At 44.8% G+C, this 144,179-nt stretch overlaps 2 protein-coding genes, 2 long non-coding RNA genes and 2 pseudogenes across 8 annotated transcripts in view; 2 read left to right on the top strand and 4 right to left on the bottom strand.

The window, feature by feature from the left end:
* LOC134482165 (uncharacterized) overlaps positions 1-4,119 on the bottom strand; it is an 8,704-nt gene extending 4,585 nt beyond the window's left edge. The window contains exons 1-2 of one of the 2 annotated variants that reach the window (XR_015639099.1): positions 4,014-4,119; positions 776-871 (exon numbers count right to left, since the gene is read on the bottom strand). This is a non-coding gene — a long non-coding RNA (uncharacterized LOC134482165). Of the gene's footprint in view, positions 1-775; positions 872-2,823; positions 2,976-4,013 lie in introns of those variants that run through there. The other variant, XR_015639100.1, reaches the window with a different exon arrangement.
* The window catches only part of Clybl (citramalyl-CoA lyase), a 223,492-nt gene extending 198,600 nt beyond the window's left edge, over positions 1-24,892 (bottom strand). Inside the window, exon 1 of one of the 4 annotated variants that reach the window (XM_087585907.1) lies at positions 24,778-24,892. In XM_087585907.1, the coding sequence (XP_087442033.1) occupies positions 24,778-24,886 (109 nt within the window). In that variant the 5' untranslated portion in view covers positions 24,887-24,892. 4 annotated transcript variants of the gene reach the window in all.
* Positions 24,893-54,281: 29,389 nt separating this feature from the next.
* On the bottom strand, positions 54,282-106,709 carry Tm9sf2 (transmembrane 9 superfamily member 2). The gene is given in 17 exon segments (NM_001005554.1): positions 54,282-54,965; positions 58,398-58,569; positions 61,558-61,669; positions 62,699-62,850; positions 63,569-63,728; positions 65,285-65,342; positions 67,592-67,711; positions 69,187-69,319; positions 71,064-71,172; positions 72,099-72,178; positions 73,211-73,322; positions 75,082-75,206; positions 78,331-78,460; positions 81,919-82,046; positions 89,202-89,295; positions 91,757-91,824; positions 106,374-106,709. Coding segments are annotated over 17 exon segments (1,992 nt in total). The 5' UTR covers positions 106,545-106,709; the 3' UTR covers positions 54,282-54,897.
* Positions 76,315-77,008, top strand: Fkbp3-ps2 (FKBP prolyl isomerase 3, pseudogene 2; annotated as a pseudogene).
* A 159-nt stretch (positions 106,710-106,868) lies between the features above and the next one.
* LOC134482164 (uncharacterized) lies at positions 106,869-109,778 on the top strand. The gene is made up of 3 exons (XR_015639097.1): positions 106,869-107,105; positions 108,523-108,842; positions 109,038-109,778. It is a non-coding gene; the product is annotated as an uncharacterized LOC134482164 (long non-coding RNA).
* Positions 109,779-111,419: 1,641 nt separating this feature from the next.
* LOC148001164 (uncharacterized) lies at positions 111,420-112,176 on the bottom strand (annotated as a pseudogene).
* Between the last annotated feature and the right edge of the window lie 32,003 nt (positions 112,177-144,179).

Raw genomic sequence — 144,179 nt, 5'->3', positions numbered from 1 at the left:
CAAGTTCCAGGACAGCCAGAAATATACAGAGAAACACTGTTTTAAAACAAAAACAAAACCGTAAAGAGAAAGAAAGAAAAATCTATGAAGCAACCATCTGTAAGACCCTTGTGATAATTCTTAAATCATTAAGGGTGATTACAGGTAAACAAACGACAGGAAATTATATGAATAACTTTATAAGGCTAAAATGTCTTTGGCTCAGAAAACATAATGGGAAGGAATGTGAGTGGTATCCACACAAACGAGTTTCATCAAGGACAGCTAGGGCTACGCCGGAGTCCTTCAAATTTATAAACATCAGGTGTACCAACATCCAGCCTTCACATGCTTTGTGAATATGTGGGAAACTCTGCTAAATCAGGTCAAAGCCTACCATTGAGTGGACAGCCTTCTGAGCTCAGAGCATAGTGGAGGACACCCTTTATTAGCTGGGCTTCCCCTTCTCTGACCCCGTCTGGGGAGTTCGGAAAATCCCTACACATCTCTACCTACAGGATGTCACATAGCCTTAGATTACAGGTTCCACTTGCTTTCTTCCGATAAGAACCTGTTCAGGTAGCACCAGTGATTCCTAAGATACCTCCCAATGCTATACAAGCATTGAATCACCTCAAGAAAAGCCGATCTGCCTCAGCCAGTCCCCTTCACCCTCCCTACTCACAGGGCTTCTACCCCAATGTCCATTGGTCATCTCCCTTTGCCCTCATGAACCAATCTTCCCTTGGGGGCAGGGACCATCACAGTGAATACAGTGTTGCTGGGGGAAACTCACCCTCCTCAGAGCTGTTCCTGGTTTCCTCTAATTTGCCTGTAGCTCCAGCTTCTTTGGAAACTATGGTTCACTTGAACCCAGGAATTCAAGGTCAGCCTGGGCAAAATATCAAGACTCCATCTTAAAATTAAATTTGTCAATCTGTTGTGTGGGATTAACCCAAGTTCAAACCCATTTTTCCTCACTAAAGGGGAACTTTATACTCGTTAGTCACTTCCCATCCCCTCCTCTGCAATACTGGGCAGCCTTTAGGAGTTCTGCTCTTTTTCAAGTTTCTGTTTCTAAACTGACATCCCTTCCTGATCTGCTCATTCATGGTATGCATTTTCTCTATTAACCCCTTGAACAGGTTATGATAGATGCTTCAAAATCATTGCCTGTTAGCTGCAATATCCAGATTGTCTTGTGTTTGGATTCAAGGAACTGTCCATGTGGTTGCTGGGATTTGAACTCCAGACCTTTGGAAGAGCAGTCAGTGCTCTTAAACTCTAAGCCATCTCCCCAGCCCTAACACAGACCTAACATCTGAATATGGACACCAAACTCCCTGCCTTGTGTTAGGCAGCACCTAAGACTATTGCTTAGTTCTTTCTGCTTTCAGAAACTTGTTTTAGCTTGTTTTACACCAGGTTCTCTAGATGCCGCATAGTTCAGTGGCCAGCAATGGATCCACTTGACCTCCAGCACTTTATAACACCTGGAATCAAAAAATATTTAGGGCCAGTAAGACCAGCCAGCAGGTAAAGGTGTTTGCTGTCAGGTCTGCCAACTTGAGTCCCATCCCCTAGAATAATTGAAAGAGAAGCAACTCCCACAAGTTGTCCTAGTTGTCCTCTGACCTACACACATGCTTCATGGACCCGCAGACAAACAAATGTAATAAAAATGTTTTAAGGCAGATTTTACTAAAGTTATCTATACAAGGAGTGCAATCAACTTACCACTCACGGGAACTACATCATTTTTCTTTCTTTAAAGATTTATTTATTTTATGTATGTGAGTTCATTGTCTCTGTCTTCAGACACACCAGAAGAGGGCGTCAGATCCCATTACAGATGGTTATGAGCCACCATGTGGCTGCTGGGAATTGAACTGACCTCTTGGGAGAGCAGTCAGTGCTCTTAACTGCTGAGCCATCTCTCCAGCCCCCAAGGTCATTTTCTTAATACCTGGATCCTTACTGTGGTATGATGATATCACAGTTTAATGAGTTTCCTTAAAGATCCTGTCTTATACAACAGAATCAACTAACCTGGACCCTTGGGGATTCCCAGAGACTAAACCACCAATCAACGAGCAAACAGGGGCAGGACCAACCCCACTCCCAAAACCCCCCACCCCCAACCCCCGCACACATATTTAACAGGTGAGCAGCTTGGTCTTTATGTGGATCCTCCAACAACTGGAGTCCAGGTGGTCCCTGAATCTGTTGCCTGTGGATACTGTTACCCTAACTGGGTCACCTTGTCTGGCCTCAGTGGGAGAGGTGGGGGAAATGGGGGTTCGGTGATACCCAGAGGGGGTGCTCTCCTTTCTCAGGAAAGGGAGAAGTGGGGGTACTGGGAGAGGGGCTGATATTGGTATGTAAAGTGAATAAATAAATACATCTTAAAAATCTTCTAAATCCTGTCTGTATTTTATAAAAATATTCTCTTAGGGACTGTAGAGATGGCTCAGCAGTTGAGAGCGCTTAGCTTTTGCTTTTGCGGAGCACCCAGGTTTCAGTTCCCAGCACCTACACTGCAGCGGGCAATCATCTGTAACTCCAGCTGCAGGGAACCCAACGTTCTCTTCTAGTCTCCGCGAATCTCTCACGCACGTGGCGCGCTTACATACCTTCAAGGAAAACACTTACCCATAAAGTAAAAGTGAATTAATTTTTAGAGAAAAGAGCATCCTTTCTGAAAGCTATAAAAGAATTCTCCTTCCCAAAGGTGCCCAAACTAAAGGACTAGAATGCTCGTGGCTTTTCGAACAGGACCCAGACACAGGAGTTGGGTCAGCTCCTGCCCCTCCCTTAGATTGTAAGCTTAGACTAGACTCTCACTTCATTTATCTGTGAGGCAGGCTAAGGAACTCTCTTCTCGCGAGGCCATCGATGCAGTGCTTGGCAAATCGCGAGAACTGAGTGGAGTCTTCCCAAGGCACAGACCCGGTCAAGGAGAACAGTGTGGGGCAACTGGGGACAGGAGGACTCAGCTGGAACGGGAGGTCACAGGGGAAAGGGGAGAGGAAAAAAAGGAGAGAAGAGAAAGGAGAGGCCAAAAATAATGTCTTTGAACTAGGTAAGATTCCATCAAACGCTGCTCTCTTCAGAACTACCTTAGTGAAAACCGGGCTAAGTTCACCCTGGCCGGCACTCCCCCTGCCGCAGCCCTTCCACTTTTAGCGCTTCTCTGGTGCCAGTGTGATAACCAGTCCCGGTCTTAGAGAGCATACTAGGCAGTGGCCCCAAGACCTCCCTCGATGGGAACTCTCACAAACGTCTTGTTGCCCACACAACACGACGAGGAAAAGGGGAAAGATGTAATGGGTCTAAGTAGATTTTAAGTTTTGTTCTTTTTATTATTAGAGGAGTCATTACTTGGCTTTCTTTGCATTTACTATTTTCTGTGTGCTAGTACATGTGAGGGCACGTATGAGTTAGAGTTGATTCTCTCCTCGGCCTTTATGTAGGTTAAGGGGATCGAACCCAGCTCACCAGATTTGAGCAGCAAGCACCTTTATCCACTGAGTTATCCCACTGGTCCTTACTTTTTATTATTATTTCAAGACAGGGGTGCAGCTCAGGCCAGTGGCTGCGGTTAGCCTTGCCTTAGTGATCTCCCCTCAGCCTTCTGCGTGCTAGCAGCCTTCCTCTCTTGACAGAGAGGATTTGCTCCCAGCATTCTTGAGAGAGTGTGCATCTGCTTGACAGAAGCACATTCTCAGGGCACAAGGCGCCATCCTGCCCGAGGACCCCTGAGCTGAACTTGCACATGACCTTTCTAACAGAACAGCTGGAGAAAAAAATGTGAATCTGGTGACTGTAAACAAGAACCAGAGAGAGCCACCCTCAGACAGCAAATGCCACCTCTAAGCCAGAAGGTGCTCGAATACCCTGAGACCTAAGGGAGGATCATAAAATCTCCATGGAAAGCAAGTTCCCTGCTAGGAACTGGGCTTAAAGCTGCACCAGACCTGCACCAGAGGAGCCAGGAGCCCATGGGCATGTGGTTTCAACCACATAGTACTCACCTCAGGGCAAGGGAGTAGCCCCTTTGGTAGAGTGCTTGCCTAGCATGCATAAAGCCACAGGTTTGATTCCCAGACCACATAAGTCCAGTCCACTCCTGTAATGATACTTGGGAAGGGAAGGCAGAAGATTAATGTTATCCTTGTCTCATCTCATAGTATGTTTAAGGCTGGCCTGGGCTACATGAAATCCCTTGCTAAGCATGCACGTACACACACACACACACACACACACACACACGCACACACACACGCACACACACGCGCACACACACACGCACACGCACACACACACACACGCACACTATAGATAAATGTAACTTAAATCCTTTTTAATTAGAAAAAAGTAAGACCCACCCTCAGATTTAAAAACCTGGAATTGGGTTAGCCACTGCCAGGGCAGTTTCCCAGCCCCACAGGTATGCAATAACCTGTATCCTGACCCCATTTCAGGGAGTGTTCCACCCCACCAATGGAAATGCTTCTCCATTCCACTAGTGCGAAGGGCTCTGCCTGCCACCACCCTGGGGCTCAGAACTCCGCCTCCTGTTCCCACACAGCTCACTCAGGAGCACTAGCTTGCTGTTTCCCCATTAAAAAAAACCTCGTTAGCGGTGACACTTAAAACCAAGTGATAGCTGACTCTCACTTCAACTAACAAAAACAGTCACACCTTTACTTAGTTTCAAGGCCGGGGGACACCGGTCCCCAACCCTGGTCGGAAACAGGCATCGCATTGTCACAGTAAGTAGTAATAATGGCACCATGCCTACCACACTTTTAAAGGTTTGTGAATCTGATAAGCTAAGTCTCGGAGACACCATTGCAATGTGACTGCTGACTGGGATCGAAGCTCAGGCTCACAAGGAAAGCTCAGCTTTCCCGTGGGCCCTCTAGGCCTATAAAGGTGGACGTCCGTGTCTTAAAGCATGAGAGGCAGCTAGCCCTCACTTTCCGGGCTGCTAATGGTTTCACATAAAACGAGCTCCCACGACTTTATTACCATTATCCAGCAACTTCACAAGTGACAGGCCACCAGGGACAGGATGAGGACGCATGCGTCTCCTCACGCCTGGGCTCGCTTCCCCAAGGAGGAGGAACTCTTCCACTTGGTATTTTAAATACACCATCTCCCTGGGCTGCCGGCTCACAAGAACAGGGATCTAGTCGTGACTTAAAGAGACCAGGAATAAGTCACCAAGTTCTCTGGGGTGGGGGGGGATTGAGTTCGCTTCCTAATCTTCCACTGTAAAAGCCACCAGGCCTCTGCACTCCCACTTGCACAATACAGGTGGGTGGACATCAGCTGCTCCTGCGTTTCGAGAAGTAATTAGAAGAAAAATGTTAAATCGCACGTTCTGACTACATAAAGCAGCTCTGTCCCCATGCTCACAGCCCAAAGGATTTCTGTGACTCACGGGAGTGATCATGGGAGCCGCGAAAGGGGAAAGGCCCCAGTGGATCTGTAAACCTTGTGTTTTAATATGTGTACATTTATATGAAGCTTTAACAACACACAGCGCACCGAACACAGAGCCAATGAGCCGCTTTCAAAAGAAAACACCTCCTAGAAGCCTTTAAAACAGAGCTGGCTACCCAAAAGAATGCATGAAAAACCCAGTTTGGGTATGTTTGGCTATTTACTGAGAGCTGTTTCTGGCCAGAGACCATTTACCAACATACTCTGGAGAAAGGAAACTTAAAAATAAGTTTTCAACTTTGAAAAGCAGCTGACAGGCCATTGAGCGGCTCTGTCAGTAAAGGTGCCTACAGGCCTGACCACCTGGGTTGGCTCCCAGGAATCCACAGTAGAAGAAATGGGTGCTGAGCGCTGTCCTCTGACCTCCACACTTGTATGGTACCAGGCACACACACACTGCACTTCTCTCTCTGTCTCTCTCTGTCTCTCTGTCTCTGTCTCTCTGTCTCTGTCTCTGTCTCTGTCTCTCTCTCTCTCTCTCTCACACACACACACACACACACACACTGTACTGTGCTCTCTTCTCTCTCTCTCTCTCTCTCTCTCTCTCTCTCTCTCTCTCTCTCACACACACACACACACACACACACACCCCTAGGGGCCAGACATGAAAACTAGGGGCCAGACATGTTGGTGCACACCTGTAATCCCAGCACTTGTGAGGAAGAGGCAGGCAGATCTCTGATTCTGAGGCCACCTTGGTCTACATAGTAAGTTCCAGGACGGCCAAGGCTACACCAAGAAACCCTGACTCAAAAGTAAAACAACAACAACAAAAGACAACCAGTGAAACAAACAAAACCTCACAGTTCAGTCTGAACTAGTTTTAAAACTTGAAAACATTTCAAGTTCAAACAGAACAAGTCCATATAAGTGAGTTATGTATGCATCCTTCTTAATCTGTATGTTCTTAAGCTTTCAAAACACGACAAACTCAAAACTCTCATGCAGTTTTCTTTTTTATGATCACAGATCTTCTGGCATCATTAGTCATAAACGTAGAAGTGGTGAAAAGTACCCCAGCTGACAAAAATTATTTACTTTGTAGCACAAACGACTAAGGATGTAACACCCACTAACTGACCTGCAGAGAGAGGCGGGGGTTAATTTATTCTGCCTGCTTTGGTTGGGTTTTACTTTCCGTTAAAATGAGACTTGTTGCCGCATTTAACCCTTTCATCACACATTTCTTAAAGAGAGACCAAAAGAATAGGGAAAGGAAAAGAGTAGCAAGAAGCCAACATTTGTGAGTTCTTAATTTGTTACATGCCTTTGAGCCTATGATTTAAAAAGAAACATAAATTGGTCGGGTTTTGGTGGTGGTGGTGGCCCAGGCACTCAGCCACACTCCCAGCCCACGATTCTTCCCCCTATGAAAAGCACGGTGTTAAATAGGAATCTTATTGCTCTTACTGTGTACTCCATGCATTTTATGCACAGCGTAGCTCCGGGGGTCCTTTGCCGTTCAGAAGCATGTCACATCAGTATGAACAGAAAGTCACAAGTCCTAACTGGATGATCCTTCTGGCTGAGTGACGACAGGGGCCAGCTTCTTAGTTCCCACATATAGAAGCCCTTTGTAACTGCAATCCAGGAATGTCATCTGTCTTGAATTATGTCCACCTGGGATTATGTCCTGATGACCAACACCGGCAGAACGCTGGGACCTGAGAACTTCACTGCTTTGGTGATTGACATTTAAACTGTTTGAAGTTTCTAATTAAGGTCTCTTAACAAATTAACTGCAGATGTAGGAAGCTAAGGGTGCAGTATGCAGAGATCCTAAGTCACCTGAGAGCTGCAAACAGCTAGAACCAGCTCAACACAGTGAGCTCATTAAAGCTGAGGGCCTGCACTCCTGGTGCCATCACGGTTATGCCGGCTCATTTAGCTTTCCCAGAGCACTGAGCACTGAGACACTGGAACCCAGGGCCTCCTGCATCTCAGAGATGCTCTACCAGCGAACATCGAACATCGTCCCCAGATCCCCAGTGTTGTGACTGTATGGCAAGAGAGGGGCAGGAGATGGAAATGCCCTGGGAACACCACTCAGACCAGCCATTACTACAGTCTGTTGATTTGACAGGTTCCAAAGTCACCTTGAAACAACCTCTGGGTACGTCCATCACAGAGTTTCCTGATAGGTTAATAGAAGTGGAATGGCACCCATTCCACGGGCTGGGGTCAGGGACTGAATTAAAGGAGAAAGCAGGTAAGCATTCACCTCTCTCTGCTTCACCTCAACATGTTTTCCCACCATGATGGATGGTCCCCGCAGCTAATGAGCCCAAACAAACCCTTTCTTCCTCATGTTGCTTCTTGTGAGCACAGCAATGGCCAAGCAGCACACCAACCAGGCTACAGGATGAAGAGCCAGCTTGATGGATCCACCATTTTCACTGCCCATCACCCGGCAGATTGAAAGTTACAAGTCCTGTGCTGACTAGTGCCCCCATACTCAGCCATGCCCTGTCCTAACTCCTGTGGGACATGCAAGTTCCCTCTCCCAGGAACCCACCCTTTCCTCCTCTGTCATCATTTGAAGGCAGCTCCCCAGGAGGATGCCCTAGACACCCCCAGAAAGTCACCCCCACCTCTGTGTCTCAACAGTCCTCTGAGCTTATCCCTGTGTGATGATTAATCCCAACTGTCAACTTGACAACATCTAGAGATACCCAGGTGCCTATAGGGAATATCTTAACTAGGTGACCAGAGTGGGAAGTTTGGCCTACTGTGGGCAGCACTATTCTCTGTGCTCAGAACCTGGACTCTAGAGAGTGAGCTGACCACAGCACTCACATTTCTCTCTCTTCGAAAAAATGTTTTTTTTTTCTTTTTTTTTTTCTTTTTTTTTTTTTCCGGGGCTGGGGACCGAACCCGGGGCCTTGCGCTCGCTAGGCAAGCGCTCTACCGCTGAGCTAAATCCCCAACCCCGAAAAAATGTTTTTAAGTTATATTTCTATATATTTTCAAGTGTGTGAGTGGTTTGTCTACATGTATGTCTGTGCACACACGTGTGTATAGTGCCCACTATACGAGGCCAGAAGACAGCATCAGATTCCCTGATTGTGAAATGCCACGTGGGTGCTAAGAATTGAACCCGGGTCCTCCGGGAAAACAGCCAGGGTTCTTAACCACTGTGCCACCTCTGCACCCCATTGCTAGACTGTGCGATGTAACTACGGCTTCGAGCTTCTGCTGCTGCTGAATCGTGACGGACTGAAATCCCAAAACTCGAGTCAGAATAAACCCTTTCTCCCATAAGTTACCGTTGTACTGCATCTTACCACAGCCAAGAAAAGGAACAAGGACATTGTTCCTGCCCCAACCCAGTTAGTTTGGTCAACGCTGCTAAGACCACAGGCCAAGGAGCTATGCAGGCTGCTGAGAGACCAAGAAACAATCACAGCAGAAATACTCCTTGAAAGTCTCTTCCACCCAGCCAGCCGCCACCCCACACCACGCTTGAAGGGACAGAAGCCAACCAGGAATGGTGACACATGCCTGTGTATCAATGCTCAGGTGGCTGAGGCTGGCAGATCTCCGTGGGCAGCCTGGGATACAGTTTGAGGCCATGTCTCAGGAGCTGAGGAGATGGATCACTAAGTGAAGTGCTTGCCCTTGCAAACCTACTAATTCCCAGAATCCATGTTAAAAGCGCCTGTCTGTAAACCCAGCACTCCTACTGTGAGACAGAATTCAAAAAAGGGAGAGTGATCTGGAAGCCTGTGGGCCAGCCAGAAGTGTGTAGCAAAGAGGCAGGAACGAGAGAGACCCTGTCTCAAAACAAGAAGGCGAGAACTGACTAACAAGACCGTGTATCAGATGTGGACCCTCTGGTCCTGCAGAGGGGCTTCCGAATATCGCTCTCCCTTCTCCACCCGAGCGGCTGCCTCCAGGATGATCAGAACCGGGGGCCATTCTTTCTTTGTAGAAGAATGTATGAATGAATGCCTGGATAATAAAAAGAGACACTCTGAAAACAGCTCTTCCTGTTGATCTTGGTGACAAGCTGTTCTAGGAAGTAAATACTGTTCTAATTCCCCTGCACAGCACAACTAATAATTCGTTCTGAAGGAAAAACAGCGCTGTCCTTAGGAAAAAAAAAATAACAAGTTTAAAAATTGTCTTTTTGAGAGAAAACCACATCAAGCAGGAAGCCATATGGTTGCAAAGATGAAAAGATACATTTTTTTTATCCCTCATTAACAATAATCCTGGAAATATTAACATTTTCACTAATTCCTCCCCAAGCAGGATACTCATTAATAGCACGCACCTGTGTCAACAGCCAGCCTCCATCTTCCAAAGCCTTGCTGGTGCCTGGGATCCTCATTTTAACACCTTAGGTGTTTGTGCAGCCTAAAAGCTGCTAATCCCTGCTGGTCCCTGGTTGGTTGCAAATGCTCAGGCAGCAGCCACCAGACCAGGCTCAGAGGTAGGCGGGTAAGTAGCAGCCCCACCCCAGACCTGCGAGGGGGCAGCTGTGTCAATACGGGTGTCCTGTCCTCAATGAGCTTCCAGCACTAGCCCACGTGAAGAAGTCACCACGTGAGCACTGGCCTCTTCCACAGCCACAGCTAGAATCCAAACTAGGAGTGGGCAGCCAGCAAAGCAAGCAGTCCACACTCCCCAGTGTGCCCCGTTCCAGAACATCTCAGAGAAGGCTAAACAAAGCAGTCTGTGAAGTGCTTGCCTTGCAAGCGTGAGGAGGACCTGAGTTCAATCCGCAGGACCCGTGCGAAATGGCACAGGAGGCACTCACTTGTAATATCAGTACTTGGAGATGAAGACAGGCAGACCTCTGGGGCTTGCTGGCCAGCAGGTTTGAGCCTAATCGGTGAGCTCCAGTCCAAGGAGAGACTCTGTCTCAAAGAAAGTGAGTTTTCCCAAGGATGAAACCTGAGTGTTTGACACACACATACATGTGCCCTTGTGCCCTGCACACAACACACATGTTTAAAAATCGGCAATCTCAGGGCTGGGGATTTAGCTCAGTGGTAGAGCACTTGCCTAGGAAGCGCAAGGCCCTGGGTTCAGTCCCCAGCTCCGAAAAAAAGAACCAAAAAAAAAAAAAAAAAAAAATTGGCAATCTCAAGGTGAAAGCAAGCACAGCTCCCATCTTGCTAAGACACTGCCTCCACTGAAAGACGTTTGTTGTCTCTTCCTGGACTCTAAGCAAGTGCTCTGCCGTGGAGACATGCTCTACCATACCAGAGCCACTGTTAATGCACCTCCAGACACTGGGTGGGTCCTGCCTTGAAGAACAGAATTACTCCCTAGAAATTTGAAAATTTGAAACAAACAGAAGGCTGGTCACAGTGACAAGGAGGTCACTTGGTTGCACCGAGTCAGACTGGCCACAGTTCCCTCTGGGAACCTTGGGACTGAGGTGTACGATAGGTGGCATTTCTAAAGGCCCCCATCACTCAACCACGTAAATCAACAGTGTCGTTTGTATAGACCTCTGGTTTATTCTCCAGAAAACCCTTTGTCAAAAGGAGGAACACTGTGGGATCTGAAAACAGCCCTGACCTGTGTGATCAAGAACTCAAAGCCAAGACGGAAACTTTAGGTCTGACATGGTAAATTACCAGGAACGTTTAGACAAATCTATAATCTAGGTAAACATACAGGCACTCACACTCCTACCCAGAAAGTTTGCCTGTCACTTCGAACCGATAATTAGTAATGAATTCTGATCACTGCGGCCGGCCGTGCGATGAGGTGTTCATTCAAGACTCTTCCCTCAGAGCCTGTTGCATGCCACATGTGTGCGAGGCACTAAGCTCCCAGTGTGTGGGGAAGGGCTGATAGGAAGTGTGGGGACTCACACCTCAGGATGATCCTTCGAGTGAAGCAGAATGGGATGCTGATCCAAGGATGGAGATTTTGTGTAGGCGTCTGCTGTCCTTTTGTGTACCAACATTCTGATGATAGTCTTTTTTATTCCCCCTAAAGAAACGGGTGTTGGTTTGCTTACTTGTTTTATGTGTATGTCTATTTTGTCTGCATGTATGACCTTGTGCCACAGGTATGCCAGGGGCCTAGTACTCACAGAGGCTAGAGAGCATCAGATTCTCTGGAACTGGAATTACAGATGGTGGTAATCCACCCTGTGGGTGCTGGGAATTGAACCCAGGACCTCTGGAAGAAGAGCCAGAACTCTTAACTGCTGAGCCAACTCTCCTGCCTCTTCTTATGAGCAGACCCCATGACCAGCATTTAGTGCTTCTTCCCATGTAAGTAAACAATGGCTGTGAACCCTGCCACCCCCAAGCCTCAAAGGCCATGGTCTAGCTTTAGGAAGGAGGAGGCCACCTGTTAGTGCAGGATGAAAGGGGTAGAGAGGCAAGATCACACCTGCTCAGGAGCTGCAGGGAAGTTTCTCAGGTGCAGTGGGGGAGGAGGAGGGGGAGGAGGAGAAAGGGGAGGGGGAGGAGGAGGAAGGGAAGGGGGAGGAGGAGGGGGAGGGGGAGGGGAGGGAGGCAGAAGGAAGAGAATGAGGAAGGAAAGGGGGAGGAGGAGAAAGAGGAGGGGGAGGAGGAGGAAGGAAAAGGGGAGGAGAGGGAGGAGAAAGGGGAGGGGGAGGGGGAGGGGGAGGAAGAGGAGAAAGGGAAGTAGGGGAAGGAGGGGGAGGGGGGAGGGGGAGGAGGAGTAAGGAAAAGGGGAGGAGGGGGAGGAGGAGAAAGGGGAGGGGGAGGAGGGGGAGGAAGAAGGGAAGGAGGGGAAGGAGGGGGAGGGGGAGGGGAGGGAGGCAGAAGGAAGAGGATGGGGAAGAAAAGGGGGAGGAGGAGAAGGGGGGAGGAGGGGGAGGAGGAGAAAGGGGAGGGGAGGAGGGGGAGGAGGAAGGGAAGGAGGGGAAGGAGGGAGAGGGGGAGGGGAGGGAGGCAGAAGAAAGAGGATGGGGAAGGAAAGGGGGAGGGGGAGATGGGGAAGGAAAGGGGGAGGAGGAGGAGGGGAGGAGGGGGAGGGGAGAAGGAGGAGGAGGGCTCTTGGGTGCAGTGTGGGGAGGAGGAAAAGGAAAGGTCTCAGGTACAGTGGGGAGAAGGCAAGAGGGGCAGTAGGATGGACCAGTGTGCCTTTACAAATGGTTCGGAGAAAGAGCACGGAGCTAGCTAGCAACCTCGTACCTGCCAGAACAGCTATAGTGAGGTGGTAGGAAGTAGCAAGAGCTGCTGAGAATATAGACATCCAAGCCCCAGTGCATTGTGGGTATGATAGAAAATGGAGCATAAGTGAACAGCAGTCGGACGTTTCCTCAGATGTTCTTTGCAAAGGTAACTCTGCATGATCCCGGAATCCCACATACACACCCCGAAAGATCTGAAATAAGGGTGGGGCATAGAGATGGCTCACCTATGATACAAGAGGGTTTAATCCCCAGCACAGCATGGACTGGCATAGCATCACATACCTGCAACCCTAGCACTTGGGAGTTGAACGCAGGATGTCAGAAGCTCAAGGCTGTTCACATGTAGATTCTGAGTTTGAGGCCAGCCTGGACTAAATAAGACTCTGTAGAGGGATTTTAATCCAGCAACATGGCTCCTCTGGGAAGGGATTACATCCAAAGACCTTCAAGGTCTGTGTGATCGGCTGGAATGCAGACACAACACACACCTTTAATCCCTGTGGCTGGGAATACAGACAGGAAGGAGGCAACTTAATAGAAGATGGGGGAGGGGGAGGGGAAACAGTTTTACCAGGAAAGTTTTACAGAAACAGGTTGCAGGTGAGATACAACAGAATGGGTCCACGTCTTTAATCCCAAACAATGAAAGTAAAATTAGTTTGTAGAAGGAAGCAGTCACATTTGAAAGTGATGTTTAATTGAGGGGCAAAATGACAAACAGAGAAAGATTTTGCAGAATGAGTCAGAGACTGAGAGGTCAAACCTACCCCATCTTAGGACTGGACTCCATCTTAAAAGGCAAAAAGCCTGAGAACTTGGCCCACAGCTGAACCCAAGTTGCACCCAAGTACCAAGGCTTATCCTTGTCCCATACCCCAGAGTCACACCCTAACTACTTCCTAGCAACAGCCAATCAAGGTAAGTCTGATTGTTTCAGATGAACTTTCAGACCGTTTGTGATTGTTCCTGGTTTTGCTTCAGATCACCCACCTGTTGGCTTACAATAGTCATCCAATTAGATGCTTGTGAGGCTGGACACCCCTCACTTGCTCACCATTTCCTATAAAAACCTTGTCCTGATGAGGGTTCTGGGCTGCTTCACCAAACAGTCCTGCTGTGTCACGGATGGTGGTGAGCAAGCCCAACCTTCAGCTTGTAATAAAGAGACCCTAGTGCGACTGCATCAGAGTCGGCTCCTGGGTGGTCTTTTGGGGCTCAAGAATGAGGCACAAGACAAGATAGTTCAAACTCTCCTGAGAACAGACAGGAAGGCGGCAACTTAATACAAGGGGGTGGGGGGTGGGGGTAGAGGTGGGAGGAAATAGTTTTGCCAGGAGAATTTTACAGAGACAGGTTGCAGGTGAGATACGACAGAATGGGCCAGAGAATGAGGAGCCAGGAGTTTAGAACAGATTGCCAGACCTTAGTTTGAGGCCAAGCAGATCAATTCAGTCAGAATCCAAGAGAAGACAGATTGAACCAGTCAGCTTGGAGAGGAGTTTGAACCAGAACAGCTGAGTATAATCAGCCAGCCAGAGTTCAGAGTGAACTAGAAAGGGTGAGTTATTCAGCAGTAAGACTTTAGAGATGACAATTACATCTGGTGAATAAAAATTTAAAAGGGGGTGCTGGGAAGGAAGATATATAAGAAGTTACTCAAATATTGGTGGGCAAATGAATGCCCAAAACAGCCCTATTTACCAACGAACTATTCAACTATTTACAGCACAAACTATTCAAGTGTCCTTCAGCTGACGGAAAGATAACCATCTGTATACCCCACACAACATGCTATTCAGCCACAAAAAAGAACCAAATACTGGTACATACTATAGCAAAAATGAACCCCAAAACAAAACAACAACACTCTCAGCCTGCTGTGGTGGCAGGACCAAGTCCAGATGACAAGAAAAAAGGGCATTGGTGTTTTGCCTGCATGTGTGTTGGGTTTCCTGGAACTGGAATCTGTGAGCCGCCATGTGGGTGTTGAGAAGTGAACCTGGATCAACTGGAAGAGCAGCTAATGCGTTTAACCACTGAGCCATCTCTCTAGACCCTGATGTGTCACGTTCTTAAATACTTTTTTAATAAAAAAAATTTTTTTTAATCTTGAGACATGCTCTCTATGAGTAGCCCTGCCTGTCCTGGAGTATACTATGTAGACCAGGCTGGTGTCAAACTCAGAGATCTGCTACCTCTGTCTCCTGAGTACTCAGATTAAAGACATGAACCACCACTCCTGGCCTTATTTCCCTATTTTTTTTAACTGAGTATGCGTTTGTGTGTGCATGTGTGTGTTTGTTGGTATATACACATGAGTATCTACTGAGGTCAGAGGTGTGTGTGTGTGTGTGTGTGTGTGTGTGTGTGTGTGTGTGTGTGTTGGTATGCACACAGGAGTGTCCACCAAGGTCAGAGATATGTGTGTATGTACATGTGTGTATATGTGTATGTATATTGGTATGCACACATGAAGTGTTGTGTGTGTGTGTGTGTGTGTGTTGTGTGTGTGTTGGTATGCACACAGGAGTGTCCACCAAGGTCAGAGATATGTGTGTATGTACATGTGTGTATATGTGTATGTATATTGGTATGCACACATGAAGTGTTGTGTGTGTGTTGTGTGTGTGTTGGTATGCACACAGGAGTGTCCACTGAGGTCAGAGGTGTATGTGTGTATGTGTGTGTGTGTGTGCATCTGTATGTTGAAATGGACACAGGAGTGTCCACTGAGGTCAGAGGTATGTGTGTGTGCATGTGTCTGTGTTAGTATGCATACATGAAGTGTCCACTGAGGTCAGAGATGTTAGAGCCCTGGAGCTGGAGTTACAGGCGTTGTGAGTTACTTAAACATGGGTGCTGGGAACTGAACTCCAGTCCTCTGCAAGACAGAGTGAACCCTAACCTTTGAGCCATCTCCCCAGCCTCGGAAGTATCGTTTTAATATCTATACAGCTGCTGTGTAGCATAGGAGGCCATGAGGAAAGAGAAGGAGCCAGCCAAATGGACGCCACACCAGAGAGCTTGAACCTGAATTCAGGATTGTAGTGGGTAGGCAGGGCAATGGCTCCTCTGTGATACCCAGAACCTGTGCTGCCTTAGGTTATATGAAGTGGGATGGAGAGAGAAAATCAAATGAGTTGCTGCTGGGGACACCAGGGCCTAACATAGTCACAAGCAGAGAGGGAGGCAGGAGTGAAACGAGACAGACTATTATGTGGTAACTCAACTACACTGCTAGCTTCGAGACAGAGGGAGCCACAAGACAAAGGACGCTGTGCTCCCAAGAGCTGGAAGAGTCAAAGAAACAGGTTCCTCTCGGCACACAGAGTCCTGTGGATACATTGGGTTCAGCCTGCTGAGTCTCTGTCAGGCTTCTGACCTACAGAGTACAATGTTTGTGTTGTTCAGAGCCACAAAACTGGTTATGATCTGCAATATCAATAACAAACTAACGACGGGGGGCAGGGAGAGTTGGAAGCAGGTGAGGTGTGAGCAGAAAAGGGAGTTGAGGGTCACATCTAACCTTAGCACGTCAAGGAGGGGCGATGACAGCCAGTGGAGGAGGTGAGGCTGGGAGAGCCAGCAGAGGAGGGCCAGGGCTGGCAGTGAGACCCAGTGGGAGAGGGTGGGCGGGGCTTTGAAGGTTAGTGATGCTGCCACCCAAGAAGTCCAAGGAGACAGGCTGCCAGGACAAGGTAGCCATGGAAGATGAGCACAATTTGAAGTCAGGGAGAGCGTGAGCGAAGCAGAGGTAACGGCTGTGGACTACGTGAGGCATGCGTGGGTGGATCGCTGCGTGTGGGTGGATAAAGGGAGCAAGTTGAGGCCTGGGGAGATGCTGGGTTGAAGAGCAGTGAACGAGGAGACCCAGGTACATCACAGGTTCAGACAGGGTGGCCAATCAGAAGTAGTCCCAGAATTTACCTGGCTTTAGAGAGCTTAAGGTCAATAAGACTAAAGTCCCTATGTCTGCCTGGTTAAGTATTTAATTGACATGTGTGAGGCCCTGGGATTATTCATACCACCTCCCCCACCTCACCACTACACATAGGAGGTGGGGGAGCAGGAGGAAGATGATATTTAAAGTATGTATATGTAAAAAAGGATGTTGTAGAAATTTTTAATCCCGGGCTGGAGAGGTGGCTCAGCAGCTAAGAACACTGACTGTTCTTCCAAAGGTCCTGAGTTCAATTCCCAGCAACCACATGGTGGCTCACAATCGTCTGTAATGGGATCTGATGCCCTCTTCCGTTATGTCTGAAGACAGCTACAGTATACATAAATACATAAATAAATTCTTAAAAAAAAAGAAATTTTTAATCCCAAACTGGGGTTTCTGCCCCACCTGTGACCAATTAATGTAGTTCCTGGATAAAAGGCACACAACTTTTATTATTTACAATAAGCCTTAATTAGCACAAGAGCTCAGCAGATATCTACCCTCTGTACTTTCCTATCGATAACCCCGAGTTATTACTTACTATGTTTCAACTGGGCTGCTCTTAGCTACAGTTGGGGAGCCCTCAGGGCCATGTTTTCTTGATTCCTAACCCATGACAACTTTCTCTTCCTCCTCACTTTCTTCTCTTCTCCTTCCAGATTCTATGCCTGAAGCTCCAAGCCTACCCCTATAGAATTTAGCATTACAATGCATAGCAATAAACCAAACCTCAACAAAGTATGTACCAAAGTTGCAGGGAAAGGCTTCTACATGGTCCACCGTAACAGGCTTGTCACCAGACTACTCAGGAAAGCTCTGATGTTCCACATATGAGTAAAGTCTGGTGATTCAACTTGCATGGTAAACTTGTAACCAGAGGACGAGGGCCAGAGGTTCCCAAGCGATTGATTATGTCCATCATCATCATCATCATCATCATCATCATCATCATCATCATCACCAAACTCGGGCTGGAGAGATGGCTCAGCGGTTAAGAGCACTGACTGCTCTTCCAGAGGTCCTGAGTTCAATCCCAGCAACCACATGGTGGTTCACAACCATCTGTAATGGGGTCTGATGCCCTCCTTCTGGTGTGTCTGAAAAACAGCTAAAATGTACTCATATAAATAAAATCATCTTCAAACTCTGGTCAATATGAGCTCAGTATGTTCAATAACGAATTTGGTCTCCAGGCTAGACCAAAATAACCTAAGGCTCAAAAAGCCACTGTGTGTTTCCACATTTCTTAGTTCTCCAAGGTTCTCCTACTTTGACTCTCTCTCACTCCCTCCAGGGTCAAACAGGTATTCCAAGCTAACCCATTATTTAGCTGAGCATGAGGACTTCTGATCCTCCTGCCTCCACTTATCAGTACCTGAAATATCAGGACTGCAACACCCTGCTGAGTCTCTACCATGCTGGAAATCAAACCCTGCCTCCGTTCACACTAGGCACCACTCCGCCAACTCAATTCCAGCCCAGTAAGGCTTTTCCTGACAAAGCAACATTGGCCTTTGTGGTTGCTTTAAAAGAACAGAATAAGCAGGCCACAGCCCGGGTGTTGGAAATATCTGTGGCCTGGGGGGAGGTCAAATAGACAATCAAGAAATAAACACCTGATACTTCTGGGAGAGGAAGTGATGAGGAAAGCTAGGCTGCATGAGAGGATGCAGAGGCAGCTGCTGGGGGTGCTGGGTTGGGTCGCTTTGTCACTGGGACTTCAGGGAAGACCTCCTTGATTGGTGACATCTGGCCCGAGATCTAACGAGCGAAATCCCCCAGGCTGGCACAGGCAGCCCAGGATAGGGAGAGGGAAGGTCATGGGGTACCGGAGTACAGTGCAACTTAAGTCTATTATCGACTTTTAAACGGACCATTTATAGGGCCGTGTAGACAAGTGTCTTTCATTTGTCCTAAAGAAGGAACAGGAAAACACGCCCACCTATCTTAAGGAAAACAGCCCGTTTGTAAGGGCGCAGTCCACGACTGCCGAGATCAGCTACATCTCTGTTGCTAGAGCGCCCTCCAGTGTCTAGTATGGGCCAGTCAGCCTTCTCCCAAAGGCCAGTGTGAGATTAAATAATAAGGCAAGAGAAGTTTACGTGCCTCTACGTAAGCCTCCGTTCCTTCTAACCAATGTCTGAGCGACAACATTTTAACTATTTTAATGACCCATATTTACCCCAGCATTGCCCAAGAAAGAAAACTCAGGAATAGACTAAAGGAGCAACTGTGGTTATGGTCATACACAAAAACACGCAAACGCATACAAAATGTGATAGTCTGTCTTCTAAAATAATCAGGAGGAAAACTCTAAAAAGTGGACTGGGGTACTAGCTCAGGAGCGAAGCCCTTTTTTGGCAGGCTTGTGTGTGTGTGCCGCCTGTGTATGTGTGTATGTGTGTGTGTGTGTGTGTGTGTGTGCCACCTGTGTGTGTGTGTGTGTGTGTGTGTGTGTGTGTGTGTGTGTGCATGCGCGTGCGGACGTATATATCATGCAGGGAAACAGCAGACATCACTATAAGCATCTTTATTACTAGCTTAATGTCCTAAAATAGGAACAAAATAAAATAAAAAGAAACAATAAACACTTCTCTAAACCTGGTGGGAGGGGGTCATGAGGAAAGAAGAAAGCTCAACTCTGAGGCCCGTTCATTAAATCAAACCATTTGAGAATGTTGTTTAATTGGCTTAGTGCATTTGGAGTTGCTATAACCCTTGCCATGTGAGTAATTCATAGAAAAGCTCGTTACTGTTAGGTGCTATGTCATATGCATGCAATCCAGCCCTGAGGAGTCTGAGGCTGGAGGAGCACAGGCTGCAGGCCAATCTTACACAGACAACGAGACCTTGACCCAAAAGCAGAAAAGAAAGAAAGAGAAGGAAATAGAACTTTCTTCAGATTTCTGGAGGCCAGGAGGACCAACCATTGTGCCTTCTCGTCAAGTCAACCCATGACAGAAGGAGTGGCGGCCAGCAGGCACTGGGCTATCTCAGGAGATAGGGCACTTGCTCCATGCACAACGCCTGGTATCCTAAATTTAATCCCCAGTGCTACAAAGACGGGGGGGGGGAGGACCAGAACTCACATTTACTTATTTATGTATTATGTAACCATCTGTCTTGATATTTAGAAACAAGGCCTCACATAGACTACGATGGCCATGAACTCACTTATACTAAGGATGGCCTTGAACTTCTGATCCTCCCACCTTCATCTCCAGAGGACTAGTATTACATCGTATACCACAACGGTCAGCTTATGTAGTATTTGGGATTGAACTGAAGGCTTCATACATGCCAGGCAAGCATTCTACCGACCCAGCTACATTCCCCAGCCCCCCAGCCCTGCCACACTTACTTTTATGACAAAGCTGCTCCGAATCATGAACACAGTCCCATAATATCAGCATCAGCCCATTCGTGGGACAGAGACGTCATGACCTAATTGCCTCTTAAAGGTCCCACCTCTCAGCACTGTTGCTTTGGGGATTTCATTCCCAATACGTGACTTTGAGGGACGCATTCAAACCACAGCAACAAGCTATAAAAGCGACTTGAAATAAACTGAACCTGCTCGAATGGCAGTGGATTTATATTCATACCCAAGTGACCTATATGAAAACAAATACCATTTCCTCCATAATATCTTTATTACCTAATAAAATCCTAAACCTGTTGAGCACACCAGCAAAGTGCAAGTGGGCTATGCCAAACCCACCACAGCTGCTTAGCGCTAGGAGAAGTGTATTGTTTTACAATTAGCAACGCTTTCCCCTTAACAAAATTCATCAGACATGCCAGTAGCCCCTCCCCCAAGGAGTCCAGGCTCTCACAGAGAAAGCTGGGGATGAGAGAGTGCTGGGGAAGCATCTTCTGACCTGGTGTGCTAGTGCACACCTCTTGGGAGATAGAGGCTGGCCAGTCCCTGTGACTTCAGGGTCAGCCTGGGCTACATAGTGAGTCCCAGACCAACCAGAGTTACATAGTAAGACCTTGTGTCAGAAACTAAATAATGAAAATGAAATACATAAACTTAATATAAATTAAAACAATGACTCGCGGAGTTTGTGACACACACACACACACACACACAAAACAATGATGCTTGCAAATAAATAAACTGTCAGAACACAGTCCAAAAAAAGACATGTGAGAATCCCGAGTGCTTGTGAGAAAACTCTTAAGAATACAAGACCAGAGTCTTATGAACTCAGTGTCTTCAAAACACAGAATCATTTGTGGACTATTTCCATGCTCCTCCCAGGTGCAGCCGGTAGGAGTGAGTTTGCTTCAGATTATTCATTATACCTGGCTATTGTCAGTTGTTTATGCGCCTCTATGGAAAAACATATTTTTGCCACATGCAGCTTATCCTAGTGACTTTACTCATGGGACTTTTCCAAACCCTCAGAATATAAAATTATCTGATGCTCTGAATAAAGTTGCTATCACACGAGATTTTGGTTCACCTCACTTACTAGCTCCACTCTGTTAGGTCTCACCGGCTCTAGAGTGGGGAACAGCAAGCACCATTTCTACATCTCCTTGAATGAAGTAGTCTAAGTAGATTGGATCCATGAAGATGTAAATACTAATAAACATTTGGCAGCACATGACCACCTATAAAAATAAAGTTCTGATACACACTACAGCCTGAGAAGGCTTCAAAGTGTTAAGCCAAGTGAAGGAAGCCAGGAACCAAGGGGTGAACACTACCAATGCAGCATCTAGATTGGCTGAGAAACAAGGCAGTTTCCTCTATACCAATGCAATATCCAAATTGGTTACATTCTGACAAACAAGAATCATTAGGAATGGGACAATGAAAAATATTGTGAATGACTGCTGATGGATATATTACAATGTAACTATAAACTCTACATTCAGCTGTTGGAAGTATATTACAATGTAGCTGTTACTCTATAGTCAAAATAACTTTAGCAGAAAACTATATACATACCTGTGCATCTCTTTATTTATTTTGTTTTTTTCCAGACAAGGTTTCTCTGTCCTAACCCTGGCTGTCCTATAACTCATTTTGTAGACCAGGTTGGCTTCGAACTCACAGAGATCCACCTGCCTCTGCCTCTGCCTCCCAACTGCTGGGATTAAAAGTGTGTGGCACCACTGCCGGGCATGTCTCCATTTTTTTAAAGTAACTTATTTCTATGGGCATAAATGATTTGCCAGCATGAATATTTGTGTATCATGTGTGCAGTGCACAAGGAGGCCAGAGAGGACATCTGATCCCTTAGAATCGGAGTGACTGGTTATAAGCTGACATGTGGGTAGTGGAAATTGAACCCAAGTCTCCTGCAAGAGCAGCCAATACTCTCTCTTAACTGCTGAGCCGTGTCTCCCATCTCAAGACACAAGATTCTTAAGATACTAATTCCTCCGACTTACTGTATGGACTTCAAAACAATACTGATCAAATCCCAGCAAATCAGTCTGTGGCATTAACAAACTAATTCTGAAGTTTATGTAAAGAAGCAAAAGGCCCAGGAGAGCCATCACAACACAGCAGACAAGGTCAGTCATAGAGTACAGTGTCTGCAAAGCAATGGAAACATTGTCAAACAGAAGGATAGACAGCCCATAAAGACCTACGATGCTACCAACTGATGCTGATTTAGGGCTCTGTTCCAGGAAACGGGGACAGAAACCAAATATACACCCTTACTGTATCACAGTGACACAGTATTACGAACAACACAATTCAGAGATCAGCAAAGTAGTTGGGACGAATTTACAAAGAACATACACAGATGGCAGATCGCATTGGAAGGTTGCACAAAAGCCAGACCCCAGAGACATACCAAGGAGGACACACCTCCTCATCTTCCCCAAACAGTCCCACCACCAGGGGACCAAACATTCAAGTATATCAGCCTCTGGGGGCCATTCTCACTCAAACCATCACAGCATCATCTAAGGGGATTTCAGGTTCAAACTGAAAACAAGAGACGATAGCCACATACATACCAGTTAGAATTGTTGACTGTTCTTTAACCAACAGTGACAGAACACACTCTCATTCACAGATAAGACGGTGCGGCGACCGTGGCATCTTCTCATAAAACTAAACACAATCTTCTGTTGAATTCTGAAAGAATTCAACAGTCACATTCCTCAGTAATTATGTCTACACACAAGCACATAGTGAAGGCTTCTGCACAATCAACAAAAACTGGGCACAACCAAAATATCCTTCAATAGCAAACTGTATATAAGCCAACTGTGGTACAGTTACACAATGGGATATTACTTGGCAGTACAAAGAACTGAGTTATTAAGTCATGAGAGACATGAAGGAACTTGATACTGTTAAGTAAAAAACCCAATATAAAAAGACTAATTCTTTGACACTCTAAATGAAGTGGATCAACAATAAAATTCTATGTTATGCAGGCCTGACAACCTGGCTTTCATCCCTGGAGTCCATAGTGGAAGAAAGTCAACTCCTGAGAACGGTCTTCTGACAGCCACATACAGACCGTAGTATGTTTGTGCTGACGTTCACACACACACACACACACACACACACACACTAAAGAAAATGCAAAAACTAAACCGTCTGTGGTGTAGAGGGTACCTGGGAAGAATTCAGATAGAGAAAAGCACCAATTGTACACAAGGGCTTTGAAGAAAGAAAAAGGAAATTATTTTGCTGACCTAAGTAATTCTAGGCATAAATGGAGCCCATGAGACTGGAGTGGACTTCCTCCCAATGGGCTTGAGCTAATTATTCATATGCTTGCTAGCACTGAACAATTAAGTGCCTGCATGGTAGACAGCCGGTGCCAGCTCTCCTACTGTTGGGGTGGTGCTTTACGAACAAGCCTGGGGAAGAAGTTAGACGGGTCCCTGAGTGATGTGTTAGAACTAGAAGCATCATAAGGACTCATGCGTAGCTTGAGAAATAGCTACAGATGGTTCTATACATCTAATAATATGCACATGTATATATACATGCACAGACATCTGCACGAATAACAAGACAGTCTAGAACTCAGGGCAAATGCTGGTGGGTCAGAAACAGGGATCAACACTGGAGGTCTAGAATGGCCCCTGTGTGCCCAGTAGTGGTTCGGACACTCTAAAAGTTAGCAAGGAGCCACCAGAAGTAGCCCAGTGGCCCAAGACAGTATTTCACTTCCTCTAGTGGGTTTACTAAGTCCCTGCCCTTGGTAGAGATGATATGTGGTATGAGGAGAGGTAAAAAGTAATTCACACTAAGCTCCAAGCCTATTAGAAGTGGTGACTGTGCGTGGTCAGGACTGGCCCTTTCCTACTTCAGAAATGGAACCTCTGGGCTGGCCCAGGATCACTCTTTAACCACTCAGGTTCCAGGAGTGATTGCTCGAGTCAGGGCACATGGCCACAGATGAAGGAGAAAGTGAGGTGGGTCCCGCCATGGGTCTGGGGTAAATCATGACACACAAGATAAAGGATGTAAAAGTCGCCAGACTGTACTCTGGCTTCATTGCTCCATGGGACTCTGTGACAGTCTCTCTGATCCTGTTTCCTCAGGACACATGCAATTAGCAGATGAGGAAGTGTCTGTCATGAGGAAGGGTCCCTGTTTGTGACTACTGATCTTTTACCAACTAGTATTGCTATGCAGGCCAGGCAGGCCTCAAACTTGCTATGTAGATGAGTGTAGCCTTGAACCTGCGTCCTCTGCCTCTGCTTCCCAAGTTCTGGAGTTCTTTTCAAATATTTACTCCAAAGCTGATGATATAAGACTTATCGTCTCTTGTTAAACTAATGAGAATTTCAAAATATATAAAAGCATTATGCACTTTTCACCTAAAAGAAATGCAGTGTTTTTCTTGAGCAGATTTTGGCAAAAGCTCTTTGGAACCTTCAATCATCCTTAGCTGGGTAACTGGGTGGTCCAGAGACCAAACATTTGGGAACCTCTGTGCTTCGCATAGGTACTGAGTGTGTTGTTGCCCAGGAGGCCAGAGCGCCCCTCCGTTAGCGCGTTAAGTGCCAGGTGCTGACAGCCCTGCAAATCCAGCAACGTTTGTACCCATTGCCCTGCAAAGCCCTCCCACTGGGAGGCAGCAGCCGCAGCGACCTTGGAAGAGGTCAAGGACAGGGGGCACAGAGGCTTCAGGCCAGAGTGCCCATGCAGGCTCCGGGGACCACTCTGGCCACCGCCTTCGCCGCACGGCAGGGACTGGGAACCTGAACTCACAGCCTGGGCAGCGCCGCCGCTCCGAGAACCGCGTTCTGCAGCACACACAGCGCCATCTTCCCGACGTGGCCCGCCTACGCCCCGCCCAGCGGAGCTCGGTCACGCCCATCCCACCAGGCTTAACCCGGCCCCCGCTAGCCACCGCCCAGTCCCGCCCAGCCGGACTCACCCCACATTGCTCCTGCAGGCAAGGCCGGTTGCACCGCCTCTCTTCCCAACACCATGCCTGCCCCCGCTGGCCACACTCGGTGATCCTATTGCTCTGGTCCCTTTCCTAGTCACCCAAGGTTCCTCCTCTCTCCTTGCTCTCCCTACACAGAGGCTTTTGTGACCCAACGCTCGGCCGCTTCTGAAGCGAGTTAGGGAAACTTGGATTTTCTATGGCAGAGCAGATTCACATTTCCGAGGGCCTTTTTCGCTGTTTTTATTGTCAACGTGCTCCTAACACAGTCAGTGAGCCTGGGGTGGTGAAGGAGCTAAAGGTGGTCAAAGCAAATGGGTTATAGCTGAAAAGGCGCACAGAGTAGTGCAGGCTCGCGACCCACACAGGTCCCTTCACAATGCCTGCGGGTCTCCTAGAAGCCGAGAGAAGCTGCAGTCAGCGGTCTTCCCTAATCCAGTGGTGCCCTACCTACTGTCTGGTCCACCCTCCAGCACTCTTCAGTCTTCTAGCTCTGCAGTTTTGTTTTTAGTGGTCTCTACGTTCCATTTGTTCTGAATCGACACTTAAAGGCGTTGTTGGAAGCTGGATTAAAAAAATAGACCGCAGAAGCCCTATGCAGTCAGAGTGGGAACACAAATGCCGAATATCTGCAAGACTGAGTTATTGCTTGTATGTGATACCAACAGGGCAGACTGTTCAAACCCTCTGTGAGGCCTCCCACACCCACCCGGACCTCTCCTGCCTGCACCCAGTGAGGACCATTCCACTTTCCTGTCTCCACGGCGGCCCCAGTCCGTGTTCAGCCAAAATGGAGCCTGAGACCAAGAAGTATCAGGAACACTCATCCCATCTCTGATTTACAGATTAATATTTTGTACTAAGAGACTGAGCAAGCAGGCCTCGTCTCGGGATACTAGATCATACCTTTTGTCTGTTTACACTTCTCTGTGGCCATCCATCCAATAATAAAAACACGGCTCTGGGGGTTTGAGTTTTTATTTATCAATAAAAGTCACGTAAAGCTTCAGTTACATGCACAAAAGAGAGCCTTGCACCTGAGAGGGTCAGAGGATGGGTGTGGCTTTGAAAGAGAATGGTGTGGGGGAGGGGGGAAAGTCTTCAGGGCAACGTAGAGCAGGCATAAAGCTGCAGAGATCTGAGAATCGCCTGGACCCAGATGTAAGTGGTCTAAACGCCTTTTTAGTACTATGCTCCGGTGTAGAATTTAGGGCCTCATGCAGCCAGATGGGAGCTCCACCACTGAGCTACACCCTGGCCCCAGATTGCTGAAATCTTAGCATTGCCGTTCACAAATCCATTTGTCCTAGATAGAAGTGAGTTATATTTTCACCACACGGCCTTGTTATTATCGTGAAAAATCAGTTAACTCACACTGTTTGTCTTAGGATATCTAGCTTTGCATTGGCTCCAAACGGACGCCTCCTAGGACTCTTCCGCCGAAAATATCTGATCAACCTCACTGTTTGCTGTAACATTTAAATAACTTTCCAGTGGGAAAGGGCAGATCCATTAGGAAAATGAAGCCCTTTGTTCTTTGGTTAGGAACCCCAAAGGCTCTTTAGCACAATCCATTCTTTCCTTCCTTTTGCTGTCTGGCCGGATGTAGGGTTTTTCTCACCAAAGTTGAGTCTCAAAGGCTGAGCCGGCCGGTGTCACTGGTTTCAAACTTCAGAATGGCGCACTTAGAAAGAAGCCTATTAGAAGTTCTGTGGAATGGTTTTTAAGCAGTGGCACAGATAGAACTTGGCTCTGAGATCATTGCTGCCTCCTGCTGCTAAGATACAAAACCCTCCCAGCCGCGCTCCCGGCCCGCACTGCCTTTGATAAGGGTGACGGCTACGTCTGGCTCCTTGGGGAGAGAGGAAGAGACGTCTCTCAGATTTAGGCCAAATGCAGAATAACTAATGGCCGCCTCGTGAGCCTGCCAGGCCTTAGCTCCCTCTCTTTAAGCTGTGGAAGTTACACTGCATAACCTTTAAAATACCCTTCGGCTCCGGAAGGCCTGAAGTCTGATTTTCCAACCCACGCTGCAGCATCCCCTAAGATCAGAAGGCTGGCGCTGGCCCTTCTCGACCTTCTAGCCCTTGGTCTCCACTTTGTCTCTGCAGCTCTTCTAGTACTTATCTATCTATATAAATTATTTATTTGGGTTTTTTTTTTTTTTTTGAGATATGGTCTCATATTGTCCAGAATGGCCTTTTACTCACTACATAGTTGAAGCTGGATCTGAATTCCTGAACTTTCCCAATTGTTAGGATTTTAGCCAACATGCTTTGCTAGGAATCGAACCCAGGGCTTTGTGCATATTAAATAAGCACTCTACCAACTGAGCTACTCCCCCAGCCTCAGTTTCTGGATTTCCAAGTGTGGCTGGATGAATCCTGGCCTCCAAAGATGTTTACATCCTAACTGCTACAACCTATGATTGTATCACTCAGCATGTGTCTTGAAGGAGGGAAGATTATCCTGGATCATATGGGAGGGGCCAACATCATCATAAGCATCCCTATAAGAAGGAAGCAAGAGAGTCACATCACAGTGCAGATATGAGACTTGGAAGCACAATGGAGCCTGGGGCACAGTCAAGGCAATGCGACCCCTAGAAGCTGGGAAGGCAGCCAAAAGCTTCTACCCTACCGCATCCCGAAGAACCCCGGGTACACCTGAATGTATCCCCATGAGAGCTGTTTTGAGCTTCTGACCTCTAGAACTGTAAGATAATAATTGTTACATTGTTTTGAGCCACTAAGTTTGCGGTAATGGATTGGAGAATCAAAGGGAATCTGAGGTGCCTAGTAAAAATGAAACCTTCTCAGAGTTCCTCGGCCAAGGAATGGCTCTTATAGACTGACTAGAAGGCATGTGGAGAGGCTTGGGATGTAGCATAGTGGGTGAAATATTTGCCTGGCACGCATGAGGCCCTGGGTTCCATGCTTAGTGCATAAAGTGGATATAGGCACATGCCTGTAATCCTAGCACTTAAGAGGTGAGAGCAGAAAGATCAAGAGTTCAAGATGTGGGGACTGGAGAGATGGCTCAGTGGTTAAGAGCACTGACTGCTCTTCCAGAGGTCCTGAGTTCAATTCCCAGCAACCACATGGTGGCTCACAACCATCTGCAATGGGATCTGATGCCCTCTTCTGGTGTGTGTAAAGGGAGTAACAGTGTACTCATATAAAATAAATAAGTCTTGAGAGCTTGAGAGAGAGAGAGAGAGAGAGAGAGAGAGAGAAAGAGAGATATCAAAATGGGGTTGGAGAGACTGCTCAGCAGTTAAGAGCACTGGCTGCTCTTGCACAGGACAAGATTTCTGTTCTTAGCACCCACATGGTGGCTCACAACCATCTGTAACTCAGTTTCAATGGATCTAATGCCCTCTTCAGAATTCTGTGGACACTAGGAATGCATGGGAGTGCGCTTAAATAAAAACAGGTAAAACACGCACCTGAACACAGAATGAAAACAAGCAAAAGGGATTTAAGAGAATTCAAGACTATACTCAACTACATGAAGCCAGCCTAGTTCCATGAAACTCTATCTCATTAAAAAAATAATAATAAGTGAATTTCCAAGGGGCTGGGCATTTTGGTGCATGTTTTTAATCTCAGCTCTCTGAAGATGAGGTAGGCTATCTCTGTGATAGCCTCTGTTTGAGGCTAGCCTGGACTACACAGTGAGACCCTGTTTTGAGGTGGGGTGTGGGCAGTGAGATGCCTGAGTTCAATTTCTGGGATCCAGAGTATAAGGAGAGAATTACTCTCAAACGTTGTTCTCTGACCTCCACATGGCTACTGTAGTATGTGGTCCCTCCCAACATTCATATACATTAAATAAATCATAAAGTACATTACATGAACTGATAGAAGAACTTATAAGAAAATACTTCTTCTGAGAAGAAGAACACATAGAACTCTGCAGCCTGCCTCTGCTTCCTGGGCCAGGGCTCAAAGGAATGCCTGACGGCTTCTGGCCTAGTGAAGGTATTTTACTGCAGCCACAGAAATGGTGGTGCGTTCCTACCACCCAGCAACAAGTCTAAGAAATGCTTTGTTCTTTAGCCTGTGGGGAAAAATAAAGCCAAGGGCACCAGAAAACCTCAGGTTTGCAAGCAGCACCAAAGCTGCCTCGGTTATCTGGGCAGGCGTGCTCCAGAGGCAGGATCATTTTTGTACCACGTGGACAGGGGCGCAGAGAGTCAGCAAATGGGGATTAAGGAGCAGCTTAGACCAATTAGATCACATGAGGTCCCAAATCTCTCATTTATCGGGATAAATCCAAATTTGACTCCTATTGCTAAGAGAGAAAAAAAACGAAAAGCGAGGTACACATTTCCTACAAGCCAACCTGGGGTGTTACCATGCCGTCTATTATCAGCAATGAACAGATCTGACTCCCTTCCAAACGAGATTGGCAGGGCCTGCAGGGTCTGTCGGAGTCAGGCTGATCCTCCAGTCATCTGACTGGCCCACCGCGGTAATAGAAAAGTGTTGGTAATAAGCAGGTTAACAATCTTCTTGTCTGGCGCATTAAAGATAATTCCACACGACCCCGAGGCAACCAGCTCTCAGTGGTGCAACTACGCCACTGTGCCCCTGCTCGGATCAAAACACAGGTGCACTTCAGGAGTTAGAGAACTAACACAAAACTCGGCAGCCACAAAAATGGAAAATGATATTTCACACTGCCCATGCCAAGGCACGCCTAGAGCCCTGGGTCAGTCAGAGCTCAGCCCCTTGAAGTCAACCTGAAGGGTCTCCTTCATTTCATCTTACTATCCAGATGGTTTAAATGTATTGTTTTGAGTAATTAATGTATACATAGAGCTAAAATTTTTAAATAGCAAAAAAGGACACAGAGAAAGCCTTGGCATCCTTATCCCCATTTATTCTGCTTCTCCTTCCCTGACAGGTGACTTTCCTCAGAATTATTTTATTCTTTCGACAAAACAAAACAAAGCAACAAGCCTCATAGGGAGTTTGACTGAGCCTGGTGACTTCTTGTTAAGCCAATTGCGGTTGTTACAGAGAAGAAACATTGTGTTTACAGGGAATCATAGGGTAGTCAGAGTGAGAAACAGTGGAAGAAGGGTTGGTACTGAGAAACAGTGATCCTCACTTCCTAAGAGCCCTAGATGCTCAGAGTAGCAGTGAAGCCACTTATTCTACAACCCTGAAAAGCTGGGTGTCAGTCTAGAGAGAAAGCAAAAGAGGCTGGCACACCCGATTTGGTGTAAAACAGTAGTTTTTAAATTCCTAATCCCATTTCCCTGCTCCCTGAATCCCTCACTGGCTGAGTTCTTCAGGGAGGTACAATCTTTCCAGATAGCTAATAGAGGTGAGTACTCAAATTCTCCTTGTCTGGGGTTGGGGATTTGGCTCAGTGGTAGAGCATTTGCCTAGCAACCACAAGGCCCTGGGTTCGGTCCCCAGCTCCGAAAAAAAAAAAAAAAGAAAAAGAAAAAAAATTCTCCTTGTCCTCAGGGGTTCAAGGACCGTACCCTTTTCTAACACGTGGGCCCAGCCCAGCAGGTACTAGCAGTGAGCTAGGGGAGATAGGAGCCAAGGGCCTACTGCTTATCTATGATTCATTAATGACCTCAACATGCACTTCATACTGAGGATGGACATCACGATTTATTTCTTACAGCGGGGTCATGGGAAGGAGGTGGGGAGGCCAAGCTTCATGGAAAATACTTTGTAAGTTTGGAAAGATAGTTGACAATGTTTACCCAACAGTATGAATGTATAGTGTGAGTGTGTGTGTGTGTGTGTGTGTGTGTGTGAGTGTGTGTGTGTGTGTGTGTGTGTGTGTGTGTGTGTGTGTATAACCCAGAGTTTTCTGCACACTAAATAAGCACTCCATTACTGATTACTGACCCTAACCCTTGCCCAGTGTGAATGAGAACAATGTCCCAGAACTGTTCATTTGAGAACTCAGTTGGGGCTTGGGCTCAGTTGGAGAAGTGCTTGCATAGCACGCACAAAGGCCTGGGTTCAATCTCCAGCATGGCACAAACTGAACATAGCGGTATAAGCCTGCCATCCCAGCCCTCAGAAGATTGAGGTGGAAGAATAAATTCAGGGTCAGCCTCAGGTACACACAGCGTTCAGTGGTTAGCCTATATAAGATTGTTTCAACAAGGGGGAAAAATTAAAGGGGTATGGTCATGAAACCCTAACCCTGATTTTTATCTCACTCTCCTTTTTAGTATAAAACATGAAATATAACTCTGGGTGTGGTGATGCACATCTTTAGCCCCAGCACTTGGGAGGCAGAGGCAGGCGATCTCTGGATTCAAGGCCAGCCTGGTCTACATAGTTCCAGGAAGCCAGGGCTACACAAAGAAACTCTATCATCTATCTATCTATCTATCTATCTATCTATCTATCTATCTATCTCTCTATCTATCTATCATCTATCTATCATCTATCTATCCATCCATCCACCCACCCACCCACTCACCATCTATCTACCTATCTATCTGTATATCTGTCTGTCTGTCTGTCTACCTACCTACCTAAAGTATGGTCTTTCTTATTGACAGTGTGTTTTGGAGAAATGTTTACAATCCAGAACAAAAACACCTTGACAAAAGGCAACTTAGGGGAGAAAGGTTCATTTTAACTCACGATTCCAGACTGCAGTCCACCATTGCAGGGAAGGTAAGGAAGGGACTCAAAGCAGCTAGTTAGTCACCCAGAGTCCCAAGCAGAGAGAGCATGCATGCACCCTTACTGCCTGGTACTTGTACAATTCAGGACCTAAACCCAGGCCAAGGTGCTGCCACCACATCAGCTAACACAATCAAGGCCAACCTTCCACACGTGACCACGGGCCCACGGGTCGAGCTGATCTGGACAGTCCCTCGCTGAGACTCTTCCCAGATGATTCCAGATGATATCAAGCTGACAACTAATACCAAACACCAGCGGTGCTGGAGGAGGGCTGGGCAGTAAAGACTCACCACTCTTTCGGAGACCAGTTCCCAGCACCCACGTCAGCCGGCTCCCAACTGCCTGCAACTCCAGCTCCAGGGGTTCAATGCTCTTTCTTTAGCTTCTACAGGCATGTGCGCATATGTGGCCTACATTTGCACAAACACATAAATAAAAGTAAAAAACCTTAAGAAACAAAAGAAAAAAAACAAAAACAAAAAGAAAGAAAGAAAAAAAAGTAAAAAACCTTAAGGCTGGAGAGATGGCTCAGTGGTTAAGAGCACTGACTGCTCTTCCAGAGGTCCTGAGCTCAATTCCCAGCAACCACATGGTGGCTCACAACCATCTGTAATGAGATCCGATGCCCTCTTCTGGTGTGTCTGAAGACAGCCACAGTGTACTTGTATAAATAAAAATAAATAAGTAATACTTCAAAGGGTTAAACCTTTGTAAAAAATAGAGAATGCCAACCACCACGCATGTGTTTTGAACACTTTGCAAACATATGTGTGCAAAATCCTAGCACACATAGGGATGTTCAGAGTTTTGTGCAAAAGAAACAAAGTATGCACATGAAAACAACAAAGGCAAATCCAGAGACAGTGCCTGCATGAACTGAGAAAATGACTTCAGGCTTGAGGGAAGCTGCCGTCCCTATCTGGTTCATCCCCTCCCCAACCCCCTCCAGGCTAGGTTTCATGATGTAGCTGGGGGTAGCCTGGAACTCTATGTAAACTAGGCTGGCCTCAAACTCACAGAGATTGAGCTGCCTCTGCCTCTTGAATGCTGGGTTCATAGGTGACCATACCTGGCTCTAATTCAAACATTTATACACTGGTAAACTTGGAAAACTATTTTCACACCATCCATTTTTAAAAACAAGATTACAGCTGGGAAGCTCACTTATTCACTCAGTCCTCAACTTAAAGTTTGCAAAATCTAGTTTTTGCTCCTTTCTCCTCTTCTTCTTCATCTTCTTCTTCTTCTTTTTTTTTTTTTTTAAAGCTTTTAACTTATTGACCTCAGTATTTTTGCTACATCCATTGCTAGGATCAAATCCTTACACTTTTCAAACGCATTCCTTTAACCTGAGGTCAAAACCAATGTGAAATATGAAGAAGTTATAAAAAGACTGAAATCTAGAACAGCCATAACCCTGATGTACTTTATCCAAATTTTTTACAACTTTGAAGTGCTCTGGCTGCAGAAAGAAGACAGGGTTTTATGTTCCAGCCAGAGGAACCAAGCACAAGAAAGAATGAAGCGGTATCATTTCTCAATTTCACAGCCAATGTCTCAATCCAAAAACATGAAATAAAATAAAAAGAAAGAAACGGAAAGGAAAGAAGCAGGGAAGAGCAGACAAGCAGGTAAGCAGTGTCAACAAAAACAAACTGTTGTCATTGTTTGCTTAGAAAACAATTCCTTGAGCTCTCTTTTCCCCAAGAGGGGGAAAATCGTTTTCTCAACTTACTTCATAGAAGAGAAATTTATACAACATATCACCAAGTGAACCCAGACAGTCCCTGCACTCAAGGCTATGGGATCACACTAAACAGCTTGCTTCTGGCATTGTTTACTGACTGGCACTGTCTGATTATGTCCAACTTCTGTAAGATTCCCAGGGGCCTGGGACTTGAGAGATGGCTCAGTGGTTAAGAGCACTGGCTTCTCTTCCAGAAGACCCAGGTTCAGTTCTTAGCACCAACGTGGCAGCTCATAACTGTCTACTTCCAGGGGATCTGACACCCTCATACAGACATACACACAGGCAAAACACCAATGCTTCGGAAATAAAGAGAGAGAAAAAAAAAAGATTCCCAACTCTGTCCCACCTGAATGACCAGAGTGAGCATTCCAGTTGAGTGAATGGAGTCGATCTGCTCCTGGAAGACGATATCCAAGCACAGAGACTTGACTCGGGGGTGAGAGAGTGAGTGGATGACCACATCCACAGTTTGTCAGAAGGTCAGTGTGGTGGCAAAGGAGCCACTGGCTTTGAGCTGGGACTGTGTGTTATTTCCAACCTTGGACCTGGAGGAGCCTTGCATACTTCAGTTTGTAAAGCATATCTCATGAAAACTCACAACGTCCAGGAGGAAGAGAGAGGCCCGTGGAAAAGTTGCCACACAGAACTGCAGTAAAGCAAAACTGGGCCAGCCTCTTCCACTGTGCCAGCATGGAGCCCTGCCTAGCAGACACAAGATTACAGTAGCAAAAGTAAAACTGGAGAGCCGCTATAGCGCTCTGAATTTCTTTGTTTATCCCACAAGGGCTACAAGGATCCCCGTTCTGCGTCGGGTGGAAAGGGACATCTGCAGTGTCTGGTCCGAAACAGTTTGTTTCTCTTTGGAAATGCCTCTCTGCCCACTTCTGGAACCCTTCGCATGACCTGCCCTGCTGCCATGACAACCCAGGCATGGACTTGTGATCCAACTGTGGAGTCGACATTGCTATGTGGAGCTGAGCGCCGGGTGAGCATGGGGTCTCTTCTACCACATCAAGAACATTAAAGACAACTCTAAGTCTGATAGTATTTCCATCTAGACTGCTCTGGAGAGAAAGCCAGTTGAGCACCAGCTCTCTCTCTGCTTCTGACTGTGGGCGCCATGTGATAACGCCTCCTGCCCTGCCAACACAACAGACTGTACCATGAAACTGTGGGCTACATGTTCTTTTTTTTTTTTTTTCCGGAGCTGGGGACGAACCCAGGGCCTTGCGCTTCCTAGGCAAGCGCTCTACCACTGAGCTAAATCCCCAACCCCCCCCCCCCAATCTAAGTAGCTTTTGTCATATATTTTGTCTACAGCAATGAGAAAAATAATGAATGCCTTGGTCCTTCTTCCACATGTAGCTGTGACCAGGGGGAAGGGAGGAGCAGCCAGCCCTAAAAAGCATCCACTGCACAATGTTCCACCATGCAGAAAATGAGCGAGAGAGACACTACTGTGTCTGAGTTACAGAGCATCACAGGATTGAGACTGTCGTACGTGACCACTAACGATCAGGTGCTGTGTCCTCCACTTGACTTAGATTTCCACAGGGCTGGGGGACATCTTTTGACCTTCTGCTCTATTCAAAAGCAGAAAGACTCCATGGTCCCTCCCTGTGGGCTCGTTGGTCATGAGCTGGGGAGGAACGTAGTAACTGGCAGCCCAAAACTGGCAGAAAACACCAAAATCTGGCGCTCAGATCCCTTGTAGCAACGAAGCAGTTTAAGAGGCCATCTTCAGCACTGGGTGGGAGCAGAAACAGTCAAGGCAGAAATAGCAAAACTCTGTCACACGTACTGACATTCCCAGAGCCAGCAACAGAGGACACCTGGCAGTGGAGCTCCCTGATCATCACGAGGACCACTGTCCTGCCCTTTGTGAATATGGGACACAAGGTGTGAACTAGAGGCTACAGCTTGAGCTCCTCTTCAATCCAGAGCCACCTGGCTGTTCAGACAACTGGTGGTGCAGAGAACTGGCTCAGTAAAGACTGTTCATTGTGACCCTTGACCTCTGCATGCCCCACCTTTCCCTCGAACATCCTCCACCTAGTTGGAGGTCCCAACCCGAATACTGCTTGGTCAGACTTGTCTGGCTATCATCACCATCTCCCTTGACTAAAAGGGACTCAAACGTGTTCCCCTCCCTCAATCAGCATCTCAGATAGAATCCTCAAAATAAACTATAGGTTAGTTCCTTCTGGGATGTGGGAGCAAGATGAGGTATACAGGAAGCTCCCATCTGCCAGTACATCTTGCTTCTAAAAGCTTCTTTTTTCCACAGTACTTACCTTATAATTTTAGGGGGGAAAAAAACCCCAGTAAGCCACTCTTTATAATGTCTAGGAAATCCAAACCTAGGAAATGTGGTAGAATTTGGATAACCATTACAATATTTTGAGGGTCGATATTAATCGTGATTATAAGACAACATCTCCCAATTCTCATTCAGCCTTTTGTCACTTGGGAACAGAATTTCACATGTATTTATTCATAGATAACTATAGCAACCAAAGGTCAAACGTTTGAATGTAAATGCTAGTCAGGAAGGATTAAAGGATTGCCAGTGTCTCAGGGCTTTGAAAACAGGCTGCCTCTTCCAGGGTAAGGGAGCCACTCTTAGGCACAGCATGAGAGTCTGCTCTTCCCTTAGGGGAGCCTTTACCCAGCGCCATCTTTGAGTCAGGTGCTGGGAGGTGCCAAGCCTCCCGAGACTTGCCAGGGTGGCATGGGGCATATATCTGGGGATTGCTGGATCTTGGAGCCCGCAAGGGTACTGTGAGGCACTTGGGTACATTGTTGCAAGCCAGCCCAGGATGAATCACTCCAAAAGCAACATAGTAGCCACAACCTTGAGTCCAGATGAAGGGAAGAGGTGGATCTCTGTAAGGCAAGCACCTTGCACCCACCGAGGGGAACTGGCTGTCCTGCCAGTACCCAGATTGGCTGCAGTTATAAAGCTAGCACATGATATCACTCTGACAAATATGGAGAGGGCGAGGATTCTCACCTACTGAGGTAGAAGTAAATCGTGTCACGATTCCTCTAATGAAGCTGTGAGGAGCTTGTGGGGTCGGGAAGCCAGCCTGCAGATCCAGCAGGGAGGCTCTGCCAGGGCACATCATGGCCAGGCAGCAGGTTGTTTCAACATGGTTTCTCAGAAGTTATTAGGAAGGGCTACACCGCGGGGTAAGAGATGATCCGTCTATTAGCTGGGCTCCAGCAAGGCTTTGATTGGGGCCTTTGTCATCTGAATTGATCCCGGGGAGATGAGACATGGAACAATCATTTCTTAGACAAATTTCCGAACACACTCATTTCTTTCTCCCATCAGGTTCCAAGAGGTGGCCTCTATCACTTTTCTTGTTTATTAAATCCCAGAGGCGTCACTTAATGACGGTAATGCCTTGTCTGCACAATAAAAACTTCATTTCCGTGGTTGCACTTAAAATATAACCACAAGGGACTGGAGAGATGGCTCAGTGATTAAGAGCACTGGCTGCTCTTCCAGAGAACCCAGGTTCAATTCCCAGCACCCTCACGGCAGCTCACAACTGTCTATAACTCCAGTTCCAGGGCATCCCACAACCTCACACAGACATGCATGCAGGCAAAACACCAATGCACGTAAAATAAAAATAAATAATAATTTTTCTCCTTAAAAGAAAACATGTACACCAGGTATGAAATAATGAATATTATTAATATTGTCAGTTGAGAAACTCTCCAGGTAAGAGGTATCAAGAACCGTGTGGCTAATAGAAGACAACTCAGGGTCTGGACAACACGGGAGAGCACGTTAAGAGCAGTGTCTCCAGGAGACAGCAGGAGTCTTATTGTACAATTTGAATTATGTGCCGTGTGCAGCAACAATCTCCTCCAAGGGGAAAACTAATTTAAATAACCGGAAATTAAATGTTCAGAATCTAAGCGATTAAGATGCTTTTTCTTAAACTTTTGCAAGACAGAGAAATGAGCAGGGCTTTTGAAGAGCCCTGCCCCAACCTCCCCCCCTCCACGTTCCTTCAAGGACGATGTAAGCATGTTCAGGAGTTAAAAAAAAAAACGTTTTTAATCACCCCCTCCCCACACGTTTGACAGAAGTGTGTCAAGAAGGGCCATCTGTTTTGTCTGAATAAGAAGTGACCCAGCATTCTGATTTCAATTAGCCTCTTTGTAGCTTTCTGTCCGGCTGGCTCCATGCTTAGCAGTTCAAACTAAGCAGAGAGAGGAGCTGGCCAGGCTCTGCCACTGCTGGCTTGTTTTTAACAACCGTCGATGAACATAGAGCACCATGTGTACAGGACATGCTGCTGGCTGCACATTAAAATTTTATAGAATCAAAATGGCATATTCTAGAATCCGAGAACTTTAAAAGCCATAGTGACGATGTTCCTTTCGGTCAGTTGAGCTATTTAAAACCAATATACTTACCACTTAAATCCCAATTTCAGTCAAGGAATGCATGCCTATGATGGAAAACAAATGCTAAGTTTCGAGGTAGGGCATAGTGTTGACCCGCTCTGGTGGCCACTTTGAGTCATATGGCATGACCGATGGAGGAGGCATGGTGTCCTTGGTTGTCTCTCAGCACACAGACAGACAGACAAGCAAAGAGTGCAGTAGGATATGGAGTTTATCATCAGATTCTGTCATCCCCAGGATCAGAGTGTGCTGATGTTGCTGACCTTAGTGTCATCCAAACCAGGCTCATTTCTGCTTGTAAAAAGACCACCTCTGTTCCGGTCACTATATCACCCCTCTCTGACCCAAGTCACAGACCCACTGGCCGTACTGTCACCTTAACTGTGCACCTGTAAGTCCACAGTCAATGAAAGCCATAATCTATGGTCTTTTATAAGGTCACTTATCATGATCAATTCACACAGCCAACACTAGTTTTTGCTAAAAGTAGCCAAAGGAAATAAGACATTTTTTTAAGTCATGCTCTCCTCTTTATAATAATAAAGTAGTTCATTATTGGGAAAAATCAAATAATCCAAGAACAAAAAGGAGAACTAAGAATCAGCTGGGAGGCTCTGAACTCCCGAAGGATGCCAGCAGACTCCAGCAAGCTAAAGAAACAATGATTCTTTTGTTGTTTTTGTTTTGTTTTTCAAATGTTTAGATGTAAAAATATACGGTGAAGGTTGCAAACAAAATGAAAGAAGGAAAAGGCTCCGTCAAAGTAAAACTAGGAAAACGGGCCAGTGGGAAGGCTCAGGTCTGATTCCCAGCATCCAGAAGGCAACTCAGTAACTTTAGCTCCAGAGGCTCCTATGTCCTCTTCTGACCTCTGTGAGCGCTAGGCCCACCCACACACATAAAAGTAAAAGGAAGACTAAAGAACTGCCTTGGAGGGGCAGAAAGACGGCTCAGTGGATACAAAGACTTGCTGGTCAGCCCAGCAACCTGAGTCTGATCCCTGGGACTCACGGGGTTCTGAAAGCAGGTCCCAAAAGCTGTCCTCTGACCTCCACACTTGGGTTTGATGTGCACACACCCAACATACATATGTGCACATATAAGGTAAAGAAATAAGATGTAATTTAAAACCTTTTAAAGATTTATTTATCTATTTTATGTATGCAGGTGTTTTGTTTGCCTGTACGCTTGCACAGCAGAAGGGACATCAGATCCCGAGGGGTTACAGTTACAGATGGTTGTGAGAAACCGTATGGGTGCTGAGAATTGAACTCAGGACCTCTGATATAGAAGCCTGTGTTCTTAACTGCTGTGCCGTCAGTGAGCCCCTGTAATTTAAAACTTTTTACTAAAAAAAGACCTGTTTTGTTTTGTTTTTATGGTAGTGCTGGAGTCGAACCCAGATCGTAATACATCCACGCTGGGTAGGTGCTCAACTGCTAAGCTGCACCCCTGGGGGGCCGGGGGAGAGGGGAACTCCGTGAACAGAAGCACTGAGCCCTGTTGACACAATGAATTCTCTGCTTTGTGCATGTACTTGGTAGAACACTTTGTGCTTAATTACCATGTAACTTTACATTATTCAGGAAATGTTATTTTAATTGGATACTTTATTTACATTTCAAATGTTATTCCCTTTCCTGGTTTTCCCTCTGCAAACCCCCTATCCTATCCCCCCTTACTCTGCTTCTATGAGGGTGCTCCCCTACCCACCCACTCACTCCCACCTTACTGCCCTAGCATTTCTCTACACTGAAACATCAAGCCTTCACAGGACCAAGGGACTCCATTCCCATTGATGCCAGATAAGGCCCCTTCAGCTCCTTCAGTTCTTCTCCTAATCCCTCCATTGGGGTCCCTGTGATCAATCTGATGGTTGGCTTCAAGCATCCACATCTGTATTTGTCAGACTCTGGCAGAGCCTCTCAGGAGACAGCTGTATCAGGCTCCTATCAACAAGCACTTCTTGGCATCAGCAATAGTGTCTGGGTTTGGTGTCTGTGTGTGGGATGGATCCCCAGGTGGGGCAGTCTCTGGTGGTCTTTCCTTCAGTCTCTGCTCCACTCTTTGTCCCTGTATTTCCTTTTTACAGGAGCGACTCTGAGTTAAAATTTTGGAGATGGGTGGGTGGCCCCATCCCTCAGCTGGGGGAGCCGTGCCTAAACTCTGGATATGGTCTCGACAGGTTCTCCCTCCCCTTTGTGGGGTATTTCAGCTAATGTCATCCCCATGGGGTCCTGGGAGGCTCTTGCTTTCCTGGCATCTGAGATTTTCTGGTTGCTAGCCCCAGTTCCCCATCCCCCATTACTACATACCTCTGTTCAACTTCCCAACCCTCTGTACATCTCCCCCATCTCCTCCCATACCTGATTCTGCTCCTCTTTTTCCCCTTCCCCTCCTTTCTTCCTCCCAAGTCCCTCCCACCCTTTACTTCCCTTGATTATTTTGTGCCCCCTTCTAAGCAGGACTGAAGCATCCACTCTTTGGTCTTCCTTCCTCTTGAGTTTCATGTGGTCTGTGAGTTGTGGGTATTCCAAACTCTTTGCCTAATATCTACATATCAGTGAGTGCATACTATGTGTGTTCTTTTGTGTCTGTGTTACCTCACTCAGGATGATATTTTCTAGATCCATCCATTTGCCTGCAAATTTCATGAAGCCATTGTTTATGATAGCTGAGTAGTACTCCATTGTGTAAGTGTACCACATTTTCTGTATCCATTCCTCTGTTGAGGGACATCTGGGTTGTTTCCAGCTTCTGGCGACTATAAATAAAGCTGCTATGAACATAGTGGAGCATGTGTCCTTATTACATGTTATGGCATCTTTTGGGTATATGCGCAGGCGTGGTATAGCTGGGTCCTCAGGTAGTACTACGTCCAATTTTCTGAGGAACTGCCAGACTTATTTCCAGAAAATGTTTTTCTGGAAAATGTATACTTTTTTTTCTCCTGTAATCCAAACAGGCGGTAACCATAATCTGAATTTCGCTTTAAAAAATATATTTATGGGCTGGAGAGATGGCTCAGCGGTTAAGAGCACTGACTGCTCTTCCAGAGGTCCTGAGTTCAAATCCCAGCAACCACATGGTGGCTCACAACCATCTGTAAAGAGATCTGATGCCCTCTTCTGGTGTGTCTGAAGACAGCTACAGTGTACTTATATATAATAAATGAATAAATATTTTAAAAAAATATATTTATTTATTTTTATCTTATGTGTATCAGAGTTTTGCCTGTGTGTGTGTGTGTGTGTGTGTGTGTGTGTGTGTGTGTGTGTGTGTGTGTACTGTGAGCATGCCTGGTGCCCTCAGAGGCCAGAATGGGGCATTGGATCCCTTGGAACTTGAATCAAGATGGTCATGAACACAAAGCAGGTCCTTATAAGACCTTGTAAAAGCTAGCTGATCTTCCTTTAGATCTGTAATGCCTTAAGGTTGTGATTGTTGGTTTTGTCATTTTAGACACCATCTGTCAGGATGCCTGTACACTGTAAGGCACTGACATCATATCACAGAGGGGCAACCTTCAAGTCAACGACTGCCCCGGGTGTCGCCCACTGCACACCTTACAGGTATGACTGTCTGTGCTTATCTCCCTTGAAACTGTCCCATGGCACATTCTGGGTTCTCTCCTTCATTTGGAATATGTGTGTGGTAGGCGACCTAAAATGTCAAGAGTTGAACCATGGTGTTAAATCCATTCTACTTACTGGTATTGTTCAAATTACTAGCCTGAAGCTAGAACTTAAAAATGGCATAGCTAGTCAAATTTTGAAGTGACATGAAAAGATTTGGAGGTTTATTTGCTTTTGGAGGTTTTTGTTTGTTGGTTTGTTTTGGAAGCATTATCGGAATGCTTACAGTTGCGCCTGACATCCCTCCCCCCACCCGCGTGTTCATGTTGCCATGGCAACCAACAAGGGCAAATCAGAGAACCCTGTCCATAAGAGCTAACTCCTAACTTCCTGGGTGTTACTGGTAGGAGAGGGATCTCCAACAATTTCATTGGAAAAGATCTTTACAACGAGGGTTCATAAGATCTTTGCCAAACCTATAGCCGAGGTTCATTATTTTTTAAAAAAATGCTGTAGCGGGGTGTGGTGCATTCTTTTAGTCCTAGCACTCAGGAAGAAGGGGCAGGCAGATCTCTGTGAGTCTGAGGTCAGCCTGGTCTACGTAGTGAGTTCTAGCACAGCCAGGCCTGCAACAACAATGCACGAAACAAAAAGGCCGTTGAGCTGACGCAGCAGACTAAGAGTGCCTAGTACCCAGCCTGACCCGTAGCGGTGAATTTTGGCTACACTGCACGCTACCACACCGCACCCGCCCAGAGCTATCTTTGTTTTTGTTTGTTTGTTTGTTTGTTTTTGTTTTTGTTTTTTTGTTTTTTTGAGAGCTATCTTTGGACCTGCAAATGAAACACACACATACACACACAAACACACGCGCGCGTGCGCGCAAGCTTTTTTTTTTTTTTTTTTTTTTTATTAACTTGAGTATTTCTTATATACATTTCAAGTGTTATTCCCTTTCCCGGTTTCCGGGCAAACATCCCCCTTCCCCCTCCCCTTCCTAATGGGTGTTCCCCTCCCAACCCTCCCCCCATTGCCGCCCTCCCCCCATAGTCTAGTTCACTGGGGGTTCAGTCTTAGCAGGACCCAGGGCTACCCCTTCCACTGGTGCTCTTACTAGGATATTCATTGCTACCTATGGGGTCAGAGTCCAGGGTCAGTCCATGTATAGTCTTTAGGTAGTGGCTTAGTCCCTGGAAGCTCTGGTTGCTTGGCATTGTTGTACATATGGGGTCTCGAGCCCCTTCAAGCTCTTCCAGTTCTTTCTCTGATTCCTTCAACGGGGGTCCTATTCTCAGTTCAGTGGTTTGCTGCTGGCATTCGCCTCTGTATTTGCTGTATTTCTGGCTGTGTCTCTCAGGATCTATCTACATCCGGCTCCTGTCGGTCTGCACTTCTTTGCTTCATCCATCTTGTCTAATTGGGTGGCTGTATATGTATGGGCCACATGTGGGGCAGGCTCTGAATGGGTGTTCCTTCAGTCTCTGTTTTAATCTTTGCCTCTCCCTTCCCTGCCAAGGGTATTCTTTTTCCTCATTTAAAGAAGGAGTGAAGCATTCACATTTTGATCATCCGTCTTGAGTTTCGTTTGTTCTAGGGATCTAGGGTAATTCAAGCATTTGGGCTAATAGCCACTTATCAATGAGTGCATACCATGTATGTCTTTCTGTGATTGGGTTAGCTCACTCAGGATGATATTTTCCAGTTCCAACCATTTGCCTACGAATTTCATAAACTCGTTGTTTTTGATAGCTGAGTAATATTCCATTGTGTAGATGTACCACATTTTCTGTATCCATTCCTCTGTTGAAGGGCATCTGGGTTCTTTCCATTTTCTGGCTATTATAAATAAGGCTGCGATGAACATAGTGGAGCACATGTCTCTTTTATATGTTGAGGCATCTTTTGGGTATATGCCCAAGAGAGGTATAGCTGGATCCTCAGGCAGTTCAATGTCCAATTTTCTGAGGAACCTCCAGACTGATTTCCAGAATGGTTTTACCAGTCTGCAATCCCACCAACAATGGAGGAGTGTTCCTCTTTCTCCACATCCTCGCCAGCATCTGCTGTCACCTGAGTTTTTGATCTTAGCCAATCGCACTGGTGTGAGGTGAAATCTCAGGGTTGTTTTGATTTGCATTTCCCTTATGACTAAAGATGTTGAACATTTCTTTAGGTGTTTCTCAGCCATTCGGCATTCCTCAGCTGTGAATTCTTTGTTTAGCTCTGAACACCATTTTTTAATAGGGTTATTTGTTTCCCTGCGGTCTAACTTCTTGAGTTCTTTGTATATTTTGGATATAAGGCCTCTATCTGTTGTAGGATTGGTAAAGATCTTTTCCCAATCTGTTGGTTGCCGTTTTGTCCTAACCACAGTGTCCTTTGCCTTACAGAAGCTTTGCAGTTTTATGAGATCCCATTTGTCGATTCTTGATCTTAGAGCCTAAGCCATTGGTGTTTTGTTCAGGAAATTTTTTCCAGTGCCCATGTGTTCCAGATGCTTCCCTAGTTTTTCTTCTTCTAGTTTGAGTGTGTCTGGTTTGATGTGGAGGTCCTTGATCCACTTGGACTTAAGCTTTGTACAGGGTGATAAGCATGGATCGATCTGCATTCTTCTACATGTTGCCCTCCAGTTGAACCAGCACCATTTGCTGAAAATGCTATCTTTTTTCCATTGGATGGTTTTGGCTCCTTTGTCAAAAATCAAGTGACCATAGGTGTGTGGGTTCATTTCTGGGTCTTCAATTCTATTCCATTGGTCTATCTGTCTGTCTCTGTACCAATACCATGCAGTTTTTATCACTATTGCTCTGTAATACTGCTTGAGTTCAGGGATAGTGATTCCCCCTGAAGTCCTTTTATTGTTGAGGATAGCTTTAGCTATCCTGGGTTTTTTGTTATTCCAGATGAATTTGCAAATTGTTCTGTCTAACTCTTTGAAGAATTGGATTGGTATTTTGATGGGGATTGCATTGAATCTGTAGATTGCTTTTGGTAAAATGGCCATTTTTACTATATTAATCCTGCCAATCCATGAGCATGGGAGATCTTTCCATCTTCTGAGGTCTTCTTCAATTTCTTTCCTCAGTGTCTTGAAGTTCTTATTGTACAGATCTTTTACTTGCTTGGTTAAAGTCACACCGAGGTACTTTATATTATTTGGGTCTATTATGAAGGGTGTCGTTTCCCTAATTTCTTTCTCGGCTTGTTTCTCTTTTGTATAGAGGAAGGCAACTGATTTATTTGAGTTAATTTTATACCCAGCCACTTTGTTGAAGTTGTTTATCAGCTTTAGTAGTTCTCTGGTGGAACTTTTGGGATCACTTAAATATACTATCATGTCATCTGCAAATAGTGATATTTTGACCTCTTCTTTTCCGATCTGTATCCCCTTGATCTCCTTTTCTTGTCTGATTGCTCTGGCTAGAACTTCAAGAACTATATTGAATAAGTAGGGAGAGAGTGGGCAGCCTTGTCTAGTCCCTGATTTTAGTGGGATTGCTTCAAGTTTCTCTCCATTTAGTTTAATGTTAGCAACTGGTTTGCTGTATATGGCTTTTACTATGTTTAGGTATGGGCCTTGAATTCCTATTCTTTCCAGGACTTTTATCATGAAGGGGTGTTGAATTTTGTCAAATGCTTTCTCAGCATCTAATGAAATGATCATGTGGTTCTGTTCTTTCAGTTTGTTTATATAATGGATCACGTTGATGGTTTTCCGTATATTAAACCATCCCTGCATGCCTGGGATGAAGCCTACTTGATCATGGTGGATGATTGTTTTGATGTGCTCTTGAATTCGGTTTGCCAGAATTTTATTGAGTATTTTTGCGTCGATATTCATAAGGGAAATTGGTCTGAAGTTCTCTTTCTTTGTTGTGTCTTTGTGTGGTTTAGGTATAAGAGTAATTGTGGCTTCATAGAAGGAATTCAGTAGTGCTCCATCTGTTTCAATTTTGTGGAATAGTTTGGATAATATTGGTATGAGGTCTTCTATGAAGGTTTGATAGAATTCTGCACTAAACCCGTCTGGACATGGGCTCTTTTTGGTTGGGAGACCTTTAATGACTGCTTCTATTTCCTTAGGAGTTATGGGGTTGTTTAACTGGTTTATCTGTTCCTGATTTAACTTCGATACCTGGTATCTGTCTAGGAAATTGTCCATTTCCTGAAGATTTTCAAGTTTTGTTGAATATAGGTTTTTATAGTAAGATCTGATGATTTTTTGAATTTCCTCTGCATCTGTAGTTATGTCTCCCTTTTCATTTCTGATTTTGTTAATTTGGACGCACTCTCTGTGTCCTCTCGTTAGTCTGGCTAAGGGTTTATCTATCTTGTTGATTTTCTCAAAGAACCAACTTTTGGTTCTGTTGATTCTTTCTATGGTCCTTTTTGTTTCTACTTGGTTGATTTCAGCTCTGAGTTTGATTATTTCCTGCCTTCTACTCCTCCTGGGTGTATTTGCTTCTTTTTGTTCTAGAGCTTTTAGGTGTGCTGTCAAGCTGCTGACATATGCTCTTTCCTGTTTCTTTCTGCAGGCACTCAGCGCTATGAGTTTTCCTCTTAGCACAGCTTTCATTGTGTCCCATAAGTTTGGGTATGTTGTACCTTCATTTTCATTAAATTCTAAAAAGTGTTTAATTTCTTTCTTTATTTCTTCCTTGACCAGGTTATCATTGAGTAGAGCATTGTTCAATTTCCACGTATATGTGGGCATTCTTCCCTTATTGTTATTGAAGACCAGTTTTAGGCCGTGGTGGTCCGATAGCACGCATGGGATTATTTCTATCTTTCTGTACCTGTTGAGGCCCGTTTTTTGACCAATTATATGGTCAATTTTGGAGAAAGTACCATGAGGAGCTGAGAAGAAGGTATATCCTTTTGCTTTAGGATAGAATGTTCTATAAATATCCGTTAAGTCCATTTGGCTCATGACTTCTCTTAGTCTGTCGACATCACTGTTTAATTTCTGTTTCCATGATCTGTCCATTGATGAGAGTGGGGTGTTGAAATATCCCACTATTATTGTGTGAGGTGCAATGTGTGTTTTGAGCTTTAGTAAGGTTTCTTTTACGTATGTAGGTGCCCTTGTATTTGGGGCATAGATATTTAGGATTGAGAGTTCATCTTGGTGGATTTTTCCTTTGATGAATATGAAGTGTCCTTCCTTATCTTTTTTGATGACTTTTAGTTGGAAATTGATTTTATTTGATATTAGAATGGCTACTCCAGCTTGCTTCTTCTGACCATTTGCTTGGAAAGTTGTTTTCCAGCCTTTCACTCTGAGGTAGTGTCTGTCTTTGTCTCTGAGGTGTGTTTCCTGTAGGCAGCAGAATGCAGGGTCCTCGTTACGTATCCAGTTTGTTAATCTATGTCTTTTTATTGGGGAGTTGAGGCCATTGATATTGAGAGATATTAAGGAATAGTGATTATTGCTTCCCGTTATACTCATATTTGGATGTGAGGTTATGTTTGTGTGCTTTCATTCTCTTTGTTTTGTTGCCAAGACGATTAGTTTCTTGCTTCTTCTAGGGTATAGCTTGCCTCCTTATGTTGGGCTTTACCATTTATTATCCTTTGTAGTGCTGGATTTGTAGAAAGATATTGTATAAATTTGGTTTTGTCATGGAATATCTTGGTTTCTCCATCAATGTTAATTGAGAGTTTTGCTGGATACAGTAACCTGGGCTGGCATTTGTGTTCTCTTAGGGTCTGTATGACATCAGTCCAGGATCTTCTGGCCTTCATAGTTTCTGGCGAGAAGTCTGGTGTGATTCTGATAGGTCTGCCTTTATATGTTACTTGACCTTTTTCCCTTACTGCTTTTAATATTCTTTCTTTATTTTGTGCGTTTGGTGTTTTGACAATTATGTGACGGGAGGTGTTTCTTTTCTGGTCCAATCTATTTGGAGTTCTGTAGGCTTCTTGTATGCCTATGGGTATCTCTTTTTTTAGGTTAGGGAAGTTTTCTTCTATGATTTTGTTGAAGATATTTACTGGTCCTTTGAGCTGGGAGTCTTCACTCTCTTCTATACCTATTATCCTTAGGTTTGATCTTCTCATTGAGTCCTGGATTTCCTGTATGTTTTGGACCAGTAGCTTTTTCCGCTTTACATTATCTTTGACAGTTGAGTCAATGATTTCTATGGAATCTTCTGCTCCTGAGATTCTCTCTTCCATCTCTTGTATTCTGTTGGTGAAGCTTGTATCTACAGCTCCTTGTCTCTTCTTTTGGTTTTCTATATCCAGGGTTGTTTCCATGTGTTCTTTCTTGATTGCTTCTATTTCCATTTTTAATTCCTTCAACTGTTTGATTGTGTTTTCCTGGAATTCTTTCAGGGATTTTTGTGTCTCCTCTCTATGGGCTTCTACTTGTTTATTTATGTTTTCCTGGAATTCTTTCAGGCATTTTTGCGATTCCTCTCTGTAGGCTTCTACTTGTTCTCTAAGGGAGTTCTTCACGTCTTTCTTGAAGTCCTCCAGCATCATGATCAAAAATGATTTTGAAACTAGATCTTGCTTTTCTGGTGTGTTTGGATATTCCATGTTTGTTTTGGTGGGAGAATTGGGCTCCGATGATGCCAAGTAGTCTTGGTTTCTGTTGCTTGGGTTCCTGCGCTTGCCTCTCGCCATCAGATTATCTCTAGTGTTACTTTGTTCTGCTATTTCTGACAGTGGCTAGACTGTCCTATAAGCCTGTGTGTCAGGAGTGCTGTAGACCTGTTTTCCTCTCTTTCAGTCAGTTATGGGGACAGAGTGTTCTGCTGTCGGGCGTGTAGTTTTTCCTCTCTACAGGTCTTCAGCTGTTCCTGTGGGCCTGTGTCTTGAGTTCACCAGGCAGCTTTCTTGCAGCAGAAAATTTGGTCTTACCTGTGGTCCCGAGGCTCAAGTTCGCTCGTGGGGTGCTGCCCATGGGCTCTCTGCAGCGGCAGCAACCAGGAATACCTGTGCCGCCCCTTCCGGGAGCTTCAGTGCACCAGGGTTCCAGATGGCCTTTGGTGTTTTCCTCTGGCGTCCGAGATGTATGTACAGAGAGCAGTCTCTTCTGGTTTCCCAGGCTTGTCTGCCTCTCTGAAGGTTTAGCTCTCCCTCCCACGGGATTTGGGTGCAGAGAACTGTTTATCCGGTCTGTTTCCTTCAGGTTCCGGTGGTGTCTCAGGCAGGGGTCCTGCCGCTCCTGGGCCCTCCCCCACGGGAGCCCAGAGGCCTTATACAGTTTCCTCTTGGGCCAGGGATGTGGGCAGGGGTGAGCAGTGTTGGTGGTCTCTTCCGCTCTGCAGCCTCAGGAGTGCCCACCTGACCAGGCGGTGAGGTCTCTCTCTCTCACGGGGTCTGGGAGCAGAGAGCTGCTGCGGGCCGGGATCCGCGGGTGTGGGACTTCCGGTAAACACAGAACGTGCCCGGTCCTAGAGAAATTCTGCTTCCGTGTGTCCCAAGCTCACCAGGCAGCTTTCTTGCAGCAGAAAAGTTGGTCTTACCTGTGGTCCCGAGGCTCAAGTTCGCTAGTGGGGTGCTGCCCACGGGCTCTCTGCAGCGGCAGCAACCAGGAAGACCTGTGCCGCCCCTTCCGGGAGCTTCAGTCCACCAGGGTTCCAGATGGTCTTTGGCTTTTTCCTCTGGTGTCCGAGATGTGTGTGCAGAGAGCAGTCTCTTCTGGTTTCCCAGGCTTGTCTGCCTCTCTGAAGGTTTAGCTCTCCCTCCCACAGGATTTGGGTGCAGAGAACTGTTTATCCGGTCTGTTTCCCTCAGGTTCCGGCGCAAGCTTATTTTTAAAGTACCTTGGCTACCTCAAAGGCTGGCCACTCCTAAACCTTCCCCTGCTACCCCAGGCCTAATATGGTAAGTGGCCAGTGGTCACTTACCTGAAATCTCACATGCCTGGTTGGCTTTATCCCCTGCTGCTACTGCGTCCCATCCTTTTACCCAGAATCATGGCAGTTCCTCCCCATTCCTCTCCGCGCCAGTGCAACACTAAGGGTCCCACCCTGTGCCCAGCCATTGGCTGTTGGCATCTTTATTGATCCATCAAAAACCAATTGGGAACTAGGACCTTTAGCGTCTGGTCACGAAGATTCCCGATTGAATGAAAGCATTAGAACCAGTCTCCAACACTGACCACCTGAGTTCAGTCAGTGCAACAGTGTCCTTTCACCTGGACACACATGCAACCCTCCCTGTGAATCAATGCAAGAATGGAGTCCCTCTGAGCCATTTTTGGTGTGGTGTGTCTCTGTGGGTAGCATGCCTGTGTGTGCCAGAGGCCAGACACCAGGTGTCCTCTGTTCCCCACCTTACTCTTCTTTAATATTTTGTATGGGTATGATGTTTTGACAGCGTATATGTGTGAATACTGCAGGCATGGCTGGTACCTGCAGGGTTCAGAAGGGGGCATCTGATCGGAACTAAAGTTAGAGATGGTTGTGAGCCACCATGTAGGTGCTGGGAACTGAACCCAGGTCCTCTGCAAGAGCAGTTAAAGCTCTCAACCGCCGAGACATCTTCCTTCCGAGCAGAGCACCTCTGCTTTGGTTTTTGAGACAATGTCACTTCCTGAATCTGGAAGTCACCATTGGCCAGCCCGGCTGAACAGCCAAGTCCCCTGGGATTCCCTTGTCTTTGCTCTGTTCTCCCAGCATTAGGGTGACAGGCAAGTGTGGCCAGTCAATTTATGTGCATGCCAAGGATCCAAACTCAGGTCCTTGGGTGTGCACAGCAAGCACTTTACCACTGAGCCATCGTCTCCCCAGTCTCGTGTTGGTCATTTCCAGTTCCTGGTTAGTTTTGGTTATGTCAGGACAACAGCAGGAAAAACAACAATGACACTCTCCCCAAGTGCCCCAAAACATTACAAAACAAAATACCTGTTATGGTTTGTATGTGCCTGGCCCATACAAAGTGGCACTATTAGGTGTGGCCCTGTTGGTGTAGGCGTGTCATTGGCTGTGGAATTTAAAACCCTCATCCTAGCTGCCTGTAAGTCAGTATTCTGCTAGCAGCCTTCAGATGAAGATGTAGAATTCTCAACTCCTCCTGCACCATGACTTCCTGGATGCTGCCATGTTTCTGCCTTGATGATAATGGACTGAATCTTTGGAGCTGGAGTGAAGCTCAGCGGAAGGGTAACTGCCTGACACGATAGAGGCCCTAGGTTTGGTTCCTCGGCACTGGAAATAAACAGAAGTATTGATCGCCACCAAGAGGAGCCTAGAGAAAGTCTACAGACACGAATGTACTTGACCTCACCTGATCTTGATTGTGGACGGATAGCCCAGTGCCAAGGAAGAAATCTCTGTTGTTTAAGGCCACTTTCTGTGGATTAACACCAAGTGTGTGCTGTTCTACTCTAGCAGCTCTCTCCAATAATAAAGGTGAACAAAACAGATCGGTAGTAAAAACCATTGCTAGCTTGTTTTCAGATCCGAGAACAAGACGTTTGGGGAGAGGCATTGGAAACGAAACCTGGGGCGTCACGCACACCAAGCTCTCTGCTGAGTTCTACCCCATCTTCATCTTTAACCTTTAATTTTGGGGCAGAGTCTCACTAAGTTGCTCAGGCTGCCTTGAACTTAGGAAGTCCAGGAAGATCTTTCCATCCTCTTGTCTCGGACTCCGAAGTAGCTGGGATCAGACCTTCAGCACTGGGTGTTCTGGGCAACATAAGATTGATGGCACACAGAACTCTGAAGCACATGTGTGTGAAATACTTCAGGTTCTCTTCTGCTCACAAACCTTAATGTATTATAATAAGCCGTGTAGCAGGAAAAAACCCTCAGGACAGAAGCTGAACAGTGGTCCAGGTCCATAAATGTTTCCCTGTGTCTTATGTTAACACTCAGTCTATTTGTTACACCATGGTGAAGGTTTTTCCTAAATTAAAAAAAAAAACTCATGAGTACACACAGTGTGGTGTGGTTGGGGTGCCACAGAGGTCAGCTGCAGCACAGGGTGCTTGAGTCCCGTTCTGTGGCAGACCCGTTCTGTACCATCACTGGCTGCAGACGTCCTAGGAGGTGCTACACAGGCCCCTGTGGCAGAGGTTGCTAAGAATAGACCCAAGTTTAGGTTCGAGGCACAGACCTTGTTGACTAACTGGAGAGGAGTCCTGGTGCCCTGAAGTTCCAGCTGAGGGGAAGTAGCTGAGGGGATCTCTCTGCAGATGGAGAAGCTGGATGAGGCAGGTCTGAGGGATGAAGTCCGCTCGTGTACAAACTGAGCTTAAGGGCTATGAGGACATTGAGGCTGTCTAACAAGCTGGTGGCTGCAGCTGGAGATGGATGAAATGGCTATAAAGGGTGACCAGATCAAGTACAGCGGTGAGTAGCATAGACACGCAACAGGGAGAACACTCACTAGGCAACTATGGTCTCTGGGACACGGTGGCCATCAGGACATGAGTGGGGGCTAGGCCATGTCTGCAGCATCTCTTTGAGATTCTGTGGGGTGTATGTAAGACTTAACAAAGCACAGGCTGAGAAGGGCCCCTGCTGGGGTTCAGGGGCATTGGAGACCTCGGCAGCACTCCCAGTAGAGGGAAGCAGGAAAAAAGAAAGAGAGTGGGTCAGAGTGCTTTTGTGTTGTTTTTCAACCCAAGCGGAAAAGTAGGCGTAACAGCTATTCCTGGTTGTCAACTTGACTGTATCTGGAATGAACTACAATCCAGAATTGGAGAGCTCACCTGTGATCTAGATCTTGAGGCCAGAAGACACAAGTTTCTGACCTGGATCTTGGCATGGAGATCTTGAGGCTATGAAAAAAGCTTAGGTCCAGGCAAGGTAGTACACACCTTTAATCCCAGGAGACAAGGCAAGGAGATCCCTGAGTTCAAGGTCAGCCTGGGACAAAACAAGTCCCAGATCCAGGCATGGTGGCTCAGGACAGCCATGCAGAATGGCTACCTTAGAGAAGACCTAGGGAGGAAAAAGGAATGTATCGAGCATACCAACAGGAACATACCTCACAGCTGTTCCCAGGTCTTTAACCATGCCTGGTCCCCTTCACAAAGGGATGGCTCTCAGGGGCTCCCATTACCCAGAAAGGGTCTATGGGTACTGTGGGTTCACCAACATGGTCCTCAGCATTGGATCCTCAGCAGATCTTCAGCTCATGACAGCTCACCCCTGCAGTTGGCTTTCCCCACTGCCCTTCATCGTCTCCTCACAATGATCCCTCTGTGTGAGGACTATGATACAACCTCACATTCTGGCCTTGAACTCACAGGAATTCTTTTGTCTCAACTCCCAAGGGCTGGGACAAGCATGAGCCACCATGCCCCCTCCCCAATTATTTTACGTACATTGGTGTTTTGACTGCATGCATGTCTGTGTGAAGGTGTTAGACCCTCCGGAACTGGAGTTACTGATGGTGGTTGCAGGGAATTGAACCTGGGTCCTCTGGAAGAGCAGTCAATGCTCTTACCAGCACCACAACCCTTCAGCTTTTTAAAAGGTTTATATTTATTGGTATATGCACATGAGTGCAGGTGTCTGCAGAGACCAGAGAAGGGATCCTCTGAGATGTAATTACAGGTGGTTGTGGATCTCTCGATGTGTGTGCTGGGAAGCAAGCTTGAGTCCTCTACAAAAGCAGTATATGCTTTTAACTAGAGCCATCTTTTGTCCTACACACTTTCTTGTAATGCTTTTACGAGGTAAACAGTCCTAATCTGAAAACCTGAAACCCTTGAGTGTGTTTGTGTATGCTAGGAACCAAAACCAGGCCTCAGTGCATGTTGGGCAAGCGCTCCACCATTAAACTCCCCCTACTCAATTTTTAGACAGAGGACACCAAACCTATGCATTTCGCTTCTCCCTGCCCGTGTGTGCGTGAAGTATGGCTGGTTTATAAGAACAAAGGCAGACCAACACAGTCAACTGTGTTGAATCCTGATTGTTCACTGTAGCAAAACTGAAGAGACGGCAGTGGTAAAACCAGCCGGGCTTGCAGACTAGAGCCTGCAGACTAGACAGACCCTGTTTGGTCAGTGAGCTTACTCAGAGGTACCAGTTACAGTGCAAAGGAGACAGCAGGACGGAAACTTTTGAATGCACTGGAGCTTCAGTGAGCCTCGAAACCAACAGGCTGCTTGGCTGTGAGACAGGGTCTCAACATTGTGCATTGGTGACCCAGACAGACCAGCCTGTTGGGGGTCAAGTGTGCACCTGGCCCAACCACTGTGTGCAATCTCTTCATTAGCCTGGCAATCTGAGGTAATCTCAGTTGCGTCTGAAGCAAGTGTCTGATCTGTTCTCATAAGCAGGTGCTGGTGAAGCCCTCAATACAAAAGGGGTTTTGATAGAGATCTATCTGAAACCACCTCAGCTTTCCACGTGAATGGTTCAAACTTGCAAGTTGTATGTGAAAAAGTTGTTAGTGATCTCCTAACCTAGGACAAGAACTGTCTGTGAAATCCAGTGCAATCATGAGGTAACAACTGCTAATGTGTAGATCATAGATCCTAACCCACACTGTGTGCAAGAACAGGGTGATCCAGGCTGGCCTCCAACTCACTGTGCAGCCAAGACGGGCCCACATCATCCTCACACCTCCAACTCCAAAGTATAGGAATTACAAAGGCATGCCTCCAGGTCCTGCTGACTTAAAAAACTACTACACTTTGGAAAGTAAGTCTACAATGTAAAATTTTAATAGTAACAATGTAAGGCCTGCATTTGAGTTCTAAATGCATCACTTATCTGACCACAGGCATGACTACCGTTTCTAGCATTCTTTCAGAGTGAAAACTCAGACTTGACAAAGCCCAAAAGACTAAAATTTCACTTAGGTGGAGACAGAAAGTGTGTGTCTACAGTAGTCAACATCATGTGATAGAACAGTATAGTGGTCAGCACATCTGTATTCACAGAGTTTTCTTCATATGCTGGGAATGATACAATGAAGGCATTTTTACAATATTTATTAAGATAACAAATTTATAAATCCAAAGACTCAGAGGCACATAGTTTAAAAGGCCAATACCATGGGAATAATGAAGTCAACACAGAAAAGTAAGAAGATATGAACAATTACAACCAATACAAGATTTTTAAAAGCCACATCCCCCCAATGAACACATCATAGGAATCATCCTTCAAAATTACCATGATAAAAAGTTATTTCCTTCAAAGAAAAATAATTCTTTCCACCTACCGAGTCTAGAAAACCCTATGTACAATCGACTGTCCAGTATCGTCAGTATTATGGCCTCCTCTAATCTGCCATTAGAAGTATTGAAAAGTTTATAGCTACCGTATTTACAAATGCACATAATATTTAAATTTGCTCTTCACTGAGAACAACTGAATATATACTTAATCCAATCACAATACAAATGCTTTAGTGTTGAAATACATCTTGTAGGTAGGGACAGGCGCATGGGGAGAGGTGTACTTGGAAGTCTGCTGTTTCTGAAGGATTACTAGGCCATAAGTCTGAGAAAACTCAAGGGAGTCACAAAACAGGTCTTTGTGGATGAAGATTTAGTTTATTTGTTTTAACTGGACACACTGGGTTTCTTCAGTCGACCTTCACCACACTGTATATTTTGGTGACAAACCAAAAGCATGCAAAGAAGCCAATTGTTCCTAGAAAAGAAAAAACATCCACAAAATAAACCCCTTTCAAAAGAAGTTCATTACACCAACAAAACAAAAAACAAAGCACACATGTAAAATGACCAGTTCCTTTTACACTCTTATTTAGTATAATAAGAATATAACACAGCTCTGTGATCATAAAACCACTTAAATTCCTTGCAAACCCATTTAGAATTTCTTTTTTTTTTTTTTTTTTTTCCCGGAGCTGGGGACCGAACCCAGGGCCTTGCGCTTCCCAGGCAAGCGCTCTACCACTTAGCTAAATCCCCAACCCCCATTTAGAATTTCTTATAAGATTATCTAAATTTTCCATAATACACATTATCCTGCTTCCCCTACTTTTTGAGACAGGGTTTCTCTGTGTAGCCCTGGCTTATCTGGAAGTCACTCTGTAGACCAGACTGGCCTTGAACTCAGAGATCTGCTTGCCTCTCCCTCCTGAGTGCTAGGATTAAAAGCTGTGCCACCACTGCTGAGCTCTTCTCCCTAACATGTATCACTGGATTGAAAATAAGAGGTTGTAATATCATGGTTTCTATGTAAGAATTTTTTAATCACAAAATGGAACTGCTACCATTTTTTGCCAGACTGACAGAATAATTAGATGGATATTTCAAATATAGTTGCTAGGAATTAGCAGTATTCGATGTGTTGTAGTAAAAGAACCCAGAAGTTTCTGCAATATATGCAAGTGATGTAAGTAGGGTAAGAACCAAAACGCCCAGCAGAGAAGCAGGCAGTGAGGTACTGCATAGCACTCGGCCGTGACACTGTGCGTGGTGTAAGTTAGCCACATCTCTTAACCCCATTGCTTCTTTTGTTGCTGGAAGTGGGCTTGAATACAGTCTCTCAAATAAGCAAGCAAACACTTACTCTACCACTCAGCTGTACCCTCAGCTACACATACAAGCACGCACGCACACACGCATTCAGGCAATAAGCACGGCCTTCTTTTTCTAACACAGTCTTGCTAAGTTCTCCAGGAAGGTCTTGAACTCTTAAGTAGATAGGATTATAGGCCTGTACCACCGCCCCACTCCAAATCCATTTCCTGATCACATTAAAGAGATGTCTCCACTGTCTGTGCCTTCATTTCAGCGACCTCCATCTGCCTAGCAAAGCTCACAGGGGTCTTGTTGAAGTGTGGCCAAAATCTGATCTGTCTACTAGGCCCGTGTATGAGGGTGTTTATAGTGTAGAGAGCAGAGCGAGTTTTCTCCTTCCTCACTGGTTCTGAGGATCAGACTTAGGTTGTCAGGGTTCTAACCTGAGGTACCTCACCTTATAACAAAAGCTCTTTAATGGCTGTGCCTATACTGCAGTGGCTCTAAACCTAAAACTGTGACCCCTTTGGGTCACATATGAGATATCTTACATATCAGATATTTACATTATGATTCATAACAGGAGCAAAATTAGTTTTCAAGTAGCTATGAAATGCTTTTATGGTTGAAGATCACCATACCATGAGGGACGTTTTAAGGGATCACAGCATTGGAAGGTTGAGAATCCTGCTATGTGCAATTGAATGTGGCAGCATGAAACCAGCAACTACTTCCAGATCAACACGCAATGAAACTGAGCTGTTCCCAGCACTCACTTGTCCTGTATCACACTCAGCGCAGCCTTGGACACAGAGCATGCTCATAGTATCACACCAGCCACCACAGCACACACCAGTGAGCACTGACTCAAACACCCAGCTCAGATTCCGGACTACAGCACACTCATGAACCACAGTGTCTTCAGTGTACGAAACAGTTATTTCACTGTGCAAAACAAAGACCTCACTGTTTCCTAACCATCACTTCTCAGCATGTAAGACAAGTACATCTAATCAGTCATCAAATTTGCTTTAAAGATTTCATTTTTATTATTTTTAAAATCGTGTGGTTTTGGATGGACATGTACAGATGCCCTATGACACGGGAAGTCAGAACTATGATTGCAGGTGGTTATGAGCAACCTAAGGTGGGTTCTAAACGCAGGTCTTCTGAAAGAGCAGTACATGCTTTTAACCACAGAGCAATTTCTCTGGTCTCTGTGAAGTTGTTTAATTTTTTTTTTTTTAAAGATTTATTTATTTATTATATATAAGTACACTGTAGCTGTCTTCAGATACACCAGAAGAGGGCATCAGATCTCTTTACAGATGGTTGTGAGCCACCATGTGGTTGCTGGGAATTGAACTCATGACCTGTGGAAGAGCAGTCGGGTGCTCTTAACTGCTGAGCCATCTCTCCAGCCCGTTTAATTTTTAATACATGGTTAAATTATACATCAGTTATTTTAAAATATTGTGCCCTTTATTATTAATCAGCAAATATTTATTTTGTATACCTATTTTAAAGCTATAAACCAGGGGCGTGGAGATGCTCTCCGGTGGAAAAGCTTACACTACACTTGCACTTAGTGAGCGCAAACTCGGCCTCTGCGCTACAGAGCATGTAAAACTTCCATGAGATGGAAAACACTGGAAACCGTCAAAACCTGCTTAACAGATAAACTACTTTCCTTAGGAAACACTTAGGAAAAGACACTGGGAAATGCCACTATGTAGGGTACAGACCCATGCGGACAAGAACCCATATAGCTCCTGTGAGAGGCTTCCGCTTAATGTATCATCTTACCTGGTTTTCACCAGTATTTTTTTTTTTTTTCCTTTTTTTTCGGAGCTGGGGACCGAACCCAGGGCCTTGCGCTTCCTAGGCAAGCGCTCTACCACTGAGCTAAATCCCCAGCCCTTCACCAGTATTTTAAATGTAATATACAGAAAAAGTACTCAAGATTTTCTGAATGTATACACAGCATTTGGGTCAGACTTGGGAGGTTATTAATTGATATACTACATTGATACATTGCTCAAGATCACCTTCTGGATCAGAAAAGGATTGGGAGAGGCCAGGTTTTGTGTCACAGACCCAGTGGTGACAACAGAAGAATGATCACCGCCCTGGAGCCTATGGAGCCCAGTGCCCCTCTCCTTAAATTACAGGGAGTTATTTCTGCTGTGTAAACAGACTGGCTTTAAATTAAAACACCGGTCAGTTTAGAATTCTCAAGCACACATAGACTCAGCTCATTAGGGAAAAATTTTAAAGAGCCCATGATGCTTTTGGAGTGCGACCCACGCCCTTAAACAGATCCCCTTCCTACAAAGCAGAGTGCTGGAGTACACAGAAAGCACTTCTGTCTCACAGGTCGCGTCACAGACTCAGGGTATCCAGGGTACCAGCTAAGCTGTCCTGGTGACGTGACCGTGACTCCACTTTGGCATTTTCATTCCTAAGCTGCAACTACACGTGGACATGCCACATAGAGCTGAGCTGGGCTGATGATTTGATAAAGGAGCAGCAGCAGGCAGCACAACATTCATAAAGGAGAAACACATTTCCTTAAAAGCCATCTACAGCTCCTCACCTGTAAAAAGGAAGAAGATCAAGACCATTATCATAGTGTAACCAAAGTACAGGATTGTACTTGCTGTTCCCGTGATCTGCAGTTTTGAAAAGAAGTAGTGTATGGCGTATACGAGGAAATACACTGCCGTGAAGCCGCTGGTGAGGAAGGAACGCCACTGCCAATGGTAATCCTGGTGGAGAAGGACACAGAGCAAGAGTCATTTCCTAGTGTCAGACATCACAGAGCCGACAGGCACAGAGCAGCACGCTCACTGGAAGCCCCTGGCCAACTGAGCTTCGTGTATTTCCCACTTCATCAAAGGTGCCAAGAGGCACACTTTTATTTGTTGCACAGCTATCTGGCTAAGCATGTGAGAAAATATTCAATAATTTATGATTAATAAAGGACAAGACTATATCTGAAAGGTTAAGATTCTGAAGGAAAAGCAATGTACAAAACCCTTTGATGGTTCGAAATTAATATTCACTCTATTAAAGTTCAGTCAACTCTACATGACAGCAATTTTCTATCAAGGCCTGATTGAGATTTACTTCCAATTACAACTCATATAATTTCAACAAGGTAGGTGGTTAAGACACAGCTATTCTTGCCTTTTTCATAAAGTAGTTTTTAGCACAGCAGAACATCTTTTTAAGAAAGAAAAAGAAAACCTCCCAATCTCTGCTACAATTTGGAACTATGTGAAAAAACAAAACAAAACACCTATACTTTAAAAAGCAGGCAGCTGAGTACATCTCTAATCCCAACACTCTCGAGGCTGGGACCAGCTTGACTACTCAATGCATAGTCACTGGGCTACAGCGAGATGTCAAAAAGTAAAAAACAAAACCACGCCACAAACAAAAGCAGCAAAAGAAAATCAGGAAAAAACCATCCATAAATAAAACCTGACTGTAGCTAACTGATGAGCCATCCATGTTTTAGAGAATTAACACTTACTCACAGAACCAGGCAAGGGCAAGAATGCACATGTGTGTGTGCTGACACCTGAATCCAGGGCTTCCACATGCTAGGTGTGCACTCTGTGTCAGAGCCACACTCCAGCCCACGTGAGTTTCTATACACCAGCCATGGACAAACTCAAAGAGGACACAAAAATACCTAGGATACATTTTTACCAAAGATGAAACATTTACATGCCAGAAAGTGTAAACATGGAGACAAAGGACAGAAACGTACATGGACACAGAAGGCAGACTTTTGTCTCTAAGCCAGAAAACCTAACCACTAAGATGCTAGCATTCTCCACGACAACCTGGACCAACACAGACCCTAACACAGCAGTAAAAGGCCCAAGGGCTCAGTTGGCACAGAGCCGGCTGCACCAGCACAGACTGAGTTCTAGTCCTCAGAGCTCCCGGGCTAGCCTTGTCCAAGGATTAGGTCAGGGAGTGACAGAAGGCGTGCACATGCATCTGCAAACACCAGGTGAGTTCACCCAGAAAACTAACAGCATCTCCTGGAGGGAAATCGGGAGAGCGAGAAGTACCACTGTCTGTATGGAAGACACGACCTCTTAGAAAAGGCTTCGTGTCCAGAACATACCCGAGCAACCAGTGCAGGTTAACAGTGGGCAGGGCTGCAGTGACCAGAGACAGTGTTCCCCTACTGAGATGCTCACACCATCAGTCGCTCACACAAACCAAACTGAGAGAGCACTGCGTGCCCCTCCACAGCCTCCCAACACCAAAGAGGAAAGAGCCGGTGAGGGTGAGGGAACAAGGTGTGCACTGCTGGTGGTATGCACAGCAGCATCATTTCTAACAGCCAAGAGTGGAGAGACTCACTGCCTGCCAGTGGATAATGTATACACAGGTATCACACACACAACAGAATATCACTCCATCTCAAAAGCACCGAAATATGCTAGAGTAGAACCCTTAAAGTATATCCTATGCTTGTATTATTGTTTTTAAATTCATGGATTATTACTGTGTGGGTACCTGGATGTGCTAAAGCGCATGTGTAGAGATCAGAGGACAACTGTGTGCGTGGAGTGGGTTCTCTTCCCCTACACAAGTAGCTGGCTCTCAGGGATTGAACTCAAGTGGTCATGCACTTTATATGGCTGAGCTATCTCTACAGCTATAGCATCTTTCCTGCTTTAAAAACACAGAGATCTCATTACTCCTCCTGCCTCAACCTCTGAGATCTGGGAAAACAGACTTGTGCTACCACGCTGTCTTTTAAAGACAGAATGTGGACTAAGGCTTGCCAGGATCGGGGTCAGAAGGAAACAGACAGCCAGTCACTGCTTATGGGGTTTCTGTGTGTAGAGAGAGTGAAAATATTTTAGAATCAGACAAGCGAGTTGCACAAAACATGCTAAGTTCCTGTCATCTTTTTGAACTTAAAAAATGTAAATCTAACTTAAATACACAATAAAACCAAAACCAAAAAGCAAACAACAGCAAAAAAACAAAACCCCCCAAACTGAGTTGGTTTTCTGCTTTGTTTGTGTCTGCAGAGATGAGAAAATAGATCTGATGATCCATCAGGCATGTCAAAGCTGAGGCTGTGAGCTGCACAGGGCCAGGGACAGCTGTACCTGCAGCCCCTTTGTACATGACATGTTGTATGTCAAAAGGCTGGACACTCTAGAACTTTACCCTCATTCTATCTCTGATGTACAATATTATCAGGCACCGACCTGTCTGAATCTCTACCACCTTTGTGCAGGTGCCTACGGTGGCCAGGAGAGGACAGAGCATCCCACTGAGCCATCTCTCCAGTCCCCAACTATCTATTTTTACCAATTATTTTATAACCTAGAAACATCTATAAGAATATTAATTTCAAATCAATCACTAGAATCAGCAATAAAAATTCAGTACAATATTAATATTTTTGGGAACTTGTCACTTTAAAATCTTCACCAATAAACTTTCTTGATTCAATCCTAAAAGAAGTCTTCTTCTGGAATGGTATAGGAACTGTGTGTATGTGTGTGTGAGTGTGTGTGTGTGTGTGTGTGTGATGATGACGATGCGGGCGGCTGGAATATAAGTAATTTAAAAAGGTCTTTTGATTTATGAATAATGGTCAATTTCTTTGATAATAAACATATGTGTAGAAAAGTTATCTCAACAATATTCAAGATGAAACATGCCAGTCATAATACTACTTATAATTAACACTGAATACTGCTAACACGTACCTCTGCACATAGATGAAAATAGCAAAGAAGTATGGTTGCCTCCGAGCATGTAATAACCAAAATGATAAACACCAGAAACAGGAAGCCAAACATGTAATACATCTGGTGTGACCTGTAATCAAACACGTCAGGACACAATGATACAAATATTTTGACACAATAAATGACATATTGTTCATTCTGCTTTTGACTAGAAAGGGTTTTCTTTTTTTCCTCAACAAATCAAGGTAGTTTTATGAAGAAGAGGCTGAGACAGGAGGGATGTGGCACATCCTAGCCTCCTGTTCAGGTAGACCCTAACCTACATTCAGGAAAATGGAGCAGTCCTGTTTGCCTACGAGTCAGAAGCGTTTGATAAAAACACAATGGAAAGACAGTTAATGAGGAAAGAAACCACATTAGCACATACTGTTTTAGAATTTGGGAAATTACTATAATAACTGGGGAAGAAAGATATTCTAACCATTTAAAAGCTCCTATTTATTCCAAGTTCATGCTACCTCAGATCTTGGCACGACTGTAATGCATTCCATGTCCATATGAGTAAAGGTGACTGCAGTACACTAGCCCTACTTAAACACAATACAACAGAGAGGCTTCAAACTACAGTAATTTCTCACGGGGTAGTGGCCCACACTTTTACTTAATCCTCAGCACTTGGGAGGCAGAGGCAGAGGATCGCTGTGAGTTCAAACCTACCTTGGTTTACAGAGCTAGTTCCAGGCCAGCCAGAGAGACATAGAGAAGTACTACTTCAAAGAAAGCCTTTACCACAGGAATGAGAAACAGTGACTGTAGACTCTGGGGGATTGAATAAACCTTCCAGGTCCTGGAAAGCAGCTTTCCTTCCAACCTCTAACCTCCTACCATGAGCTATCAGCTGCTTCTCTCTGCGTTGGGACAATTACTTAACAACTCGGGCTAGGAAAAGACTTGGGCTGATATAATCACTTAACCTCCAAAACCTCATTTTCTTCTGTGCAAGATGAGGGCAGAATCCTGACAGTTACAGAAGAATTAGCAACAAGAGACACAGCCTTCAGTGAGTGCAGCTGTTATCAGTGCCCTGCTCTTCCCACAGAGAGAACCTGATGTCCTCTTATTAGAGACAAGGAGCTAAGAGGACTTGGTCCTCACTCACCAAATGCTGTTGAGAATGAAGAAAAGCTGTATAAAGATGCAGCCGAAGGGCAAAATGCCCCCCATGATGATGCCGGGCAAAGGCTTGGTGTAGAAGGACTGCTCGGGAATCTGACGAGGAATCTGATTGGTTCGAACTGGGTGTTCAATGGCCTTCAGCCAAAAGAGGGAAAAACAATTTATAATTAAATACTTGCTAAAAACATTCTGCACAGCTTTCTTTTTTCTCAGTTTCTTTGTTAATAATAACTGGACTGGACACTGAAAGTTTACTTAAGTCATCAAACTGAAAGATGTCTTTGGAAGCAACGAGTCAGACACTGCCAGGTACAATACTGGCCAGCCTTCTGGAACAGGCCAAAGCTTTTCCTAATAGTCACCTACTGACCAATGGCTTTATACAAGGCAGGAAATAGAGAGGACATATCATTACAAGGCAAACTCCGGATTTCATTTTAATTACATACTTACTGAAAGATATTATTTGGCCCAGCAATTTCTTCAAATTTTTATATTGGGAAGTGGACAAGAATACCTTTACCCAATACCACTCCCCAATTCACTGGTTTAAGGACATAAGGAAGAAATACTGCAAACAAAAAATAAAACCAAAGAACCCTTGTGCCAGGTGTGGTGGTGCATGCCTGTCCTCAGAATTCTGTAGGTGGAAGTGGAAAAATCAGGATATGGAGAGACTGTCTTTAAAAGCCCAACATTCCTAACACTACTACTTCATCAGCTGGTTTTGAAGCCCCAGTCTTAAGGGTATGTTTATACCTTATGACATTTTTATGGCATCTTTTAAAGCAGAATATATTAATTTACTCAGCTAAAACCCACTGAAAAAAAGAGTTAGCACCCATGAACTTACATTCTTCTTAAAGCCAAAATATGCACCAATAAACGTCAAAGGCACAGATATGCAGAACCAGAGGGCCAAGATGGCAACCAGGGTGCCAAAAGGAATCGCTGCTGAAGAGCCCTCTCCCCAGAGGATCAGATTCATGATAAAGAAGTCAGCAAACACAATCCTGAAAGACAGAGTCAGACACAAATGAAGGAGGCACAGTGCCCTATGATTTGTGTTACAGCATTAGTAACTTAGGTAGAGAATAAAAAAGGAGGTAGAATTTCTAAGTCACAGGCTATACACAATTTAAAACTTTATTGCGAACTACAAAAGTGCCTTTCGCCTGCTTGGTGCAACTTAGACCCCAACAGTGGCTATGAGGGCTGCCTTCCCACATACTTCCACCACTTCTGTGACGTGCGCGGCCATGGACAAGTGGAGTGAGCATCTGGCACTGGCTGGCTCTGCTGTCAGTCACTTCTGCACTGGCTGGCTCGGCCCCTGCCCACGCTTCACCTGGGCTGCATGTTTTCTGTGTTATTTCTATGCTCTAGTCACTAATGCCTCGCTAAGAACTGTCCTGGCTTTTACTAAACGTAAACACCTCAGTGTGTGCAGCTATACTTTCACTGAGAATCTGAGTCCATTCCTCAATCAGCAACAACCCATGCCTTGACGAACAGCACTTCCTATGACACTGCCACTCCAGTACTGCTCAGAGCTTCCAAATATATTTTTTAGAACAAGGCTGTTATTCATAAAATACATACTTTATAGTTTGTTTTTGGTTTTGGTTTTTCTTTTATGCTGGGGATCAAACCTACATCCTCACATGCAATACTAAGCAGATATATGATGTAGGTTTGATCCTCAGTGTAGAAAAAAAGCTCTGAGCAGAAGATTTTCTTGAGACACTTTTTGCTGTGGATGGAAAAAATACTCACTAGCAGGGAAGACACTCATGGGAAGCTCTTTGCACCAGCTAGGAAAGCTAAGCGTATGCCGGCAAGAGTCATCTGCACAGAATACATCAGCCAAAACAACAGGAGATGTCAGAGACTCAGGATGACTGAAAGGCAGGATCCTGAAGGAGGCTGACAGGACAGACTTGGTAAGCAGGTCGCTTCCTAGGGTCACCAAGGGAGTATTTGTTTCCAGGGCAGCTCTATGAGGATGCTATTAGCATACTTCTGTTTCTGGCCTGTCAGTGAACAGCCCTGTCTGTCAGAACCACGCTGTGTGCTCTTCCATGATACTCTTTATACAGTGGCCAGTTCCGGTCTACCAGAAATTGGAAGATTATGCAAGATACTAGACAAGATCAGAAGCACTCCTCAAGAAAGCCAAGGTTGCCTTGATTTGTGGTGTTTGTTAAGTTTGGGACATGTCACTACACATCATGGAATACACAGCAAAACTGGCAATACACTTGGCCTGCCTGGGCACCTTCAGGGAGGAAGGAGCCTGTGATCAGGTCAAAAGCTTTAATGCAACCCTGTATGGCAACATATCAGAACAATGTGGCAGACAGAGACAGAAAGACATTTGCCAAGGGAGGTCCTAGCTGGCTTTTCTCCCTCACATACTACTAAAACTTACATGATTTCCATATAAGGAGCATGGTGTCATTTAGCATGTTACTAATATTCATGTTAATAACCCTTTTCAAAAACTAAATGTTTTCTTAGGTTGGGGCATGAGAGATGATCGCTAAGAATTACTAAGAAACTCACTTACCCAGGACAAAGGAAGGATGTCAATAAAACATTTGTTTTCCACTTCTCGCCCCCAAAGGCTAAGGAAGAAAAAAAAAATGTAAGCACAGATCTTTTAGAGGAAACCAAGTATAATCTATAATCCAGAGTTTGCCAGACGGAATGAGGCTCACAGGGAAGTGACCTCTGCACACTTGAGGATGCATGCCTCCTATTAAATGGCCTACAGCGCAGGGCAGTCCGGTATTAAGGACTAAGCCACCCAGGTCTAGTCTTATTTACTGATTCTTCAACACAACATAAAGCCCTACGCCAACATAGGCGGCTGTGCCGGGTGGGCATGGAAAAGACAAGGGAGGGTGGCTGCTCTTCACTCTGGTCAGTTTCAGAAGCCTCAAGTCTGACTTGCAGCATAAACTCCCACGGTGGTGTGAATCTTTGGGTGCTGCAACACTGTGGTCTCTGCTGGGGTGGGGAGATGAGTGTGTGACATGGGGCTACAGCTCTCTGATAGACACATTTGCTTGTACAATTGTACTTTCCTTTGCTCCTCTCTCATTTTCCTTCCATTTAAAAAATGATCAAATCATGAGCTATGCAGAGGAAAAAGTGACATTTCTTCTCTGTTTAAAGTCAGACATGAAACTGGCTGATAAGTGTTTTGATTTGAAAGAAGATTTACTATCATTTACAAGCAAGTATACACGTCACTTACTCTAAAGGAAAATGACAAAACTAAAAGAATACAAATAAAGTTATAAGCATTGAATATAAATTCAGTTCTTATGGACTCCAAATTTACTACTGAGTTTAATAATAAACACAATTCCAAAATTCAAAGTATTTTGTTTTTCTCAAGTTTATTTTATGTATGTGAGGGTCTTACTTACACGTATGTATGTGCACTATGTTCATGCCTAGTACCAGAGGAAATCAAAAGGTGTTGGATTCCCTGGAACAGGAGTTACAGGTGTTTGTGAGCCACCATGTGGGTGCTGGAAACAGAACTCAGGTCCTCTAAAAGAGGAACAAAGTGCTCTTAACCACTAAGCCATCTCTCTAGCTCTTCAAAACATTTTAAAGCATAAGCAACCAAATAGCAAGATACTACTCTGGGTTTGTTTGTTTGTTTTTTTAAATCCTCTTTTTAAACAAAGAGTTCTGCTGGGGCCACAAGATGCCACCTTTCAGTGATGTTCTTGACTGCTCGATGTGGTATCTGACCTGCTGCAGGGGCTTGTGAGGGGTGGAGAGACATTAGGAGGAGGTCTAGGAAGGAGTACTCTGAGTAGAGAGAGGTATAAACAAGCAGTCACTTCAGGAAGCGAATGAAAACCTTTGTGGCCAAAAATAAGGCTGGTGTGGCAGGGAGAGTCTATGTCTCATATATTAGAATACATATGACCCCCCACCCCCACCCCAATCCCACCCCAGTCCCATGTCCTTCAGTAAAGAGCACAACAGGAAGAGTAAGAAAGAACTGGGGGACGCCAACCATGGCAATAAACAGGGCCTGACATTCCTACTTCAGTCTGAGGTCTCCCAACCCTTGTCTTAAGGTCACCTGGACAACTTTCCAGTGTCTCACTTCAAATACTGTTCCTATCAGCAGATCACAGGGCACATCAGACAGCCTTCAGCGTCCCTAAGCAGAGCCAACTGCTATTCTCTGGCCTTGCCACCAACCACACCTGTGGCTCTAACCCTGTACTCTAACTATGCTTTACTTCTGAAGAGTACGAGTGGAAGACATAGGTGCTGGGGAGATGGCTCAGTGGTTAAGGGCATTGACTGCTCTTCCAGAGGTCCTGAGTTCAATTCCCAGCAACCACATGGTGACTCACAACCATCGGTAATGGGATCCGATGCCCTCTTTGGTGTGTGTGAAGACAGCCACAGTATATTCAGTCGCATATGTACTCACATACACAAATAAATCTTTAAAAAAAGAAGAGTAGACAACGCATCAACGAAAGACGTGACACGTTACTTCCTTCAGGGCTTCCCAGACAGTGACATCTTTGTTTAGTTTATGAATGTTCAACTGATATGCTGCTTTGTTTAACCCAAAAGCTAAAGCTTTAAAGAGAAAGGAAAGCAGACACCAGACAAGCAGCATCACAACCTTTTGTGCTACTGTCAAAGCATGCTGAGATAAATCTAGAATGGTCACCAACAGGCTTGTCTCTAGAAAGCTCTGGGACAGCTGGTGTGCAGGGAGTGCCTCTCTGTGTGTGTGTGTGTGTGTGTGTGTGTGTGTGTGTGTGTCCCTGGGTGAAGACCCACAGTGGTGACAGATTCAATTCCAATCACTATGGCTTTTACTTACACTTGTAGAATCTGGCAGCAACATAGCCAGCAGGTGTGCCCAGTAGCACCCACAAGACCACAGCACACGTCATCAGGGCTCCTCGATTGGCAGGGGACAAGAATCCCAGACATGCGAAAACTAAGAAGCAAGCACCCAGAGTTGTAAATGTTATTACTTGGTTTCCTTTTGTAAAATGACACAATATTTGACAATGCATGAACATGACCCTGCACAAAGTGAACTCTACTGGGGTTCTCTGCAAGGAGGCCAAAAGATCAATCTAGGAAGTTCCTCATAAAACGCTAAAGTGGAACTCTATCTCAAGTGCTAATTCTGGGCTGAGCTCATTTGGCTCTCTGGCAGCATCATACTAAGTAAGCCTCTAGCTTATTCAGGAGCCTATTCTCCAGCCTACCTTCCTGCTTTAGTCTACTATTCTTATAGACCCTAACCCTAGCTAACAAAGTTATCCCCTCACCCTACAACAACAGCAAGTACTACTTGGTCTTCAAAACAAGCCTAGCAACCTGAGTGTAAAGCCTAAAGGTATGAAATGTGGCTTTCAAACCTACTCGGATGCCAGGCATTTAGAAATAGATTATTCCCGTTATAACATTATGCAATAATCTTACTCACAGACAGGAACTCCAGTTCTGTTCACAGTGGCTTGCACTGTGTTCTAGCAGTAGGGAGCAGGAGCAGGGAAACCACTGGGTTTGAGGGCATCCTGGTCTATACATCCTGGTCTATACATCCTGATCTATACATCCTGGTCTATATTCCAAGCTAGCTCAGTATATAATCTCCCTGTCTCAAAAAGTAAAGCTAAACAAAAGGCTGTCTACTCTCTCACAGCTGGCCCGCATCCACACAAGAGTGCATCCACACAAGAGTGCATGCTCCCCGGGAAAACCTGGAAGGATCTTCTGTGGCTTCTCTCAGTGACAACACTGGCTACTTTACCAGCAGCTGGACCCAACAGAGAAAACCATGGTTTAAAAATATACACATAGAGCAGAAGTTTACTCATAAACATTTTCTCTTACAGAAAAGAACAGGGGAAAAAACTGGAGTCAGTGCAGCCCCAGGAGGAGTCTCAGAGTGACCAGTAAGGATCTACTTCACTGATAAAACTTTCTACAATAAAATCTCTCAAGAGTCTCAGGTGGCTCCAAGGGACCCTGTAGTTACGGCACATTGCTAGAAAAAGAAGTCTTCCTTCCTCCCTAAATCTTCTGCGTGAGAAAACACTACAGAAACTGTCTCACCATTAGTTCCTTATCTTTTCTACCCTGGATGCTACAAATAACATGAACTCTTAGCTGACTGCTCTTTCCTCAGGAGTTGAACAGACAAACTGAATGGCACTGGCTCTAGATGGGTCTCCGAGGCCCTGCATCGCTAGCTCAGTTCTAGCACCACAAAGGTTTGGTCTACTGGGTGCTGAATGGAGGGAGACACCCAGTCAGCCTCTGGGTGAATCCAACCTATGTCCTAGGTTCTCAAAGAATTGGAGAGTAAAAAGTTTTTAGCAAAGCTACTTCACATAGGAAAACTCATTTCCAAATATTAGAAAAAGTATTTTCTTCTTAATATTTATGTTAAAAACTTACATAGAGTTACAAAAGTCATAATTAAAATCTGTGTTCCAGATCCTAGAAAGACAGACAGCAGCATCCCCTTTCTTGGAGGACGGAATATATCCCCATGAACGAGTTTCCAGCCAAATTCTTCCTGGGCATCCTCCTACAAGAAGAAAAAGACTCAGTTCAACATGTCACAGGGCAGCATTTTTATTTACCACTGAATATGCTGCTATATCTTTTCAAACTTATGTTAATGTGAGCATGGAGTCTTAAGACAGCTTTCCAGAACTGTTTCAAAAGGAATGTTACGTACTGAAGCCTACAGTCCCTGGGAAACTGCCTACCATGCACCCTCCCTCCATAAGATCCTCAGCACTGTTAAGACAGAAGAGAGCATGGAGAAACTCTACACGGACAACAGGATTCCTCCCAACTGTGGCAGTAAGCTGCACGCCCAGACTGCACCTGTTGTGCACGCATCACTAAATCACTCTCCTAAACAAACCATGTGAATCTCAGTCTCCGAGTCTCCTCTAGCCGATGACAACTCCACCTCCCAACTCCTCAGTCCTCAAACTTGAGTCATCCTTTTGTTGTGCCTCAACCCTCTAACACAGCCTCAGGACCACCGTTCCCTCCCTCTCCTTGTCAATCCATAGCCTCTTACTTGGTCCCGTCTGGTTACACTGGATAGGCCTGCTTCCACCCTCATGCCCACTTAGCTGATCCTCAATACGGCAGCCAGAAACACCCGTTGTAAGCAACTGAGTGGCTGGGCCACCCTCTCTGGCTCCTGTACTCTACAGCTAACTGCATCCTAACACCCCCTGGATGTGCCTGTCCACTCCCTTCCACCTCGGGGAGATGTGCAACACCTTCTGCATGGGCGTGCACAGGCACACACACACCTTTCCACTCTGCTTCTTCATTCTAATACTATTTTGAAGCTTCTTTTCACTGTGTATTCAGAGTTGGCTTATTGTTGTTAATAAATATTTAGTTTTCTACTCTGTAGCTATTTCATAATTTTAAAAATCAGCCACCTATTCACTGTTAATAATTATGCAATTTCTAAGCAAATATAAAATATCTACTGTTTGAAAACAAAAACAAAAACCAAAATCCATTGTGCCCAGTTTACTTCCAAAAGCAAAACGCTGGGTCTAGGTGTTCACGATTCGAAAGGAAGCCTAGCATTTAAACTGTCCAAGTGCCTTCCCACAGGGTGGACACTCTGCTTTTCCGCCGGCCATCTGAAGTGTGCACGCTCTCTCAATCACCCCTCACAGGGGTGAGCCAAGTGAACACACACGTGCAATGTGTACACTCATTAGGAATGACATCAGTTGGAATTTCTAACTAAAAGATAGTTTTATTATTAGTGTGTGTCTGTGTGGGGGTCAGAGGTCAGCTTTCCGCACTGGGTTCTGACACCTGAATTCCATTTGTCAGGCATGCACACTACAGGTTCTACTAGATGAGCTACCTCATGTTTTGTTGTGGACTCAAACACTTCTTACGTCCTTTGCCCAGTTAGGATTTCTTTCCAGATGAGTATCAGCTTCATCCCAATGCCATGCATGGAGTAATCTGTTTTGCCTGTTCATGTCCATTAAGCCCTCAGTTTAGACTTGTTACACACAGAACGCGTTCCCTTGCCAGCTCCTCCCTCATCTTTCTCTGAACCGTTTCCAGTTACTAAGTTAATCTCTACAAACATTGCTTCACCAGAGGTCTATTTGTGGCCAAGTGTTTTTGTTCATCACAAGTGTCTCTCAGTTCAATTAAGTACAGACTTCATTTTATTTGTCTATGGATTTTCTGTTTTCCTGTCTTAGATAAGGAAGGTTTCACATCTGAAATCTCTGTCGTGTCTAAAGACTAAATGAAATGTTTCCACTCACCGTAGAGTCCATCTGGTTATATCTGGCAATATCTTTATGTAGTGTGCGTAACATAATCATAGCTACCATTCCAGACAAGAAGAGGACAATCACCAAGGAATTCATTATGCTGTGGGAACAAGCACATCATGATGGAATTGTAACTTAGTCACAGAGCAGCATCAACAGACTGTTACAACACTCAACCAGGGCTGGGTAGTGGCCATGCCTTTAGCCCCGGCACCCATGAACGCTAGTCACTAGTCATGCTCAGAGTCGTTAGTATTACTTATGTGCACGTGTGGTATTGCAGGTTGGTGTGAGGGCCACCCTAGGCAAGCCCCTTTCCACAAAACTATGTATCTGTAGCCTCTACAGCTTTATAGTCTAGGACCAGAACAACTTCTGTGTAGTCAACATTACTCGGTTAACTACCATTTCCAAGTTGCCCCAGTACATAGAGCAAGGCAACAGGACTAGCTTGGCCCTTCCAGACACTTCCTGATGGGCAAATTTACAGTAATCAGTGAATGTCAAAAAGGTAGTTAGCCAAGTAGAAAAAGGAGCTCTGGAGACAACAGCAGCAGCTTCCTGAGCAAGCACTCTGACAGGAACGGCAGTCAGGAATATCCTCAGATGCTCTACCCCATGATCTCTAAGTCTTTCAGCATTCCCTCTCATGATGGGAGGATTTCTAGATGAAGAAACAAACTTAGAAATAGATGGCCTCCCCAGACAAACACCTCACGGCCTAAAGCATGGATTCTCATGTGTGATCATGATCCCTTTTGACAAGCCCTCATCTCTAAAAACATTTACATTACAATTCATAACCACAGCAAAATTACAGTTATAAAGTAGCAACGAACATGAAGAATCGTATTAAAGGGACACTGCATTAGGAAGACTGAGAACCACTGGCTTAATCAGGATCTCACTCAACTCTGGCCTGGGCTACTGAACACACTGAACAGGGAGGGCTCAGAGGAGATGAATGCTCACAGGGACAGGGGCAGAGCGAGTGGGAAGCGGAAGGCACAGCAACTGCACTCTTACCTAAACCATTGAATGTGAGTGTGAGGCATAGACTCCAGAATGTAGTCCCATCTGGAGGCCCACCTGATGTTTTTCTCTTCCTGGAGGGGGAAGAAAGAAAACGCTGAGCATCTTCTGACAAAGTACATTGAGAACCTGAAAATTCTCTTCAATAGTTCCCTCCTGTTTAGTCAACACCTCAATTTTAACAGTAGTACCTCAGTTACTAGTGAGAATGAGGGAGTTTCAGATTTATTCAAGTCTAGTGCGAATCAGAATGAAACTAAGCAGTAAATTTAAAAACAAAACAGAACAAACAACAGCAGCAGCAACCCCCACCCCCACCTCCCAGACAAACCCAAGAGGCCTGGCAACAGCTACAGCAATACTCACAGAAGTTAGTGTGGCTCTAACCATAGCTAGTACAGGTAGATTGTCAGTACCAACTTTAGAGCTGTACTTAATTTCTTGAGAAAATAACAAACAGGGTGAGTTCTTTATATTCACCCATGAGATGACCAACAAGGCCACAGTTAAAATCCAGATACATGGAACATCGGGTAAATGCCACTTACACTGGGGTCTGACACATACTGTTTACTGTGCTGGTCTTGAAAATTCAATGCTATGCATGGGGACATGAAACATCACAGCACCATTAGCTAGTCGGGATAAAACTCTTCAGGCAGAGATGAACACACCCCACACCTTTGATGGTCATGTTTGCTTCCCTAGGAACTTCTCCACTGACAAAACATAGTTCTTAATATTGTAAGAACTCCAACAGGAAATCCTGCATTTAAACTGATGTCCTCATGCTGACTGTAAAAACCGATGGAGCTTCTGGCATATCTGGCATTTTCATGTCGCCGTCATGCCTACCTCCTGCAGGCTGTATCTCTTAGTGTGGCGCACGTGAAGCACATTCTTCACTTTGTGCATTCTTTCACTCAGACTACGACGTAGTTTCGGAATGACCATGCTGTTCGGCCCACCCACAGGCTACTCTAAAAAGCAGCTCACTGAAAGCTTGGCTATTTGACGGGCTTGACCATTAGTATTTTTAATTAGGTTAAGTACTACATGTTTAAAATCAATGTCTGATTTATACTAAATATTAAAAACAAACTCACCTCAAAACTAATAGAGTAAGTATAGGCAATTTTGATCTCCCCAGAAGCCTTGTTGCTTATATCCATGGCGGGTCCAGAGCAGTCTGGTTTATCTATATGGGTATGTCTGAAGCTGTGGGAAGACACAGTTGGCAAGATAATAAAAATGTTCAGTTTAGAAAATGAGGTAAAATACAGGTCATAAATTTTCCCTAAATTTCACAATGTAGCTAAACATTAAAAATGACATCATTCATACCACAATACAATATTTGTCTCAAATCTGACTCTGTGTGTGCACAGGCCTGTGTGTCATAGCATGTACCTGTGTGCACAGGCACGTATGCCACAGCATGTACGTGTGTGCACAGGCACGTGTGCCATAGCATGTACCTGTGTGCACAGTCACGTGTGCCATAGCATGTACCTGTGTGCACAGGCACGTGTGCCATAGCATGCACCTGTGTGGAGACTGTGGAGACGTCGGGAGCCAGGCCTCCTCTTCTACTGTGGGATGAGGCTTGAACTGAGGTTTATTTAGAGAACGTATCTACAGCAGAGCTATCTCCCTGGTCCTTGTGTCACACTTCACAGCATAAACATTTATGTCACAGAAATAACCTGCTTAGCTACATATTTAACTATAAGCAAAAAAATCTGAACCGCTGCATTAAAAACACTGAAGCCGGGCTGGAGAGATGGCTCATTGGTTAAGAGCACTGACTGCTCTTCCAGAGGTCCTGAGTTCAAATCCCAGCAACCACATGGTGGCTCACAACCATCTGCAATGGGATCTGATGCCCTCTTCTGGTGTGTCTGAAGACAGCAACAGTGTACTCATACATAAAATAAATAAATAAAAATCTAAAACACTGAAGCCCACTCCTCTTTTAAGATCCGGTCTCTCCACACTGTTTATGCTGGTCTTCATGTCTGGACTCGTGACCCTCCTGCTGGTACTGCAGGCACAAGCCACTGCACCTAGTCAATCTTATGAAAGCAAAGCCCACAGAGGGAGTTTAATTTAATTGCCATCTTAGTATGTCATGTATTTTTTTTACCACCAATAATGTGAAATGTAACATGGCTAATTCAGTGGCAAAGAAAGTCATGGAAAGAATATAATCCACAGCCAAAACAGGTTCATTCTCGTTTGTCTGTCTGCCTGCCGTTTGCCTCCTCCTCTCTCCCATCTCTCATACCAAGAGTACTCTGTAGCTGTGGCTGTCTGGGAGTCACTCTGTACACCAGGCTGTCCTGGACCTCAGAGAACTGCCTGCCTCTGTGTCCTGAGTGCTGGGAACAGTGGGCTCCACCAGGCCTGGCTCAAAACAGGTATTTTCAAGCAAACACCTCAACAACCTCAGAAGACTCCCTTGCAAACTGACAGGACCAACAACCACATGGGCCTCTGAGCAATAAAGCCATCTGTCACTGAAGAGATGCTCTTTCTACTACACTGAGCCAACCACTTTGTACTTACAACAAACCAAAAGGCTGCGAAAACTCCTGAATGGAAAACAAAGCAAAATTGGGGGTGTCAATCTGACCACTTTCCATTACAGAAAAATAACTACTACAGTTTCTCTGTACACTGAAAGGAGTTTTCACCGTAACTAATCTGTAAACGTAAGAATAATGATTAAGTAATAAGCTACTTAATCTCAAAAGATACTTACTCTTTGGACCTGAGTTTCACTTCTATTTGTTCCTGGGAGTTGCTGAGGTATATAATCTCACTCTTTAGGGCAGGCTAGCATGGAACTCACAATGTAACCTAGGCCACCTCGCACCCACTGCAATCCTCTGCCTTAGCCTCCCACAGTGTAGGATTATAAGCTGAGCCGCCATGCCTGGCTGTAATCGGGTGTCTGTTTGCATTTGTTCTTTACCTTTTTGGTTCGAGTTTAGCAGCCACTAATCTCGCTCCCATGGACCCAGTTTCAACAACGTGATATTGTATCTTGATGTCAACATGATTGAAGATGTAGAAAGTGTCTCTCTCATGGAATTCTGACTGTGAAACAGAACTCACAGTTAAAGACACAACCACAGCTACAGGACAGTCAAGCACAGTGTCTCACAAAGGCCACAGTAACAACAGCAGAGACTCGGACGGAGGTTTAACTGCTCCCCATTACAGTGCTAAGTTTGAAGGTTGAGGTCCTCACAAGCCAAAAATTAAGGTTTAAATTTTTACATAAAATTAAATATCTGCTTAAATAATTAATATTTTCTAGCTTTTATTTAAGATGTTAAAAAAGCAACATTATGAATATGTTGGATTGTTCACATTTAAGTAAACCTTTCTAAAAATTTGTAAAACTATTCAGGTTTACAAGCAATAACCTAAGCTCCTCAGGTGCCTCTGTTCAACTCTCACAAGAGGATTAATCAATTTAAGGAGATTTACGCAAACTTAGTACATCACATCCAGTAAGAGACTAAATCAGGTTGCCTTAGTATACGGAAACCTTATACTCCCAATATTGGTAAAATAATATAAAATTAATGACTGTTGCATATTGAATTTAATAACAATTCCACATTAATGCCTGTTCAAAGACAAACAGGTTTGATAAAAAGTATATTCTAAAACTTCTGCAAATTCACAAACTTCGAGACCCCTTCTAACTCCAGTGTCTCCATGTTCTTGATGCATAAGATTTATGTGTCAGACATCCTCCTGCAGAGCTCCTCCTACTCTTAGCAGTTTTTCTTACTTTTCCTTAAGACTTCTAGGTTTACGGACATAACTTCCTACTATGTATGTGTGGGCACATGCATGGCAGTCAGAGAGTCAGCTCAGGGAGTCAGCTGTCTCCTTCTCCACAAGGGCCCTGGGAACAGAACCTTTACTTACTGAAACATCTCACTGACCCCGAGTCTAGCTTTTTTCTTTTCAAAGCAGAAAAATGTGGGCTGGAGAGATGGCTCAGTGGTAAGAGCACCGACTGCTCTTCCAGAGGTCCTGAGTTCAATTCCCAGCAACCACATGGTGGCTCACAACCATCTGTAATGAGATCTGATGCCCTCTTCTGGTGTATCTGAAGAGGGCTACAGTGTATTCACATACATAAAAAGATAAACCTTAAAAAAAAAAAAAAAAAACACAGCAGGGGAAGATGGCGGCAGCTGTTCCTCAGCACACTTGGACTGTGGAGCAGCTGAGCAGTGAGCAGCTGCCCAAGGAGGACGTCATCAAGTTTCTGCAGGATCAGTTAAGACTCGTTTCTTGCAGAGCATAAATTACCGGGAAACAACACAACTAAAACTGCTAATAAGGACCTTCTGGTTACTGCCTATCCCCATCTATTTGAAAGTAAGCGTTTCAAGGGTTCTGACTCTAAGTCAAGTATCTGGACAGGTGAAAAACGTGATATATGTGATAAACCAAAAGAACCCAAGTCTGAAGAGACTCTTGATGAGGATCCACCCAAATATACAAAATCTGTTCTAAGAAAGGGCGATAAAACCAACTTTCCTGAAAAGGGAGATGTTGTTCACAGCTGGCATACAGGGACACTCCCAGATGGAATTGTTTTTGATACTAATATTCAAACAAGTTCAAAGAAGAAGAAAAATGCCAAGCCTTTAAGCTTTAAGGTTGGCGTGGGCCAGGGTATCAGAGGATGGGATGGGGCCTCTTGACTATGAGTAAAGGAGAAAGACCGGAGATTGAACCAGAATGCGCCTATGGAAAGAAAGAAAGAACAGCCGGATGCCAAAATCCCACCAATCACCGAGCTCATTTCTGAAGTGGAATTAGTGACTGAAACCAGTACTTCAGATCAGACACCAGCAAACATAAAGACCTAACGTGGCCAATTAGAGCTGTTACTATTGTAAGGGAAGATCAACAGGAAAATTAAAAGAGTTTAGAGCTTCTTTACTTGATCTCCACTTTTGAGAAACATTACCCCTGTAACTCCCTTTAAGTCTCAGATATTTTCCTACAGCTATATAAAATATTCAACAGAGCTGCTTTTCCTTTTACCTCATAAACTAAAGGCTCAATTAAAATGTCATGGATTGTCTGAAGAAAAAACTGAAAAATGCTTAAAAAAAGATTTATTTATTTTATGTGAGTGCTCTATTTGCATGTTTATCTGCAGGCCAGAAGAGGGCAGAGATCCCATTACAGATGGTTGTGAGCCTCTATGTGGTTGCTGGGAATTGAACTCAGGACCTCTGGAAGAGCAGTCAGTGCTCTTAACTACTGAGCCATCTCTCCAGGCCCTGAATCTAACTTTTTTAAATTAAAAAAACGAAACTTTTAAAAAGATTTATTCTTAGCAGGGGCATGGTGGTGTATGCCTTTGATCTAAGCATGCAGGAAGCAGAGACAGTTTGAGTTTGAGACCAGCCTGGTCTACCATAGAGAGAACCAGGACAGCTAGGGCTATGTGGTTGAGACCGGGCCTGCACACCTTTCAAAGAATTATTTTTATTTTTAATTATCTGCATGGGTGTATGTCTGTGTAGGACAGGCAACAGGCATGGAGTCTCTTGGGCTGCAGGGTTGTAAACCAGCTGGGAACTGAAGCTATACTCCTTGAAAGAGCAGTGCATGCTGCTAACCTCTGAGCCATGGCTTCAGCCCCTAAAATAAATGTATTTTAGTGTTGTGAGTATATGTATGTCTTGAGTACCAGACCTCTTGCAGGACAGAAGAGGACACCTGGTCTCCTGAACTATAGTGCTGGGCTTTTGTGCTGGGACTCCAACTCAGGTCGTCTCCACAAGCTCTTAAGAAGTGAACCGTCGGGGCTGGGGATTTAGCTCAGTGGTAGAGCGCTTACCTAGGAAGCACAAGGCCCTGGGTTCGGTCCCCAGCTCCGAAAAAAAAAAAAAAAAAAAAAAAAAGAACCAAAAAAACAAAACAAAAAAAAAAAAAACAAAAGCAGTGAACCGTCCTCCCTCCAGCCCAGAACAATGGCTTGGCCCTTCACATCACCTTCACCTCCAACCATAAGAGACTGTAAATCCTGAACCAAATCCTGAACTGAATCTGAATTATTTCATTTCTAGAGTTAACTGTGTGCAGAATTAATCTAAGTAATCTAGCGTTCATGCTCTGTAACAGTTCTGTTCAAAGACTGAACTCTCCTAAGAAGCAGTGAAGTTTATCACACACTTACACTAATAACACAGGCATCTTTCGCATGGCCTTTATCTGTAATGTAACAGCCAATAGGAAATCCAGGATTACAGAACTTCTGATTGTCTTCAACCTCATAGCACCACGTAACAGGCATATTATCCACAATCCTGCGCAAGTGAGTAAAAGTCAAGTTAGTGATCTGAGTAAACGCAGCTAAGAAGCACAGCTTAAATCAGTGTCGTCATTTCATAAGCTGTAGACATCTTTAAATGCCTTACAAAATTCAAAACTGTTTTCATGGAACCCATGATACACTGTAGTAAGAATACAGTTACTAGAGGCTCTGAAACTACAAATGCACGAAGAAAAGGAGTTCTGTAAATTGGCCTGCTGCAGCTGTCAATTTAATGACATCATCCAGGCACCTGAGGACAATGTCTGCCTTCAGCAGAGCTCCTGAAGCTTTAAGCAGGTGCAAACCAATGGATCTGGTTCCTCAGGAGCTTTTAAGGTAAACATAAATGATGTCTACTACAGGAACTCAACAGAAGGCAAAAAGAATACATCTGCAAGATGAAATTTAACTAAAGAGTGAAGAAAAAAGTGGAAATTACAGTATTTTCTGTTAAAACTTATAAATCCAAGTGATTTATAAAAGAACATTGTTATAAAGCAAGAGAACCAAATCTTTCAAAGTTTATAGTGAAAAAAAAATTAAAATAATGAAGTCTTGTGGCACTGTGAAACTACATTATAGTCTGCGCATGTGGTTGCCTATGCTCAGATCACACTGCAGGATACAAAATAAAAAATTAGCCAAAATATACTAGCTGTATCACAGTCATAAGACTACACTCCAGGGCATGTTTTATTTTTTAATTAATGTGCCCTAGGAAGTAAAATTATGATTCTCTATTCACCCAAGGTGTATGTTAATGACCTAATAAAACATGTCTTGTCATATTTACATGCTACTTAATAGCACTCTGTGCACAAATCTTAGAATCACCTATACTATTAAGCTGTTTACTATTATACCCAAAAGACTATAACATTATAAAATATTAGAAACATAAAACAATGCTGTATAAATAATTGAAGAGTTTTGTGGGGAACTAGATAATCAGTCAGTTGCTTCAGACAGAATGAATTATGACCAGTGAGTGTATATAGGCAACATAAAATGTCTTTATGCTAGCCAACTACAATGAAAACACTACCTAAAAATTAGAGTGCTGAAGTTGGGGGCAATTAAGAGTTTTAAAAACAAACATTTCACTTATTTGTAATTTAATGTCTTGATTTAATAGCTATTTCAGGTATTAGAATATACTAAACAGAAAGAGAACCCCTTTGAAATAAATGTAAGAAAAATTTTAAAATAACACTTAAAATTATTGCTTTCATAAATCAGGAAGCAGTATTAAATTTCTAAAAATTCAACCCTCATTTCAAGTCACCACAGTGGTTAAGAGCATGGAAGAAGGATCCAAAGATTACAGTGGGATGACTGGTCCCGACTGTCTACCAGAAAGAACTCTTTTCAGTGTAGAGAGCATTTTCTCCTCTACATTCCAGGACCTCTGTGTTAAACACTGACAGCAATAGGCTTTATTATAAAGAAGTTACTTTCCCAATAATTCAGTTATAAAGGTTTCTGATTAGACTGAAGTAACCAAACACATAGCAAAACTGAATGAAACTTGGCAATTAAGTCCTACTGCATAGTTTTAACACAAGCAGATCTATACAAATGAGGATTTTGCTGTTTCGAAAACTGTGCACCACTCTCCTTTGTTGAACTGGTAGGGTCTGAGATTAAATGTGCCGAAGCTATCTCAGAATCCCTTCCTACACCGTAAGCTGCTGTAAGGCTAGAAGTTCTATGTCACTGAACACTGAGTTAGTTTGAGGACAACCAGTTAAGTACAACTTTATCTTTAAAGCCTCATAAAGAACGCAGTGCAGCGCTTGCTCAGCACAGCTAAGGTGTCCATCCAGCCTCAGTAATGCAGGCACACACTGTGCTCTCTCTGATCCAGGATCCAACGGAAAGCAGAGGGACTGAGTGCACAGGGCAGCTGAGGGACGGAGTGCACAGGACAGATGGACGGAGCTCAGGTACCAGAGTGGGCTCTAGAATGATGGAACTGCTCCAGCTAAGACAGTCAGCTTCAAAGATCTCTAACCCACTCTTAATGGCCTAAGTAAAAATAAAAATCACTTAACTTAGATAAGAAAACTATAACGCATTAACCTTTCTCTATAATGAGGATAAAGAATTTACAATGTTCTATAGAAAAAGAAAAATCACTGTTCACATCAGAAAATTCATACAACTATAAAAACAAATCAAATACGGACCTACAAAGGCATCGGACTTGGAAAAACACCTAGTAACAGAATAAAGTACAGAATAATACCTCAGCTTTCATATTTCCTAACAATGCCCAGCCTTTCACATACATACAGATGCAGAAATCTGAAAACATGATGGACAAACAGCGCCGCCCAGCAGGGGCCAGGACAGGATAAATGGCTGGCAGCGCTGGAGGGCTCTTGCGAGTTAATATTTTTCTGTACCACTTGAGGGTTTTTCACAAGCTTAATAATTTAGAAAGTAATCATAGCCTCCCTAAAGCAGCTTGGTACAAAGGAAGGTACTAAATCCACAGTAAGATTCTGTAAGAATTCAGTACTTTAAGAGATCTTTTAAAATTCTGAGGGACACATTTTATTTCTGCCAATTCTGCTTAAAGTCAAGTTATGTAGTATAAACCTTCTGAAATAAAAATGTACTCAACTCAGTTTCAGTAAACCCACAACTGAGAATCAAAGCTTCCAAAAATAGAGCGGCCTGGGGGGTCCAGGACTGAAGTCTAGAATTACAAGTCTCCATGTTCTTGATGCAGACTTAAAATCACAGAAGTTCCCAACTCAATGGCAAGAACTATTATTTAACAGCAGTCGTTTGTTTGCAACTGCCTTCACAAACTGCTTAGTAAATCTCACTAACAAACACTTCCTAACCTTGTAAACTACCCTAAATTGATTTTCTTCTTATTAACTTATTCTGGCATTAAAATGGACCTAGACTAATTGCAAAAATTAGCTCAGGATTTCTAGATGCCTTCCTGTATGGAAGCTGCTAAGGAACAAATGCTTCTGTAATCTCTCCTACCTGCAGTACTTGAATAGAACCAAGAGCCTTACACATGCCAGTCAACATTCTGCCACAAGACAGCACCAGGCACCCTAGTCTCTGCTTCTTTATCTCCAGGACCCAGTCTAGACAGTCCTCAACACAAACTGTGAAGAAACTTGTTACTGTTGCAACATGGTTACAGAACATGAAGTAGATTCTATTTGTAAGAAGATGCTACTAACAAACAATAAAATCCACAGGGTTGATCCCAGCTCTTCCCTACACCCTTAAAGTCCCCCGTGTTGACTACACAGGGCCAGAGAAGCAGAGCAGCAGGTCTGAGTACAGGAAGCACCTCACATAGTCACTGCTCTGGCATGAACAGAAGTCTGTAACATATTAAACCTACAATTTAGTCTCTGTAGACAATGATACAGAAATTTCATCTTCAAAGCCCCAACCACTAAACCTCTCTCTCACCAGTGATGCTGATAGTTCAGTAGCATGCTTTTTTTCAAGAAGTCTAACTTCTGTTTGTCTTCAGCCTTCTCTGTATGGTATGTTTTCGTACAAACGAGCTTACAGGTTTCCTCCTTATTAAATGTAAACTGTATAAAAAGAAAGCAGAGGGTACATTAATAAAAATTATGCAAATAGATACAGGTTCTTCCTAAGATAACAGATAGTTTAAGTCACCAGTACTGGTGATAAAAATCTGAACTGCACCGAAGCTCACTCAGTTACACTGGACCTTCAACTCGCTTCTCCATAAAGGCTCCAAGTTTTCTTATCCTAAGTTTTTCCTTTGTGGTCTGATAACTTCAATCTATTCATCTTCTACATGTAAATGTGATCTAGAAGAAAAAGGCAGAACATTTCCCCAGCGGTACCTTCTACACTTCTGGAGCTGATGGCTTCTAGTAACAAGGACCCAAGATTTCTGTGCTAGCATCCAAGTGAACAGGAACCAATCAAGTGCCCCTAATGTTCCCTAGAAGACTCAGCAGTGACCACACTGCCACATTTGAATATCTAAAATCAAAGCAAACATGACCCTTTACTCAAGTTTAAAGACTGCTAATTTTCAGGGTTCTATATATACTTAAGGTAAAATTAAAAATTAGTAACCAAATTTAAAAACTAGAGGTTCCTCCAATTTTCAGTCCAGAATTTACATCATACACAGACACATGCACACACTCACACACACCACTCACACAAGTTTAATAAGGTTCATGATGTTTTACTGGGAGCATTTAAGTCTTAATTTTAAAAATGCTATTCATTGGGCTGAGGGGTAAGGAGTAGAGCATACAGCAGAGTGTGAGCCTGAGGCTCTGACTCAACATCCAGTACAAAACAAAACAAAACAAACCCCCCTATACACATCTTCACATTTTCAGAAGGCTGTGACATATCAACTACATAAATACATCACATTAATTTTTTTTTAAAGATTTATTTATTTATTATATATAAGTACACTGTAGCTGTCTTCAGATACACCAGAAGAGGGCATCAGATCTCTTTACAGATGGTTGTGAGCCACCATGTGGTTGCTGGGAATTGAACTCATGACCTGTGGAAGAGCAGTCGGGTGCTCTTAACCGCTGAGCCATCTCTCCAGCCCCACAATAATTTTTAATACAAAAACTATGTTTTGCTAGGTGGTGGTGGCACATGCCTTTAATCCCAGGACTCAGAAGGCAGAGGCAGGTGGATCTCTGAGTTTGAGGCTAGCCTGATCTACACAGTAAATTCCAGGATAGCCAAGACTACACAGAGAAATCCTGTCTCCATAACAAAAGAAAAAATTGTGTTTTGTTTTTAAACAGTCTACTTGACTTGCGATTTTTGATTTGTTTTTGAAATAAGGTCTTCTATCTAAGCCCCCCCCCCCCCAAGTGCTGGGATCCCTATAGGTATGCACTAACAGCTGCTCGTGGCCCACTTCTGTATGCTACTTATTAACATCCCTACACCAACCTAACTGAGGGAATGCTTAAGTGCAGCCCACTGCTGCCACCTGTCAGCCAACAGTTTAATTCTCACCATGCCATTACCTCCATCTAAAACACAGTATTGTAGCATTATTTTGAACCTTAAGGTTCTTTTTTTTTTTTTTTTTTTTTTTCTTTTTTTCGGAGCTGGGGACTGAACCCAGGGCCTTGCGCTTGCTAGGCAAGTGCTCTACCACTGAGCCAAATCCCCAACCCCCATTTTTAAAAAGTGAAAAGTAGTATAAAAGTACTAATATGACAGAATGAGAGGCACAGAGGTCCAACTTAGATAAGGGGAGATAAACATTATCTGCTATCAGCAATCCAACAGCTGTAAGTCTTACACCTCCATCTAATAGGTGGGAACTGGATTTAGCTGACTCAACAACTTTTGTGCTCAACTGTAAAGGAAAATTAAAGAGACAGTGAGCAAGTGGGTGTCTTACACATGTGCATTTTACACACGTGCAGCACAAGAAGCCCATGAGCCAACGTCAGACATTGTCTTCTATGGCTCTCTTTAGTTTTGAACAGGCTGTTAGCAAACATGGAGCTCATTGACTCACAGCTCCAGTGTCTCTGTGCTCCCCAACTGGGGTTGTAGGTGCTGACACACCCAGCGCTGAGGGCGCAGAGCCGCAGCTGACGTGCCTGTAATGCTCCCACGCTCTGTCTGCATGCTTTATACTCATCAATTCCACCAATAAATGTATATGCTTGGTACCAATAAATGTATATGCTTGGCACAAATGAGAAAAATCAAGGCATTAAAGACACAAACAAAGAAATGCCATTCGGGATCTGCCCTAAAAGGGTTGAGCTGTAAGAATGTTGCTCTCCTTATGTTTAGTTGGGAATTCTGTACTTTACATCACTGCTGTGGATTTAACAGTACTTTGTACTTCTATGTGTATGTCTGTATCCCACATGCATGCTCACTCAGGCCAGAGGTTGGATCCTCTAGGACTAGAGTTACAGACAAGCTGTAAGCTGTGGGTGCTGGGAATCAAACCAGGGTCCTCTGAAAGCACAGGAGTACTTTTAACTGCTGAGCTGTTATTAGATGGCAAAGAAACCAACTCCCCTTTGCGACACACAAGCTCAATTTTGTCCTATTTTATTTAACTGTAGTGTATTGTGTGGTGCATATGCATGCAGAGAGGTGTTGGTGTACCCATAAGCACACACATGGTGGGCAGGAGGTGTCTTGTTTTATCACTCTCCATATTATAAAATACACACCTTTAATTTTAGTGTCCATGTGCCAAATGTGTGCAAGTACCACAATAGCCAGAAGAGGGCATGAGATGTCCCAAATTTACTCTTCTGTTTTATCTGCCTTAGGAAATGGAAACCCCAGTCTATATCCTACTCCTTAGCTAATTCTCTCAGCTCTACTTCCAAAACAATAAGCTGATTCTAAGAGTACAACCAAGTCACACTCTCCTCCCTAAGGTCTAAACCACCACCAAACCCTATCTGGATAGCTGTAAAATCTGACTGGGTTTTCTCCTTACACTCTCCAGTCTGTTCTCAACACGCCCCAACAGTGAGCAACAATCTCCCATCTTTCTCAGATGTGAAGCGGCCAAAGTTTTAGTCACTGTTGTTTCTCATGGTGGTAAGGCTTGAACCCAGGGCCTCAAGCATGCTACAAGGGCTCTAACCCTCAACTGTGCTTGCTCCTCTCTCACCAGTCTCCATCACTCCCGTGCTCAGGCTGTCCACACCTGGGGACCTGCCATCTGCTGTCTGCTCTACAACACCTTCCTAGGCACTTACTTGTGTGGCTTATTCCTTCCCTTACTTTTAAGGTCTGGTATCAATGTCATCTCAGTGAGACTTTCTACATTTACATTTAATGTCACCTCTCAGTAAGTTTTATCTAAAATGACAAACTTTCTGTCCGAATTGTTTTACTTTTGGGAATTCTTTCCAAAGTAACTGACATACTGTACACTTTAGTTATCTCCAGGTTCCTCCAAGCCATCAAGACCAAAGATCCACAAAGGCCAGGGATTTCTTTTGTCCTGTTACATTCTCTATCTGTAGCAGTGCCTGGGGCCACAAAAAGTAGCTAACTCTCAAACGCTGGCCCAGTGAACGGAAGCATCAGTGAGCGAGTGTTTACATGAGGTTTTATGATCCACACACTGTCTTAAACTGCACTTTTCCTGACCTAAACAGATGTCACAGAAAAAGGTGACAAGACAGCCTTCAGATGGCTGCAGCCTCTCACTTTCCTTTACTATAGACTTAAATAGAGTAAAAACATCTGGAAATAAAACACAGAAGGATCAAAACGAAATTAAGGCACACTGCCTAGCCAGGCAGTGGTTGTGCTTGCCCTTTAGTCCTGGCACTTGGAAGGCAGATGTAAAGAAAGTTCAAGGCCAGCCTGGTGAGTTCCAAATCCACCTACAGAAGTGAGTTCCAAAATAGCCAAGGCTACATAGACAAACTCTGTATTGAAAAACAAAAAACAGGGGGCTGGGGATTTAGCTCAGTGGTAGAGCGCTTACCTAGGAAGCGCAAGGCCCTGGGTTCGGTCCCCAGCTCCGAAAAAAAAGAACCAAAAAAAAAAAAAAAAAGAAAAAAAGAAAAACAAAAAACAGGGCTGGAGAGATGGCTCAGTGTTTAAGAGCACTGACTGCTCTTCCAGAGGTCCTGAGTTCAACTCCCAGCAACCACATGGTGGCTCACGACCATCTGTAATGGGATCCGATGCCCTCTTCTGGTGTGTCTGAAGACAGCTACAGTGTAACTCATATACATAGAATTAAAAAAAAAAAAAGATGGTTTGTTAAACTTAGTATAAACCCTGTTTAAAAAAAAAAAAGAAAAGAAAAACAAAAAACAGGGGTTGGGGATTTAGCTCAGTGGTAGAGCGCTTGCCTAGCAAGCGCAAGGCCCTGGGTTCAGTCTTCAGCTCCGGAAAAGAAAAACAAAACAAAACAAAACAAAAAAACAAAAACAAAAAAGGGGGTGGTTAGGTTATAGCTTATCTTTCAAAATAAATTCAGGCTTCCTAATCAAAGCTGCATTCCAAAATAATAGGACCCATACATTTGAAAAATCATTTATGGTTGATTTAGAATGAAACTCTCATTGCCCAACACCACGTTTTCATATGTCGTAGTCTTCAAGAATCACTTTAAATTGGGAATTGAGAACTTAACACTTTTTGAGCTGGGAGACAGGATCTTGCTAGGTAGCCCAGGATAACCTGGGACTACCTTAGCATCCCCAGAGACATATGTGCCACCATGCCTTGCTTAACACAGACCTTGACCCTAAAAGTTTCTGAAGAACATGAAAAATGCTGGGTACACATCTTTCTCTATTTAAGAATCCTTCTGCTCTTTAACCTCAACTCCCAGGACATGAGATTAAATCTAAAAATTCCCAGGACCCGAGGGTCTTACATGCATTTAGAAGTGTCAAGGATAAGCTCCTACTAGAGAGTTTGTACAACAGCTTACACCTGTCTGCACCTGTTGTGCACCTGTCTGTCCCTGCCAGTATAAGATCCCCTAAGCAGAGACCTGGCTGCCTGCCACTCCTACTGGGATTAAAGGCATGGGCCACCTCTGCCAGGTTCATTCCACTTTCTAGGGCCAGCACCATGTAACAGAGATACCACATTAATATTAAGTTGTCTGTGTACTTTCACAGATAGTCCCGACAACACCCTCTACTACAAATGAATGCAACTGCTATCAAAGTAATCTCTCAAACTTGTAACAGAGAATTATTGCTTGATGCCCCCCAGACACTGAATTCTTCCCAGTAACTTCATTCCCAAAAGTCTTCAACTGTCTTTCAAAATAATTTAAAACTGACATTTTTTAGAGCAGAGGATTACAAATTAGATTACTTGAAGAAGATTTACGGTTTGAAATGAAACTATAGGGGCTGCAGAGATGGCTCAGGGGTTGGGAGCACTGGCTGTTCTTCCAGAGGACCCAGGTTTGGTTCCCAGCATCCACATGGCACCTCATAACCATCTGTAGCCAGTTCCAGAGAACCCAATGCCATTTTCTGGCCCCCATAGCCACTGCACAAACATGGTACAGACATACATGCAAGCAAAAGCATCCACACACTTAAAATGAAAATAAACAAATCATTAAAAGAACTGTAGTGGAGCAAACTTATCCAGGTTCTATCTTTCTGCGCCCAAGGCCTAACAAAATAGGTTCTGAACTGGGGGGGAGTGAGATGGCTACCGGGAAGACACAGGCCCACGGATTAGCTGGAGGAGGCTCCATGTAGTGAAGTGCCAGGAGACGGGAAGAGCTGGCGAAAAGAAGGCGAGGGGCTAAGGCAGAGCTAAGGCAGAGTCTGAGCTGCAGGAAGGGAAGGGAAATGGGGAGTCAGGAGAGGCAGCGTGGGCCGAGGAGTACCCGGGGTCAGTCAGATGACAGCATCACAGGAAAGTTCTAGCAGGGTCAAACACCCAGGAAGCAGAGAAGTAACAATGCAGAGTGCAGAATACAGTAAAACAAATGTGTGTGTGTATAAAATATACATTAATATATTAATACATGAAATACGTAACAGCCTAATTGTATTTATATCAACTTGTATGTATGTACAAATCTTCAGGAAACGTTAAAAAGAAACTTACATAGAACTAAGGGAGGAGACTTACTTTTCATTTTATAGTCTTCCACACCACTAAATTATTTATACAGTGATATATTGTAATTATAAACATCTTAATTTTGTACAGTAGAAGACAACATATAAAATGACCAGAGGATTGCTTAATATGGGAGATTAAGTTTAAAAGATCAAAGCTTAAAAAGGAGATGATTACGGGTAATGATGACGTCCATACATCGAAGAGAATATGCAGTTTCATTTACCTGGAGACCTAAAAAACGTATGTGATGTTTCAAATGAACCCTTTTGCTTCTGAGACAGGTCTCAGGTCATCCAGGCGGCTGAGGACGACATTCGAACTTCCTGCTCTCACCCTGAGTGCTGGGATTACAGGCCTGTGCTACCAAGCTAGGTTTTGTGGTCTGAGGACAGACTCCAGGCCATTGTACACTGTTTAAAAAAGCACTGTAAACAGGCTATATCCCATCCCTCAAAAATACTTTTAACGATTCAGAAAGTTAAGCTAAATAACCCAAGACTAAAAGAAATGAAAATTAAAAATCTCTTTAAAATGTCAATAGAGAAGCCCGGGCAATGTCACTCTTGGGGATGAAGGAAATCACAGACACTGTTCAGAAAGAAAGGGAGACAAAGTAAAGAGACAACTTCCATGACTGGAAATTAGTGTGAGGCACACTGCACAGTGAGCAGAGGCCTCCACATTGTGCATCACAGCACTAGCACAGGCCTATCAATGATACACTATGTAAAGAAGAAGGGCCTTTCTAAATCATGGCTTTAAGAAATTACTACTGCATACACACACACACACACACACACACACACACACACACACACACAGGAAGGAAGGAAGGGAGGAAGGAAGGAAGGAAGGGAGGGAAGTTAGTTATTCATGGATGCAAACTACAGCAATTGCTCCTTACTGTGAGATCCAAGTTATTTGTGATAATTCTCAAACAAGAACAAAAAAGAAACCTCCAAAGTTATGAGTAAGAAATTTTTATTTGGGGTTGGGGATTTAGCTCAGTGGTAGAGTGCTTGCCTAGCAAGCGCAAGGCCCTGGGTTCGGTCCCCAGCTCCAAAAAAAAGAAAAGAGAAAAAAAAATTTTTTTTTATTTAACACCAAATACAAACCTTGTATGGTGAGGGTTCAATTCTTTCCCCGAATAATACCTGACCAAGATTTTCAGATGGGCGTTTTCCTTCTGATGCTTGGCAAAAATCAAACCTGAGGAAACAACATTAACATTTAGACATTGAAGGAAAAAAACAAAACAAAAAAACCCAAAGAACAGTGAGGTAAGAGCTACTGGCCAATCTTTTTTTTTTTTGGTTCTTTTTTTTCGGAGCTGGGGACCGAACCCAGGGCCTTGCGCTTCCTAGGTAAGCGCTCTACCACTGAGCTAAATCCCCAGCCCCGCTACTGGCCAATCTTGAAAGATTCCTTAGCAGTTCTTTAAATGAGGAAGGTACTTATATTTAAGTCTCAAGTGTCACAATTCCTACTAGAACCAGAAATATTTTACATATTACATTCTACATATAAGGCTTTTAAAAAATCTATAAATCATATCTTATTCCTGTGAAGTTTAATTATATATTATAATATATAACTACATATTATCATAACTATATATGATATATAATCATATAACTATATATAATATATACTATATATTGTATCTTTATTCTTCAGGCTTTTTTCAGGATTAATCTTTTGTTGTAACTTTTATTCGAATCTTTTCATAGGACAAATTTACAGAAGACTATCAGTCTTACACCTACAGATATGGTGCCTAGACATCCTTTCACTACGAGAACTCAGAAGGAAGGAAAAGCACATTCAGGATCCTACGATTCTCTTCTTTAATTTTTTTGTGTATTACAGTCAGCTTTAGTGAAATTTGGTTTCAATATGATCACTCAATTCAATTTTGTCACAGAAAATTATAGGGCATTCATTAAGAAATAACATGGGGGTTATGTGAGACTATTATAATGGCCACAGGACAGTGAGATACTTAAGAGGAAGATGAATTTCAAAAATTACAAAACACTTCCAAACATGGATCAGATCCAGATTTTTCCTAATAAGAACAAAGATTCAAGAAAACATGTTGACTCCTTAACAGAACAAGCAGAGACTAGAAAAGCAATGACCTTTTCCCAAAGGTTACCAGGCCCTGTATGAGTTAGGCAGACAACTCAGGGCTTTTGTACTCCTTTCTTATGTATACTTGGGCAGAGAGGCTCTTATGGGGTAATAGCTTTTGTATATGCTTCTTTGTATAGCAAACATCGCCTTTAAAACTCTATGCACAATGGAAAGACAAGTCAATTAGAGTCTAGGAGCTATGTAACAACCAATATGAACTACAGAAGTTAAATAATCATAGGGTTTTTTCGTTTTTTTTGGTTTTTTTTGGTTTTTTTTTTTTTTTGCAGCACACTTCATAACATAACACACAACAAAATCCACACCTTGGAAGAAGATTGTGTGTGTGTGTGTGTGTGTGTGTGTGTGTGTGTGTGTGTGTGTGTTATGTATCTATGTAATGGCTCAATGGGTAGCACCCGTCACAGAGCTTTACCAGCTCAGTGCAATCAAGCGCAGTCATGTACAGGCAGAAGAAGAGCCCTGACTACACAGACTCACCTCACACACGAGACAGTAACAACAATTTAAAACATCTGGAAATGGAATGCTTATAAGTAAGCAATCGGTAAACAACTGCGCTATACATAATGCCTGCAGGTTGCAAGGAAGACGGCAATGACTGCGCACTGCCGTGACAGCTGTGAGGACACTCACTATTGAGGAGGACGAGAAAGACGCTTATTGCTGTGTAACATGAAACTACCCAGGCTGGTTACACACATTCAAATATTTGGGGAAAAAAGTGCTTCAAACAAAACAGAGGTTCTTTCTGGCAACAACACAAAGGAGAATTCTTTTAAAATGTATGGAAAATACTGGAGAGATGGCTTAGCTTTTTCTCAGGACCTGGGTTCAAGTCCCAGCACCAAAGTGGCAGCTTACAACCATCTCTAACTCCAGTTCTGGGGCATCTGATGCCCTCTTCTGCCTCAAAGCAAGGCATCTGTGTGGTGACAGACATTTGGATAGGTAAAACACCCATATACATGAATAAAAATGTAAAAAGAACAAAATTACATTTTTATGGTCAGATAAAAAAGAAAAATCATTGTTTCACTGATGTATGTTATACTGCAAAGCGACATAAAGAGACACGTCTGTTTCTCCAGTACAATTCGTGTTTGTACGCACGTGTGCTGGCACCCATGGAGGCAGATGCAGGATCCTCTGCAACCAGAGTCCCAGACACTGGCAGCCATCAGTGGTGCTGAGCACTGAGTCTGGGTCCTCTGAAGGAGCAGCGTGTGCGCTCACCTGCTGAGCCATCTCTTTAGCCCCAGGACAGCATGTCTTGTCTCAAAGTGTTTCCAAACTAGGTACTGTGGTGTACTCCTGCAATCCCAACACTTGAGAAGCTTAAGGCAGGAGATGTGCCAAGAGTGTGTACCAGGCAGGGTTAAAGTAACAGCCCATCTCCATCAACTCTACCCAATCATCCAGGTCCCATGATTTAGGAAGTGAATAAAGTTCTAAATACAAAATTCTGATGAGCCACATAAACATTTATATAAAACCGAGCTGGGAAACTTACGCTGTATATTCATAAGGAAGAACAGACTCCACTGAATCAAGCCGGTTAACAAACAGTTCTATCTCAGCCTGAAATGAGGAAGCGCAGGATTAGAACACGAACCCTGAAGACAGACACGAGTCATGCTTGGAACTGAAAAAAAAACGCTACATGCTTGAAACATTAAACTACTCTTTAGCAAATATGTTCAATTAACAAATTATATTCATTTAAAACATACCTATATAACTTTTACAGATATAAAATCTTTAATATTGCTAATGCTTTTGAAATTCTAAATTTTCTAAAATATTAAATATCTTAAAAAGCATTATTTATTGAATTGTTTTTAAATGTTTGCTTTCCAAGTTCAGTACTTTTACACCACAATAATTTTTATTTTAGGGGATGGAGAGAAAGGTAGGAGGGTATACTGTTCTTGCAGAGGGACAAAGTTCAGTTCCTAGCACCCCTGCTAGTTCAGGTCACAGCCACCTTTATCTCCAGCTCCAGATTGGACACTCTCATCTGGCCTCTCAGAGCGCGCACACACACACACACACACACACACACACACACACAAACACAAACACATCGCTTAGAGAGTAATGTCTGTTCCAGGACAGCCAAAGCAAGAGAAACCTTGTCTAGATAGATAGATAGATAGATAGATAGATAGATAGATAGATAGATAGATAGATAGATATGGATTAAAAAAAAAAGATATTTTGCTGAGCAGTAGTTGCCCACACCTTGAATTCCAGCAGTCCAATGGATCTCTGTGAGTTCAAGGCTAGCCTGGTCTACAAAGCAAATTCCAGGACAGCCAGAACTACACCGAGAAACCTTGTCTTAAAAAACCAAAGAGAAAGAAATGCTGCCCCACTGGTTGGAATTTTCTCAATTAGCCGCACTGTGAGTGGTTGCTTATGTGCACTCTTAAGCAGCCAAGAGGACCACATGGTCTAACTGTGGAGGGCAGTTGTGATCCATCTGAGAATGGCACGCTACAACTAGTAACAGAGAAGACATTTAGGAGGATGAGATCAAGTTCAACACAAAGGAGAGGAGAAAAGTTTCAACTACCTATGAAACATGATTTAAATGGCATTTTCCTACTAACGTTTTCAAAATTTCTCCCAGATATAAGAAGCCTCCCAGTAAGCCATTTTTGCCCTGAAATACTTTTGGTGATTAAACAAAAGTTAAGAGATACTTAGTTGGACAAGTACCATCATTGAGATAAGGCTGCTGTGGCTGCTCTGGGTGAATTCAAGAGGCTGCCAAGAGTGGCAGAAAGTCACACTGCTGTGCTGATCTCACCAGCATTCAGCACTTGCTAACACCCACCCCCTAAAAAGTGAGACAAGAAACACAATTGCAATGTAAACAGTCCAACAGGTCAGCTCAGCAGGCAAAGTGCCCGTTATGTGAGCAGGATGAAAGACCTGAGTAGCTTGTCCAGATCCTGGGGTGGAAGGAAAGAGTCAGCTCCTGAAAATAGTCCCTGAATGCTACACGCTTGCCTCTCCCTACTAATAATAAGAAAGAACTCAAATAACAAAGTAAACATAGCAGACCAAAGCAGAGACTGTGGGCCAGACCACCTGGGTCCTTATTAACTGTGTGATTTGGGTCAAATCATTTAACATGTCAGGTTCCTCAGGTTTCTCCTTATCTACAAAACGATGGTAATATCTATCTTGTAGGGCTATGTTAGGCTACTAGTTGCCATTTATGAAGTATTCTGAACAGTGCCTAACTGCCAAAATACAGACAAAAGAGTGACATGACTAACAGGAAGAGTCTACTAAGATTGCTGTGTTCACCCACTAGATGGATGCCTAAAGATACTGTGGTCCGTTTTAAACAGCTTCACAGGCAGACTGTGTACTTCTCCTCAAAGGGGGAAAGCCTTTAATACAGCACTCAGGAGCCAGGGCCGGGTCAGGCAGATCGATCTCTGCAAGTTTAAGGCCAGCCTGATCTACAAAGTAAGTTTCAGGACAGCCAGGCCTACACAAAGAAACCTTGTGTGTATGTGTGCGGGGTGTGGGGTGGGGTGGGGGTGGGGGCTTGGAGGGGCAGTACTGTCTCCAACGCTAAAAAATATGTCTTTTTTAAAAAAACCAGGGGCCATTTCAGCTAAAAAATGACAGGACATTTCAGCATCACAGAATGCTTGAGTAATACATGCAACCATTGTCAAGACAAAGCCTCTAGCTGATGACTTACCCAGTCAAAATAATTTCACTACCACTGTTATGAAGACACATCCAAATCCAAACTCTAACACCTAATACAGAAAAGGAGGTGGTTTTCAACTCCAGATTTCTCCTGAGGAATGAATTATATTCACATGACTGGTAGTTTTCAGTTTCAAAATCTGCAGGCCTACTCTGCTATACATAATACAAGCTGACCACTACCATCACGCACAGCCTCTTCACAGCCTTGCTCTGGGAAGCAACAATACCAAGGCTGGGGGTCTTTGCAGACTCCTTCCCCCGTGTCTCAGTTTTCTATTCTGAAGATTGAAGAGGATAATCCCAGTTTCTAGCAGTTTTGAGTAGCTGCTGCAGTGGCATGTCCAAGGTGAAAGCTAAGAGCTTCCTAGTGTGCAACCCTGCAACAGAACTTTAAGGATGAGATGTCCTTCAACTGCACTCTTGGTTACAGTCATCCTCTAGGCCACCCGAGCTGTTGGGCACCTAAGTTGAACTAGCCACTTAGTTCACATTGTCACAGGACTGATTCTTACCTGACATTTAATTTAAATGGTCACAGGAGGCCAATGGCTCTGAAGTGGACAGCACAGTAATAGAGTACCATGCTGTGCTGCCTGGTGCCACATAAATAATCTCCTTGTACACTTAACATTTTTACTCCAGTCACTACAACTACTCTGTTCCAGAAAAAACAACTCTCATTTTATTAGTCCATCCCAGAGGTTGCAAACTTTTCCTATGAAGAGACAGAATAAATAGTTCAGGTCCTATAGGACCTACTGGTCTATCCTTATAGTGTAAAAGCAGCCTAGACAGTTGGTAACTGAGGATATGCCTATGGTCCAGTAAGCTGAAAATCACTGTGGGGGCATACATACATACACACATACATACACACACACATAAATAAAACAAGATGTTCATGTAATCGTCAATCATTACTAAATAATATCATTCTTCCTCCTCAACCGACTAAAACTGTACAAACAATCTGTGTCTGGAGAGCCCTCTAAGACTAAGCAGTGAGCTGGGCTGGACTCCTAGTCTACTGCAAGCCTCATTTTTAGATGCTAAATGTCCAAGTTCCTGCACCAACGTATCCAGCTCTCTATTCCCATGCTGTCACCTCTGGGGTCTGTCTTTAAAGTAATAACCTGTGAAAACGGAAGCAGTGCAATTTTTTCAATTACTTATTTTTATCATGCCAGTTGGTTTTCTTGGGATTTTACTAAGCTCTCATACAATGTTCTTGACAGATACGTAATCAAGCAGAACTATAGTAAAATTCAAGGTTCAAACACCAAAGTGTCCTAGAATTACAGAATGCCACCATTACTTTTCAGGAGCCTCTTTGTCCCTGTGTATAAGTTCTTCAGCTACTTCTCCTCCTCCTCTCCTGTGTGCTAAACCTACAGCACTCGCATCCTCAAGTATACATGGTTTCTCTTCAAATAGTCTTTCTAAGTGTGTCTAAGACCACATTAGTTTACTTTACTTAGTTCAGTAAACCTAATGGACTTAATTCTGCTCTCTCATATAACTTCTGCTTTTATTTTTGGAACAGGATCCCATGTAGCCTAGGTTGGATTTGACCTGTCTGTGCAGCCAAGGATTATGACCTTGAACTCCCAATCTGCTCCCCTCCCAAATGCTGGGATCACAGGTGTAGAACACAATGCCAGATCTCCTATGTAACGTTTAAAAAGCTCCTGAAATTGTATACCTATTAGGATTATATTTATTACAGATCTAATACTGCCAACTGGCTATATTTCATATGTTTTCCTTGTTAACACTCCATTTAACACACTAATTATATCAATCAGTCCTGAGGTCTACAGAAAAAAATACCCACCATCCTACAGCTACCCACTCCCTTAAGCTAAGCCATACTGTCTAAGTTCCAGTTTAAAACAACCTTAGAAATCAAGCTCACTAGTTCCTTCCTCTAAAACTGTATTTTTACCATGAGTTAAGGTCTCACTATGGCTCCAAACCTGACCCAGAACTCCCAATCCTCCGGCCTCTGTCTCCAGAGTTCCGGATCACAGACAAATGTCGTACCCGTGGCTTACAGTAGGTCTTTGACTAGTTCTAACAGTCAGGAAAGCCTCTCCCCTTGGAACCATGCTTGCCTTCTGTTTCTAAATTAAGTCACTTAAGCCAACTGTTGATGCATCTTACTGTGCTGTTCACTAAGCGTCACACCACTTCTTGTTCTACTCTCAAAAATTATTTGTACTTTATTAATTTTTGCTAAGCTTGCATCTGGCATTTTATCGAATATCAAACCCTCCATTAAGTTTACCTTATCTGTCATCTTCTCCTGACCTAGCAAAGAAGCCTCAAATTCCAAACATAAAAAAGATGTTAACAATGCCTTCAGCGGTATGTGTTAGTTCTGCTTTGTGATACAAAATAATGTAATTATCAACAGCTTTCCATAAAAATGCCCAAAAGCTATAACTTACAAATCTTCCACCTGAAAAGAAAGTCCATTTTAACACACACATACATGAGGAGCCTAGAGCGCATACTGATGGCATACACTGCCTTTAAAGCAAGCTCCAGACGATCTGATGCCTCTCTGGCTTCTTCAGGCCCCCAAGGCACACACCCACAGGTAAATACTGTTAGGTTCAGTTCAGAGTCTAAGTCTATCTGGGGCAATTAACAACTTTGAATGTAAAGACTAGATGAGTCAACAGTAAGGAAAGAAAGTGGTATATACAGAAGATGGTCCACAACTGGCATGCAATTATAGATTAAATGAATCAATATGTATACTTGTGTGTTAGTGTACAAAGCTGAACATTCTTGAATTTGTTTATAAATACTACTATATGGATAACTCCCAGGCTTATCGAAAGGACTCCCCTCCTCCCCCCTCCCTCAGAGCAGGGGAAGCAGCACTGACTGCACTGCCGGTCACTGTTGCTGCACAGCCAATGATCCCACCTCAGCCACTCAGCTGAAAGCAGGATTTTCTTAAGCTTTTCTACTTGTGACTACAGCTAAGAAAATTACACAATACTGAATAATGGCTATAGACAATAAGTACAGAAGTCAAACATTTATTAATAAAACAATTATTTGATATAATTATGCCAATTACTAAAAATGAAAGCAAATTTGCATACTCATAGGTGGAGGGGCTAGAGAGATGGCTCGCTCGCTCAGAGGTTAAGAGCACTGGTGGACAGAGATCTCTAACTTCTGTTCCAGAGGAATCCAATACTCTCTTTTGGCCTCTGTAGGCACTAAGTAAATGAAATATGTGAGAGGAAGCTACCGAGTCTCTGTGGGGCTTAATTTTCTTCTTATCAAACAGCAAGCATATAATGAGTGACATTTAGGTAATAGGGGTAGAATGGGGGTGAATATGATGAAAATATATACACAAATGAAAATGTCATGTACATTATATACAAGAATGAAAACCCCATTGTGCTCAGGTATGGTGGTACACACCTTTAGTCCCAGTGCTTGGGAACTTGGAAGGCAGAGGCCTGCTTTATGACTTAGAGGCCAACCTGTTCTACACAGCTAGCTAGCTTCAGACCAGTCAAGGCTACATCGTAAGACTGTCTCAAGAGAGAGAAGAAAAGACCACTGTTAAATATAATTAACGTATGCTAATAAAACCCATAAAAGTGTTAAAATCTTTCTTCTGAGGCAAAGTCTCCCGTATCCTAAGCTGCTCCTGAGCTCACTGCTCAGCTGAGAATTATTGTGAACTCCTGGTCCCGCCCCTAGAGTGCTGAGATTACATGTGTATGACAAACCTGGCCTGGTATTGGATTTCTTTTATGGTCATCATCATCTGCTCTAATCATCTTTATCTAAGCATCTGTACTCAGAGGTTAAGTCCACCTTGTTCTGAACATATGTCTTCAACGCTCTAAAGTGGAATGTCTGAAGACGGGCTTTAAGGGCTGCTTACCTCACACCTAGCTTTCAAACTGTCTCTGGCTATGTTAACACAAGCACACACACACAAAACTGAACATTAAACATTTTAAGGAAGTTACAGAATCCTACATCACTTAGACAAAGCAGGACTGAGTATAATCTCACACTAAGAAATTTGTATGGTGATCTGTGAGCCTCCCAAGGCGCAAGCCAAGCATCTGAGCACCAGGGCTTTGCTTAACCATGAGTATCTGCTTCAGTACATTGATCCCAAGTGTCAAGGGCAGCTTTATTTCCTAGACCTACTCGAGACCAGTACATGTTTACCTCAAGAAATCACTTTCAGGAGCTGTGCTGAGAACTGGTCCCTTTTCTGGTATTACATTTTCAAAACAGACAGAGAGAGAAAGAAAACGTATCCAAGAAGGAAATTGGGATCAAACATTTAAGCTTGCCTTATAAAGCACAGGTGGCTCTATTCTTGCATAAATAAATCTTCTATTAATCACTGAAAAATTTTTGTATAGCAGAGGTTTTTATCTAATTAGAATTCATGGGTATCCCTTCTAAATCCTTCATCCAAGAGCATGTTTTTATTTTCTGTTATAATCAGTCTCAGCTGTGGTCAGACCGTGTCTTAGTCAGGGTTTGTATTCCTGCACAAACATCATGACCAAGAAGCAAGCTGGGGAGGAAAGGGTTTACTCAGCTCACACTTCCACATTGCTGTTCATCACCAAAGGAAGTCAGGACTGGAACTCAAGCAGGTCAGGAAGCAGGAGCTGATGCAGAAGCCATGGAGGGATGTTTCTTACTGACTTGCTTCCCCTGGCTTGCTCAGCTTGCTCTCTTATAGAACCCAAGACCACCAGCCCAGGGACGACGGCACCACCTCCAGTGGGCTGGGTCCTTCCCTCTTGATCACTAGTTGAGAAAATGCCTTACAGCTGGGTCTCATGGACACATTTCCTCAACTGAGACTCCTTTCTCTGTGGTAACTTCAGCTTGTGTCAAGTTGGCACACAAACCAGCCAGTACAGACTGTTTTACTGCTTTAGACACAGGGGTCAAGCAGGTGCTTTGGGTTTCCTCCACGAATGAAAGTTCTCCGGCTTCTTTTATTCTGCTTTCTCTCACTGGCGTCCCATCTGCCCCACCTAACACCTACAATGAGGAAACGGCAATGAGAGAAGAGACAGGCTCTATACAAGGACAGTCATAAAGGGTCTAAAGTACGATAGAACAGATACAAAAGGGGAAAGCTATAGAAGATCCCACTGCCTAATTTAGAGACAGCTACAAAGAGATTGACTTGAGGAAGGCTTAATGCAGATATTATTTATATATATATATACCTTGTGAACATCCTTACCCTGTGCTCCTCTTTCAGGCCTGCTGACCAGTGGAGAATGGAAGGTCAGTAAGCTTTAGTGACTTGACTGTCTCAAGTTCACAGACACAGTAAGAGTTGAGCTAAGAAGCAGATGAGCTCAGGAGTCCTGGAGCCCACAGCTCTGGCTCCTCACTTACTTTCTGATGCACTGTGCATTTCCCTACTGTGCCACCTACCTTCTGGGAACCAGAACTTCAGAATTGATGTGTTAGTCCAAAAATATATATATATCTTAGTAGGAAGTTGTTAAATGGGAAGAACCCATGTTACAATAAAGGTGGGAGTGTTTTATTGCTCACAGAAGGTGATCTATTTATTCAGGGCTCTCTCCTCAACTTTAGACTGTATTGAAGAACAGGACATACACCTGACCACTGAGCCGGGTGTGATGGCCTACATTTGTGATCTAGCACTCAGGAGGGGAGAATCAGGAGGTCAAGGCCAGCCTCATACATTGGAATGAGGACAACCCGGACTATACAAGACCCTGTGTAAAAACACTTCCAATAGAAAAACAAAAATCTTCACATAGACAAGACACACCTTTGGTTTTTTTTTGGACTAACACATCAATTCTGAAGTTCTGGTTCCCAGAAGGTAGGTGGCACAGTAGGGAAATGCACAGTGCATCAGAAAGTAAGTGAGGAGCCAGAGCTGTGGGCTCCAGGACTCCTGAGCTCATCTGCTTCTTAGCTCAACTCTTACTGTCTCTGTGAACTTGAGACAGTCAAGTCACTAAAGCTTACTGACCTTCCATTCTCCACTGGTCAGCAGGCCTGAAAGAGGAGCACAGGGTAAGGATGTTCACAAGGTTCCTCCCTTTAGGGAGACTGAAGTTTCTTCTTCTTCGTTTCTCCACCTGTTCCTTTCCCCCCCCCTTCTCCCCCTCCTCTTCTTCTTTCTTAAAAAAAAAAAAAGTAGCCCTGGATGGTCTAGAACATGCTATGTAGGCAGAACAGGCAAGTTTCGAACTTAGAACTCTGCCTCTCCTCCCAAACACTGGGGTTAAAGCAGTACCCTCCATGCCCAGCTGCATACTTAATCTTAATGGCAACAGAGAAGTTCTGGTTGCCACAAGTAAGGTAGCCACAAGGAACTAGAAAACTGAGAAGCCTGCAAGGACGATTGGGAAGCAGGTTGTTTAAGGAACCTGGTATAAAGCTGGCAGTATAGGCCAGCCAGTGCCAACAGAAGTTGGGGTATTCTTACAGGTTTCCTCTGCTGTGATGTGTGGTGTACACACCTGTGACTTTGTTCCATGTGTCTAGTTATATACCTTTGGGCCGTTTATTTTCTGTGGTAAAGTGAGTCTTCTCAAAGCCAAACCTGAAACACCATCCTCTACACACTTCTAGGTTTACGGATGGCAAGAATCCATGCTTTTATTATAGAAAAAAACTATGAAGGTATGAAACTAAACACCAGTTAGCAAGTGTTAATCACTTATAAACACACTTATGCTGATTTTTCTTTTAGTACTTCATTATCTTCATACTATTTCCACAGCCAAACACAAAGTGTTAGAGACTCATTCACTCTGCATCTGTTCAGAGCAGCCCACAACTTGCTTTCTTAAGTCTGACTCAGTCCACGTTTGAAGGCAATTGCTCCTAAAATAACAGACACAATTTACAAAAAGTTTCTAAAAATAACTACCAAGAAAGGAAGGTGACTGTGTAAGCTGTCATTTTACCATGGTTGCCCAGCTAATGCATCTGAGCCTGGCTGTCTGTCATTAGCCACTAGAGGGTAGAGTTGGTCATTTTTCATTACAGCACAACAAAGACAATCTCAAATATAATCTCTCCCACACCCCCATGTATGTACGCATGCACACATGCCATGGTGTGCATGCGAAGGCCAAAGGACACCTTTTGTGGGTAGGTTCTCTCCATCATGAGGGTCCCAAAAACTGAACTCAGGTTGTCAACTTGTTGGCAAGTATCTTTTTTGTTCTGTTTTGTTTTGCTTTTTGAGACAGGGCTTCTCTAAGTTATCCTGGAGCTCACTCTGCAAATAACACTTGGCCTCAAACCTAGAGATCTGCCTGCCTCTGCCACCTAAGCACTGCGATTAAAGGCGCACAACCACCGAGCCCAACTGGTGGCAAGTATCTTTACCCACTGAACCATCCTGCCAGCCCCAGGAGAGAAAATCTTACTCTTTCCCATAAGAGTCTGATCTCTCAATCCTTCACCCAACTCTTCCCCAAGGCTTCTCCAGCTCCATCTAATGTTTGGCTGTGGGCTGATTTCTTTGCATTGGCTGTGCACTCAGAGGACAGTTATACTAGGCTCCTGTCTACAACCATAACAGAGTATCATTAATAGTATAAGGGATTGGTTTTTGACCATGGGATGGGTCTCAATTTGGTTGGCCATTTCTTCTGTCTCTGTCCGTGGACATCTTGTGTACAAGGTAGGTGAGTTGCTATCCCTTATCCTGCTGTTGGGAGTCCTGCTTGGCTAAAAAAAGTGGTCATTTCAGGATCCATATCCCCCACTGCTAGGACTTGAAGAAGACAGGGACTCCTCAGGAAGACTAACAGAGTCAACTAATCTGGACCCTTGGGGGCTCTCAGAGACTGAGCCACCAACCAAAGAACATACACAGGCTGGACCTATGTCCCCTGTACATATGTAGCAATGTGCAGCTTGGTCTTCATGCAGGTCCAACAACTAGAGCGGGGGCTGTCCCTAAATCTGCTGCCTGCCTGCAAGTGGATCCCATTCCCCTAACTGGGCCACCATGTCTGACATCAGAGGGAGAGGCTGCTCCTGGTCCTTCAGTGATTTGATGTTTTGGGGGTTGGGAGGTGGAAATACCCAGAGGGGCCTCCCCCTTCTCACAAGGGAGGAAGGAATGGAGGGAGGATCTGCGTGGGGTACTGGAAGGAGAGGAGGGGCTGGTATTGGGATATAAAGTAATTAAGTTTTTAAGAATGTGACCTCTATATTATGCAGCAAAAAAGTATCCGATGGGGGGGGGGGGGAAAGTATCCAATGTGTTGAGAGCATGTGCTCTTTTAGTTCTTATCTGAATTGATATTGAGGAACCAAATACTTAACAGTTAATACGTAACAGCATGAAGGTGAACTGTCACTATTCTCAATCATTTGACACGACAAAGCCACTCACTCAGTCCAAAACTAACCAGCACACAGCAGCTAACTGAAGGAGTCACAACCTTTATACCAAATGGAGCTGTGCAGACCTACAAACTCTGTTTTCAGGAATGGGGGTGTAGCTCAGTATAGCATGTGCCTAGCATATCCAAATCCCTGGGTTCAATCTCTAACACTGCAAAAATAAAAGGGTATCAGCTATTATCATAGTTCCTAAATGTACAATTCAATGGAACCTAGCAGCCGCATACTCCTGTAATCTCAACAGTAGGGAGGCTAAAGGAGCACCATTCTGTACTTGAGATCAGGAGTCTAAGACCCTCATCTCAACAATGCAAATACAAGCAACTGGGAAGCAGACACGAGTACTGGGGTGCTGCTCAAGCAGAGGACTTGAGTGTGGTTCCCAGCACCCATGTCAGAGGTCACAACCATCACCGCTGACTCTGGCTCTTGTGGGATCTGAGTCCTGCACTCCTCAGGCATGTGCTCACTCGCTCGCTTGCTCATTCGTTCATTCACTCACTCACTCGCTCGCTCTCACGCACGCACATGTGCAATGACTAAGCAGTTAAGACCCCTGGCTTTTCTTGCAAAGGATCCAGGTTCTATCCAGCATCCACATGGCTCTAACAAGTGTCTGTAATTCCAGTTCCAAGATACTCAGTGTGAACAACGTGGGCACAAAGCACAAACATGACACACAACACAAATGCGTGTAAAACACTAATACTCAGAAAATAAAATGACATTTAAGAATATACAAATAGGAGCTGAAAAGGTGGCTCAGTCATTAACAGCCAGGACTGCTCTTCTAAAGGACCTGAGTTCAATTCCCAACATCTACATATCTGGCAGCTACAACCCCCTGTAACTCCAGCTGCAGGAGGCCAGAATCTAACACTGCTGGCCTCCGTGGGCATCCACACCCATATGCATCTACATAGACACACATAATCAAAATAAATCTTTAAAAAGAATGCATAAGCCCTTGGTCCTGCCAAGACTGAACCCCCAGTGAATGTGATTGTTGGGGGGAGGGCGGTAATGGGGGGAGGATGGGAAGGGGAACAACCATATAGAAGGGGAGTCGGAGGGGTTAAGGGGATGCTGGCCTGGAAACCGGGAAAGGGAATAACAATTGAAATGTAAATAAATACCCAATTTAATAAAGATGGAGGAGAAAAAAAGAAGAATGCACAAATAAGTCCTGACTACAACAGAGAAATACCAAACCCAACCTAAGTGCCCACCAAGCATAAATGGTTAGACAAGCCCACAAACAGCAGGGTATTAAGAATAAAACATTCCCATCTCTAACAAACAAAAAAAATGGACATTCCATGACTACACAGATATTTAAATGTATGCACATGTAATGGTATTATGTTAAAAAAAGTAAACCTCAAAATTCATTTATGAAGGCTAAGATCATAAATCAGAAGTCAGAAGAACATAAATAGGATTTTAGGCTCAATGGACTCATATTTCTCTGTTATGAAATTAAACATAAAACTTTGTTGTTGCTACTGTTTTTGAGACAAGGTCTCTCTACATAGCACTGTCTTAGAGCTAATTATGTAGATCAGGGGCCACAAACTACAGAGATGAACCTGCCCCTGTCTCTGAGTGCTGGGATTAAAGGTGTGCCCAGACACCAAAGGCTTATACAACAAGGAAACAAGCAGCCACATCATCAGTCCACCATACTGCGCTGACGACGGATGCACGGATGAGGACTTCACAGTTGAGCCTGCACTGCACACATTACATTGAGCTACACCTGCTTCAGTGTGCACTCAAGCAGTACAAAGCAGTCTCTTCTAGGAAACCCAAAATCCTTTCAGGGAGAGCACGTAAGAAGCAAATATGACTATCCTGTACCACAGTGATGGGAAGAGCCGGAAATCACAGCGGCAGCATCGAGGGCCCCTCAGCTCACTTCTGCCTTAGGACACACGAGTGCCATCCTTATGTCCTCCTGCCCCAGCTCCTGTACTCACGCAGTAGGCCCTCAGGTACTGGTCCTGTGGAGGAAAGCCTTGTAGGGATAGCCAAGTCCTGGGGCGGAGTTCTCACCAATGGTTTAGTGTTCTCAACAGATGGGCTAAAGAAGCTCTTTCATCCCTTCCACCACATGAAGACCACACATGGGGACCAGGAAGAAAGTGAACCCCCACCAGACCCTGAGTCTGTGGGCACCTAAAACTTTGATTCCTCAGCCTCCCAAACTGTGAGGTAAATTTCTGTTTGGAAAAGAGGGAAGGAGTGTTTGAAAACAGTTACCATTCTGACTATGGTCATAAAAATTTAAACTGTCTACTGAGCAGAATACCTACTGAGAGAAAAGGGAAGATGGTTAAGTCTCCACACCAGCTAGTTAAATTAGAGATCAGAGACACGCCCCTCTTACTGCTGGCTAATGAGTAGCTGAGAACAAAGTCAGAAATCCAACATCCAGAAATATGATCTGTCTTGCCCATTTCATCCCTACACCTCTCTAGGTTAAAAACCTCAAAGGACCAGAAATTTCAAAGACACTTAAAGATCTTGTGAGACAACACAAATCACCTAGCTTGCAGACCACCTACAAATCCACTCATATTCATCTCCAAAGTCTTTGTCCAAATGCTACTTCTCTGCTGCCTCCCCAGAAGACTCCAATTCACAAATGTTTCATCTACGCTCTCTAGGTATGTGGACCATACCTTTCATAACGTCAGATTTTATAAATAAGCCTCTGTTCTCCAGTGGTTCACAGTCACTGTTCGTTTAAAGACTCGTTTATAAAAGTTGGCTACTGAAATATTTAACGGAAAAATCCAGTGCGCCTGTAAGACTGGATCTCACTTTAGGTCTCAACTCTCCAGAAGTAAGCAGAAGTCCCTGCTTTTCGGGGTACTGCAGTTAATGGACTGTGAGTCTGGGTGAATCTTACAGATTGGTAGGCATCATTGGACACTGTAGCATTACCGAGTTATAGATACATGTTTCTTTTTACAACAGTAGTGACCACGTCAACGCCACACAGGATAGCCTACAAACCTAAAGAGAAGCTGCAAAATGCCAGGAAAACTTTAATAGCCTCCGTAATACTCTAAGACGACCTCAAAATTCACAACTGTGGTATAGCTAAGAGTCATAAAATTAACACCAGCTTGAAAAATTTAGTAAATAAGCCTATTTTATAGTGTTTTAAACGTTTTAACTACTATTTGAAGCGTTAAAATTAACGGTTTCAGAGAGACCCTCATCCTCCAACTGATTGGTTTTTAGTAACTTCACGAAGTAATGGTGTATTATTAGGCTCTACACCTTATAACCTAAAAGCTGCTATCAGCTGGTAAACTGAAAAACTTGTGGGCGGATGTCCTACGAAACCAACATTTTCAAGATCAGTTCTTTCTCCCTCTGTATACTTCCTTTTAAGTGTTTAAAGCTATCTCGGAGAAACTCATTTGGGGGTCTCTTAAATTTTTTATAGTTAAAAAACAATTTAACAGTCAGGGATTAAGAGTATTGTCAACTGGTCTTTACTTATGCAGTTTTTAATGAGGGTTAGAATGTGTCATAACCCACAGGTTAAGTAATCAACTAGTAATCTTGAAGTTCTATTTCAAAGTCCTAGAGAGAATAAGCCGTCGTAACCAGGAGTTCCAGTAAAGTGCAATGAAACAGGGAGCTATAAAATTAAGTTACTTGAAGTTGTCGTTCGGCTGGGAGCGCCCCGTGTGGGCAGCAGGTCACACCGTACCTGCTTGCAGGCCAGTCCAAGGGCGCTCCGAAAGCTTCCGGGGTCCGGGCAAGGCACATCGAGCTGTAAGTGCGAGCCCGCAGGGACAGCCAGAGTGCTCAGAGAGCCCAGTGCCGGCAGGACCCCCGCCCGGCACGGCTCGGGAATCCCACCCCACCTACAGCTACGCCCCCTCCCGCTTCCAGACCCCGCTCCGGTCCCGGGCAGCTCGACAGGTCTCCCCCACCTTGCACTCGTTGCTCTTCTTCTCTTCGGTGCAGAAATTGACCGGAGCCAGGCCAGGCAGGTAGAAGGCGCTGCCCCGGCGCGGGCCTGGGACCGTCCCTAGCAAGAGCAGCGACAGCAGCAACAACCGCGGGCCTCGCGCTGGCAGCGACGCGGGCGGCCTGGAGCTCATGCCGGCGGCTGTGAAAGGAGGGCGGCCGAGCCGAGGGGACGACGAGGGAGGAGGGGCGGGGGCCTCGGAGATCACCTCAAGGCCCGAGCGCAGAGAAGGCCGGCCCGCAACGGCTAGTTCCGGTTACGCTAGGAGACACCACCGGCCCCGCGACAGAAACCGAAGCGGGCCTCCACGGAGCATGCGCGGCACCGCATGCACATGCTCAGTGCGGGCGCCGCAAGCGCAGCGGGCTGTTTCCGGGCGGGGCGGAAAGGAGATCCGCGTTCCGGGTTTTCAGCTCTCCGGCTGGGTGACTTCCGCCTGTGAGTTCCCAGGACCCACAGTCCGGTTCCACATTCCACCGTGGCGCTTCTGAGTGCGGCGCTTCTCAGGCGCACCTCTTTTCTGTCCTCTGTAACCTCCTCACACAAGCCATTCAGCTCAGGACTGACGAACCAAGTACTTGCTGATGGAGACCGAGTTGGTCGATGAGGGAGAGCTCAGGGGTCACCTATTTGGGGCCAGGATAAAGGAACAAATGGAAAGAAGGATTCGTAAATCTTGAAACAGCTCTTAGAGGTATTTTCAGGGATAATTCGTAAGCATCGGAAATGGTGGGGCATTCTTGTGTGGGACAAGTGTGTGAACATAAGAAACATATCTTTCAGAGCGTCAAAATGAGATAAGTGGGAGCAGGTAATGAATATAAAGTAGCATTGGCATGTTCCAATGAAGATAAGGGAGCTTAATTAGCAAAGCAGTCATGTCAAGGAAGATTAGTACGGCATCATTACTTTTCAACAAGTTGCATAGCTTTTCCCATTGATGAAAAAAAATAAAGTTTAGCATAAAAAGCCCATGGAGTTTTAGACTTCAACTGAACTCTTACCCCAAAGTGCATCATCTTATACTATAAAACAAGCACTAACAGTCCTGGATGGCTGTAACCCCCAAATTCAAGAATGGGCAAATGCAGAAAATAGGTAAATTCAACAAAGTTTGGAGTCTCATATGCCATCAAGTCTTCTGGGTGCTCATGTATTTCCCCCAAAGAAGGTTTATAACTAACCAGATTTTCAATGGCTCTAGCACCTGGGAAAAGAGCTCCTGACATAACCAGGAAAAGCAAACATCAAAGGTAATTTGTACTGGCTGAGAGCCCTGGCTTTGGAACACAGTGATCTAGCTATGAGCCCCTGGGCATGGGTTCATTACAGGAGAAATGAAAGAACAAAAGGAATGCTCACCCTCCAAGAGTGGTAAAGATTAAATTAAAAACAAAAACAAAAAAATATGTGCTGTAGTAGTTGTCCCAGGCGGCGCTGACCACGTTCATAACAAGAGGAGCAGTGTTCACACACACCCTCTCAAATGCGTGGACATACTGAACTTTGGCCTAGGCCTTGTCAACTCCCTTTTTTGAAACAGGAAGCAGCTGTTGTCTCCAAATAGAAAAAATGACTAACACCCTCACCCCTTACCTATTTTTCTGATACTACCAAACTTGACCTTCACTATGAAGCTCCTGCCCCAACCTTGCCATTACTTTTTCCACCTCTGACAACACCTTTGCCTCAAACCTGTCTATAGCTGGCATGCTGCTCACTGTGCCACAGAATTATAGACTGAGTCCTTTTGGTGGTCTCTAAGCTCCTAACTACCACGCTAAGGCAGTCTGATGGTCTCCCCGGCTTCTACTTGTGCTAAGAGGGATAATGTAGAATGTAGGTGTCCCCCATTTCCACCGGTGCCCCACGGAATTTCGGAAACGATCATGTTTATTGTTCGCTGTCTCACTTCCCAAGGCTGCACCAGCCTGGTCTCTGCATCTTCCACCTCTATAACCGAGCCAGGAGAAGCAAGGGCGAAGCAAACTAGAAGGTGCTCGGCCCTGGTCGCCGGAGGACACAGATTCTAGACCTGAATTTAGGATCGCAGACTTCCGGCGCTAACGCCCGAGAGTTACCAGTTGCATTTAACCCGTCCTCTTTCACAGACCACCACAAGCTTAAGACCGAGAATCACTTCCCAGGGTGGCCTGGGATACTCAGTAACGAGCCCTCGGCGACCTGGACCTTCTTGCCTCCAGCCCCCGCCAGCCTCAACACTCTGGGTAAAGTAAATTAAAAACCCGGACAACCGGAGTCTGTGAGAATGAAAACGACATCGGGATTCCAGACAGCTGACTCGCCCAGAGCTCGGACGGGACCTACGCAGGGCGGGTACGCCAACTCCTACAACGACACGTCACCGTGCTTGGCCGCTTCTTGGTTGGTGGGCGGGGCGACATCTACTTCCGGATCCGGCCTCTTCTGGGTAACGCCTCACCTGCGGTTCCCTAGGTTACCCGATGGCGGGGCGGGGCGGGGCGGGGCTAGGCGAGAGGGGCGGAGCGAAGAGATCCAGAGTTGAGGAGATAGCTCCTGGTTGGTGGGCGTCGTTAAGTGGAAGCGCATCCAGAGACTTCTCGCAACTAGGAAAAAGGGAAATTTCCTCTGCGTTCTCACACAGGTGATGATGCAACTTTCTTCAGACTACTGATAACTCTGGCAGGAGCAAAACCTGAGGGAAGGGATTTTTCCTATGCTGCAGACTGCATTTAACAATTCGGAGAAGCTGAGGAAAGGGAAAGGTTTTTATTTTGTGTTTTGTTTCCTTAATTAATAATGGATATGGATAATGAAAAGGGTCTGAGAGGGATGAGCGATGGCTGCACAATTCAATATACTCTGATCTTTATACTCAAAATAGTTAAGATGATAAATTTTATGTTTGGTTTGTCACAGTTAAAATCCAGAATTCTTTTCTCCCCACTCTTTTCTGCTGAAATAATTTAGACATCCGCTTTTCTGAGTTTCTCACATTGTATGAATGAGATGGCCAGATTTAACAAACAAATATACAGATAACCATTTTAAATGTTTTCATTTCAGATGCTCATTCAAATATTACACAGAAAATACATATTGGCCACCTTACACATGTGTCGAGAGTAAACTGATAGGAAAGTGCCTTATATTTGAAAAAAGTAGGCATTGTATTTTACCAGATAGATAGATAGATAGATAGATAGATAGATAGATAGATAGATAGATGTAAATGAAAGTCTTCAAGATTTTTCTAGAAGGGAAAAAAAAATCCAGATCTTCATTTTCTGACAGAGTATGTCGCCAAAACAGGTCAGACTATCACACCCAAAATATGCCATTTGGGTGTAAAAGACAATTCTGGATTAAAGGCAACAGAAAACTAGTGTGCACAAGATTGTTCTCTTTTCTGTCTAAACAGCATAGAGATTTGCCTTTATGGAAGCAGGGGTAGAGCCTGGTGGGCTAGACCTGCAACCCCATCTACCACGGTGGGGGGGTGAGGGGGAGGTGTTGAAACAAGGATCTGCCTGAGGTTCAAGACCTGCCTGAGCTGCAGAGCCCTGAGTTTGAGAGCAGATTGGGAAACATAATGAAACTGTGTCTCAAGAAGTGCAAAAAAAAGGGGGGGGGTGGCCTTAGTGGTATAGTGCTAGCCTAGATGTGTTAGGTCCTAGTTTCAACCCACAGAACAGTAACACACATACACACACACACACACACACACACACACACACACACAGAGTAGAAAGCAAGAGATGATTATTTGCCCAATAGAATCAGAACCCTCCCCTCCAACCAATAAGACTTGAGACAATACTAAGAAAAAATTTATAATAATTAATTAATAATTATAATAAATAATTAAATAATTAATATATTAATAATTTATAATAATTTTATAATAATTTAGCAATCAACTCTAGTCTGCCACATTTCCTCATTGATGCCCTAATGGATTGCCTATGAATCAAAACCTGTTTTAACTAGTCACCTCTATACAATGTGTTGCTTCTTTTTGGGGGGGAGGGGAAGTCTCTTTTTTATTCATGAAAATAGTCATTTCACTCAACAGGGTCTTACAAACATCAATTATATACAGTGTATAGCTTTAGCAAAATAGCAAATCAATGACAACAAAAGCAATAACATTGATTAAAACCTTGAAACAAAACAAATGAAAACCCCAAAGAAAACAATATCCAAGCTAGAAAATTGATTTTTAAAAATGATTAAAATTTGTCTGATTGTAACAAGACCTACATCTTTGGCTGGTCTTGGGTACAGATTGTAATAGCCTATCAAGTCAAGTGTGGCCATACCTTTAGGGTGTTTGAAGATCAAGCCCTCCTGGGGCCAAGGATGAGACAGTTTCAGGCTTTTATTCAAAGTCTTATTAATTCACTTTATTCATTTCTACTAAAGTAACCCTGACGGTCCTTCAGGACAGCGCTAATCTACAGTCTCAGACTCCTGGCTACTAGCAGCTCTGGTCCTGTCCCTGCAACTCTCTGAAGCCCTCCCCAGTACATCCTCACAAGACGGGAATCCCAGTCTCTGTGGGGAATAATCTCCCAGTGCTACCTGTGTGACAGCATTTCCTCTGCTCAAACCTTTCCATCCAAAGGAGATAAATGTCTGAAGTTCATCTGCTTGATATGGAAAAAATCTGCCTGCCTAACTCAGACATTCTCTATAAATCCTTTCTCAGTTCAGGCTGTGAAACAGTGAAATCCAATTATTATTATTATTTTTTTTGACAGTCAAGTGACTGCCATGAGAGACGGACAGTCATCCTCAGGGCAGTACACTCTTGAGCAACTCTTGTGTGTGACACAGAGTCGGCTTCAGCACTGACTGAGAGCCCTATGCTATGGGTGTGGTTGATACCCGACTCACTGTTGAGCTCTCAGCTGTAAGGAGGCGCCTTTTTTGAGAAGGCCTTGATCCTAAATTGAAGACTATCATGAATTCAAGTTGCCAGTGTTCTTCATTGCCCTCTGGTCTCTCAGAGGTGCTGACGTGCTTATCGCTCCTTATGCAGCACTTCTGTCTGCAGGAGGCTGGTCTGTGCCTGTTTTGGGTTCATGCTGGACTCTTTCACACCCGTGTCCTTTGTGGACTGTGGCAGCCACAGTTAAAGAGTGGGCAGCAGGTGAAGTGACATCTTCTTCAGAGGAGAGCACAGGTCCCGGAAGTGGTCCTGTCCTCAGCCAGGTGCTACTGGAGCAGCAGCTCCTCCCAGAGGCCTCCCGCTTCCTCCTCCAGCTGTAGCCATTAGCTCTCCCTCTGCTTCTGAACGTGGCCTCTACCTCTGTCATGGTCTGGGCCAGACTCTGTTGTCATAGGGCGAGCAGCCCCTGGCGGTAAGGTTCCATAGTATCCTCCGACCTCTTCTCTCCCGGACTCATTTGGCGGGGCTCAGCGCTGACAGATGGCTCCAGGGATACCAGAAGCAACCAGGCTGTTTTCTGCCTAGCTTGGCAGTGACCTGGGGTGAGGGCAGCAGTGAGACGCTAAGGCCCACTGGCCAGGGCCAGCAGGCCTGGGGCTGAAACGTTTGGTTGACTCTTATAGGCTGCATCTTGGGTTCCAGGACATAGCCCATTTGGCTGCAGCCCCAAGGAGACTGAAGAAAGAAGAAAAGGTGTAGGGGGTGGGGGGTGGAGTTGGGGATGGCTGGCCTAAAGGAGCTTCCACTCAGCCTCTGAGCAACCTGCTGGCCTGCAAACTGCATTTGCTGCTGAGGGAGTCTGGCTGAGAGCCCAAGGCTATGCCAACTCATCACCTCAGCCAACACAACTGCAGCCAGCACCTACCTCTCTGCTCACTGGCCACCGTTCTGGCTGGAGGCTAAGGCATTAGATTCAGGAGACAAGTCATGGCCCCTGACCCTGACCCTGACCCATCTAAGGCCCTCCCGGCGTCCCAGGAAGCTGGAGAGTTCGCTGCTTGGAGGAGCAGGTGATGACCAACGGATTGCTTCTTCTTAAAACAGTAAACATTCCTGAAAGAACAACTGCTTCGTTTGGTTTTAATTTTTCTGTGGAACCCCATACACATAAAAACATGGATAAATATCTTTTTCTGTCAATTTGTTAATTATTGTTGATTAATTATAGACTCCAAATATAGAAAGGATAACGAGGACAAAATCCATTCTCTACAGTGTAACTGGCCCAGAACAAATAAGCTATAAACACTGCCTAAAGAGGTTAGAGTCAAGTTTTGAACTCTTGAGTTTTAAGTTAAAGAATAGTGCAGGTGTGGTGGCACACACCTTTAATCCCAACGCATGGGAGTCAGAGCCAGGCAGATCTCTAAGTTTAGGCCAGCCTGGTCTACTTTATATCTAGCTAGACCACGTCTCAAAACAAGAGAGATCAAGATGGTCCTAGCGTCAGTGCTGTTTCCCATTGCTGTGACAAGATTCCTGGGGGAAACAGCTTGATGCAGGGCAGGTTTGTTCTGGTTTACGCTCTCATAGATTTCAATCCATGATCAGCTGGCTCCATTGGTTTTGGCATGGCAGAAGGTTGGTGAAACATAGCAGCAAGGAAGGAGGAAGGAAGAAAGCAGGAGACAGAAGAGGGACATCAGGAAAAGATACAGCTCCCAGAAACACTCACTGAGACCTACGTCCTCTAAATAGGCTCCGCCCAGAAACGCTCACTGAGACCTACGTCCTCTAAATAGGCTCCACCTCCAAAGGGTTCAACGACTCCCAGTGATGCTGTCAAATTACCCATCACCCTAGATCCGTTCAGTGTTGAGGGACACACAAGGAACGGCTTTTGCAAGCCAGAACACGATTCAGATTGCAGGTTAAGGACCACGTGGCTAGGATGTAGGCAGCCACGGAGGGTTAGAATAGATAAATATCTGCCCAGCACAGTGCCTGCAGCTTACTAATATATTTATTAGGTCTCCAAGTTGTTTATTTGGGAGCTAAAGCGGGCTAGAGCAGGCGTAGAAACTCTGTCATTACTTGGGAGCAAAGGGGCGAAGAAAAGCTCCCAGGAATTACATTTACAGTGGAGACCTCTCACTGTCCAATTACCTACCTCAGTGATTGGACTCACTGAGTCTCCAACACACCAGGCTTTAAGGTGCTTTAAATCTGAACCACAGCACTCCCCAAACGGATTTTGTGGCCATTTGAATGAGAATGGTCCCCAATAGGCACATGCATTTGAATACTTGATCCCCAATTAATAGAACTGTTTGGGAAGGATTTGGAGGTGTGGCCTTGTTGGAAGAGCTTTGTCTGTCGCTGGCGGTGGGCTCTGAGGTTTCAAAGGCCACTCCTTCCCGGTTAACTCTTCCTCTCTCTGCCTCTTAATTGTTCATAAGGATGTGAGGGCTCTACTATGCAGCCTACCTGCTGCATGCTCCACACCACGATAGTCATGAGCTAACTCTGAACTGAATGAGCTCCAAATTGAACGCTTTCTTTTCTAAGTTCCCTTGGTCATGGTGTCTCTCCCCAGCAATAGAAAAGCAATTCAGTGGCTTATGAGGCAGGACTTACAGAAAGGGATAATTTGGTCAGCATCACCTACAAATATTATTTGATCAAACTAACTTAAAAAAAGAGAGAGACAGTTGTCTTTCATCTTTTCAAACAAAGAACAAAAAAAAAAATCCTTGACTGATCTGTGCACCCTATACATTCCATAAAAATGTCTTTATAGAACTAAATATTGGTTGTAAGGTTTATATATTACAGAATGAAAGGCCAAGAGGGCAGCCCTGACAGGATTCACCCTTGGAAATGCTAAGACAATGAAGCATGCTGTTTCAGCTCTCTAATCGGTCCTGCCTCAAACTGGCGCTGTTTCCAGAGACTTGCTTCCTGAACAGCTTCAGGAAAGACAGCTAATCCCAGATGACCTAAGTTCATCCAGCCTTTCAAACTGTTCCAGTCAGGACTTCAGGTAGGCCCTCGACTTTCTCAACACAGAGACTGAACAACAAATGATGCCAGCTAGCTTTCTTTTCAGATAACCATTTCCCAACTTCCTTTGGGGCCTTCGAACAGGAACTCCTCTCTCTTTAGAATTGCAAGAAGCAATTCTAAAGAGACTGTTGTCCCAGTCCCTTAAGTTGGGGTGGACAGTTTTGGTCATTTTATGAACTATATAGATATGTTGTCATTTTAAGGGATGATTTGCAAATAATTAAAGTCTTTGACATGAGGAAACCGGGGAGCTTAACCTTAGGGGCTTCTATCTCTCCTCTTTTTTTCGTCTTATCCTTTCTTAAGTAAAGGGAAGGGGGATATAGTAATATTATACAAAATTAGACAAATAGGGATAGATTATTAAATCTACTCTTAAGGGGTTGGGGATTTAGCTCAGTGGTAGAGCGCTCGCTTAGCAAGCACAAGGCCCTGGGTTCGATCCCCAGCTCTGAACAAAAGGAAAGAAAAAAAAATCTACTCTTAAACGAAAGCACTTTATAGCCACAATCTTACATTGGTAGAGATCTTCATACTTTGATGCAGAACTGAAAGTTATATATTCTTGAATTAGTCCAGAATTTTGTATATTGATACGGGTTTAAGGTTTTCCTTGGCACAAATCTTTGTATATTGATACAAGATTTAAGATTAATTTTGTTACATAATAGATGCATGTTTCAAATCTTAGGTATTGTGTCTGTGCAACTCATAAAATCACAAGGGTTAGTCCCAGTTCTTTTGATAGCTGCTATTACAAACTGTTCAAGATAATTAAATAATGCAAGTCAGGGGTCAGAAACATTGTATTTACCTGTCAGTTCCGATCTGCAGCCCAAATGAACTCAGAAGAAGTCAGTCTGTACTTAGTATTTGACACACATATAGTCCCTGAGCATTACATGGTCCCTAGGTCCCCAAGATCAAAGCACCCCTTCGTTGGGCCCTACCTTGGGGTGTTTCCCTTCCCCCTTGCTGAGCCTTTTAGCCTGCTATGGCAAGAAGTTGTTTACACCCTTGGCAGCTGCTCTCAGCCCTGTTTTGGGGCTGGGACTTTCCACGACACAGATTTTTCCTGTTTTCCTGGTTGGGGATTTTCACCTGCTTTGTTGTTTTTCCATAGCTTTTGCCTCTGGTATATAAGGAGATCTCAGTAAAGCCCGGACGGCATTCTTTAAACATCAATGACCCGAGTGTGTGTGTTTCTTAAATCTCGGAGGCCTACGCCCGGTTCTCAGTGTTGTGACGACATTGTCACCCCTTCCCTCTGGAACTTCCTGTGGTAGTGTTGATTGTAGCTTTCGGAGAGAAGGCACTACATGGGAGCCATGGGAGACTCTTTGTAAGGGGTATTAGAATGGCTTTCAGAGTTTGAGCCTGAGCGTCATATTCTGGGGGAATACAAAAACAGAGTTTTGCTCTCGGTTGGTCCTATCAGGAAGCAGGTGCCACCATTAGGAGTTCTGACATTATCATCCATTGACTTACTTATGCATATGCTACTTAAACATCTAATCCAAAAGGAAGGCAGATGTGCCCGAGGCTGCCCCTGTGAGTGCCCAGAAGCAGCAGCTCACAGCGGATGGTGTTTGTTGATATTACTTTGATGTACTTTGGTCTTGACTCTAATATCAAGGTTAGAGTGGTACCATCTGATGGTGAAGAGTGAAGAGAGGAATTCCAAGGCTACCGGCCAGCCCACTTCGTCACAGCATAGCTGCATTTCTCTTTCTCACCGAGATAATGTTATCCATGTAAGCACCATGAGAGGTGACTAGTCAGATATTCACCACTACTGTACCACTACATACTAATGCTCTTTTCTTCATTATTTTTGAAAGACAAAGTAGATTGAATTCCAGGCTTTACACATGGTACACATGTCAGGGGAAAAAAACCTCAAAAGTCCTTCCCTTTATCTTTCTTCCCCTTTGTGCTTTTGTTTTATAACATTTTATTTATTTTATGTATGTGAGTAAACTGTGCCTGTCTTCAGACAAACCAGTAGAAGCTATAAGATCCCATGTGGTTGCTGGGAATTGAACACAGGACCTCTGGAAGGGCAGTCAGTGCTCTAAATCGCTGGGCTATCTCTCCACCCCTCGTTTTGTGGTTTTTTTGAGACAATGTTTCTTTGTGTAGCCCTGGCTGTCCTGTAGACCAGGCTGGCTTCAAACTCAGAGTTCCGCTTGTCCGATGTTGGGTTCAAGACAGGCAACCACTGTCTGCACGACCTTTTCTTGTTGCATCTGGAACTATCAGAACACTGAATTAATGCCAACATTCTATCTCACACTGGGATAGGTTTGCAGGTTTTTAAATGAGCCACCTTGTAGATGAGGCTGTGGGCAGTAATATTATCATTCCGTGGGCGGCCTTCTGTCACCCTGGAACTAGATCTTCTAAATATATTTTAGCAAGATAGCATATAATTAACACAGTTCCTATGCACAAAACACAGTCTCTCACAAATCAACCTTTTTTTCAAGATGGCCACTAAGAAGAAAATGTCGAGAGAGTAGGATAGTCTTTTCACAGATTACATTGTCCGTGGTCGATAACAACGGCGTGTTCCATCTCACTGTTCACCAGGAGATTACCAACTAAAATCTCACTGGGTGACAAAGACCTACAGAAGCAACATAGCTAAGATATTGTAAACATCTGTTTTTACTTTAATCACGTGCACATGTGCGTGCAAGGGGTGTGCAGGTGTGAGCACTGGCGCCTGAGCGTGCAGAAGAGGGAACTCACTCCATGGAGCTCCAGTTACAGGCGGCTGTGAGTGATCCGTAGGTGCTGTAAGCCAAACTCTGGTCCTCTGCAAGAATGGCGGGTGCGCTTATCTACCACGTCACCTCTCTAGACTATAAATAAAACTTTAAGGACGGACACACCAAATGTTGACAAGGACACAGGACAGAATGCGACAGGCTGTGACTTCGGATGTGACTCTGCATAGTCCTGAGGACAGAGGTCAGGGGTGGGGTGCTTGCCAACGAAGAGCATAGATATTTGGAAAATTTGCTTGGCGTGTGTATTCTACAACTCAGAAATTTTATCCTCCCTCTAAAAGTTTATGCACAAAAGACGTACTCGCCAAAATAGAGCTCAGATGTTCATCTTTCAAGACAGATAAGTAAATTATGGTGTAGTTCTACAATAAAAGCACTGCGTAGCCAAAGAACATATTTCTATTAAGCAATACAACACACACCGGGCTCACAAGCATTGTTGTAAGACAGCAAAAACAAGTGTAGGCTTCTGTAAGGTTCAGAAGGCAAACCGGAGCTGTTCAGTCACCTTAAAAATTTATCTTTACTTACGTGTCTATGTATCTGTGTATATCTCTGTATTGGGGAGACGCATGCATGCAAGTACTCTCACATGCCAGAAGAGGGCAGCAGACCCCTTGGAGCTGCCTGACCCAGAGGCTGGGAACCAAGTTCTCTTAACTGCTGAGCCGTTTCTCCAGCCCCAGCAAGTTACCTTTTGAGCGTCATGAGAGGAGTAAGTAGGAGGGTGGAAGGCTTCTGCCTCTGTATTGCTGGTGATGCTTACGCACTATTCAAAGTAAGATAGGGGTTTCACGACTGAAGAGACGCCATGACAATGGCGACTCTTACAAAGGAAAGCACTGAATTGGGCCTGGCTTACAGTATCGGAGGTTTAGTCCATTATTGTCCTGGCGGGAAGTATGGCCTTAACACAGGCAGACGTAAGTGTTAGATGCAGCCAAGAGTTCTACCTCTAAATGGGCAGCAGCAGGAAGAGAGAAGGAGAAAGATACTGGGTCTGGCTTGAGCAACAGGGTCACACCTCTTAATAGTGCCATTCCCTAATGACCAAGCATTCAAATATATGACTCTATGGGGGCCATATCTCTTCACACCACCACAATACCTAAGACCACAGCAATACTGGTAGATCCACGTCATTCTTTTGTAATTAATAGGAAGATTCACATGGGGAAGTCAGTGTACCCATACAAAACTAACATATCTAATATGTAAAATGGCATTCTAAGTGTATATATCGATTTTGGATACGTGGAGAATATCTTGTAGATATAGGTGACAAGACTTACTTTGAAACAGTTTTCACGTACCTCGCGCTATCCTCAAACTTGGTAGGTATCGGAGCCTCCGCCTCCCTAGAGCCTGGGTTACAGATGTGTGCCGCCATCTTGGTTATGGGGTGCTGGGGTTCAGAATCAAGGCTTTGTGAGCCGTAGGCAAGGAGTCTGCTAAGTTAGCCACATCCCCAGCCCTGACAAAGACATGTACCACAGTGCCTAGCCACCCTCCACCCTCCCCCACCCCCCACCCCCCACCCCCCACCCCCCACCCCGGCTTCCTTCCGTGAGTGCTGGAGTCTGAGCTCAGGGGCTTCTACTCGCATTGCAAGCGCTTCCTCCACTGAGTTACCTCCCAGCAACTAAAAATCTCTTTGATCGAACGTGGGTTGAATTTTGCCGTTCTGTGGGCACAGTTGGTGCATAGGCACACACTGCACATGCTAGAGATAGACGGGGCGTGTCATCCATGTACTTAAGAAATGAATACGACAGTCTGGATTTTTACGAGTACAGCATTCTGGAGTCCCCCCCCCCCCCAAGAACACCTCTGGCTATGATTCCTTGAAACTTCTGAGTATCGCCAGATGAATTTCACTTGCATAAAATGCTAAGCAATGTTTACAAAATAGCGTCTGCCGAGAGAGGCAAAGATAAAAGGCGTATAACCCAGCGAGGACAGTGAGACTCTGCACCACGGCTGCTACAGAACATGGGCTGAAAGACCCAAAGCACACGAGTCCCCAGAAGAAAAACACTTCGGAGTAATTAGGGAGTAGAATGCTTATAAACAATCAATCCCAACTTAGAGGTCCTTGGAGCATGGAGGGTGACTGTGTGAAAGACTTCCAATGGGGGAGGGGGGTCACAGCACGGCCATGTTTTTCTTGAGCATAATGGCCGTATAAAGCAAATATCACTGCGTCTGTCTCATCCTCCACAGCCTCCAAACAAGACATTTAGACATAACCTTCCTCCCCTTTCTTCCGTTGGTTTCCTTTTTCATCTTAACGCTGAGGCCAACTAGACCGTTGACTTCTCCGTTTTCCCTGTCCTCGCGCCTCCTGACGCAAAAGATGGTTTGGATGACTTTTTTAATACCCCGAGAAGGTTCTTAATTTCACCGTGTGCGGTGGTTTAAATAGGAATCGGCTCATAGATTTGGCTGTTCAGTAGGGAGTAGCACTACTCAACAGGGGTTGGGAGGTATGGCCTGTGTTGAATAGGCAAGGTCTGTGGAAAGAAGTCTGTCACTAAGGGTGGGACTGGGGGTTTCGGGAGGCCAAGCCAGGCTGGGTGGCTCTCTCTCTCCCTGCTGCCTGTTGACCCAGATGTTAAGCTCTCAGCTGTCCCATGTCTGCCTGGGTGCTGCCATGATCCCTGTAATGATGCTAATGGGCAAAACCTCTGATACTGTAAACCAGCCTCCGTTAAATGTTGTCCTTTGTAAGAGTTGCCGTGGTCATAGTGTCTATTCACAGCACAGGACACTGACTAAGACACCGTGTGTGAGTACTACCGTATAGAGAGGCTGGCTGTATAGAACAGCATAGGGAAAGCCCGATGCTGTTTAAAGGACCGTTAGGGGCAGTTTTGGCCTCGTACAATTTGCCCAGTGTGCTGATCTTAGACCTTCACACCCACGTCAGCCACAGTCCACTGTCGTGGGCACCACTTGAGCTCAGTGATAAGAAGGGCAATCTCAGTGGCCCTCAAGCTTCAGATAACGGGGCCTGGGCTCCACGTCAAGTGTCACAAGGGGAAAAGTGCACGGGATGCAAGAGGAGGAAAAGCATTCAGGAAATGTTAGTACAGAGCTTTACTGCCATTATAAAAATGTGTGATTTTTAAAAAGACCAATAAGGCACGTTTTTAAGATACCAGGAAAGCGAAGTTAAGGGCTGTGCATGTGGTTCAGTTGGCAGGAAGACTGCTTGCCTAGCTTGAGGAAGCCCTGAGTTCAATCCTCAGTACTGCATAAACCCATAACTGTAGTCCCAGCATTGCGAAGTGGAGACAGGCCGGTCAGAAGTTCAATGCCATCCTTATCTACAATAGTGAGTTTGAGGCCAGCCTGGGATACATGAGACTTACCTTAGAGAGAGAGAGAGAGAGAGAGAGAGAGAGAGAGAGAGAGAGAGAGAGAGATGGCTGGAGAGAGGGCTCGGCAGTTAAGAGCACTTGCTGCTCTTGCAGAGGACCCAGGTTCAACTCACAGCATCCACATGTTCCAAGGGAACCAGCACTCTTTTCTGACATTCTTGGCACCAGGCACATATATGGCACACCATATATGCATGCAGGCAAAACATGCATATGTCACACACACACACACACACACACACACACACGTAAAGACAGTAGTCTGGAGTGATGGCTCATAGTTAAGAGCACTTGCTCTCCTCGCAAAGGGCACGAGTTTGGTTCCCAGAATCCACAGCCAATAACTCATAGTTGCCTATACCTCAACTTCCAGGCAACATTCTGAAAGTTCTGAAGCCCCTTTGGCATTGGCAGCACTGGACATGCACATAAATTAGCAATGGTGCACACACACACATGCACATTTACCTAACACAAAAGCCATGGCAGTACTCAATTCATTTCACACGCTGATGAGCGATAGCCAGCTCCTGGAGGGTGATACGTTATCACACATCTTCAAACTCTCTACAATATGTAATCTGAAAGAATAATGGATCTAGTTTTCAGGATCTATTCTTGAGAATAAAGGAATCTAGCTCAAGTATCACTTAAATTCACTTAAATGCCCAGCACGGGGATTTGCTAAATAAATATAGCAGCACAGCTGGACACAGGATGGAATTCTGCAGGTATTGATGAGAACATGAGAGGCGTTTAAAATAGCATTGGTAACAGAAAAATGACATCACAAAAGAGCACGCACATTTTTTCTTTATTTTTTTAATTAGATATATTTCTTTATTTACATTTCAAATGTTATTCCCTTTCCTGGTTTCCTGTCCATAAGTCTCCTTCCCTTCTCCTCTTCCCCCATACGGGTGTTTTATCCCCCCCACCCCACTCCAAAAATATTCCTCTGCACCGCAGGTCCAATCTTGGTAGGACCAAGGACTTCCCCTTCCACTGGTGCCCCAACAAGGCTATTCTCTGCTACATATGCAGTTGGAGCCCAGGGTCAGTCCATGTGTAGTCTTTGGGTAGGAGCACGCACATCTTGACCACAGCTTTTTGTTCAGGCGTTTCCAGGGCTGGAAGTAGGGCGCAGCGGCAGAACACCACCAGCTAATGTGTGCAGGGCCTTGGGTCCCCGGAGGCTACATAATCTAATCTCGATCACCTCAGTTTTTTCTTTCTTAGACAGGATCTCACTGGGTAACCCTGGTCTGCCTGTCACGCTATATATCCAGGCTAAAATCAGATTCACAAAGACCTGCCCACTCCTGCTTCCTGAGCTGACCGCCACAGCTAATGACAGCTACTGGTAGAAAGTGTGACAACCAGGGAGCAGTTCAGGAGTTCCCGCTGACAGATACTATAAGGAGCCTTTCGCCTTGGTTGTTTTCGGCGGAGGGATACTGTGTTCACGTAAGAGGGTTTGGGCAGATGAGACACTGACCTTTGTGTGTGATAAGATCCAGACAAAGATTTTTAACCTTGCTGTGGCCTTGTGCTTTAGCACGCAGGAGGCTTAAGCAAGATCCTGAGGTTGAGAGCTGCCGCGCCATGTAAAGAGACGGTCTCAAAAAGAGACAAACTTAAAAGCTGACACATGAAAATATTTACAGGGATCTAGTCCAGAGCCCTGTGCGCGCCAGGCAAGTTGTTCTACCTCGGAACTACACACTCAGCCGCGACAAAGCTAGTTCTCTATGGTCTAAATGAAGGCGAGTTCCTCTCTGCTGAAAAATAATAAATACCTCTGTAAAGAGGCCTTTTTTTTTTTCTTTTTTTTCGGAGCTGGGGACCGAACCCAGGGCCTTGTGCTTGCTAGGCAAGCGCTCTACCACTGAGCTAAATCCCCAACCCCTGTAAAGAGGTCTTATATAGATGGCTAGTGCCCGTGTCTTTTTGCATACATGCACATGCAACCATAGCTTGCTATAGGAATCTAGAATGATGACTAGGAATTCATCAGCTCAGCCCTTTGCAAACAGTAGGGCATCCCTGTTATTAGAAAAATATCTTCTGGAAAGGCTTCTTTTACAATGACAAGGACCACAGAGCTATCATCTCTGGACTTTCCCTGGTTTGTTATGGGCCAGAGTGTGGAGGAAAGCTGGCTGCACCACTAAGTTTCCATTAGCATCCATCGCCGTGCAGACATATGACAAGGCTTCTCTTTCCTTTCAACCCCCTTGTGTCGTTAATACTCTCATCAAGTATTAAACATTAGGAGGCTGCCAGAGGCCCCGGCGGCTTTATCTGATCTCACTTTGTGCAAGAAATCAAAGTTATGCTAGATGCAGTGGAGAAACTGTACCCAGAGACCTGGAGGGACGCATGTAAGCCTGAGTGTCAGGGTTCACTTAGCTGCTACTTTCGTGAGGAGTCTGGGCTTGTGAGGGCAAGCCTCTCCTGAAGAACAATCTGAAGGGCACCCCTGTTTCCACTCCTCAGGGTCCCAGCATTCTTCCCATGTTCCAGTCAGGATCACCAGCAGGAAGGGAGGCTGCAGGCATTGGTACAGGAGGAGCTGAGAGTTCTACATCTTTTTCTGAAGGCAAACAGAAGACTGTCTCCCACATGACTAGGAGAAGGTCTCAAAGCTCACCCCTGCAGTGACACAACACTCCAACAAGGTCACACCGCCTAATAGCCACTCCCTGGATCAAGCATATTCAAACCACCACACACTCATACAAACACAAACATAAACACACACACACACACACACACACACACACACACACACACACAAATTAGTTTAAAGGATGAAAATGGACCAGACAGTAAGGCACTCACCTAGCCTAGCATGTATAGGTTCAATCCCTTGCAAAAACAAAACAAAACAAAACAAAACAAAACAAAACACCAAACTAATCAGTTACTTAGTTTAAAATAGTGTAAGTCTTCAGAGCCTTCCTGATTGGAAGAAAGATGGATAACTTCATTAGAGTGTTATTTTACAAGGTAAGTGTTCTGAGGACTGAATTTGCCTTGTTTTGGAGTCTTTGGGGGCAGGAAACACCTAAGTGAGTGTACTGGCTGCTTTTGTGTGCCAACTTGACAGAAGCTGAAGTTATCACAGAAAAAGGAGCCTCAGTTGTGAAAATGCCTTCATGAGACCCAGATGTAAGGCATTTTCTCAATTAGTCATCAAGGGAGGTAGAACCCAGCCCATTGTGAGTGGTGCCATCCCTGGGCTGGTGGTCTTGGGTTCTATAAGAAAGCAAGCTGAGCAAGCCAGGGGAAGCAAGCCAGTAAGACACATCCCTCATGGCCTCTGCATCAGCTCCTGCTTCCTGACCTGCTTGAGTTCCAGTCCTGACTTCCTTTGGTGATGAACAGCCATGTGGAAGTGTAAACTGAATAAACCCTTTCCTCCCCGACTTGCTTCTTGGTCATGATGTTTGTTCGTGAATAGAAACTCTGACTAAGACAGTGAGGAAGCTTGGTCCCTTTTCAGTCATATTCTACCACAGGCTGGATAATTTATAAACAACAGTTTATATGACTCATCATTCTTGAAACTGGGAGACCCAGAACAGGTCTTGGGTGTCTGTGCAGGGTCTCCATGTTATGTGTAAATGACAGAAGAGCAAGGAAATGGGAATGTAAGGAAGAGAGGGGCCGATCCCCCTCATCTCTAACCCACTCCAGTCTTTAAGGGCAGAGGCCTTGTGATAAAACTGTTTGGGAAGGATTAGACGGTGAGAGGCCATCGTTAAGAAAGCAGTAATAATGGGTTTGGGGATTTAGCTTAGTGGTAGAGCGCTTGCTTAGCAAGCTCAAGGCCCTGGGGTCGGTCCTCAGCTCCGGGGGGTGGGGGGAGGGAAGAAAGCAGTGATAACAATAACTACTTTTCGATACTGTTACAAAAGCAATTCGTTTTCAGCATGGGTTAGTGGAGAAAATCCATGCTTAGATGGATTTTTACAGAGGTTCCAGGGATGCAGGTGCATGCACCTGATTGAGCTACTGTCCTTAAGAAAAACTCGTGAGGGAGAAATGGGATGGAGGAAAGAGAAAGCCCAATGGTCTCAGGCAAAGAGTGCCATCAGCTTTTGTCTTAATTACTTTTCTATCACCACGGTAAGACACCATGACCAAACATGGCATATATGGAGCTTACAGTTTCAGAGAGTTAGAGTCCACGACAGGGAGCATGACAGAGGGAGGCAGGCACGGCAGTGGAGCCGTAGCTGAGAGTTCATATCTGGACCGGCAAACAGGAAGAAGCAGATGGCGCATTAAAAATGGTTCGACCTTTTGAAGTCTCACAGCCTACCCAGCAGAGCCCCGCCCCCTTCCAACTAGGCCACACCTCCTAATCCTTCCCAAACAGTTTTTCATTCGGGGACCAACTACCCAAATATATGAGCCTGTGGGAGCCATTCTCATTCAGACCACCACAAGGAGGCATGAGCCTTTAATCCCAGCCCTTGGGAGGCAGGGGTGGGTGAATCTCTGAGTTTGAGGACAGCCTGGTCTACAGAGTGAGTTCCAGGCCAGCCATAGCAAAAAAGTGAGAGACAGTATTTTACAAAAACAGTGATAACAACAACCAAAACTAGAAACCCACAAAACAGAATAATTGCCACCCCAGAAAGAGCACTGAACGGAGGCGGTCGAGCATCGGGAAAAGAAGGGTACGGAATGACACGGTTGGATTTGATGGTCTAGTGGCGCCCAAGCAGTTGTCAGGTTCGATCGAGCCTGTCCTTCCTGCTGAGTGCATGTGAAGAATATCTAGAAACAAGAAAGAGATCGGAATGGAATGGACGGAGAACCTAAAGACAGGGAGCCAGCTGGGACTGACACCCTCTAGAGAGCTCAGCTCTTGCAGACCGATTGAATCGTTCACCCCAGGTTCCCTTTTAATTATCCCACGAATCACCACTTTAGGGCCTTAGCGGTTTATGAACTTAGCCCATTGATTCTTAGAAAAAGACAGCAAGTACATTTTTTTTCTTTTCTTTTTTTCGGAGCTGGGGACCGAACCCAGGGCCTTGCGCTTGCTCGGCAAGCTCTCTACCACTGAGCTAAATCCCCAACCCCGCAAGTACATTTTTAACGTAGCAAGTCCCACGCGGTTCACTGGGCATTAGCACTTGCGGTTGCCAAATCTAGTCACGGAGGCTGTTTTTATGTGAGAAAGTTAGCTTTCTGCTTTCCAGCTCCTTTACTGCCTAAGCGTGGCTCTCCTGGAACTTAACTCTTAGACAGACCTGGAACTCAGAAGGCTTCCTGCTTTTATAAACACAAACAGTAAGCTTAGCCGGATGGGATCTCACCCTGAGATCATCGCTCCCTCACTCCCTGGTGCTCCTTTATTTCTTGCACGGTGGGCCTGGTTTTTTAACTATTCCTTTCCCTTTACTGACTCATCAGTGCAGACGCCTCTGTTCTTCCAGGTCTGTGAAGCCCTCACGAGGTTCACATTGCACCTTTATGTTTTGCATAGTTGAGAAATCCTCAAGTTCAGAGTTCTTTCCCACAGCCTTAAAGGCTGCCCTTAAAGCCACAACATTACCATATTGCCCAGCAACACTAGACACATTCTCACTTCCTGGCTTGAGCTGTTTATAATTATCGTAGATTCATTAACCTTGGCAGGGAGAATACTCCCTGGAACATGAAAAACATGTACATTATTATACGGTAACCACCAGCACGTGTAGAGACCACGTCCCACTGGCTCTGCTCCAGGGGGCTGGAACCGTGTCACTCTGTCCCTCTCATGGCCGTGTTGGACCTGGCATCTCTCTCTCTTACTGTTTCGAAAGTGTGAACTTTGGTCAGGAGTGCTGTCATGGAATGCTTGACTTGCTTGATTCAGACTGGGAGGAGAAACAAAATCAGTAAGAGTAAACCAACTGAAATCCCCCCATTTATCAGCAAAGTCATCCGGGAAGGTGAAGAAGTGAACTCATGCACAGCAGAGGCAAAGGCTGCAGACACTTCCTCAATTGAAGTTGTTAGCATTCTGTCTAAGCTCCATCCCCACAGTCAAGCATGCCTGACTCACTATAAAAGGGGCTGCTTGCCCCCTCCTCACTCTCTTGCTCTCCCTTGCCCTTCCCCTCTTCCCCTTTGTCCCTTCTCTCCCCATTCCCTTCCCCCTTCTCTCCACGTGCTCATGGCAGGCCTTTACTCCTCTCCTCTTCTACTCTTCTCTCTGTCTGTCTGTCTTTCTGTCTCTCTCTCTCTCTCTGTCTCTGTCTCTGTCTCTCCCTTTCTCGTCCCTCTTCCTTGTCTCGTCCTCACATTAAAAACCTCTCCACATGGAGCTATGTTGGCCTGGTGTGGTTTGTCCGGACTCAAACAGAGATTTCTACCCCAACAGAAGTGGATCCCACTCTGGAGTTACTATATCATCCATGATCTTAGGATGTAGGGAGTTCTTATCCAAACCCAAATCAGAATTGTTCCAAAGCCCTTTTAAATGAGACTGAATTTTAGACCAGCCATGTTCAGAGGTGTTATACTCCAAGGGGGTTACACAGACCCAAGGGAACAGTGCATGGCATTGCACTGAGAGCCTGACCTTAATGTTTTGAAATTGATTTCCCATAAATAGAACGGCTTCCTCTAGAGCAGTATACCTGTCCTGGATAGTCTCCTGGATAGGAAGGGTTATTAGCACGTTGGGATAATTGATCTGTATGGTGTGCCCTGTGAGTCTCTTTAACCGAGGGCGTAGCAGATATTGCAAAACTAGAAAAATCACATCTATTATCACATCTGTGATCCCCAATATCAAGGCTACAACAAATCTTTCAGATCTCTTGAGAGCCAAAGTAGCCCTATGCAAAGCCTCCATACCAGGGTTGGAGAAGCAGTCAGAGCCAGTAACGTTGACAGGCAGTAGAACATCCTGAGGCTGTCTAACATAAGACATCTCTAGATGTGCAGTTTGATAAAACACAGTCCAATACGATAGGAGTCGTGGGTGACTATGATCTCCAGGTCTCCTCCTCTTCCCTGATGTAGCACAGAGAAAGGAGCTACAACACAGGCCAACACGGGGGCTGAGGTTTGCTAATTGGCACCTCAAGGGCCCATAAGAGTTACCTCATGCACGGCCACAAGCAGTCCGAACAAACATGGCTGAGAAGGACAATCCCTCCCGAGAGGACAGCATATCTACAACTCATAAAATGACCAAAACTTAAGGGACTGGGATGATGGCCTTCTTATAATTTTTTCTTCTTGCTGAATTGGTGTGAAGAATTCCTGTTTGGGGAACCCACGAGGAAATTGGAAAATGGCTAAGTCAAAATGGCTAGCTGGCGTCATTTGTTGCCCAGTCTCTGTGTTTGACCTCGGCCAGTACTTGTATGCACATGGTGCATAGACATGTATTCAGGCAAAAGTTTGCACACATAAAATAAAAATAAAATCTCAAAGATTTAAAACGAAAACACCGGGTTCATCCACTGTGAGGAACATGACACTTATACAAGATGCTAATAAGAGAGAGACTTCAACAGAGTAAGAGGGGCGGCTAAGAATGAATGCTGGTTGCTAAGGGACTCTGGCCAGCCTGAGCACAGCAAACACGGCTCTGACAGGCTTTGCGCCCCAACACCCCCACCTCAGCCTTGCCAAAAATCATTCCTAAACCTAGCCCCCAAGGTCTAGTCTCTTATTTGGCCACTTCTCCTCCTGAGGCTGACTACCAAGGTCTAGCCATCAAAGTGTTGAAGTCCAGCATTAAAAGCCCCCTTTGCCTCACCTAGCAAACATGCCCAATTAAAATTGACCACCTCATCCTTAGATGGGTTTTTCCATCTTACCTTTATAAACCACCATTTTCCCATGGGCCATGTCTGTCTCTTCTATACCCCTCCAGGAAAGAGATTCCTCCTCCCTTTCCCTTGTCTCTTTACCTTCTCCCTGGTCCTCTGTTTCCTGTCTCCGTCCATTGTCCCTCTGGGGCAAAAAAAATCTGAGACCTTGGTCTTGGCAGATACTTGAAGAGGTTTTTTTTTTGTTTTTTTTTTTTTGTTTTTTTGTTTTTTTTGTTTTTTTTCTGTAAATCAAAAACTGCCCCTTAAAACAAAAGCAAAAACCAGACTGGGAAGATAGCCAGATGATAAAAACACTTGCTACCAGGCTTGACAACCTGAGTTCCATTCTTGGAACCGACATCATGGAAAAAGCAAACTAACTCCCACAAAATGTCCTCTGGCCTTGACACATGTTGGGGGGCACCCCCACAGACATATAAGTTCATTTGAGAAAAAAATAAAAATAAATAAAGTCTCAATAAAGAATATTTACAATTTTTTTTAGATTTGTTTATTTATTTTATGTCTTCAGATACACCAGAAGAGGGCATCAGATCCCATTACAGAGGGTTGTGAGTCACCATGTGGTTGCTGGGAATTGAACTCAGGACCTCTGGAAGAGCAGTCAGTGCTCTTAAACACTGAATCATCTTTCCAGCCCTGGATTTTCAATAATTTAAGAATGAGCAGCCCTTATGCCACTGGCCAGGGAGGTGGTGGAATACTCACAGAAGGCTGCCCAGAACAACAGACTAGAGCCTAGATGCCTAAAAGTGGGGCACAGTGACAAGATGTGAACACAAAAGGAGCCTGCACAGGCTTCTTGCCACTCCTAGAGTATGCTGCCATTGGCATGATGGCTGAGCCTGAGCCCTCTGTGTGTGCCCTAATCCCAAGTCTTCCCAGCTCCCCACAGCCCTGACTGCATGACCTCTATCACAGTAAAGATGGAGAGGTGAGGAAGAGAGGAGGTGACAGCCGATGAAAGGACTGAGATACAACTTAAGGTGAGAAAGCAGAATTGGGAGACTCTGGGGATGGGGGGAAAAGGAATTTATCCAAACAGAATCTGTCAGGTGCATGATTGCAGTGTGGTGAGGATTTACCAGCCCTAAATCAAGGTAGGCTGTCTATTACATACCAATTGTGGGGCCTTGAAAGTCAGACTCCTGTCTGTCCCAGCTCTGAGCATGTCTACTTAGCAAAGGAGATGGACCTGGATGGGTTGCCTAGCCCAGTGACTCTCTTCCATCTTTTACTGTTCCACTAAAAATGATCTTTGCTCACTTGATGAAAGTGATTAATATTGGTGTATAGGTGTCACTGTCTGTACTGGAAATGACCAACTCAATCAAAACGCAGGGGAGGGGGGAGAGGAGGGGAGGAGGAGAAGGAGAAGGAGGAGGAAGAAGAGGAAGAGGAAGAAGATGAGGAAGAGGAAGAGGAAGAAGAAGAGGAAGAGGAGGAGGAGGAAAAGGAGGAAGAAGAGGAGGCGGAGGAAGAAGGTATTTTCAGAAAGTATCTGATAGTTTCATCAGGCTTAAGTGAACTCATTCAATGTAGTGTGAACGGCAAATACTAACTGTATTTTATATTCAAGAGACATTCAATGTTTAAACAATGTTTCCTCAAACAGAATACAATTACTATAAGCACCTACAGTAAAGAATGGTCTGGACTCACACAGGAAGCCATTCTTAGAAGTTTCAAGTCTCTCGTCTTCTTGCACATGCGGTCCTCACAAAACTGTACTAGGGCAAGGGAATAATTGTTCCAGGTAAGAAGGCCAGGTCCCGTGAGCTCTGTAGCTGGTTTACAGGTGTGGTTCACCAGTTTTCATGATATCCCATAGGTACACTCTCTGCACTTGATACTTTGTAATTTGATGCAAAGCGTTTGTATTTAGCTAAAAGATTTTGCTATGTATCTGGCCAACTTCTCCACTGACCCCAGTGTTCCCTGTAATCCAGACTGACCTTACGCTTACTCAGCAGCTGAGGATTCCATCTGCCTCAATCTCCTGGGTGTTGGGATTATGGGTATGCACCACCTTACCCAGCCTGAATTCCCGTCTTTATTTGCAGGGATTGACTTTATTATAATGTTGTAAGGAAACCAGCTCTAGGAAAGTGCAGCCTTTTGGACGGTGCCACGCAGTACTGGGTGAACACAGCTGGTCTCATCCTAGTTGGGTACACTCATTTTAGCCATCCAGCTGCCAAAGAACCAGTGTTTGCTTTCATTTACGGAATCTCTTATTGACTTATACGTTCTGGGTTTTTTTTTTTTTTTTTCATTCACCACCTGTTTGTGGCTGGCTTTTATGACTAACATCAATTCCTTGTTTTACACATTAATTTACATTCCACTCTTGATATTTGATAAAGGAAATTGAGCTGTTCTTTTTCTTGCCCAAGAGCAAGATCCTGGGAGTAAATGGTGCTGCTCAATAACCCAGAGCCAACGGAACCACTAGAGAAACAGCTCTGAAAAGACAGGCAATCGCCCAAAATTAGATCAAGCCAAAACCAAAGTCAGGTAAATCCTGTTGCTAAATTGCCTCCAGCAAGCCAAGCACGGAATGATACTGTGTCCTAGAGAACTGAAAACAGAAACAAAGCCTTCAAGACAGGGAAGTGTAGTGAATCCTAATGTTTCTGAGCCTCCCTTTCACTTTCCTTGGTTACTTCTCCAACTTGGAAGAGGTTGAAGCAAAGTCCAAGGACAGCTCATTGAGGGCACAGAAAGATGAGCCGGTTTTAAAAACTGTCCTCCTAAATAAACAGGTGTCAGTTTAAAATCTCTAAGCAGTGTCTGAGAAATTAGGGATTTTCCCCCCCAGGACGCAATGGGCAGAGTACATTCCCAAGGCTAACAAATTTGTTCCTGATGCCTGACTTTTTTATTACAGCTTGAGGACCTCAGCAGGAAGTTCCAGCATCCTGGGGATTGAGCTTCCTCAAGCAAAGGGCCATAAAACAAGCAAAGTAGAGGGGCTGAAGATGTGATCACAGCTTGGGTGAGGTTCCACAGGCCAGCGAATTCCCTCTCCAGGACTGTGAGTTCAGCTCATTTGAACTCTGTCTAGTGATCTGATACCTGCTGGGGAGATTTATGAGATTGAATTCCACGTATGCATATTAAAACAGGGTCTCACATAACCCAGGCCAACCTTGAACTTGCTGCATAACCCAGGCTGACCTCGTTGGGGATTTAGCTCAGTGGTAGAGCGCTTGCCTAGCAAGCGCAAGGCCCTGGGTTCGGTCCCCAGCTCCGAAAAAAAAAAAAAGAAACAAACAAACCCAGGCTGACCTCGAACTGCGGGCCTCCTTGGCACCATCTGTCAATCTCTAACAATAATTTTGACAACTACATCATAACTAGACACAACACTTGTGGTGTGTCCCAATTGGGTTACTAGTGCTGATAAACACCAGTCAGAAACAACTCGGGTAGGGAAGAGTTTGTTTGGCTTCTCTAAGGAAAGTCAGGGCAGAAATGTAGCAGGAGTGGAGCAAAGGGGAGACCATAGAGGCTCACTGCTCACTAATTCTCCAATCCCTGACTTGCTTATCTACCTTTCTTATATTCAGGACTGGCTGTCCAGTGGAGTGGTACCACCTACAGTTGACTGGGTCCCACACGTTATTCATGAATTAAGATTCCCCAGAGCTGAAGGAGGCAATCCCTCAACTGAGACTCTCTCTTTCCAGACAACTGTAGTTTTGTCAAACTGGAAGAAGAGAAAAAAAACCCTAAGCAGCACACAATAGCCCAGCACTGAGGGAGAAGGAGACAAGAGGATCAAAGAGGTGTGGAGGCTTCCAGCTGCCACTACCACACCTCTGGTTCACAGCTCTGGGTTTAATGAGAGACCCTGCATCAAATAAAGAAGTCACAGAGTGACACAGGAGAGGACTTAATGCTATTCTCTGTCCTCCCTGTAGACTCACAGAATGCATACTGGCACACACTAGTGCACATACATATCACACACACACACACACACACACACACACACAGTTTTGATGTAATTACAGCTGTGTAATAGTCACAGGTATAAATGAACAATGGCCCATTTTGATGAGAACGTCTTTTTTTAAAGATTTATTTATTTATTGTATATAAGTACATTGTAGCTGTCTTCAGACACATTAGAAGAGGGCATCAGATCCCATTACAGATGGTTGTGAGCCACCATGTGGTTGCTGGGATTTGAACTCAGGACCTCTGGAAGAGCAGTTAGTGCTCTTAACCACTAAGCCATCTCTCCTAGGTTTGCTTTAATCTTAGACTTGAGAAAGAGGAGAGATTATCTGTATTTTGGCAGCATTAAAGAAGTCCCTGGGGGAAGTAAGTGAATACCACCTTAGAAACCCAGGCTAGCACAGGCCATTTCCCCCATCCTCCACCCAGGGGATCTAGAATGACTTCTCTCTCCCTTCAAAGGACCTGGTCCCATCTGTAAGGTGATGAATGGAGTTGAAAGCTTTTGGAATTCAAAAGTGGTGGTTGAGGGATAGATGGCAGGGCAACCCCTCAGGATGTTCTGTCTGGACCAGAATATTATTTGGGTGGGAACAGACATCCCTTAGTTACCAGCTAGGACTGTAGCATTTCTGCATTTAAATCCCTGAGCCAACTGTAACAGTCTGATTATGTTTACAAAAGCCTGGATTACAAAGAATCCTGTCAGGAATGAAGTCATCCTTCTAGAGGTATCCCATCCCACATGGGAATAGCTACATGGGGGATGGTGTGTCAACAGCTTCGGTTTTCTTTTTTTTTTTTTCTTTTTTTCGGAGCTGGGGACCGAACCCAGGGCCTTGCGCTTCCTAGGCAAGCGCTCTACCACTGAGCTAAATCCCCAACCCCCAGCTTCGGTTTTCTGCACACACGTTTGTTCTTGTGACCCGCAGAGGACACAACCTAAAGGTTCCCCCAGAAAAGGATTGAAGCAGGGCAAGACCGCAGTCCCAGATGGGACAAGTTTGCACAGATGGTGGCTTTAGTTTTTCCATCCTTTTCCTCCGTCCCACTTTTTGCCCATCAGTGGCGCCCCCTGGTGGGTGATGGGGATAGAGACAAGATTTGGTACTAGGACCTGAGTATCAGTATCAGTATTTTCCTGCTACATGGTACTTGTAGAAACACATGTCTATCCAATAAGGGCAGGATCCAAGACGTAAGAACTCCCTGGCGAAAATGCCAGGCCCCCTTGAACACTGCACACAGCAGTTTTCCCGTTGCATGTGAGAAGACTTAAACTCCAAGAGAGCACATGTTCTCCTTGGCTTGCTAAGTCACTGTCTTTTTAATTAATACGCTTTGGGCTCTAGCTTAACCTTATTGCATACGTTCGGAACTTGTTTTTAGTTTGTTAAGAACGTGGTATAAAAATGGGAGGTGGGGTGGTAAACAGGGATGATTTAAATGAAGATGGGGGGTGGGTGGAGAGTTAACCAGAACTAAGGACCTATGGAAAAAGTAGGAACTTTGCAAGGGGTGATAGCACACACCTTTAATCCCAGAACTCAGGAGGCAGAGGCAGGCATCTCTGAGTGTGAGGCCCAGCTGTGTCTAGGTGGCATTCTAGGTCATGCAGGGACACACAGTTGAGACCCTATCCTTTAAAAAAAAAAATGCTTAGAGAGGAGGAGCTTTTCTCTCTCTCTGTTTTACTAAAATATTTAACTTTAAATTTTTTGAATGGAGGTATTCTGCATGGGGTGGATAACTCAGAAACCATAGGTTTTTAGATGAAAAAAAATCTCGGGGCTGGGGATTTAGCTCAGTGGTAGAGCGCTTGCCTAGGAAGTGCAAGGCCCTGGGTTTGGTCCCCAGCTCCGAAAAAAAAGAACCAAAAAAAAAAAAATCTCAGTGCTAGGTGCAAAACACCTCCCTATGAGATGTCTGAGAGAGGCCCTCAGTCCATAGAGGCTGCCATTACTCTTGGCTGTGCACCAGGACCAAATGGTAAGACACTATACGGATAAAGACGCCACACACCACGCTTAAGGGACATGCAGAAATCAAACTGAAGCTGAGCTTATTCCCTGTTGACTCTCTCACGGTGCTGGAGGGTGCTGTGCGGGCTGCTGGGGCAGAAACATCATCAATGGCCTTCCCAGGCTGAGAACACTGTGTGCTACATATATGCCAGGCAAGACATGCGGCATGCAACAATGGCGTGACTTTTTGGAGGGTGTGATGGCTTGCCCAGGGAGTGGCACTATTAGAAGGTGTGGCCCTGTTGGAGTAGGTGTGTCTCTGTGACCGTGGGCTTTAAGACCCTCATCCTAGCTGCCTGGACGTCAGGGTTCTGCTAGCAGCCTTCAGATGAAGATGTAGAGCTCTCAGCTCCGCCTGCCTGCACCATGCCTGCCTGGATGCTGCCACGCTCCCACCTTGATAATAATGGACTGAGCCTCTGAACCTGTAAGTCAGCTCTAATTAAATGTCCTTTATAAAGTTGCCTTGGTCATGGTGTCTATTCACAGCAGTAAAACCATAACTAAGACATAGAGTGCACACAAACATGTAGGCCGGCTGCAGAAGCAGGCTCACATATGAACATGGATGGTTTGTCCAGCTGACAGAGCAAAGTACCACAGGCTTAGGGCCTCACAGTTCTGCAGGCTCTGAAGTCCAAGATCAAGGTACTGGAGGATCTAGTTCTTTGGGAGGGTTCTTTTCTGGTTTATAGACAGCAGCCTCCTGCTGAGTCTTTCCTGGCTTCTCCTTGGTACACACAAAGTGGGGAGGGGGACATTCTGTTGGTTACTCCTCCTCTTCCTCTTCCTCCTCTTCCTCCTCTCATCTTCTCCCTACTCTAAAACAGGCTCTCTTTATGTAGCTCTAGCTCTCCTGGAACTCACTGTTTAGACCAGGCTGGCCTCAAACTCAGAGAGATCTGCCTGCCTCTGCCTTCAGAGTACTAGGATTACCAGCTGACTCCTCTTCTTAGGGTGAAAATTGCACCATTATCCAACCCTAATCATCTCCCACAGGGCCCACCTCTGAGACACGGTGCTGAGAGAGAGACAATTCAGTTTGTGAATCTTGATGTAACACACACCCAGCTCATCACACAAATCTTATGCTGAAATCATGGTGGGTGGCTACACAGAAGTGAGGGCCACACTTCATCCTCTCCTCTTACTACTGACACGACACTCTGTTGAAGACGCTAGTAGTTATTTCCTCATTACTGCAGCCAAATTCCCCACAAGAGGCAACCGAAGGGAGAAAAGGTTTTATCTTTTGGCTCAGGGTTTGAGAGTACAGTTTACCATAGCAGGGAAGGCATGGAGGCAGGGGCATAAGGTCACATTACATCTACAATCAGGGAGCAGGGAGAGAGATGCATGCTGGTACTCAACTGACATCATCCTTCCCTCTTTTTCCTCAGTTCAGCACCTCAGCCCATGGGATGCTACTGTTCGCATTCAGGGTGAGCCTTCCATCTTCAGTTAAATCGCTCTAGAAATTTCCGCACAGACATCAAGAAAGGTAAGTAGCAAAAGAGAAGGCTCCTCTTCCTGGGAGGTCCTGGGAGTCTGGGGCTGTGGTGAGGGGATTTTATTGGTAATAACTGAGGGCAACATGACTAATACAGTTTATCAGAATCTCCAAGAGTTTTCTCTATCCACTGCGTTGTGCTGTGCTTAGGTCAGACTCGTGTTGGTTTTTCACCTCTGAGTCCAGGAATGGCAACAAAGTATCTGAGACACCTGGGGTATGGAGACCTAACAACCAAACCAGAAATTGGGATGGAGCTAAACGACCAAACTCAGACAAGTGAGTAGCTTTGGCTTTCATGTTTTCAGACCTCACCACGAGCATTTCCCACAGAGTTGATGTACCTCTGGGGTTCTAAAAACCACTTCGGAAGGCTTGAGACCCATCTTTTAAAAAAAATCAGCAAGAAGTTTGAACTTCTGCTTCAGAAATATTCAAGTTGGTTTTATTGTAACATTACGTTTCACTGATCTGAAAATCCTTATAGAATCCCCACTGAGGAACTGGTGCTGTGTTCAGCCATATTTGTGCCTCAATTACATATTCTCCATGACTGCCCCAGCAGGAAACAACCTCACCTCTCCACTTTTCTCTAAGTCTAACCATTTCCCAAGTCAGGAAGAAAAGCATAGGACATGCAGCTCCAGGCAGTTTGGTCACTCACCTAGTTACATTGTTTAGATCTTTTATTTCTGTACATTAATAATGGGGAATTAGATTCTACTAGTACAGCTGTGTTTAAACCACCTCTCCTTACAACACTTACCACTGCCGTCTCAAATACATTTGCATGGTGCCAGCTCCCCTGTTTTTTTTTTTTTGTTTTTTTTTTTAAGATTTATTTATTTAATATATAAGTACACTGTAGCTTCTCAGACACACCAGAAGAGGGCATCAGATCTCATTACAGATGGTTGTGAGCTACCATGTGGGTGCTGGGATTTGAACTCAGGACCTCTGGAAGAGTAGTCAGTGCTCTTAACCACTAAGCCATCTCTCCAGCCCCTGTTCTTACCTCTTAAAGCCAATATCCACCCTCATGACACTAAACCATCTCCTCCCTGGGACCCCCACTATACTTTCTTTTTCTTTGTAACACAGTTTTACTGTATAGCCCGGGCTGGTCTCAAATCTGTAATCCTTTTGCTGCAAACTCCCTGTACTAGGATTACAGGCATGAGCTCCCAGGTATTTTGCATTTTTATGCCTAAATCATAAGCGTTTAGCTGCAAGGAAGTGAGGGCTCAACCCACAAAGGAATTGAGGGCAGCAGAAATCTGACTGTGATCCAGAGGAAAGGAAGGATGGAGCTGTGGCAAGCAGGTAAGAGAGAGAATGTGGAAAGGACGAGATGAAGGTTACAGGTAGACTGTTAGGGAATTCTCAAAAACAAAACAAAAAACAAAAAACAAAAAAAACAGGTAAACAAGAACATTCAGACCATCAGAGCAGAAGCATCCAGGTCAACAGAGACATCTGCGTCCTGTTTGCCTAACCTGACAATTCACTTCTCAAACACATCTGTCCAGCACTCCCAGTGTGTTACTAACTTGTAAACCAGCTCAGCGTAGGCCTGAGAATGGAGCTGGACACTGAGTTCAAACCAGAAAGAAGCATCCTTGCCTGTATTGGATTCATGCACCACCACCCACTGTGCTATACAGCTGTCTTTGTCAGGCACCCAGTCACTTCCTTCTGTTTCAGCAATCGAGAAGAGCTGTCTTGGGCAAGAAGATGCCTGTAGGTTCAAGACACCAGCCAGCTTAAGTCTCTGAGCAGGCTAAGAGAGCCACAGAAGACCCAGGTCAAGTTTAACCAGGGTCTGTCTCTAGAAACTCTATACTTTGGTACCCTGCTCAATCCCAGAGTTGAAAGTCAGGAGGCAACACTCCCAGGATATATTACATGGAAGGATTTTGAGCCTCTTTAGCGACGCAACTGGTGTCCTTTCATTTGGTCTGTAATTCCTCTGTCAGAAGTCGAATTAAGTCACTGAATGAATACCTACCACTCAGCCACATGCCAGCTGACCACTCAGCTGTGTGCAGACTAACACTTGCCACTCAGCCTCACGCTGGCCACTTGCCTACGGGGTGAGGACCCAACAGTGAGTCTAAAGTCATCCAAACACTGCTGACCTGTGGTTAGTCAGCCACAGGTCTTAATGTTCAGACCTAGGTTTGAGGTCAGGCCTGTGTGCCCATATCCAGCCCTTGGCCTCACCACTACCATTCTGTGGTCTAACACAATCAACAACGGTGTCCTGGTGCACTGCGGTTTGCTGTGAAGATGGGCCCATTTCAGCTGCCTCCGTGTTGGCTAGAAGAACAAGCTGAACGTACAGGAGGTCTCTGGAGGCCGAGGACTGGCTCCGGCTTGGCCCTGACCCCAGTTCCTGCTTTTCCTCTGGGTTCCACACCTTAGCTTGAGCGGGATGATCTACTTTTCTGATTTTGAAAGGCATGAGATTATCTGGTTTTGAACAATGTACTTCGCTGGTCCCTAGAGAAATGCCCTTCCCTGTAACACGGCTTTCATTGTTCTTTTATCTCAAAGCTTGTCTGTTTCTGATGGATCCTTCTAAAGGAGGCGTGGCTTGGCTAGTATTCCCGGGGCTCTGGTTTGTTTTGCTTCAGGCTTTGCGGGATGCTCTCTGACTCCTGCACACATGCGCTAACACAAGAGCGATTCACACAACCGGCCCCAACTACATTTAAAAGAAAACTTTTTTCGAAAGAGATAAGTTTACTTCAGATTCAGAGGTCTCAGCCTGTGACCAGTTGGCCTGTCGCTTTGGACCCCCTGTGGTGAGAACACGCAGGAGCTCAGGCAGAGAAAGCTGCTCACATGGAGGGTGTGTGTGTGTGTGTGTGTGTGTGTGTGTGTGTGTGTGTGTGTGTGTAAGCAGAAGAAAGACACAGCAAAGACCAATGTGGAGTGGTGTCTCCCAGCCCCTTCAAGGGCATGCCTCAGCCAACCTAACTTCTTTCTATTAGGTTCCACCTCTTGAAGGTTCTACCATCCCTCAATAGTACCATATGCTGGGGACCAAACCTTTAACCCATGGGCATTTGGGAGATAGTCCAGATCCCAGCTTGTAAGCGCCTGTGCTTTCTTACCTGGCCCAGGTCACCTGACATGGCTGTGAGGAATTAAACTAGGCCACTTGGAGGCCCCACAGCAAAACTGAGGCTGCGGCAATTTAATTGAGAACAGTAAGACTTGTGATACCTTTATCAGAGACAGAATATAGTGGGAATTGCCGGGATCGATACAGTTGTAGCTGCCGGGATACAAGGATGTTTGCGAGTTATACAGGGAACACAAGATTAATGTCTGAGACCGATTGTCCTGTCAAGCTTCCATGCTTCCTCCACTTCCAAGGGAACATAACAGAGAAGCACAAGGAGGCCTGAACACTTCACTGTCTGAGGGAGAGCAATGGTCTCTCAGGGACTGGAAAGCACATGGAGTCTAACCTGAAAAACCTATTCCACGGCCTCTCAGGGCAGCTGGGCCAGGCCAACTCCACGGTTCTCTGCAGCAATGAAAGCAGTGAACACAGCTGAACCGTCGCTGTGGTGCAGAGAGAAGAGGTCACCACACACTCAGGTCCCAGGGATGCTTGAATCGACTGTGGCTAGAATGAATTCACGTATCATGGAGCAGCCATGAGCGAACTAAAGTGCCTCACAGTGAAACAATACTAGTTGGTTTCAGATTATAAAGTTCATAAAGGATAAGAACGCGCATCGCCAGCGAAGCCACCGGTTTTCCTGGGTTAAACCATCTGAGGGCGGCGTGTTAGGAATCGCCATGTTCCGATGCTTTATTCTGGCACCAGAAACCCATAAAACAGGGCTTTACGAAACTCAGTCCAAATATAATAGCCTTAGTTGGCTGACTTGTCCTCCTGAGTCCAGTGCCAAATCACAGCTGCTTGCAAAGTTCTGAAGAGAAAATTATGATGGAACCCTCAGCTACCATCAGATGGTCAATGCAGAAGAAACTTCTAGACTAGGAATAAAGACTCCCACCAGGACAGTCACCGTCATGTGGCCCAATGTCACCAGCTGCATGAAGCTTGAGTCAGATCAAGAACTCTGGGCACATCAGGAATACTCTGGTGTTTCCGTTTCCTTTAGCGTTGGGGTTGAATAAGAGCTGGAGTAAGTGATGTCCACTCCGTTCTTTCTTTGAAGCCAGGCTTTCTCCCATGCATACAGACATTAAAGGACTCACACCCAGAAAGCTGCCCCTGCTGTTTTTTCCTCCTTCCCCTTTCCTGGCTGCTCATCCTTCTGTTAGCACTGCTGTATTATTCATTTGAAAAGTCACACTTGTTTTACAAAGTGCCCTGGGACTGGATGCTTTCCCCATCCATTTCGGTTTGGCTGACTCTCAGTCACTGGAGTTATGCCCCAGAGTGCTAATAAGAACACCGTATTCTTGTCCTGGGTAATAAGCACATCGGATCCTCCCTTGACCTTTAGAAAACACCCAGGGCTCTCTGTTTGAGGAAATAAAACCCACACTAAGTAGATGACCTATCCAGCTCATAGGTATTGGTGTCTGGTACATTTTTAGAAACAAAGCTCGATTCTCTCCAACACTGAGTTTGGCTGATTTATTTGCATTTGGACAGTCATGACACACAGACAATGATGGCTGCTGGCCTGGAGTCCTGTGACTACAGGCCGTCTCTCCACTCTCAGTGTAGTGGTATAGATGTCTATAATCCCAGCAACTTAGAGAACAGGAGAATCGGGAGTTCAAGGTCATCCTCAGCTATGTGGTAAACTTGAGGCTACCCTGGGCTACATGAGACCATCTCAAAAAATAAAAAGGAAACTTATTTCCATTTAAAAACAGAACTTTTAGGGCGGAAGAGATGGCTCGGTGGAGAGGGACGCTTGCTGTGCAAGTTTAAAGACCTGGATTCGAATGCTCTGTACCCTGCGTATAAAGTTCAGCATGGTTGAGTGTGCTGTAACTCAGGGTAGTGGAAACGAGAGGTTCGCTTCATTTAATGTTGCTGTGTTCCCAGCAGAGAAGGCTTCATGTACACTGTTTTGAGCCAACCAAAAGTCTATTCCAGCCAACTGGTGACTACACCTGGGTACTTGAGACCCAAGTGCAGTCCCAAGCCTTTCTTGGGGCCCACATCCTGGGTCTGAAGTCCCCAAGGTTCCCTACTCACACCTACAAGCTAAGCAGATGGTTACAAAAGCCAAAATATACAATTAACAGACAATGAAGCCAGGCTGACCCCTGCAAAGAGCCCACATCATACACTTGAATTTTTTCTTAACTTCCTCCTTAGGAGACAAAACGCATCTGAGGTACTGGGACGGAATACCACAGTCAACTTGAAGCTCTCGTCACATTCCCCACTATGGGCAGGGGTCAAATGTGGACTCATCCTGGGAAAGATGATTATGTTGGCTCCTTAGGACTACAAGTTTTACTGAACTGATTCTTTTTCTGGAAAAGGTAGCCAGGTTGTTAAGGATAGAAGGGCCAATGGTTAAGGCCTAGAGGGGGATTAAGGGGCAGGTGATAGCAGAGACCAGGGTGGTCAGCCAAGGTGACCAGGAAAATAGGGATTGATGCCAATTATTGGACTCAATGTCTTTCCTTTTCCGTCCCCTTTATGTTATTTCTGACCACTGCTAGGCTTTCCCTGGTGTTTCTAGATAAGCAAAGAAGCAACAAGTTTCTCCTGAGGCCATGCCAAGACCTCCCTGTTTCATAAAAAGGTCCGGCCCCTTCAGGTTTTGCAGGCCTACCTCTGAGAGGGAGCGGACTTGGCTCTCTAGCCTGGAAACACAATTCTCCAAATGGCCTGGGTCTAAATCCAGGTAGGAGCTGGAGTTCCCAACAATTAAGGCCGAGGTTTACTAGCTACGACAGGATCAGGACAAGAATTGGAGCTCGTTTAACCCTTGTGTGAGCTCTCTCCTCTCCTCCATTATAAACGCATTCCCGGGGATAACACACCAGTGTACATAGAGCGGGAGTATAACTCCCCAGGAGCAGGGAGGAGGCACAATTAGTCTAAGCAAGCCAGATATCCCGGGGCATCAAAGAATATGTGGTCCTCTAAGCTAGCACCTGTTTGCTGGATGTCAGAGAATCTTAGTATAAGGTGAGGAAGCAAGATTATACTGTGGAGACATGACGTAGGTGTCGTTTCCTCGCGGGTCTCCTAAAGTAATTTAAAGTTCTTTACACTCACACCTGTAGAGCCCCAACCTGAGAGAATGTTTGGCCTCTACTCCTATATAGTAAGGTGGCAGTGACCCAGACGTAGCCCGCAGTCCTGCCCTAATCTGAAGTGTTTAAAAGGCAATGGATCTTTTCTAAGGTGTCTAGGATGGAAGGAGGGGCTTCTGGGAATGGGCATGTCCTAGTCACTGTCCTACTGCTGTGAAGACTCTCGTAACCAAGAAAGCTTGTGAAAAAAAATCATTTAATTGGAGGCTTGCTCAGTTTTAGAGATTTAGTTCATTTTAACCATGGTGCACTGGAGCAGTAGTCGAGAACTACATCCTGATACACACACACACACACACACACACACACACACACACACACAGAGAGAGAGAGAGAGAGAGAGAGAGAGAGAGAGAGAACAACAGAAACAGAAACACAGAGACACAGAGAGATACACACAGAGAGACAGAGGCGGCAGGGGAGAAAGAGGAGAGACAGACAGACAGACACACACACACACACAAAGAGAGAGAGAGAGGGAGATGGAGGAAAGAGAGGGAGAAACAGAGACACACACAGAGACAGAGAGGGGGAGAGATAGAGACACACAGAGAGAGGCAGAGAGGGGGAGAGACATACAGACAGACATACATAGAGAGAAACAGACAGAATGAAATATAGGGGGAAAGAAAGAGAGGGAGAGAAAAGGAGAGACAGAGACACACACACAGAAACAGGGACACACACATACACAGAGACAAAGACAGAGAGACACACACAGAGAGACAAAGAGGGGGAAGAGAGAGAAGAGACAGAGGGACAGACAGATACATACACAAAGAGAAAGAAAGACAGAGACAGAGAGAGATAGAGAGACACACAGAGAGACAGAGGGGGAGAGAAGAGAGACAAACAGACACACATACACAGAGACAGAGGGAAAGAGAGGAGAGACAGACAGACAGACACACACACAGGCAGATAGGGGAGAAAGAAAGAGGGAGAGAAAGGGAGAGAAAGAGACACACATAGAGAAGGAACACAGAGAGGGAGAGAGAAAGAGAGAGAGAGAGAGAGAGAGAGAGAGAGAGAGAGAGAGAGAGAGAGAGAGAGAGAGAGAAGAGGGAAGGAAGGAGGGATGGAAGGGGTTTGGGCTTCTGAAACCCAAAAGCTCACCACCAGTGACACACTTCCTCCAACAAGGCAACACTTCCTAATCCTTCTAATACACCAAAGGGTTTCACTCTGTTGGGGGTAAGCTTTTAAGAATGAGCCTATGAGGGCCATTCTTAAGCAACCGCTGGGGATATGGAGGAGCTCTCCAGTAGTCAAGGCAGTAGATTAAGTAGAGTAGGGTCTCTAGAGCTTTGGTCCTCTTTTGGGATTGGGATTGGGATGAACAAACCAGAAATGAGCCTGATGGAAGTGGATACATTTTTCTGGATGGTGAATGAATACCTTGGGTCCCTTCCAAAGGTATAAAGCAAGATTCTCCCTGCAACCCAGTGGTGGGTGTCTGTACCAGTCCAGGCCTTGACCTCAATGGTCATGTGGGTTACATCTTCCAGCATTAGAGGCTGAGGGGGGTTTCCCCATTTTTACCTGGCTATAGGGGTTATCCCAAGCCACACAGTGATAATTACCATTTCCTCGACAGGAGGGATAGACCATTTGTTGAACAGGCAGTGCTGAAACATCTTAAGCTTGCTCTCCAGGGAAAAAGAGCCACAACCCACCCTCTTTGACTTCTCTCTTCATCCATGACCCTAGGAGGGAGGGTCATGAGGGCACAAAGGTCCAACTGGAGAGTAGCTTGTCCATCCACAGTCAGGTTGGAGCATCTTTCCATTCCCTGTCTTTCCTGGTTCCCAAGTCCAGATTTCCTATCTTTGGGGTTATCAGGCCCATCATCCAGGGAGAAAGAAATGTAATACCCACATTTAAGGGACCCAGGTCAACCTTATCTTTAGGGATCAGAGGTCCAGGGTGGCAGTCCGTCAGTCTGTCAGCCTCTGTGGCCTCGTTTAGTTGGGAGTGATTAATTCAAGGGATGAGCAGCTGCCTTGGCAGCACTGG

This window comes from Rattus norvegicus, chromosome 15 (assembly GCF_021556685.1).
Source record: "Rattus norvegicus strain SHRSP/BbbUtx chromosome 15, alternate assembly SHRSP_T2T, whole genome shotgun sequence".
In the NCBI taxonomy this organism is placed as follows: Eukaryota; Metazoa; Chordata; class Mammalia; order Rodentia; family Muridae; genus Rattus; species Rattus norvegicus.
This window is presented reverse-complemented; position numbering and strand designations above follow the sequence as displayed.